Source organism: Hirsutella rhossiliensis, assembly GCF_020360975.1.
Source record: "Hirsutella rhossiliensis strain HR02 chromosome Unknown scaffold00010, whole genome shotgun sequence".
NCBI lineage: Eukaryota > Fungi > Ascomycota > Sordariomycetes > Hypocreales > Ophiocordycipitaceae > Hirsutella > Hirsutella rhossiliensis.
This window is the reverse complement of record NW_025408676.1, coordinates 149,369-269,085: the sequence shown is the minus strand read 5'-3', so window position 1 is coordinate 269,085 and position 119,717 is coordinate 149,369. Positions and strand designations below refer to the sequence as shown.

Sequence of the window (119,717 nt, the reverse complement as noted above, 5' to 3'; positions counted from 1 at the left end):
GATTACAATCAAACTCCTGGGATTATATTTTTCAATATACAGTACGATGTATAACTGAAGATAACTCTAGATACGGTCAGTCTTATGTTAATACTAGTAACTTGATCCGTACTAAGTTTAAATCGCTATAATGCATAGCGTTTTTTACGGATTGTTCCTATGGGATAGCCGAGACATTATCCCTATCTGGGAAAGAAAACTCGAAATGTACGAGTCGTAAGAGCAAGTGAGCTATAGTGAGTCATGGCAAGCCTTACGCCTTGAGTCTTATGCCTTTAGAAATGAAGAGACGAAAAGTTCTTCCTTCTAACTCCTTCGTAAACAAGGTAAACACGGACCACATGGCGCCCTGCGCCCTTCCAGCCACACCTCCCCTGTGAAGTCCCTTAAAATGAAGCCATGCTGCAGGCCAACCCTGACAGCCCTCTCCCACAGAAGAGTGACCCCCCGACTGGTCCCTCCGGGACCCCTTTGGCCCCGTGACGGATTGAGGGCGCCGCGGGAATGGGACAAGTTGGTTGTATCAATTACGGCGGTCCCCTTTCGACCGTCGCATGCCCTTAATAAAGCTGCTTGAAGGTCCATTTGCGACGATCCGCGATTTGCACCCAGCACTCGCAAGTGTTGCAAGATACCCAGGTTGACTGCAAGAGCCTGCCTCGCGACATCGTCAATTTGATCAATCGCCCTACGTCTAATCGTCTCTGCTTGACAGCCGTCTGGGAAACCATTTATTACACCTGGTGACCAAGCCCGGTAGGCACAATGGGGCTGAATGGTTGCCTAGGCGTTGGGATTATGCATGTGCGAGAGCCGTTGCAAACAAGGCCTCCTCGGTGGACATTGCGGATCCAATGCTCTACAAATTTTTCCCAAGAAAGCACCGTGGTTTCTTGAGCTCGACGCCCAGCAGCGCTTGATAGAAGTACAGACTTCTGTCCTCACCGGTTAGAAGTTGGCCATTTTGCTAGTTTCGTAGCTGTCGCCGGATCAATCTCTTAACAGCCACATCGTGTACGAATCGCATGCGGATATAGCTGTAAAAAGCCCCATCGTGTTGGCCACGGTCGGAGTGGCGTATTCTTCTCGCCAGCGCCATCGGAGCCCTCTCCGGTCGTGGCAATGCTATCCCAGCCTTTACCCTTATTAAAATAGATATATAGTTAAGAGTTTTTTATTTTTTGGTAGGTAAAAAAGTTATAAAGTTTATTGAATAGTATTTCATTAAAACTGTTGAGGAGAGTGGGCATAAGAGGCCACAGTCATGCCCAGTGGACCCAAGAGAGTGGGCATAAGAGGCCATAGTCATGCCCAGTGGACCCAATAGTCATGCACAAGGAAGCCTGCCTGACCAACATGACTCCCCTAGCCCAAGGACATTATGTAGACCTAACTCAGGTATAGGAACATCCCAATGCCCTCTTTTGGCTAGCTATGTGTGGTCACTGTACCTATATAAGCCCCTTAGAACTAGCTCCTAGGATACCTCTATTCGGAACCTACGAAGGAGGTTCGTATTAAACTAACCGACTTCGAAGGTTAATTCGTAATAGGAACACTCCCGCAGTATAAGCGGGTATTCGCAGTCACATAAGCGCCTAAGCCGCTAACTAGGGGGGTGGGTGACCTATGGCATCGCCGCCTTAGGCATCCTGGTCTAAGATCACTAGAGAAGCTATCAGAAGCCTGCCTAGGCACCAAGCTTTAAGGCCCCACAATATATAGCTATTAGATATGCGCAATAGGGAAAGCTAAGAGGGAAGTCTCGAGAAAAACACTATCCCTAAGGCCTAAAGGTCCGGGGTGTGTTAGCTTCGACCTTACCCTGGCCCTATAATAGCATATAACGGGAAAAGAACTTCGCCCTATTTACCTATATAGATATATCTATAAGGTTCTATTACCTAATAGAAAGAAAAACGGGTATTAGGGATATCTTTAATAACTTCGTAGCGTTACTTAAGACCTAGTATAGAGTTAAAATAACTATATTAGTTACTAACGGGGAAAGGGCTCTTTTAATAATAGAATAAATAGATTATATAACTAATAGAGGGATACGAGTTATATAGTTAGCCCCTTTAACGCCTATATAAAACGGTTACGTAGAGAGATTAAGGGCAATAGTAAAGGAAAAAGCAAGGGTTATAAGGCTTAACTTAAAGCTTCTAGAAGAGCTATAGCTAGAGATATACCGTATAGCGGTATACCTACTTAATATAACACCCTTCGAATTATATAATTATAGCTAGTAGAGCCTATACAAGCGTTAGTAGACCTAGATAAAAGAAAATAATCTACTATATTACTATATTAAAGATATTAAACTAGATATTATATATTTAAGGGTCTTTAGCTATATAGCGTTCCTAATAATAATTACGGTATTAGAATATATTAAGTTATATAAGACGTAATTACCCCTTAAGTAGAGAGCTTATATTAGCTACCTAGTAGGCTATAGGTCTACTTAATAATACGTTATATAGATACCGTTAATTAGATAGAATAAACTAATAGTATTAGCTAATATATAGTTTAACGAGTCTATAAGCTACGATATAAAAAGAGAAGAGTAAGCCTAGCTAGTCTAAATATATAGCTACGATATCCTTAGAGATATAGCCGCAACCGACGTTATAGATAGCGGGGAACCTAAAACCTTTAGGGTACTAAGTTTATCCGACGATAATATAGATAACGGTTAGATGCCGGAAGAAGTAATTACCCTCTTATAGGACCTATTGCCCTTATATACTCCGGAAGATTAGGGATTAAAGACGCCCTTATAGGGATTATATAGATATATATATCTTTCCCCTCTAGAAATAGTAGGCCTAGGGATAGAGATTTTAATATTACCCCTTCTACCTAATACTATATTTAATACGAAGTTACTAAGCTCTATGCCTCCTACGCCCGTAATAGATACTATAGCTAGCAACCCCTCCTATATCTCGTTAGGGAGATAGCTTAAAGATACGATACCTATATTAATCGACTCGTCTCCTTAAGACAAACGTAATAATATACCTCTTAACCTAGGGGGTAAAGGAACGATTATAGTATAGGTTTAAGAAAATAACCCTTAGTCCGAACCCCGCACCCTTAACCTAGCGGTTAGTAGGGCCGGCTTAAGGACATTATAAACATAAGAATAACGTAGACGAAAGGATACGTTATAAGGGATTAACCTAAGCAACGTTATTAAAGGAAAACGGGCTCGTAGGCCTAAGAAATCCCTTATTAATAATATTATCGTAAAGGCATAAGCTTTACGTTAAAGATATGCCGCCTCCCCCTACCTCCTTTAACGCGGTAATAGCTTTAGAATTCGCATACGAGTAGAAGGAAGCTATAGACCGCGAAATAGAGGAAAACCTAGTAAGGGGCATATAGAAGTCTATCCTAAAAGCTATTATTAAATAGAAAGGTTACTTCCTAATCCCCTTACGTTAGGTCTTTATATATAAGACCGATAAATAGGGGTATATTATATGCTTTAAAGTATATATTATAGTTTATAGAGACCTATAACCTAAAGGTAACGAGGATATATATATAGCTACCCTATAAGTATAAATATTTCGACTACTAATAGCCTTCTATTACCTCGAGGACTTTAAAACGGAATAATATAACGTAAAAATAGTATTTCTATACGCAATCCTATACTAAGAAGTCTATTACTAGCCTCTACTAGGATTCTTAATGCCTAGGCTATGCCTAAAGCTATTAAAAGCACTATACGGGCTCTATATCTCTCTAAAGCTATAGTTTAAAGAGATATCTAGTTTCTTTACTAAACTAGGAGCCTAGTAGCTAGTAGAAGACGCCTACGTACTAGTCTATAAGGGCGTTATTATCTTTATCTTCGTAGATAATATCGTTATAATATATCTAAAAAGGCAAAAATAAGATTAGGAAGAGCTATATAAGGCTATTACGAAGAAATACACCGTTACGTATATAGGAGAGCTACGCTAGTTCCTTAGTATCGAGATTATTAGGGATAGGGATCTTAAGAAGATATAGCTCTCGCAAGCTTCCTATATCTCTAAGACCGCGAAGAAATATTATATCCTTAATAATAATATCCTTTATAAGCCTAAGATCCCGCTAATAATAAAAGAGCTCGTCCCCTATAAAAAGTAGGCCTTAAAGGAAGAGATATACGAATATATCTCTTTAATTAGGTCGCTTATTTATCTAGTAATTTATACTAAGCTAGATATTATATTTATAGCCGGAAAGCTAGCCTAATATAATTATAACCCCGGGCCGCGCTATAGGCACGAAGCACGTAAGTGCCTAGCTTACCTCTATTATATAAGAAACCGCTATATCTACTTTACGGCGATAAACCTAATAAGGCGGCTAATATATATATCCGACTCCTTATACGCCGATAACCTAGAGACTAAGAAGTCCTTATAAGGATATATATTCCTACTCCTTAGTAGGCTAATTAACTAGAAAGCTACTAAGCAAGCTACTATAATAATATCCTTTATAGAAGCTAAATTATTAGTACTCTTATAGATAGCTAAGGAATAGGTAGCATTTAGCCGACTAATTAAGGAGCTTAATATTAGTATTAAAGGGACTATAGAGCTCTAGTATAATAACCTTTAGACTATTAAGCTTCTAACTAAATTAAGCGTAAAGCTTAAGATAAACCTTAAGTACGTTAACGTTTATAGATACTAGCTTCGTTAGGAGGTATAGTAAGATCGGATATAAGTTAGCTAGATCGTATTAGTAGATAACCTAGCTAATAGTATAACGAAGGCGCTTATATACTTAAAGTATTAGAGCTTTATTAAGTAACTAAGACTAGTAATACGGCCGGAAGATATATTAAGAGATAATATACCTAACTACCGTATTAAGGCATAATATCTCCCTACTATAGCGAACTCGATAATTACCGGATCCCGATAATAAGAGCACTATTATATATACTAAGATTAAGGGATTTTAACGGCGTAGTTAGATCTTAATTTAGTTAAGAAACTATAAAGATCTAGGGGGTAGAAGTTAGCCCTATTTACTACTAAGAAGTAAAGCTATTACTAAACTACCCCTTAATTAGTATAATACTATAGCGCTTAAACTTACGATAATCGCGATAGCTTTACTAAATTAAGACTAATTAATATAAGGAATATATTATTAGAAAGCCTACCTTTAGGATTACTTTTATCCTAAATAATAATATCGCCGGTAAAGGTACTACGGTACCTAGGCTACTTAAAGGGATGCCCCGCTATGCCCCTCCTTATAAGGAAGGTTATAAATATAACTTATAACTACTAGTTAAACGGTAAGAGTAGGTTATATAACCCTATTAATCGTAAGTTCGACTCCCCCTAGGGCGGAAGAGCAGGTTATATAACCACGCCCTAGGGGGGGCGCGGTCAACGAACTTAGGGGCCCGAGGAGATAGGATATACGGAGGAGGGTTCTCCTTATATCCTATCCTCTCGGGTCCCGGCTTTTGCCTTTTACTGCATTTACCTCCTTAAATAGATAGCAAAGCAATAATTAGGAGCCTCCCCTATTTTTAGACAACCTCCTTAAATAGATAGTAAAGCAGCCGAATTTAATATCGGAATAGCCTTATATTTATTAGACCGAACCCTCCGCTACCTATTGCCCTACTATCTAGAAGCTGGGGTGGCAAGGGGGTGTGTTGAGGAGAGTGGGCATAAGAGGCCATAGTCATGCCTAGTAGACCTAAGAGAGTGGGCATAAGAGGCTATAGTTATGCCTAGTAGACCTAATAGTCATGCACAAGGAAGCCTGCCTAACCAATATAACTCCCCTAGCCCAAGGACATTATATAGGCCTAACTTAGGTATAGGAATATCCTAATGCCCTCTTTTGGCTAGCTATGTATGGTCACTGTACCTATATAAGCCCCTCCCTTGTCCTAATAGATAGACCAGGACATGCATCACTAAATTCACCTTTCTATGCCCCTATTTCTTCCACTGTGCTCTCAAGCCTCTGCTTGAGAAAAACTATAAAAAGAGAAGCCATATTATTTTAATGCTAAAAAAGAAATTTATATTAAACTTTATATAATCTTGTAAATATAGCAATAACTTCTTTATATCCTTTAGACCCTATATACCTTGCGGTTTCAATCGTCCCTTGCAGGGCAACATGACCTTTTGTTACGTTGTTCCTTGGGGCAAACCCATACGTATTTCAAAGTCTACACGGCATAGTGTTAGCGGGTGTAACTATTTGGGAACAACGCATACTGCCCAACACCGCCAATGGCCAGCCCTTGCGAGCATTACGACCCAGATCTGGATGAGGCAGGTGGCCAGGGTGTGTACGTTTCCGTACAAGCACATTCGTACAAATAGCCACTACTTGTGTTTCGCAGGGTAAGCCGGGCGACCGCCTCTTCAGTAGGAAGCAGACGCTGAGCAGTAGCTTACAGTCGGCTGCGTCGAGTTCTTAGTGGGCTTCCTGGCGCCGCGGCTGCACTTGTGCCTCACATTCAGGTTTTACCCGTCCCTTGCAAAGGCTCGCCGGTACATGGAAGCCATGATCTGCGATTGTATCAACGCTTCGTGGCAACAGTGCCATAACAATGCGAGCGAAGGTTGGCAATTCCAGTCAATGGCAGACTTGGTTGTACGAAGAGACACAGGTGGCCGAGACGGAGGGCCGTGGCCGCATGTATGACATCCAGTATTCCCGCTATTTGGCTTCATCCTGGCGAGTCACAAATCGACGGCGGCGACCCTTGGCTGGGCGATGAAGCATCTGGTTGACAATAAGGACATGAAAAAAAAGGTCCGCTTAGCACTTGAGACGTTCTACAGGCACACCGCTGGACGGGTGAGGTGCCTACAGCTCAAGAGATTGCCATGCCAACATTCCCTGCCTTGACGCCTTTATCGAGGAGAACCATTGCTTGGGCACTGGAGCCCCCATGATCCGCAGCGTCACCATAAAGGATACTACCATTCTAGATCACAAGTTACCCAAGGGCACAAACGTCTTTATAATGACAAACGGCCCCTGTTGTCAGACGCCGGCGTTGCCGGTAGAATAAGTCCGACACACATGATACATCGAGGCGTCTAAGAGCATATGCGGAACTTGAGGCGAGGTCAGCATGAGGAATTCGTGCTGGAGGGATGGCCCACGTGCGATGACAGGGGCAACGTTAAATTCAGTCTTCTTGTCGATGCGGGCACTCGTGCATGCTTTGATTGGCTCGGTCCCCTCGTCAAACTCTCTCTTGAAAGTCTCTGGGTGGGCGAGCTGACCCGTGGTGCTTGCTCACAGGAGGGAAGATTGCCGGCCTGGTTCTGAAAATTGCCGTGACACTGGTGGTCCGGCGCTTCCACTCTCAAACAGCTTCCTCCAGATATTGCAGGCTTCGAGGCTCACGACCAGCTCACGCACGAAGTTCAGAGACTGTACTTGCGTTTGGCCGAGTATAAACGATGGCGTGATCCGCGATAGACTCTCTGGGCTGTGTCTATGCTGTCTTGAGCTCCGTCAATCTATCCGACCCCGTGGCCTGCTTTCATTTTCTTGCAACTTAGCGCCGTATAGCTTTACACTTGGTATCGAGACTTTGCTGCACTCGTCCATGTTAGGGCCTGCTTCCTGCGAAGCCCAGTTGTCTCAGCAGCTGCCATTGTTCGAGCACAATCATGACAAACTGACATCCAAACTCTTGCATCATCAGCTGCGCACTGCTCTCGCTTTGGCACATCTCCCCTCGCGACCGACTTCGCGCCTCAGCCACTCAACGTGGAGCTCGTCGCCTTCCTCAAAGCCAAACGCGCCATTCGAGAAGCCGCAGTCGATGTTGGACGTCTCGCCGCATAGCTCTGCCTGGACCCTGCCTGCCATCTCCACTGGTGCCAGGGCCGGTCCGCGAACCAAGCCCGCCATGATGCCGCTCTGCCCGTAGACGCGGTGGAACAATTCCGGATTAACGGTCCAGCAGCGCAGCCCCTGGTCGCGGCATCCCACAAGGAGGGCGACGTCAAAGGTCTTGAAGCCTAGCCCCGAGGGCTCCGGGGTGGAGAGCTCCTCCAGCAGACGGCGAGCCGACGCGCGCGTGACGGCATATGAGAAGGTGCACAGCGGGAAGCGTGAGCGGTGCACCAGGCGCGTGTGTTGGGGGACCCCGAGGTTCTCCAGCAGCGACGCGGTCCACAGGTGCAGCCTGTTGAGGCTCGAGAGCGACGTGTCGGCCAGGAAAATGTGCGGCGTGGCGGCCAAGTCGTCGGGCTTGACGTGACCCTTTTCGAACCCATCGTCTATGCCAGGCCAGTAGTCGCCGCAATGGCCGAGATATAGAAAGTCCCGCTCGGCCACATTGCCGTAGGGATAGTCCACCGCGCTAGGGAACATCGTGCGCATGGCTGAGGACACAAGCGGCACCTGCACCGAGCGCAGACGAATATCCCAGTCGACATTGTCTTCGAGGAACGGCGCGGTTTCATCGTCGGTCTCGAGGAACCTGGCCGAGGTTAGTGTTTTGAGATCATGTCACAGGCACGACAAAGAGGTGGTCGCGTACTGTCGCAGTGCGTATAAGTGGCCCAGCCAGGCGAGCAACGAGCCCCGGCCTATCGTCGAGTTTTGAGACTGCCTAATCTGGGCGACGTCGGCGGCGGTCCAGTTGGGCTGTATGGGCACGGTAAGCTGCAGGTCGGTGACGTTGGCGGCCTGGATGGGGTTCCTGCGGCGCGGACAATGCTCCTTGGAGACGACGTAGACGTTTCCGAAGCCGAGAGTCGAGTTGACAGCCGTGACGATGGCTGGGCGTCTGAACCTTGGCAGCGCAGCTTGGGCAAGTAAATACATGCGTTCAGGACCACCAGTGCGCAGATGACAACGGCGGCGAGGACGCGATCTTATGGTAGCCGGCGTTGGCGAGCCATGGTTGTATACCGTGTTTATCTCCTCGGCGGGCGGGACAAGTTTGTCGAGGATGCTCTGAGATAAAGCCATCTGTCCCTAGAACCGAGAGAAGGTTTGTCCGCATTCGGGGATCACATCACGCCATTATTGAGACCATGCGTACCGTATAGTCAGAGGGCTCCATATTGGCTTGTTCGTCTCCACGATAGTCAAGGCACATGATTCGATCTCTTGGCGTTTCTTGTGATAGATCAAAAGTTTTATCTCGACAGGCCCTCGAATTATACCCATACATCGAGGCCTCGGAAATCCCACTACTCAATCGGAGTATCCCAGCTGAAAATATTCAAGCGGGCGCCTCCAAACTTATAGCGCCCGAGCAATATAAGCGATAGAGTCTAGACATCCGGATCAAACATCTTTAAGCTCGCCTAAGCAGGCACAGTAAGTCTGCAGGCTGGGCGTATTTGCTTTCATGCTGCCTGCGTCTGTCATGGCATGACTGAAACAAGATGGACGAGTCTGGGTACATATAGGTGGAGCTCGATCCGCTTTAACCCCTTTGCCGGAGCAGCCGCTATGCCTAGACGCAGGCATAAGAATGCAATCCCGTCTCATGGCAGTGCAGACAAGCCTGACCCTGAACTTTGTCCCGAACGGGCGGCTGAAACCTCGTCTGGAGTAGGCTAACGCAGTCCTTGGTGGGCTCTGCAGTTGTTCTCGCATACGCTCTCTATTCTTAGTGGACGAGACAGAAACAAGGTACACGCCGTAGTTCAGTCTGCAAGAAGTACGCAATTGCATTCTCTCCGCACTGCTCAAGGTCAACCATCAAGCAGAAACAGGCCTGTCATCCGCCCTTGCAATGCTTAAACTGCGTAATGTAGGAATCTATTAACCAGATCTTTCATGCCAACTCCCCGCCGACCATTCTCAACCGCAACTGGCTCCAAAATCCATTCTGAGGCATTGATGCACTTACTTTCAATTCCTTAATTCAGCACACCGCCCACACTGACCGCGCAAATGCCAACATTGGGATAGAAACACATACGCTGCCGCATAGCACGTGGTTCCACCACTGCTCGCCTCAACTTACCGAGATGAAAACATCTTTTTAGCATCATATTCTATATGGATACAGGTATGTAAACAAGATCGTTAGTGCTAGGGGATCCAGCGTCCTTACTCGGTGAAGAGCCTGTAGGTCTTTTGCAACTATCGCGGCAGCCAATCCTGCGAGAATGGCTACGAGAGAGCCCGAGGCCTTCCTGACGACAATGTGGTATGAAATTCAGGGAGCTTCTATCGTTGGATCATCAATAGAATCTTTGTGTCGCTGGAATGAGGAAATAATAGGCATAAAGATTGCTTTCACGTGCATTGAAGGAGTGTAAGCATTGTTATAATCCACCTCTGCGTTTCTGGGATCCGATATAACCCTTTAGCGTGATAGTGCTGCCTTAGACCAGCATCTGCGGACATTCAGGGTCTCAAATGACACAACCCTTTTAGAAACCTATAGTTGCTGCCGAGTTCAGCAACTCTCTAAAACAGGCTACATTGCCCAAACGGAGAAACATGCGATAGAGAGGCGCTTGTCATCACTTCCCGTACGGTTCGACCCTTTTATCTTCAACGTGACTCCAGCCTGTGGCCGCTGCCAAACTTGCACCTTGTAACATTCCAGCTCATGTCACTGCGCTTTATCTAGGCTCCAAATTCATGGTGCTCCACCGAGCGCGGATAGGGTGGTTTGCTGCAAGCGAAGCCAGCGAATGTGGCTCAATTTCGCCACCCTTTCTCGCCCTGACTTGGTTCCTCCATTACGACGGAAGCGATTACGTTTTCACGTAGATGCTAACGCTGCATATGATTGATAGACTAAGTAGTAGTAGATCCTGTCTTCCACGGCTAAGAGCTGGCATCCGTATGAATCTTCAACCTGAAACATTGGGCGACGCAAAAAGCAGCTTCGGTACTTTTTCTATACTCATAACTGATCAAACCAGCAGCCCTGACATAGACAACGCCCTGTTTACTCGCAGCCACCATAATGCCCCGTCCGTCGGGTTAGTTCCACGACGTTGAATCATGTTGCCATTCTCCGGCTCGCAGCACGATAAATAGACTCCGTCTTACGAGACAGCGTCGAACATGCTTAAAGAGCTGCTTCTTTTGGCTTACCTCTCTCTGCTCCGTCGAGTGGCAGCTTCTCCGCTGGTCGAGTCGTCCTGGCCTCCTGTAAACGTTAGCTCCTGAATGAATAACGGTCTGATTGATGGAGCTAATATCTTTGAGGACGGTAGAAGGATGGGCACTTCGTTCACACTTTTCTGTCTTTCAGCGTGTCAGCGCTTTAGCATAGACTATCGCTCAACACTTCGATAGGAATAGAGAAACTTGAGTAGTCGAGAGTCGTCGACTTCGTTGAGGGCCGAGTTTTATTTTAAAATTTTAAAATAGTTATGTAAAGTGCGGAGGGAAGAAACCGATCGATTCCTGGTTTTGCTCTTATAGCGCGTCATCCAAGTTAATAGTAATATCGAACACCTATCGTCTCGACTCTCGAAGAGTGTGAAGTTGCCGCTCGCGATAAGCAAGGAAGCATGGACTTCGACTCCTCTCTGGAGGACGCCAGCAGCAGGGCTCAAAGTAATCCCCAGAGTACTCGCAGAAGTGGATATGGAACAACTTGAAGAATCGAGATGGCCCGCAATCTAAAGCAAGTCAGCACTCTGTTACAAAACTCTAGGTCTTTTTCGGACACCTAAACAGGCGGGCTTCTGCATTCATATCATCCACGGACAGTGATTTACCTTCCACGCCTTGGTAAAAAGAGAATCTACGTCAAGTCCTTGTTTCTACTCTTATTCTCTTGAAAGAAAATCATTTGAGGCACCTGTTGTGGCTCCCATTTCCTGATTAGGCCTTCGACTCTCCCTACCTTGGGCCAGCTACCCTATAGCCACACAAAGTTGCACATCACGTGCCGAGGCATGCTCATCGCAACAGCCAATTACGGCCCGAGTAATGTAATACCGCAATGGAAAGCTGGAAGGTACACTGGCAAAAGCCCTGCACGTCAACCCATCGCCACCCTCGCCTCGACTCCCATTGCCGCCGCCGCCTCTATTCTCCCTCACCCCCCGCCTCGCCATCGGCACCAATCGCGCGAACCCCGACCACAGGGAACCGGTCCGCCATGGCCCAGGCCCTGCGAACCTCGACGGCCATGCTCGCGCGGCGACAGCTTGCCTCGGCCCACGGCACCTCCATCGCGGCTGCGGCCCGGACAGTCTTTGCTTCCCAGCAGCAGCAGCAGCGTGGATATGCGACGCCCAAGGGTCCCCCGCCCGCCAACTTCCGGACCAGCAGGCATGTCGAGTGGCCCTGGGACAGAGACAGCACCCTGGACCGCATGGGCAAGTTCTTCCTCATGACCGAGATGGCCAGGGGCATGTACCTGCTGCTCGAGCAATTCTTCCGCCCTCCGTACGTCAGCTCCCTCGAGTATGCCCCGTGTGGAGACGAGCCGTGCTGATGATGGCCTTGATCCTGCAGCTACACAATTTACTATCCCTTTGAAAAGGTAACGATTGTCGATAAACAGAGCAACGAAAGCGTTAGGGCTGCTGCAGTCCGCTGACCCCAGCACAGGGCCCCATTTCCCCCCGTTTCCGTGGCGAGCACGCCCTTCGACGATACCCCTCGGGCGAGGAGCGATGCATCGCCTGCAAGTTGTGCGAGGCGGTGAGTTTCGCCCCCGCAGCACCTTGGCCGGGCCTCATGCGCGCCCTCAGCCACCGCATTACTGACATGCCCCATTCCCTCGCAGATATGCCCTGCTCAGGCCATCACCATCGAGGCCGAGGAGCGCGCCGACGGTTCTCGCCGCACAACCCGCTACGACATCGACATGACAAAGTGCATCTACTGCGGCTTCTGCCAGGAGTCGTGCCCCGTTGACGCCATTGTCGAGAGCCCCAACGCCGAGTACGCGACCGAGACGAGGGAGGAGCTGCTGTACAACAAAGGTGCGTTTTCTCGTCATCCTTTCAAGTCTATTGTCGGGCTAACACACAGACGCCGCAGAGAAACTGCTGTCCAACGGAGACAAGTGGGAGCCTGAGCTGGCCGCCGTCATCCGCGCCGACTCGCCTTACCGATGAACGACCAGCCGCCACGCAAAAACCACGCGCGACATTATCCATACTGCCTTTTCGATTCCATTTTGTAATGCACACGGGTAGAGCGCGCCGGCACGGAGAGCAGGCCGAGTCGAGGCTCAATTACCATCCATCAGGGGGGGGGGCGAGGCAAGATTCACGACGCAAAAGAGTTTGTACATATATTGCTGTCTGATTCTGGAATCCAAGTGATGGTGATGCCGTGCCGTGGACAGCTTCTCAACGCGGCAAATTAGTTCACGCCGGCAACGGGTGCATAAATATCGAGGTACAGTCGCGTATGCAACCCGCAACTATTACTATAGTGACATCGTACGGCAATCCCATGCTTCGTCTCCCCCTTTCCGAGTGACCTGATGCTAATGTAGATAACCGACCTGGCCCCCTAGCATCTACGTGTTTTTGGCTCGTTGTTGTCCTCGGCCGCCGCCGCCGCCGTAAGGAGTAACTCCATGAGGCCGACGGCCACCTGGCGCATCGAGTCGTGGTAGGCGGCGGCGTTCGGGTAAAAGAGACACACAGGGCTGTCCGAGGGCCCGCCAAATTCGATAGCGAGGCTGTGGACGCGAGCGGCGCCGCACTCGTGCGCGTAGTAGGGCCCGCGCGCCTGGTCGAGGCTGGAGCCGCTCGAGGCCGCCGCCCACGACAGCGGCAGGGCCTCGTAGGGCGTGGTGCCGGCGCGCGTCATGGCGGCGCGCATGCGCTCGGCAGCGGCCTGCTCGGCGCGCAGATCGTCGGGCTCCATGAACTCGCTATAGGGGCTGTTGTTGCTGCTGTTGTTGCTGCTCTTGCCAAGGGCGGTATTCGCGGCACCCACGTCATCGAAGCCGGGCATCGGGACGCCGCGCATGCCATCGTAGTTGGCGTTGATGAAGCTCTGCTGTGGGTCCGTAGTCTGGACGTGGTCGCCGTCGCCCCAGCCGTAGAGCACCCAGCCGCTAAACGAGTGCAGGTCGAGGAACCACGACAACCGGCGGCGGTAGCGCCGCAGCACCCAAGCGACGTTGCGCGTCTCGGGCTCCGACATGGGCGCCGCGCCGTGGAACAGCTGGCTCTCCGGGTTATCCGAGGCCGGGGTGACGAAGCCGGCCGAGACGTTAAAGAGGCGCCTGTAGTCCCACAAGTAGGCAAAGTTGCGGTTGAGGTCGACGCCGACGCCGCGCCCGCCCGCGACGCGCGCCTCAGGGTTGCGGTTCTTGCGCCAGCACGTGTTGGTGCGCTGGTCGTAGGCGACGCCGTCGGGGTTGGCGAGCGGCAGGACGACAAGGCCGGCGGACAGGGCGGTGCGGACTTGGCTGCTCGTGTACGTCAAGTTGCCGTATCGAAGACCGGTGCCCCGGGCGCGGGCGGCGAGGAGATCCGCCACAAAGTAGAGCACGTAATCGGGCCCGCCGCGCTCGCGGGCGTGGATGCCGCTGAGGATGAAGACCCTGGGGTCCCCGATGGCTAAGCCGTGAAGCTGGCGGTTGTGAAAGGTTGGCTCAGGAGCGCAAAAGTACTTGACGTCGCCGCTGTACGCACGCGCGAGGCCCTCGAGCCCCGACTTGATCTCGTGAATGTTGAGGATCGATCTCAGTGGCCGGTCGGCGGCCCCGATGCCTACGGGAGGATGCGATCCATTCTTGAACCGGTCACCCTTGCCAATTGGGAATTCGGCAAAAGTGGGCAACGGAGAGCCGGCCGAAGTGGTTGGGCTTTGAATGGAGCCGCGCCTCTGAGGGCGGCGCCCCATATGAAAGTCGCTTGCGCTGCCCTCCTCGTCGGGGAGAATACAGGCGTCGACCGTCAGGCTGATTGTGGCCAGGAGCAGGACGGTCGGGAACTTCATGGTGGGAGACGAGGCCGCGTTGAGCGATACAAAGGAGGCGACAGCGGCGGGAAACGTATCTTGCTATCTTGAACCGATGTGGTTGGGGCAGAAGACGCGAGGAGACCGGCTGCCTCGCATGTTTTATATCACGTTCGGGCCAAGGGTCCGAACGAAGCTCATGCTCAGACGACCGCTGCGATGGCACCATGTTCCCTTCAATTCGCAAATGAAGACAGTCGAGCGACAAGGGTTGTAGGAGGCATGCAACTCGACCGGAGGCCGTAGGGGAGTTGAGCAGGATGCGAAGAAATTGGCATGAGACGATGCGGTGGTGACACAGATGCTCGTGTTGCAAAGTTAGTCGGGGCCGTTGCCACTTGAAGCGCCTCTTGATAGAGTTTAATGTGCGAGCGGCGCAGGTAGCTTGAAGAGCTATCCTGCTGCGACCTACCGTATCTGTATCTGTTTACAGTAGGTTACCGCACTCGCTGAGCAGTATGCTGATGTTAGTCCCTCGAAAGAGGCACGGCGGTTCGTCCAATTTGCCGCACAACAGTTTCGAGGTTCCGGCTCCACGGGGCCACAGACAAAGGGCCAGTGATCCCGCCCTGAACATGGCCAGCTGGTCCTTGACCAACTCGACAGTTCATGCGAGTACATCGACTCATAGATTTCCTTTGGTTTCCAGCACATGGGCGCAGGCCAGGAGGCAGGATAAGCTCGGCCTCACCGATCCTTGGTCCACCAGAATGGCTTCTCCGAGTGTCGTACGAGAAACGGCCCCAAGCCGCTCTTGTCGAATGATCCGGCAGCTCCCCCCCCCCTTTACAAGGGGTCGCAGGCGGATCCTGACCCGTCAGCAAGGCCACGAAGCGCGGTCAATGGGGGTCAATGGGTGTGATGATGGCAGGCCTCGAGGGGCATGGGCTGTTTCCTGGCCGCTTCGGTTTTGTCACTCGCCTGAGGACCATCCGCGGGGGAATGGGCCAACGAGCCAGAAGTCCACCTGAAATGGGGCCGTGAGCTCGAGTGGTGCGAGGCCTCGTCTGCTCGCACTGGGTGCGGATCATGGTGAAGGCGGTTGAGGCTCCACGGCCCGTGGTCGTCGAGCGCACAGTCGGTTTGTCAGAGGTCCATGGAGCGAGAAGCATGTGGCTTTCGAGTTGATGATGGGTTCTGTTGATGTTGCTGGAAAACCCGAGCCTCAATTTTTGACGTTACGAAATCGAACCTTGGGGCGACTCGGGCCGACTTACACCACAGCCAATGAACATTCGCTGTTTATGTACTCCGTACAGTAGAGGGCGATTATGTAAGGCGCACAGCTCCCCGGCAAGGCGTCACGTGCCTGTATCCAATCAGCCAGCTTCCTCCATGGCAGCAAAGCTCCGAGAAATTTACCCGTCACAGCCTCCGACCGACAGCCTTTCCTCTGCCGCCAGACAACAAACGTCGCCGCCAAATCGCGACCCCCTTTCTCGTCAACGCCGTCGTCATGTTCCGCACCGCCATCCTCCGCGCCGTCGCCGCCCCCGCCGTCCGCGCCGTCGCTCGCCCCGCCGCCGCCGTGAGGCAAACGTCATTGCTGGCCGCTGCTCGCCCCGTCGTGCCGCGCCTCCAGAACCTCGTCGCCGTGAGGATGTACAGCGCCGGCGGCGGCTTGGACAAGGAGGCCGTCGAGGGCCGTATCATGAGCTTGCTGCAGGGCTTCGACAAGGTGTGCCCTACCTGGGTCAATCTACCGTCCATAACTGACGCAGACTCTCCTCTCCAGGTCAACGACGTCGCCAACGTACGCACCACGCCTCGTGCCTCCCTCGACACTGTTCCCCCCGCGATAACCAGGACCGTCTGACCCCTTTGCACAGATCAAGCCCACCGCCCACTTCGTCAACGACTTAGGCCTCGATAGCCTCGACACCGTCGAGGTCGTCATGGCCATTGAGGAGGAATTCAGCATCGAGATTCCCGACAAGGATGCCGACAAGATCCACTCAGGTGCGTTCCTCAAGACATGCTTCACCCATGCCATGCTTGACAGTGGCGCATGCTGACGCGCCGTGACTCCCGCAGTCAGCCAGGCAGTCGAGTACATCCTGAACCAGCCCGACGCCAGCTAAGAGGTGCCGTCGATGCCTCCGGAACCACGTCTCCCCCGTCGCCGCTGTACCAACAATTTTCCTCTCGCATCGAGTTTGCCGGCCTTGGCATCTAGATACGGATTCTGGCTTTTCTTTTGGTGCATATTGGGCAACGCATGGCCCTCTTTGAAGGCGCCCTGTGTCATGCGGTCGATTTGCAGGCTCAAGCGGTGGGGGGGTCCTCTGGGAAGAAAGCTTGGAAGCGAAGAGAAGTCATGCGTGGTTCCGGAACGTTGGGATGAGGTGGCGGCGGAGGATACGACAGGAACACACAGAGCTGAAGGCGATGGGTATACACAGGTCCCGAAGCAAAGGGGTGTGCGTGTGCCTGTGGGGAGCGCGGCGCAGTTGAGCCGCCGTGACGGATTCCCGTGTATGAATGTCAACAAGATGAACCCTTTTTTTGTTCCTCGTTTGCCACTGCGGCTCGTCTCCGTCGACTCTCCCACCACCGGGTGACTGCACGTGCTTTACCATGATTTTGGCGCGGACGCTGGAGTATTTACATGCAGACAAGGAAAAGAGCAGCTGGCCATCTCGACGAGGCATGTGGATGAATTGGCCGGCGACTGGACCATCACGGTGGCGGCAGCGGACAAGACGTCTTCATTCCGATGCGATCCCCTCAACTCTTGTTCCACCTTTCTCGTCTGCAACAGGTCGTTGTCTGCAACGGGCGGCACCAGCTTCAACACTAGGTCCGTTGTCCTCTCGTCGCAGTCCGCACTCAGTCCCAGCTCAAGCATCCCAAAAAACCAAGACGAAACAGATCGTCGACGTGAAATCACATGAAATGAAATAAACCCCGTTTCCTTTTTATGTCCCCTTTTCCATCCCGCATTCCCATGCGCCACCCTGAAGCCGTCTCGTCACGTCGTCAGCAACTGGCCTTGCCCATTTTCCCCTTTCCCCACCACTGTCGTATCGTCGAGCTGTCATCCACCGGAATTCGCACACGGTGTGCAGTGGAGGGTAGGGGGTTAGGGGGAGACGACACGGAACAGGCGAACCGCTGCCTTGGTTCGCTGACTTCGTCTGCCCTGTCCCCATCCTGCACGCAGCCCAGCCGAGCGAAAGGGCCAAGCCAGAGCAACAAGCTCGCCGTCCGTCGCCTTGCTGCCGTTCCCAATCACATGCGCAGGACCCTCGACCTTGCCGGCTGCAAAGAAATGAGACGAAAGCAACCGAAAAGCCATGCCGATGTATTCGTTCTTGGTTTTAAATATGCAAACATGTCCGATTATTTTGATCCTTCGTAATATTTTTTCCTGGGCCAATGCAATTAAGAAATCATAGAAAGATGAGAGACCGAGGCGAGTGAGCAAGCACACGCTCAGATGTGCCGCCCGCCGAAAAGGGCCGCCACGGAGTCCGGAGTGGAGTGGCCCGCTCGCGGTGGTGCCGGAGTCATAAAGTCGTCAGTTTTTAGTGCAGATGCTGCCCGCTCCTTGTCAGTCGTCGGGACGGGAAAACGTGCCCTTGCCTGGTCGGCGTCATCGCCCGTCGATCGGCATCGCGTCTCTGGGATCCTTGGAGTTGCTGTGGGCGCCCTTACCGGCCGCAGCTCCGGCATAGCTGCCCAGACCGCCCAGGGCTAAGCCGGCCGAGGCGCGCTTGCGCACACGGGCCGAGCCAGAATCGTCGACGTCCATGCTGAAGACAAAGGCGGGGTCCTCCTCGTCGATGGGCGTGGTGAAGCGGCCCGTCATGGACGAGCCGACGCTGCCGCTCGAGACGTGGCGCTCCATGGTGCGGTCCTTGCCGATGGCGCCCATGCCACCGCCGGATATCCGCGCCGTCGTGGGATGTAGCAGCGGGCTCGAGCCGCCCATGCCGTCATCGAGCCGGCTGCGCTGGAGCTGCTGGGACAGGGCCGACATGGACTCACTGCAGGCGCGCGAGGCAGAGGGGCGCGAGGCGGCGGCGGCGTGGCCCTTGAAGCCGTCGCCCATTTCCTGGGCCAGCGTCGACTTCCGCAGAGGGCTCCCGACGTGGCCAAAGGCGGAGCCGGCGGTCCTCGCGGCTCGCGTCGCGTCCTCCTCCTCCTTTTGGCGCTGGAAGAGGGGGCCCCATCGGCTGGGGCTCGAGCCGAGGGGGCTGCCGTACTTGGATAGGCCGTCGACGCTGGGGTCGCTGTCGGCGCGCATGGAGCCACGGCGGGCCTTTTCGGCGGGGGTCAAAAGGTCCTGCAGGTTCTCGGGTACGTAGTTTTCGGGCACATTGTCGCCGTCGTCGCCAAAAGCAAAGCCAGCCTCCCAGTCGCGGTCGACCGAGGCGGCCTTGGGTAGGCTGGCGCTCAGCATCCTGGGCTTTGCGTACCTGGACGAGTGCATAGCTCGCTTGCCAAAGTACTCGTCGCCGTTGGCGGGCTGCGAGTTGGGGGGGCTGCTGGCGGTGGGGGTGGCGAGGTGCTCTGAGGAGCCAAAGGCCGACGTGTGCAGCAGCTTGAGCGTCTCCGAGGTGCGCGGTGACTCGCGAGCGCTGCTCAGAGACAAGGTGGGCGAGTCGAGGCCAAACTTGGACGGGACGGAAGAGGGCCATGGGGCCGAGGGGAAGCGGGCGGCGTTGGAGATGCCGTTGGAGTCGAACGACGAGGGCAGGGGGGCGTCGAGGACCGACAGGCCCTTGCCGTTGACAGGAGAGCGGCCGAAGCCGAGGCGAGCGGCGTCGTCGTCGCGCGGGGAGTCGTAGTTGGAGTGGGAATAGGGCATGTCGACGGCGGGGATGGCACTGTCGAGGCCGTGGTGGGCATGGTGCTGGGAGACATGGCGGTCGTCGGGCGGGTACTGGTAGAGGGACGAGGTGAGGGCGCTGGCCGAGGCGCCGTGGCTGTAGGCGGTGGCCGAGGCCGAGGTCGGGGAGGCGGAGCCGGGAGAAGCCCTCGAGGCGAGGTTTACGGGCGCGGCGCCGATGGTGACGCCGTTTTTGCCGTAGTTGATGCGACGGCCGTCGGGGAGAACGTGGACGTTGGCGCACTTGGGGCCGAATTTGCAGTTGCCCTGGGAGAGAAGAGTAAGTAAGTGGGCGAGTACGACGGAAGGGGTGTTGGCGAGAAAGAGAGAACTGACCTTTGCAAAGTATTTGCAGACCGTCTCGGCCGAGGCGCCAATGTCGTGGCTGAAGGGACAGGCATTGCCGGCCTGGCATGCGCCCTGGCGGAAGAATTTGCAGGGGACGTGCGAGGTATCTGTGACGGCACGCCGGTCAGCGGAGTCTGGCCTTGGGTCTTCGCGGCTCTTGCGTCGGCGGTGCTGGTGATGGTGGTGGTTGTCCGGGACAGGGAGCTGGCGGTGGGGCAGGAGGAAGTTATGACGATGGTGATGATGGTTGAGGTGGTGCTGGGGAGCGTCGCGCATCGAGGGCTCGCCGGGGGCAAGGGCGGGCGCGAGGCGGTACGACGCACTGGGAGGACTTCGGGCCATCATCTGGGCAGCGCCGGGGCCAGCAGCGGCAGCGGGGATGCTGAGGCTCCCGCTGCGCATGTGGCGAAACTCGGGCATCGTCGTCGTGGAGGCGGCGGGGATCGGGTGTCGAGGCGGCGGCGGCGGCGAGCGCCGTCTGGTGGCAGAGGGAAGAGGCGGCGAGAGGAGAAGTCGAGGAGGAGGAGAAGTTAGAGGTGTAGTAGTTGTTGTGGTGGTGGTGGTGGTGGTGGTGCTGGCGGTGGTGGTGAGAGGAGGTCGAAGGTGAGGCGGAGGAGGAGGCACAGCGGCGGCGGCGGCGGCGGCGGCGGCAGAAGTAGCGGCGGCGGCGGCGGCGGCGGCGCAGGCGCTGCTGAGCATGACGGGTGGAGAAAAGGAGAAAGAGAGAGAGAAAGGAGGGGGAGGGGGAGGGGAGGAGGTGAAAGTCTCCCCGGTGTTTATTAGGTAATCCGGCAGTCCGAAGGCGACGACGACGCCTAATAAACTGGAGCCGGCAGCCAGGATTTGCCGCAGCGCATCATCCAGTCAATTGCTGATGAAGCGTCAGATGGGGCTGAACTTGGACATCACACGTGTGTGTGCCAGGCTCGTAACGACAGGAAAGGGAAAAGACACAAGCATTTGCACTTACACGAAGGGTTTCACCAACAGGCTCGGCCACGGGTGACACCAGGAAATGGGATGGAGGCAGACAAGAGGTCTTTACTCTTTGGTAAACCTGGGCCTGCTTTGTATTATTCAGGCAAAGCCCCTCCATCGCCGAGGACCCCTCTGATCCCCCAGCAGGGTCGCCACAGGAAAACCGAGGCACCGGAGAAGCCGCCTGGTTGGTCGTGTTTCAGCAGTCTCGCCCTCTCACGCCGCCGCCACGGACGCGAGGAGAAGGGGGGGCGGCTCGATCACCTGCCGAGCCCGACTGCGCCGGATGCGGTTAACCGGGATCCAGGCGGGCGGCCCCGTCAGAGTGCCAAGGGTGGCGTCCATCTCCTTTGTTTGCCCATGCTGTTCTATTTTGTTTTGATTCTATTTTACGCTTTTTCATTCCCGCATCTTGTGCGACGACGGCTCATTGGCGGAAAAGAGGTTGGCGGCGGCCAGAGACTTTAAACAAACGACGACCTGATTGCAAGGACGCATGGATGGATGGATGGGCGCCTGAGCACCAGCGACACTATACCTACCAAGGACGAAACGAAAAAAGAAGTAATTACAGTAAACAAAAAACCCGGCCAACCAACAAAGCGGAGCACGAGGGCGAATCGGCAACGGGGGAGGTCAGCAAGGGCCAAGACTGGGGAGGCCAGATGACGGTCGCCGGTGGCTCTGGCAGATGATGACGCTTCGACATGGCCGCTCAAGGTACTTTTAACTATCCCAAGGTAAGCAGGTGACTGGGACAAGAGGCCCTCCATCTTGGATGGTGCCGACTGCGACACGCGGGCTGACAGGGCGACGAGACGAGCGGAAGAGTGGGCGCCGGCTAGTTGGTCGTTGGCTTGTTTACCAACGACTTGGCGAGATGTAATCGTGAATTTGTAGTCCAGCCAAGTTCTGCGTTCCAGTCAGCCGTGAAGACGGGTGTCTAGCATGGGCACGTGGAGTCTATTATATGCGAGTGCGTATCCCGAGACATGGACCGAGCCTCGCTCCCTCGCTCGGCTTGAACAAGTCTTACCGCCCCGACTAAATGTAGGACCGCTCCGGCTAGAGAGACCTGTCTTATCTTATACCCTCACCCAAGAATAGAGTGGCCAATGTGTGTACTCTTGTTCACTGTCCCTCGCTCCCCTTTGCCATGGTTTGCCTCGCTCGCTGTTGAAGACTTCTGGCCTGCCGATAATACGGACACGCGCCCGCGCCGTGTCTTTGGCACACGTCCACGACTCCTCCTCCTTGTTCAGGCGCATCACGGTAGTTGGCATGGGCTTGAGCACCGATTCCATGCACCCCGCATGCTTTTCCCCGATGGCGCAGGCCAAAGCCTGGACTCAGCCACGCGCACACACGGCAAGACCGCCATCCCCATGATGATGTCAGTCAAGGCTGACGGGTGGGTGGGTGGCTTGTGCGTGTGCGTGTGCGTGTGCGTGTGCGTGTGCGTGTGCGTGTGCAGTGCAGCGCCTCTCTATTCTCAAGTAGCGTCCCCGGCGCCTTGGAGATGGGTTTGGACCATGGCAGCTGGCTCGACGCGCCGCACGCGTCAGCACTCGCTGCCCACGGAAAAGTGGTGACAGTTCCGAGCAGCAGCAGCGTCAAGGATCCGCCACGGTCGTTCCAATTTTCCCATTTCCCCCCAGCGCCCGCACGCCCGCTCGCCCATTCGGTACCCTCCTCGCGGAGTTTGACTGCGAATCTGCCAAAGCGGCCACGCAGCACCGTCCATCCTTGAACTCACACCATGCGGCCCCGCCTGGAGGAGTGAGCCAGGCTAGTCTCACCAGCACACCCCTCCCTCCGAGGCCCCTCGGTATGTCCGTTGGGCCCGCGGGCGTCTAACCTCGCGCCCGCTGCCGGGCCAAACCTTGGGCTTGCCCGTGCGTCAGCCTCTCCAGCGGCGGCAGCTGCCGGGTCTGGATCGTTGCACCAGGCACGTGTAACTGCGCTGCTGGAAAAGACTTGGTAAACCCCAAAGTCGGGTGTTTCTCGGGGCGCGGAAGGCGGGGACGGGCCGGCGGAATCACGGGATCCGGTGTACCGCTGCGGCCCCACATCGGTCGCGGCCGTCCCTTCCCGCCGACCGAAGGCCCGGGTGACATGCCCTACAGAAGAGCCCAGCCTGATACCTGTTCCGTGGCACAGGGGAATGACAGGGCGTCGTGCACTCGGGTGGTTGCGGAAATGACTCATACTGGCTCATTGCACCCGGCTTGGCGTGTCTGACGTCCGAATACGTGACACTTGCTCGACCGTCGCACAGAATGAACGACGAAAGCACGGGTGTAGAGGAGAGTCCAGGTTCAAGTCGGGCCAACCTTTTCAAGCGAATGGGAGTGACAGCTCATGATTTCTTCACGTCGCAAAAAAAGGAATTGAAGCGGCGGCACCGCCCGTCACTTCTCGCAGCATAGGCCCGTGGGCGGACGGCGCACGCTGCTGCGTCAGGATGATTCATTCTCGCTTACGGTTCTTTGGGAGGAAGATCGCTTGGTGTGACACGAATGATGATGCATCATGAGTCGACGAATGAACAGTGATGCCTCCCCTGGCACGGGGCGTGCAGACGAGGGTGCCAACGGTATATATATGACTGAATGCTTCGCCCTGTAGCAGCTTCATCGATTGAACAGTAGAGCACAAGCAGCACGAAGCAAACATGAATCGCATCTGTGCAAACGCGCGTGAAATGTGTGAGTTCCTCGCCCCCTTTATCGAGAGGAGCGGCAGCGGCACGGGGAAACAGACATTGCCCAGAAGGCACTCTGCGGTGATGACGAGCAAGGAACGACATCATACCCATGAGATATTATTCCAAGCTACCAAAGGAAGAGATCGACATCGTCTGAGCAGTTTCGGTCACTTCACCTCCGCTCACCGCATATATGCCCCTTCTTCATGTTGCGAGGACAAAGACCTCGGGCTAACGACGCAAATGTTGACTCGTTGCGCAGCACTACAAATGAAAGAAACGTGATGAGAAACCAGGTGCGTTTTTTCCTTTGTACAAGCAATCGTCCACCCAAGCTCCATCGACTACCTATGCGCCAGCATCTCCCGCAGCGCCTCGACCTCGGCCTCTCGCCGCGCCAGCCGAAGCCGCAGCTCGTCGCGCTCGCCTGTCACCTCGCCCAGCGCGCGCTCCAGTTCCGCGATGCGGTCGAGGCGCCGCTGGCGGTACTTGCGTGCGGCCAGGGTGTTGCGCCGGCGCCTGGCGGCCGCGTCGTCGCCGTCTGGGGTGCGGGCGGGTGAGCCGCCAAGGACGGGGACTCGAGGGCTGGGGGTTGTGTTCTGCCGCCGCCGGGGACTATGCGCGGGGCGGGCAAGCTCCGTGCTGGACGAGGGGGGCATGACTGTTGGGGTTGAGGATGGCTCGGGCGCCGTGTACGACACAAGGGGAGGGGGTGCTGTAAGAATGGCATCGGGGGCGGTATTGGTGATTTGTTCGGTCCTTTCTTGGGCGCTGGCAGTCTCTTCTTGGACCGAGACAATATGGCCATGGCTTTGTTGACCATGGCGCAGGACATCTTCTGGAGACACTTGCGGTGAGCAGACGATCCTGAATCAGACATAAAAACACATTCACTTCAATGCCGCCAGAGATAAACATACCCATCAACCCCAAGCCAACACCCCAAGCCCCCAGCCCAAACGTCTCCGGCATCACCACGCCCTCCCCCCCAGGAACCTCAGGATACGAACTGACAGGGTCAGGCAGCCGCGCGGCGGTCGGCCAGTCATCATCGGCATCCGCCACAGATGACCACGGCCACGGCGGTTCACCAGGGGGGCACCGGTTCCTTTCGCTGCTGGGGTCGGAAAAAGGCCAGGCCCAGCTGTGAAGGTGTGATGACGGTTGTTCCCGCGGCGGTGTCCATGGGCTCAGGGTCCTTGCCGCCTCCCCCTGGTTGGCGGAGAGGCGCTGCGACGGGCTGGCTGGGTGATCAGAGGGCTATGGATGCCCCGGTGGTGATTACTTGTTTTTATTCCCCTGGGGCCGTCGAGGGGCAGAGGGGAAAGTAGTGGTGATGGACAACCGGCAATAAGGAGGGATGGGGAGGGATGGGGAGGGACGAAGTGTGAGAGCCCCCCTCCTTTTTATCTGCCAGCACACTCCAGGCTCTGTCACGTTTATTAAACAGTCGAGTCAGGTCATCAAATGGGTGCTGATTCAGTAGAAAGGCATCGCACCTTGATGCCTGTAGCCTTGGGATGCCAACAGGCCCGTAGAGTCAGAACCAAGCTAATAAGAGCCCTGGGGAGATGAGCCGGACCACCTACACGAAGTAGAGGTGAGTCACAGCTACTACCTCTGAGCAGAGTCCTGAATGTGGTTTCGGGTATTCTTTTCCCATTCCACAGCTGGATATACAAGAAACAAACAACCAACATCCCTGCGCGGGTGAGCCGGCTTGGGTTCGGCGTGAGTCACAGCCTGCGTGCGTGCTTCTCCACAACACTCCATAGGTCGACTTACACCCCCCGCCCCCCTCACCGGCCAGTAAAGCGCTTCTCCAGGTGTCGCAAGGGCACATACGTCAGCGCGCTCACGACAAAGGCCACCTCGAAGCCAATGTCGCCCGTCGTCTTGGCAATGGGCCCCGTCCACCACGCCTGGTCCATGCACGGCACCACGAGGCCGAAGCAGACGACGCCCGCGCCGAGGGCCGCCGCGCCGAGGGGCAGGCGGCGTGCCGAGTTCCAGACGGCGTGGTCGTAGGCGTCGTAGCGGCCGCGGCGGAAGACGAGGTGCTCGGCGGCGACGATGCCGACAAAGGCTGCCGACCAGTAGCCGATGAGGGCGACGAAGTTTTCCAGGTTGACTAGGAAGTTGTCGACGGCCGCAATGGCCACGGGGATGACGACGGCCGTCGTGACGATGGAAAAGACGTAGCGCGGCACCCGGGCCAGCCACGGGACCAGCGTCTGGAAGTTGAGCGAGATGGCGTAAAAGGTGCCGCACGTGTTGCCGAGCAGCGACAGCGCCAGCACCACGACGACAAACTTGCCGAAGCCGCCCGCGGGAGCCAGCATGCCGGCGAGGGCGCCGCCGACCAGGTTGCGCCCGTAGCGGTCCTCCCAGTCCGGGTTGTTGGGGATGGCGCGGGCGACGGCGGCCCCCAGCGTCATGAGCAGCACTGTAGGGATGAGGAGGCCCCAGTAGGTGTAGTGAAAGACGCGCGAGCTGGCGGCGGGGGTCAGCAACCGCGCCGTCGTGGGCCGTGGGCGACTCACGATGGGACCTTGGGGTCAAAATAAGTCGTCAGGTCGCTGGCAATGGCGGCCCAGGGGAGCTGGTAGCTGGCGACAATCATGCCAAAGTTGAGCACCTGGCGCGCGGTCGGGGGCTGGTCGGGCTGCGACTGCTTGGCGAGGCCATCGCCGCCGACGCCGGCAGCGATGGCGATGCTGACGAGGGCGGCCACAAAGGCATACGTCTCGAAGATGTGCAGGACAGTGAAGCCGGCAAAGGAGACGAGCAGAGAGAGGAGGGCGATGATGACTATGCCGAGGTTGGGCGTCAGGGTGCCGTCCGAGACGGCCGAGATGCACTGGCCGCCGACGACGCAGATGATGACGGTGAAGCCTGTGAGGGTGGCGAGGTTGAGAAGGACAGGGATGGAGACGAGGTAGCGGCTGGTGACCGTCAGCTGGCTCTCACGACTCGCATCCGAGGGGGCTGCGTACCCGAAACTGTAGCGGGCCTGGATCATCTGCCTCATGCCTGTCTTGGGGCCGAGGATGGCGAGGGCAGCCGGGGCAAGGGTGGAGAGAAGGCAGAAGAAGAGGATGACGAGGGCCGAGTCGCGGAGGCCGAGGCCGTAGAGCGAGGGGCCCAGCATGCCAAAGGTGATGCTGGGGAGCTGTCAGCGGCCGTACGAGGCAGCAGACAGGGATAACTGACCCGAGGATATTTGAATTGATGGAGAACCAGACAGTAAAGATGTTGAAGAAGCGCGTGTGGCGGCGCTCGGCAGGCGGCAGCGGGCGGATGCCATTTTGCTCGACACGGCCCAGGCGCAGGATCCGGTGCAGCAGGCCGGCCGAGGGCGAGGGCGGCGAGTCGACGATGGAGGCGGTGCCGGGGCGCGGCTGGTGAAGCTTGTCGGCGCCGGCCTGAGACATGATGGCGATGACGATGATGAGGATCAAGATCTGACGTTGCGGGTCCTCCGCCGCTGTCGTCTGATGGTGCCCCGTCGCCCCCCGTCTTCTAATTCATCACCATGCCCTGGCTGACGGCGGAACGGACCGAGGGCTGCTGCGGGTGTGCAGCTGCGGGTGTGCCGCTGCGCTCGACAGCGGAGGCTAACCAGGCAGGATGAAGCTGGCGATGAAGGAGGGGGACTGGTGGCATCGACTATATACACACATACAGTAATATGGACGCGCCTCACAGGTACATACCCTGTACCCGGCCGAACCCAGAAGGGTAAAGTCTCCGGGTAAATCAAAAAGTCAAAACCCGGAATTGACGACATGATTAATAGCCCGAGGAGCCTTGAAGGTACCTCGACCGCACGGCAAGTATCACGGGCCGCGCGCACATGGCATGCTGGCGGCTTCAAGTGACCCCGCTGGACACTCTTTCCAGATATCACTACTGCGAGGTACTTGCAGCGTCACGACATGATGGAAGCTTTGGATTCCCTGCCTCAACCAACAGCCCCTGGAGAGTTAAAAGGGATACCTAGCTGGCTACTGCGTGCCTCTAACATTACAGTATAAGAGCTGGTGCCGGGCTCTCCCGGCCTTGGCAACTCTACAACGTCTGACGCGGATAAATAAGACAGTATTGAAGCACCAAATGATTCCGTCTTCAACCCGGGAGGCATGGCTTGACAATTAATTAATTACACCTCAATGCGCCGGGTCATCGACGACACCGACTCAACCACAAAGGCAGTCTTGCTCTAGGCCACGTGTGCCTTGCCGCGGAAAAACTGCCCCAGACCCCCCATCAGCCCGCCCAGCGTGCCCCCGCCGTCTGCCGCCATGGCCGCGCGGATCCACCCCGGCAGCTTGCTCCGCACCCGCTCCGTCCCGTACCGCCGGTCCGCCAGCACAATCGCCGCGTAGTCGCCCCGGTGCCGGATCGCCCGCCCGATGCTCTGGTTGACGGCCCGCATGCACGCGTTTTCGTAAAAGTCGCGCGCCGCCTGCTTGGCCGCGTCGCGCGCCGTCGTCGGACTGGCCGCCAGCGCCGTCGACTCGACATACTCCATCTTGGCCTTCCACTCGGGCGACGCCATGTTCGGGTACGGCATCCCGACCACCACCACGCACCGGCCCAGCCGGTCCGAAAAATTGATGCCCTCGGACATCTTGCCCCCGACCACGCTCAGCAGCACCGCGCCGTTGGCCTTGCCCTCGCCTCCCTCGATGGCCTCTGCGTACTGCTCCAGCACCTCGTCGCTCGACCCCCCCTTGGCCTCGAGAAATATAGACTTGCGCCCCTGTAGCCGCTCCCAGATGGACTGCCCTTTGCGCTGCTGCGGCGCTCGCTGCCACGTGCCCACCACCTCGTCGAGGTACCCGTAGCTCGGGAAGAAGACGACGACCCCGTCGGGCACCACGGCGCAAATGTTGAGAATCGTGAGCCCAAGCTCCGCAATCAGCCCCTTGTCCCCGCGCCGCTGGAAGCTAAACTCAAACGGCGTTCCGCTCGGTCGCGTCCCGGCCAGCGTCCACACACACAGGTTCTCGGCCGGCACCACGTGGTCGCAGCTGAGCGTCGTCAACTTGGTCTCGGCGAGCGACGGAAACAGGTGCTTCTTGTAGTCGTCAAATGGCGACATGGTGCCCCCGGCGAGAAGCACGGCTCGCGCGCTCGACACAATCGACGAAAACGCATGCGTCGGCGATAGCAGCAAGTACGACAGCTGCACGTCCGCCGGCGGGCCCGAGACCTTTTCGTAAAAGAAGCGGCCCTCTGTGCTCGTGTTCGTGAGGGCCACGAGAAACGACACCAGCGTGTGCAGAACTGGCGTGCTCGGCCTCGCAACGCCACATGCGCCCGGCTCCTTTTCACCCTCGACGTGCGCGGCGTAGCTCTCAATCTTGTAGGCCATCTTGGACTCTTGCACAAACTGAATCAGCTCGTACATGTTGATCTGGTCGATGCCCTTGGGCCGCGTCAGATCGCTCGCGGCAACAATGCCACGGTCTTCCTGCTCGAGCCAGTCAGCCACGCCTATCTCGACTGCCCGGTGGTCGCCTCCTACCTTGAGCGTCTTGGCCCCCTCCATCCACTCGGCCAAGCCATCAATCACCCGGCCCAGCCGCCCGACGTTGACGCGATTCTCGCCCTTGAGTCTCTTCCCGAAACGCTTGACATACACTCCCAGCATGCCTCTCGCCCTGCGCAGCTCGCCAAGTTTGACCTCTGCCGCGTGCACGCTGGCCACGGCATCCATGATGTTGTGCGCCTCGTCTATAATCACCACGTTGCCCTCGAGCTTGATCCCCAGCGCGTCGCGGGCCTTCTTCTGGAGCAAAAGGGGGTAAGGGAGAGTGATGATCTCCGCCGCCGGGAGCGCCGTCCGCGAGGCGTAGTACGGACACACGGCGAGGGACTTGCCAAGCTGATATAGGTCCTCAATGTCGGGCGACGTGGCCAATGCCGTGTCGCGGAACTGGTGCGTCTGGCTGAGCAGCGCCTCGCTGGGCGCGTAGGGGCACCTGGCGCCCGACTTGCCATGTTGCAGCTCGGCACAACGGTCGTTGATGGCCTGGACAGACCCGAGCCGCGACACCGAGGGGTTTATGCAGAGCCTCTGCCGAGACGAGAGGGGCAGCAGCTTGACCGCTTCCGACGTCGCTCCCTTTTCCTTGGCTACGGACGGCGGCAGCGAAGAGGGGAACGATGGCCGCCGCAGTTCGGCGATGAACTGCGAGAGCTGCGAGTGGGTTCTCGAGGTATAGTAAATCTACAGCGGTCACTATCTCGTCCTGCAGTCACTCGCGATTCGCCTCGCACCTTGATCCCTTCTTCCATCATGTCCTCCTCGTCCTGGTGCTTCTTTGGCCCTCCGAGGCCGAGCTGCTCCAAAACGGCTCGGGACTCCTTGCTCAGGCCCGAGAGAGCATCTTGAGAGTCTGCCTCGCGGCTCTCCCAGTCGTCGAGGAGCCACTCGGCGTCCTCGTCCACCACTGGCTTGGATGCTCCGGCGGGGGGGTTGTCTCTGCGCTGCCGTTTTCGAGACCGCTCTTCCAGCGACTTTTCCCTGTGCCTGATGGCTTCGAGGCGCTTTTCCCGCTCTTCCCATCTCTGGGCGAGGTCCTCTCTTTTCCGCCGCAGCAATTGCTCTATGAGCCAGGGGGGCTCGTCTTTGTACGCTGCCCCTGCATCTTCCAACGCGGCTTCATGTTTGCGAGACTTGTGATTCCGGAGCCACGTCAACGATGCGCAGATGAGTGACAAAGACTTGCCCTGGTGGTGAAGACGGTCAGTTTGCGCTCTCGAGGGCGCATCATGTGCGATATGCCTGCCGACAGAGCCAAGTAATGCATCGATGCCGCCCTATCGAAAGGGCAACTCTGAACATACTGTGCCCGTCGGGCTCTCTAGAATACCGACCTGCCCCTCGCCCGCCTCCAGCACCTGGTAGGCCGTCTTCATGAACTGCTCCTGGACATGGTACGGCGTGTAGGGATGGTGAAAGTCCAGCTCCTCCAGGCCGCGGGCGGCATCTTGAGGGCCATCATCAGTGGCGTCCATGACTGCGGATGGGCTCAGAGGGACACGTTCCATGGCATGCGCGCCATTGCGGACTCCGACCTGTGCGGACAGCTGCTTGATGACGCCTGTGGCCTTCATTGAGGCGCTCCCCCACATGCGGCCCCAGAAATTCATCGCGTCGAGGCAGTGCAGTCACGTGATCTTCGCGACGTGCACGGGCCAGCAGAAATGCGAATAAAATACAGCTTTAGGGTTGGGTTGCCCTCTCGCCTAGCAATTTTTCCGGGCTCCGAGCAAGCCCCAAGCAAGGTGCGGGCGCAAAACCACCACCACCCACACCTCGTCTTCGACGCAAAACACCGGAAAAGCGACACCACCCCCCGACGTCGCCATGCCTACCCGAACCTCGAAGACCCGCAAGCAGTACGTGCCTTGATATCCTTTGCTCAGGCTGGTCCGCGATGCATAGAGCGATGGGGGACAAGACGGTCGTCAAATCATGCGTCGGGCGTCGCGAGGCCTTACAACCACGCAACAACTCGGCGAGGGACGTTATGGGCTAACGTGTTATTCTTCTCGCTCTGTAGTCGCGGCCACGTCTCCCACGGTCATGGTCGCGTAGGCAAGCACCGCAAGCACCCCGGTGGTCGCGGTCTGGCCGGTGGTCAGCACCACCACCGCACCAACATGGACAAGGTTCGAAAGCCCGAGAGACGAGAGGCTCGAGAGGATCAGAGCTGATGCGTCGCAATAGTACCATCCGGGTTACTTTGGCAAGGTTGGCATGCGGTACTTCCACAAGCAGCAGAACCACTTCTGGAAGCCTGTCATCAACTTGGACAAGGTACACCATCCCCCTCCCTCAATTGCGAGTTTTGCTGGCGGACGGGACGGCCAGGGCAAGAATGGCAAGGGACTCACCGGCCAGCGGATGCCAATTGGAACAATTTGTTGGCAATTACGGCTTGGTGCAACTGCTAAATCTTCACACAGCTCTGGACCCTCGTCCCCACCGAGACCCGGGAAGCCTACATCTCCGGCTCCAAGAAGGACACCGTCCCCGTCCTCGACCTCCTCCCCCTCGGCTACTCCAAAGTCCTCGGCAAGGGCCGGCTCCCCGAAGTCCCCCTGGTCGTGCGTGCGAGGTGGGTGAGCAAGCTGGCGGAGAAGAAGATCAAGGACGCCGGCGGCGTCGTCGAGCTGGTGGCATAGATGAGAGGTCCGTCGGCTGCTGCTGCGGACTGGGAGTCATGGGGGCTTGCTTGCGCTACCGGGACCGGTTTTTTCGCATGTCGGAGATGGGGAAACTCTTGGGCGCCCTCGGCATGCTCCGAATGAATGGTTGGGAACAGGAACCTGGATTGGTCGGTTTCGAGCATTGCATCAGGGACTCTTGAGATGGAGTTTTTTTAACGAATAAAAATCAATTTCCGCCAATCCAGAAGTCGCTCAGCTGGGGATCAACTGGTGCAAGCGTCACTACCCCACAGGGCGTTGCCTGGCAATGGCCAAGTCGGCGTGATCAGTTGGCTGCGTCATTGGTCGCTTACATTTTCCAAGAATGCTCACGTGTATCCATACTATGATCTAGATCAGGCATACGTGGTATCATTGGATGCTGTCAAGGCGCTGGAGCCGACCTATGCTTATAATGTTACATGCAGTAGTACAGGAGTGCGGGTCGAGGTCTACGCCTCCAACATGTCCACCTCGTCCTCGTCGGCCAGCTCTTGGAGCTGGGCAGCGCGCAAAAAGTCGTGCTGCAGCGCCTGCTCGGCCGTGATACGCCGCGACGGGTCGAGCTCCATGCAGCGCTCCAGGAAGCGGACGGCGAGCTTCTCGTCGGCCGTCAGGGGCTTGTCGTCGGTGCGGCAGGTGCTCCAGAGGATAATCTTCTCCATGGTGAAGCCCTGCTGGCCGACGGTGGGGATGTTTGTGTCGAAGACGCAGCCGTGGAGGAGCCCCGCGGCCTTCATGCGCTTGGCGCCGAAGATGGTGGCAATCTCAATCATGGCCTCGACATCGTCGGCCGAGTTGAAAAAGGGGAAGCGCTTGGACAGGATGGTGAGGAGGATAACGCCGACGGACCAGATGTCAATGGCCGTCGTCTGCTCGGTGCACTTGAAGAGCACCTCGGGGGCACGGAAGCCCCTGGTACCGGCGCGGTTGGCGCGGCGCGAGGGCCGCGTGTCCGACTTGGGGTAGCCGGGCTGCGGGGTGGCCGTCGACTGGGCCCAGGTCGAGTTTGACTGGCGCAGCTTGCGGACCTCGCGGGGCTCGTGGCACAGGCACGGCTTGCAGTCGGAGCCCTCGCGCTCGGCCAGGCCAAAGTCGACGAGGACGCCGTGCTGTGTGGCCGGGTCGTAGAGGAAGTTTGTGGGCTTGATGTCGCGATGCAGGATCTTGTTTGCGTGGACACTGCGCAGGGCGGTAAAGAGCGCGCGCAGGTAGATGGCAATGTCCGGGATGGTCATGTCGCGGAAGTAGGAGCGGAAGTCGCCGTGGCGAAAGTAGGGCAGGATGGCGACGACCTGGTCCGTATGGCGAAAGGCGGTGATGAGCGGGCAGACGGACGGGCACTGGCGGAGGTCGTGTAGCAGTTCGAGCTCGTTGAGGATCCGCGCCGGGCTCGACGTGACGTAGATTTTCTTGATGGCGACGTATCGGGGGCGCCGCCGCGGAGAGCGATGGGCATGATGGTGCTTCCCGAGGGGCGGGGGCGTCCACTTGGACGAGCCATCTTGCATGTCCCAGCTGTTGTCGTAGCGGCTGTAGTGAAGATCCTCAGCCTTGAAGACGGTGGAAAAGGTACCTGGAGAGCGTCAGCGGCCGTGTCGGGGAGAGTTTTGGTAGCCGAACCTTCGCCAATGCGCTTGATTAAGCGATATTTTTCCTTGAACCCAGGGTAGTCTCTTTGCAGCCTGTCCATGTCGGCCTGAACGCTGCTCTCGACCCGGTCGTCCTCGGAGCTTTCATTGTCATCAGCCTCTTGGTCGTATGCGTCGTCGTCGTCGTCGTCGTCGACTTGCCCCTGCTGCTCCTCGTCGGCCTCCATCTCTTGTGTCTCGGTTGCCTCGCCTTGGTTGTCGTCGTCGTCGTCAGGCCGCGGCTCCTCGGAACCCGCGGAGGCTGCTTCGTCGTCGGCCATGACGACCGTCTCCTCGGTGCGAGCATCCTCGTGGATCTCAAAGGACTCGGCAGTCGTCATGTTGCGCTGATGCCGCCTCAACGAGCGCCGGGCGAAGACAACAACAGTGGATGGTAGCAGCAAGAGAAACGGTCGTTGACTCCGACCTCGTACCCAGGTATGTTGTGAGCAGGGAATTGCCCGTCAATAAGCGGTGGAGGAGGGCGTGGCTGCAGGGATCCAACGTGCTTGGTCTTGTCATTGTGTGTTCACTCGAACAAAGCCTTTGCTCAATAAAGACGCATTTGGAGGAGAGTATCGGTACATGATACTTGGGGGATCTAGTTGGCATGGATTAGGTATCTGTACATTTGTCGGCCCGGCCTGCTGACGCGCGCCTCTTATTCGCGCCTGGCGGGTGGATGCAGGCGCGTTTTTCCCCTCCAAGCAAGCAAAACAAAAAACATCGGTTGCTGAGGGACCAACCGCCATCCATCGTCCATCAACCTCGCCGGCCGGCATAGCGTCAACCCACCCATTGCGCTCGACGAGGGCCGCACCAGACCTCGGACTGCGCACAAATCTGAACACGCGCTCATCAGCATCGGTGGACGTCTTCCTGCGCCCGAGCCCGTCGAAACCAACGCCCTCCCTCTCGTCGCCTCCTCCGACGAGCGTCGAGTCTGCCCGCCATGGCGACCGTCGACTTCGACATCAACAATGCCCTCAAGCATTACATGTCAGATCCGACAACCATCCCGACTCCCGAAGCCGATGCTGCCCTCTTCGACTGCGAAAATGACGCCGAGGCCCTCACAAACCCCCTCATCAACCCCGTCCTCAACCCCATTGTCGACGCCGTCGCAGACAACCCAGACGCAATCATGCGCTCCGCAAACATGGACTCGCTGCAGTTTCTCCTCAAGTGAGTTGGCCACTCCCATCGCGCTCCTGCTGGGCACACCCTGACCTTGGACAGATACACGTCCTTTCTACCCACGCACGCCCTGAGCAAAATCTTCGACCTAGTCATGAGTGGCCTGAGCGCAGAGACCGACGCCGTCCACAACGACATCGACTCACCAGACGAGCAGGACGCGGTGCCCCATCACAAACAGCTCCTCGAAATCTACGGCTTCCTCCTCCAGTGGACCATTGCCGCCGTCGAGACAAAAGCCGCCGAGAAGTCATCGAGTGCGCCGGCCGCCCGCGGGCGAGGAAAGCCCAAAAAGGGCGTGTCCAAGGATGATTCGTGGGACTCGGCGACGCAGCTCCAGGCGGCTCTTGACACCATGTGCAAGGTGCTGAAGCTGAAGCTGTCCAAGATCTTCTTGACGACCAGCGAGAGGGACACCTTTGTGGGGCTGCTCACTCGCCCAGTCTCCATGATCCTGGAGAGCGAGCAACGCGTCAAGACCACGTCGATTCGCATGCACTGCTTCAAGGTGCTCTGCATAGCCGTCAAGCACCATGGCCATGGATACGGTACGTCGTCGCGCTGGCCGACCATCGCCGGTGGTCGAGGCTAACGGACCACAGCGGCGCAAATCAACGTCATTCAGAATCTCACCTACTTTGAGCACTTGGCCGAGCCCATGGCCGAGTTTCTGCACATCCTGGCCGAAACGTACGACTATCCCCAGCTTGCCGACGAGGTCCTGCGGGAAATCAGCAATAAGGAGTTCAACTCCAACGACACGCGTGGGCCCAAGTCCGTCTCGGCTTTCGTTGCAAAGCTCTCGGAGCTGGCCCCACGGTTGGTGATTAAACAGATGACAATGCTCGCCAAGCAGCTCGATAGCGAGGTGAGATTGACCTGCACAACGAGGAGAGGCCGAGAGCTAACCCGGCGCAGTCGTATACGCTTCGTTGCGCCCTGATCGAGGTTTGCGGCAACATGATTTCGCATCTCAGCAAGCAGGACGAGCGCGGCGAGAACCACAAGTCTCAACTCAACGCCTTCTTCGATGTCCTCGAGGAGCGATTCCTCGACATCAACCCCTACAGCAGATGCCGGACGCTGCAAGTGTACATGAAGCTCTGCGAGCTCGACCAAAAATTCCCCAAGCGCCGACAAAGGGCGGCCGAACTCGCGTGTCGAAGCCTCGAGGACAAGAGCAGCAACGTGCGGCGCAACGCCATCAAGCTGCTGGGTACGCTCATCAAGACGCATCCCTTCACCGTCATGCACGGCGCCCAGCTGTCGCGCAAAGAATGGCAGGCTCGCCACGACAAGGTCGAGGAGGAGCTCAATGCGCTGAAGCCACCGCCGGGGATGCCCGGCTTTGGCGAAGACAAGGCAAACATGACCGTCGACAACGAGCTCCTCGACGACGCGACACAGGTCGGCTCGCCCGAAAAGCCCAAGCCGATGACGGACGACGAAAAGATGGCGGCCATAAAAAAGGCCCAGGAGGAGTCCGCCACGAGCGAGGCCATTGAGAAGCTTACCCTCACGCGGAGGTACTACAACGAGGCTCTCAAGTTCATCGACGTGCTACACGACGCCACGGGCATCGTCTGCCAGCTGCTCGGCTCTCGCAACAAGAGTGAGGTGATTGAGGCGATTGACTACTTTGAAATCGGCGATGCCTACAACATTGAGCAAAACAAAGTCGGTATCCGGCGCATGCTGCGCCTCATCTGGACCAAGGGCAACAGCGACGAGGGCAAGGGCGTCCAGAGCCACCTGATTGAGTGCTACAGACGGCTCTTCTTCGAGGCCCCCGAGACGTTTAGCCCCAACGACGCCGCCAACTACATTGCGCGGAACATGATCAGCCTGACGTTTGGGGCGACGCCGGCGGAGCTCACGTCGCTGGAGCAGCTGCTTGCCACCATGATGAAGGGCGGCATCATCCCCGACAGCGTCATCTCGAAGCTGTGGCAGGTCTATGGCGTGCAGAAGCGGGACATCTCGAGGACCCAGCGGCGCGGGGCCATCATTGTGCTCGGCATGCTCGCCTCGGCAAACCCCGAAATTGTCGTGGGCGAGATTGAAACGATGCTCTGCACCGGCCTCGGCTCCCACGGCCGCAACGACCTGCAGCTGGCCAAGTATACGTGCATTGCGCTCAGGCGCATCAACCCTACCGGTCGCCAGGCAAAGGACTCGGTGGCCAAGTTCTCCCGGTTGCCCAACGACCACGCCGTGTCGGCGCGGCTTGCCGCCATCACAGAGGTGCCGTCTGACAGCAAGGAGTGGTACGGGGTGGCGGAGCAGGCCATCAACGCCATCTACGCAATCTCCAAGCACCCCGACACGCTCTGCTCGGACGTGGTCCGGCGAAAGACGCGCCAGGTGTTTGGCGGCTCCCACGGCCGCCCCCCGTCACGCCCGGGCTCGCGCGACGAGACGCAGGCCGCGCCCTGTGCGCTGGAGCCTACGAGTACGCCCGCGGCCCAGCCGCCCAAGAAGCGCGACAACGCCATTGCCCTGTCACAGCTTCTCTTCATCGTGGGCCACGTCGCCATCAAGCAGATTGTTCATCTCGAGCTGTGTGAGCTCGACTTTAAGCGCAGGAAACAGGACAAGGAGAAGCAGGCGAGTACCAAGACGGATAAGGAAAAGGAGGATGCCGACGAGCTGGACCTCATCGGCGGCACGTCCGAGGACGACTTTACCGAGGCAATGGCCCACATCCGGGAGCGGGAGCTGCTGTACGGGCCGACTTCGCTGCTGGCGCTGTTTGGTCCGCTCGTGTCGGAGATATGCGCCAACAACACAAGCTACGCCGACAAGGGGCTGCAGGGAGCGGCGACGCTGTGCCTGGCAAAGCTCATGTGCGTGTCGGCCGAGTACTGCGAGGCCAACCTGCCGCTGCTCATTACCATCATGGAGCGGTCTCCAGACCCGACGGTGCGGTCCAACGCCGTCATTGCGCTGGGCGACATGGCAGTATGCTTCAACCATCTGATAGACGAGAATACCGATTTTTTGTATCGGCGCCTGGCCGACGACGACGCCTCAGTCAAGCGAACGTGCCTGATGACGCTGACGTTTCTGATCCTGGCCGGGCAGGTCAAGGTCAAGGGCCAGCTGGGCGAGATGGCCAAGTGTCTGGAGGACGAGGACAGGCGGATCGCGGACCTAGCGCGCATGTTCTTTACGGAGCTGAGCACCAAGGACAATGCTGTGTACAACCATTTTGTCGACATGTTCAGCCTGCTCAGCGCCGGGGAGAGGATGGACGAGGAGAGCTTCAGGCGCATTATCCGGTTCCTGCTGGGATTCGTTGAAAAGGTACGCAACCTCCCTCCCAGTCAAGGAGAAGCCGTTTGTCGGGGTCATGTGTGTTTTGCTAACGAGCTATTCCCTGCGCAGGATAAGCATGCCAAGCAGCTGGCGGAGAAGCTGGCGGCGAGGCTGTCGCGGTGCGAGACGGAGCGGCAGTGGAACGACGTGGCGTTTGCGCTGGGGCTGCTGCCGCACAAGAACGAGGATATTGCCAAGACGGTGTCGGAGGGTTTCAAGGTGATTCGGGCGGCTGCGTAAGGGGTCGGAGTCTGTAGGGATGGTCTGCTGGGATGGCGCTGTACGATGATGGCAACGGCTAAAGCAGTGTTTGGGTCGGTGCCGCGAGACGATGATGAGAGATGACGGGTGAACGAACAATGCTTTTTTGCTGGCTTGTTTGCTGTTTAGCTTCGGGGCCAGGTGAAAAGACGCGAAGGCCGTGGAGTAGGGCTGGGCGATGATACCTATTTTAAGGTGTCTGCCTTTGCGAGCTTGTACAATAGGAGCTCGCTGCCGTTTTCGAGTCTGTTACTACGTACGAAAACAACCTCGGGACTAAGTATTACACCACTTGGCAAACCGTTGACTGCGTGTCTCTGATATTTGTTGCCGTGTAATTGATGTCCTTTCCTGTTTAGGCGCTCTAGGGTAGGCTGTGTCGCGGCTGTCGTCACCGGAAAAGAGTCACCTGAACGAGCACGTGCTTTGAGGGGCTTGGGAGCTTGGGCCATGAGTACGTGAGTACATGGAGCTCAGCCCCATGTGATCCGTGCGGGCGCAATCGGACCCTCTCGCTCTGCATGCTGCTGGTTGACGCCTGCCGCTTGCGGGAAGGTACCTACCCACGTACACGAGGTGCAAGGGTACCTGATACAGACAGACGTTACGTACCCGAGCTCTGACTCCTAACAATCGCCCACCAGGTACAAAAAGGCATTCTTGGTCCAGCGCGCCTTCGCATTTCGTTCGCCTGCTGTACCTTTTTTTTGGACCGCCAACGCACCTTGCCTTCTCCACGTCCATCATCCCAACCTCGCCTTTGCCCTGCCTCGAGCAAGACAGAGCACCTACAGCTAGAGCTGCCCTTTGTGCAACGCGCCCGTCCATCCGTCGCCATTTGCTTTGCCTTTATTGGCGCCCGCCGGTTGTCCCCCCCTCTTTTGCGCGCATCGGCCCGTCGTCATCGTCGCCGTCATTGCGATAGCTTCTTGTTGCGACGCCCGCGCTCGCTCACAGAAAACGTCTTCTTCTTCCACCAATTACTACCGCTGCTTCTCGTCGCTCCACTGTCGCTCGACTGCAACAGCAGCAGCTGCAGCTTCTTCCTCGATCGATTGCGCGCGCGCATTCCGCATCCCTCGCGAGGCTACACGAGCATCGCAAAAAGAAAGGCGGCACCTTCAGCTCCACAGCCGCGCAGCCAGGCAGGCCATGGGCTTGGCTCGAGCCCTCGCGCTGACAAGCATCGAGACCGGGCAAAGCCCAGCAGGTGCGTCGCCTTTTCTGCCACTCTTCTGTGTGCCTCAACAATCCCAGACAGGTGACGCCTTCGGCTGCTGCGTGGCCCGAGTCGGATCGCGTCGCTAACGCTCGCACCCTCAACAAAGTCCGATCAGGGCGGTCAAGCTTCACGTCGCCTGCCCATCATGTTCGAAAAAGTCGTATCTCTGGGCTCCCGCCTGCACTACCCCATCACCATCACAAAGCTCCTCAAGTCCCCCGGCGACTCCATCAAGAAGCAGGAAAACATCATTGAGTATAAATTCACCTGGCGACGCAAGGTCGGCGACGACTCGTGGACCGACGAGACCACCTACACGGAGTTTGACAGCCCCGCCGAGGGCAAGCTCAAGGAATGGCGCATCGGCGAGGGCATGGTCATCAGCGCGGACACCCCCTGCATGGCCGTCGAGGAGGCCTGCGGCCACGAGGTCCAGATTCAGGGCCTTTGCAGCCTGTGCGGCGCCGACATGACCGAGGTCAACTGGGCCAGCGAGGAAAAGGACACTGACCGCGCCATGATCAACATGACGCACGACCAGACGGGTCTCATGGTCAGCGAGAGCGTCGCCATGAAGGCCGAGCACGACACTCAGAAGCGCCTGCTGCGCCAGCGCAAGCTCAGCCTCGTCGTCGACCTCGATCAGACCATCATCCACGCCTGCATCGAGCCCACCGTCGGCGAGTGGCAGCGAGACCCGTCCAATCCCAACCACGACGCCGTCAAGGACGTCAAGAGCTTCCAGCTCAACGACGACGGGCCCCGCGGCCTTGCCAGCGGCTGTACATACTACATCAAGCTTCGCCCGGGCCTCCGCGACTTTCTTGACGAGGTGGCTAAGATGTACGAGCTGCATGTCTACACCATGGGCACCCGCGCCTACGCCCTCAACATTGCGCGCATCGTCGACCCGGACCGCAAGCTCTTTGGCAACCGCGTCATCAGCCGCGACGAAAACGGCAGCATCACCTCAAAGAGCCTGCAGCGCCTCTTCCCCGTCAGCACAAACATGGTCGTCATCATCGACGACCGCTCCGACGTCTGGCCCCGGAACCGGCCCAACCTCATCAAGGTGGTACCCTACGACTTTTTCAAGGGTATCGGCGACATCAACTCGAGCTTCCTGCCTAAGCGCACCGACCTGTTGCCCGCGCCCCCGCAGTCCAACGGCTCCCCCGCGACCCCCGAAGCACCGGCGCCGGAAAAGCAAGACAAGGAGGCGCCCAAGGCATCGCCACTCGATGAGATTGCCAGGATGGGCAGCGCCGACAACGGCGTCAGCCTTAAGGTCCAGGCCGAGGAGCAGGAGAAGACGCTGGAGAAGCAGTTGACGGATCGGCCGTTGCTGCACATGCAAGAGGAGCTCGACCGCGCCGACGAGCTTTCGGCCCAGGGCTCGGAAACGGGCGATTCGGCGATGCCCAGCCACACACGGCAACACCTGCTCAGCGACGAGGACGAGGAGCTCAGCGCTCTGCAGGATCACCTGACGGACCTCCACGCGTCCTTTTACGAGACGTACGACCGGAGGCGCGATGAAAGGAGACAGGCGGAGCCCACGCACCCGCCGGGGAGCACCAAGAGCCGCCGGAGGTCGACAGTCGACGACGGCGTCGACCTGTCCATGGTGCCGGACGTGGGCGACATCTTGGACGAGCTCAAGTCGAATGTCCTGTCGGGCCTCGTCATTGTGCTATCCGGGCTCGTACCGCTGGGCGCAAAGGTGGAGGAGTCTGAGATTGGGATGCATGCGCAGAGCTTTGGCGCCCAGGTGCTGGACAGCGTGTCGAGGCGCGTCACCCACCTGGTGGTGTCTACGACGCGGCCTCGCACCAAAAAGGTGCAGCAGGCGGCCAAGATTGCCAGCGTCAAGATTGTCAACCAGAACTGGCTCACCGACTGCCTCAGCCAGTGGCGGCGGCTGGACGAGCGGCCATACTACCTAGACATTCTCGATGCGGACCGCGAGCGATCAGACGACACAGCAGAGGTGGCGTCGGGAACCGAAAACAGCGGCGACACGGACGCCCGAGACCTCAAGGACTTTGACTGGGCCACGGCGGACAAGGACCTGGAAGACTTTCTGGGCGACGACGAAGACGAAGACGACGACAACGATGATGAGTCTGGGGCCCGCGAGGACGGCAAGAGTGCCGGCGGCGAGAGCGCAGCCGAGGCAGAAGACGGTACGGAGAGCGACGGAACGGAAAGCAGCTCAACGATGTCAACATCAAGAGGGAGGAAGAGCGCCAAGCGCAAGAAGCGCACAGAAGACGAGTCGGACGGGGACGGGCCGTCGGGCGAGGCGGACGAGAGCGTCATGGCCAAGAAGCAGCGCCTGTCGCGCAACCGGGGCACCTCGGCTTTGAGGTCGGTCTTGACCCCCAACGGCGGCGGTGGCAGGGCGGGGGAAGGGGATGAGCAGCCGCTGGGCAGGGGGGCGAATCCAGCGCCGACGGTCAGCTTCGACACCAATGCCGACTTTGACGACGACGCGCTGGAACGGGAGCTGCTGGCAGAGCTGGAGGCGGCCGAGGCGTGAGGGGAGAGACTGGCACGGCGAGGAGAGCCGGCCTTTTACCTCCTCTCTTCTCTGGCGTACATAGCGAGACCGATTTGGGGGAGTTTTTTTCCTATTTTGAAGGCTTGTTTTTGCCGCGCGGTGCGTTGCGTTGCGGTGTCTCGTCGGACCTGGGCATGTAGGCATTGAAGCAGTCAAGTTCAAGTGTATATACCCCCCTCTCCCGCGCGTGCCTGCGCGTCTTGAACGACAATGATTTGAGGAAGGTTCTGGCTGGATTCCCTGCTTGTCTTTTCCCATGTCAGCTGCTCTTGCGGGGTGCCATGTTGGGGCAGGCATACTACAGAAGAGCAGACAAGCCGAGGGAGGGGAAGGGAGAGAACTCAAGGGGGAAAGGACGAAATGACGGTTTTCTCGATTCTTCCACAACCGACGTTTCTATTTCCTCCTCTCTGATGGCGGACAAGTGCCAAGCGCAGTCTTGACACGCCAAGCCACATATATATATACACACATGCCGACGCAGACAGACGCAGAGGCAGCCATACAGATGGGCGATTGCCTTGCCCTCCTCGCCCCCTCCCTTTGCCTCGTCGACGGAAGCGGCGCGCGCTCTCCGAGTGGCGGTTACTTTGTCGTCGGCGGAGGCACCGTGGCAAACGTCGGCCGGACGAACCTGGGCGAGGAAGATCAGCGGGGGGGGCGAGACAAGGGGGGCATTCAGAGGGAGAAAGCGGAGCGGAGGGGGGAGTATGCGTGAGGAAGTAAAGGGGAGAGAGAGAGAGGTACCTGTCCGAGTGGTAGACCTTGACGTTCTCGCCCAGCAGCTCCTTTTCGCGCTTCTGGTCGGCCCAGTACCGCCGCACCTGGTCGCGGTCCTCCTCGGCCTGCAGGAGGGGGATGAGGTGGATGCGCGCCCACATCTTTTCGCGGGCGAGTTCGCTGCGTCGCGGCTGGCGTTAGTTCATTTGCCATCTGTGTCTTTTGACTCCTTGTTTGTTCCCCTTCTTTCCCGTCCATCTGGAGAAGACAAAGGTCTCTTGCCGTGTATGGAGAAAGAAAATACTCTCGACGGGAGGGAGGGAGGGCGTACTTTGCTTCGCGGATGCCGTGGATGAGCTTATACCACCCGTAGCCCATGACGGCGCCCATGCCCAGCAGCAAGACGCCCGGGCGGAAGCCCCTCGCGGGCAGGTTTCGCTGTCGAGTTCGATGCCCGCGTCAGCTCTCACTCCCCGTTTCCGCCCCTCTCCCTGCGCAGCACCGGCAGACGACGATGCCCTCCCAAGACCACACCACCCCAACGACAAGACGGGCTGCATATAATGTGTCCCCCCGCGCGTCTGACGCACCTTGTACTGGACGGGCTCGTACCCGCCCTTGGGCGGCATGTCCTGCGCCATGGCGGGCAAGCGTGGAAGAAAAGCAGGCAACTCAATCGGGCGGCGGCTTCGATGGCGTGGTTTCCCTGAGGACGCGGCGGCGGCGGGCGGCTCGCTCCCCTATTGCGCGGCTTCGCAGCGTGTGCGTGTGGGAGGCGCTTGGTCGTGGCGACGGCGGTGCCTTCTTTCGTGGGAACTGGGGGCGTCCGTTTGTTTGTCCTGGTCGTGCTGCATCAATTGCGAGCTTCGGTCATCGATGGAGCTCTGGAGATTACGTAACTTAGACGGCGAGCGTCACGACGGATATCACCTACCCTAAACCTTGCAGCGCGAGGCCGGCATTGGATCTTTCTTATCTCCCTGCCTCATCAGCAACAGCACTTTTTCTTCCGAACGCATGCTGGCATGGCTTCACTTCTTCTAAAGCCTCTTCCGCCGTCATTTGCAATGACGTTCTTCCGATGCAGCAGCTAGAGCCGGCTCTCACTCACTCACTTACTGCAATATCACAAACGTGAAGCATCAGCTCTGGCCAAAAGACCTTTTTATTATTCCCTGTTCGACTAAACATTATTATCGCGGCGCCCAGCCATCGCCAGGGCCCCAAGCCCAATCCCTTCTATCATGTCCCTGTAATCTATGCCAAGGTAAGCCATGATGCAAGTAAAGGTATGCAAACCCACGCCTGTTTCCATGTGCCCCGGTTCCGCCGTTTCATTATCCCAAACAGAGTGTCCTTTCCGAAATGAACCCTTCATCTCTAATCGTGAGCCCATGAGTGTCGGGTTTCATGCTCACACGTGTACACCAGTCTGGGTGAGCAAAAGCCAGGTAAGTAGGGAGGTATCCAAGCCCCAACGCCGCGAGTGAAAGAAAGAAGTCTAGACCAAATGAGAGTGACAAGTCAACCCTTCTCCTGGGGAGCATCATCACACGACCGGCCTTTACGCATTGCCCTTGAGCGCCTGGCTCCCCAACGACTTGCCACTGCTCATGCCGACGCCGCCGAGCCCCTCGCTCAGCTTCTTCGTCACCATGTCCGGGTCGGGCTCGTCGACCCCGACAAACGTCCAGCTCTCCTCCGTCTCGTCGTCTTCCTCTTCGTTTTCGAGCTGTGCGTTCTTGCCCGCCTTGCACTTGACCAGGCTCGTGGCGTACTCGAGGTCTCGGTAGATGCTCTGGATGGCATGTTCGACGCCCTTTTCCTGTGGGGCCGTCAGCAATCAGGTCGCGCCAAGTGATTGAATAGGAGGAAAAAAGCAGGCAACGCCTTGCTTCTGGGAGAGACGGGCCGACGCACACAAATGCGGCGCCAACAAAACCACATACCTTACGTATCTGCTCGCCGAGCACGCGGGCCTTGATGATCATGCGCTCGTTGCGCGTCACTTCCCACAGCGCCCGCCCGAAGCTGTTTGTTCCCCATCGCTTCACCCACACGCCCACGCCCAGATCTTCGACGCGGCTCGCGAAAAAGTACTGGTCGCCAAAGAAGGGCCGGATGACGGTCGGCACGCCGGCTCGCAGGCTCGCCCCTGTCGTGCCCGACCCCCCGTGGTGCGCCGCGGCGTCAATCTGCCGAAACAGCCAGTCGTGCGGCGCCGACTTGATGACATGGATCTCGGGCGGCATCTCAGGCTCGTCCGGGCGTGGCTTCGAGGGGTCGTCCTTGGGCGATATGCGGTCCGACCAGCCCTTGGACAGGATGCAGCGCACATCGGCCTTGCGCACGGCGTCAATGACTTCTTGCGTCATCTTGGCCGGGTTGTTGACGATGATGGAGCCGAAGCCCACGTACACCAGCTTCTTGCCGTCCGCCCGGGCCTTTTTGATAAAGTCGTCTAGTTCCTTGGGCGGCTCGTATTCGCCACCTTCGTCCAGGAACCAGTAGCCGGTGACCCGGATCCAGTCGGAAAAGTCGAGCGGCGGCGCAACCACGCTCGGGCTGAAGTTATATAGGAACGGCACCTTGTTGGGCTGCATCTTCTCGAGGCCCGTGTTTGGCAGGCCGAGCGTCTTGTTGCGCCAGCGGTTGACCTGGTGGGCGGTTGCCCTCCAGAAGATGTTGTCAAACATGACATACGTCATGTAGTTGTAGGCGCCGCCCATCTTGTGCTCGGGCATGATGAAGGCGTGCGGGTACGCCCTCGTCCTTGTCCAGGGCATCGTGAAGGCCCTAAAGTAGGGGATGCCAAGCTTCTCCGCAATGTGAATGCCGGCCATGGCCGACGGCGACTCGATCAGCAAGTCGGAGCCTTCGCACGCATGGTACGCCGAGTCCAGCAGCTCGTCCAGCCAGCCGCGAAAGGTCGAGTTGGCCTCGCGCAGAAAGGCCAGCGTAAAGGTGCCGTTTTCGATGCACAGGCGCATGAGCTCGCCGGGGTCGCCCTCGACGCGCGCGAATTCAATGCCGTGTGACTCGATCCAGCCCTGGAACTCGGCGTGCGTGGCGATGCGCGGCCGGTGGCCCTCGGCCAGCAGCCCCTTGCAGAGCGCAATATACGGCTGCACGTCACCTCGAGAGCCGATGGTCAGACACGTGATTTTCATCGAGTTTTGGGGCTTAAAGTTGATAAAAGAGCCGTCTGTATCGTCGGAGAGAATGGTGGGCGCATTCGGCAAGCCCGTCGCCTCGCGCGGCAGCTGCACGTCGTGCTCGGGAAACTCGCTCTGCCTGGCCGACTTCAACGCGTCTCGCTCGGCGATTGCCGACACATCCTCTTCGTGCTCCTCTTCCCGGAGGATGCCCGACTCCCTGAGGTAGCGGCTCGTCTCCAGGCCTTGCAGCAATGTCACTGCGCAGTCGTCCCGCACGTCGGTCTGGCTAAACTCGAAGAAGATCTCCTCGTGCCCGCGAATAACAACCACGAGGCCCGAGTAGCCGAACCGAAAGCCCTTTTCCTTGTGCGTCGTCTCGACATCTTTGAGGGGCAGAATCAGCTTGGTCCGCGTGCCGGGCAGCAGGCTGCGGAAGCAAAAGGACCGGTCGCTGATGTAAATCTTGCCATACAAAGGCAGCACCCGGAGTATGTACCCAAAGTACGTCGCCTGGAGCCGCTCCGTCTCTGGCAAGGCAAAGTGAGCGCGGAAGCGATCCATGGACGTCTGAATCTTGCCCTCCGAGTCCTCTTCGAGCTCGTCCTCGTCGGGGCGCAGGCCGGCGGGCTCGTCGTAATGCTTGTGGCCGCCTTTCCACATGCCAGAGACCTTTTCGACGTAGCCCATGGACTCGGTCGCGAGCAGGGAGCTCATGCGCTTGCTGGTCTTGTTCAGGTAGTCGGCAAAGGCCCCTGCGCGCTGCAGAGGGTACGATCCCATTTTGGTGATGCTCTGCAGGGTCGGCGTAGACGGGCGCTGATGATCGATGCTCGCTTGGGCGGGTTGTTGACCAATGGCCCCAGTTGTCGCGGCGTGGACGGGTCGCGGAGACGCCAATGGCTGCTGCTGCGAGTCTCTCGAGCCTCGATGCTTGGTGTCTGTGGATTGACTTGAAGATGGCGAGCGGCGCATGGTCGGACTTTGAAAGACCTCGCTGCCTCTGAGAATCTGACTCGCCGAGGGGTCATCAGTCACAGACACGGTCAGATTCGAGTAGCTCGGGTCGTCCGTGGAGGACTGCAGGTTCGAGTCGGACGACTCCATCACATTCCGCGACGACTTGCCGTCCAGGGGGCGGCGGCTAAGCGACCTTCTACTGCTACTGAAGCTTCTGCGAGGGCTCATGTCTCTCAAGACGCTGGAGGCTTCGCGGCTCGAGCCCCCCATCTGGCGGAAAGCGTCTAGGCTGGTTCGGGATGACACTTCGTGGCTGGCACGGGGGCTGGGGTTGGTCGAGTGAGGCGACATGGGAGAGAGCGTCGCCTTGACGGCCTCGGGGAGCTTGGTTGTGCAGAAGTTATCCACGTTGAAATTACTCGGCCTCGCGCTCCCCGCGATCCCCGTCGACTGCGGCGGCTCGGGGTTGCCCAAGTTCTGTTTTTCGGCGATGGCTCTCCCGGCCGTTTGCTTGCCAGACGACGATGCATCCTCAACGAGGATTTTGAGGACGTTGATGGCTTCGCGGCCAAACGTGAAAAAGGAGAAGAAGTACTGTTGAATGCGTTAATTAGGAGACGGCTGCAGTCTTGGGCGGCAGGATTCTTACCTCGTCAATGGCATACGTCTCGTCATTGTCTATGACGCGTATCTTGCATGTGTCGGAAAAATCCATCATCTGCGTTTCCTCGACGTCGATGACATTCTCAATGGGCAGCGATATTTTGACGCTGTCGCCGTCGTTGTGGCTGCGGAAGATGACGCGCTGGAGGCTCTTGACCCATTCCTTGGCGCTCGGGGTGCTGTCTGCCCTGAAATTGTAGGTCCGATGGCTTGTGACGACGGAGAAGTGAACGCCGTCCTTGTCCCGGTCGACGACACTGGCCGAGATGCCGAATCTGAGATCGATCTGGCCGTGAGGGAAGTAGAGATTCCTGGGGTCGCGGTAGTATGATAGCACATCGCCCTTTAAGCGGAACCAGTACCGGTTGTACTTGGGATTCCGCTTGCCGTTCTTTGAGAGGTATCCGGATTTCGCAACGACGTTCTGCGAGAGGTTAGTGCACGGGACGGCGTCGGAGGAGAGGGCGATGCTCACAGCCTTTTTGGGAAGATATGCGTAGAAGCATATGTGCTTGACGGTAATATACAGGAAGCCCTGAAGCAAAACACTTTGCAACAACCAGCACGGATACTCTGCGACGGCATGGGTCAGTGACGGAGTAAAAAAATGGACCAGAAACGGGATGCGTGTTCACCTTCGATTACCTGCTCAGGCTCGTCAAAGTCGAAAATATCTTTGAGGCGCTTGGCGAGGGTGGTAGCGTCATCGCCCTGCTCGGTCCGGCTCACGTCTGCTGAGGGCCGCTCGAGATCGAAGCTGGGACGGCTCGACATCTCCGCTCTGGCCTGCAGCATGCGACTCATGACCGGGGCGACGCGAGAGTCTCCTTTTTGGAGGGTGACGGCGGAGGGCTGGGACGCGTCGTCGGAATCGTCTGGGCTGTCTGGGCTCGGGACTGGGGCGGATGAATGACTCGACTCGCGCTTGGTCTTTGTCTTGCGCCTGGGCAAGGTGGAGAGGGATTTGAGCAGCCTGTGGCCAGAGAGCTTCTTCTTGTGACGGCAGGCGGCAGCGTCTCGGCCGGGTGAAGGGTCGAGAACGACGGTCTTGGACAGGTCCTGGGGCTGGCTGGCGTCGTCGTCACTGCTGCCGTCGTCGAAGCGCTCGTTGAAGTTGACGCGAGAGCCGGCGGCGGCAATGAGACTGAAGATGCTCTGGTTCATGTTGACGGACAAGGGCCCGGGGCGGGTAGGGCCGACGTGGGACGGGGGCTCGTCTTCGCTGTCGCTGTCCCTGAGCGGCTCAGGAAGCTCGACGGGCTGATGAGACCCATCGTGGCGCCTCTTCTGGAGCTTGCGGGTGACTCGCCGCTGGGCGTCATCGCCGCCGGGCGGTGGGGGAGGGGACGCCATGCGAGTTGGATCGAACAAGGTTGCGCGCCGGGCTGGCAAGGCGTCGGCGTCGAAGGTTGCGTCGGCGTCGAAGTTTCCAGCGCCGCTGGCTACCGGAGTGGCGGGAGCTTTGGCGGTGTGGAGCGGCGGAGGGATGAAGAGAAATCGGCTCGAGGGAGGGGGTAAAAGAATTAGGGCGGATGATGTGGAGGAGCGGAGGGTTGCAGCTCGACCGCGATGGCGTCGAAGGTTCGGTCGTCGGCAGCTCTGTCAGTGACAGACAACGAAAAGGCGTTGGTTTGTTGGCGGGGCTGGAGCCTGCAGGGGGGCCGCTGTTTGGGCCTTCGAGTACTTTACTATTTGGAGGGAACCTCCAAGGATGCCGCGAGTCCCCCTTCGGCCCCTGCTCATGTGCGCTTAGATAAAGGAATGAATGACTGGCTGCATCACGGTACCTCCACTCCGATCGTGAATTTGTTCTCCTCGAGCAGGCACTTTGAAAAAGTCATCATTGTGGCGTTGGCGCAGCAGACGTCTCCTCGAGGTTCGTCTCTGGGGCATGCTTTGTTCGGAGAACCAGCCTGGAAGTCTGTCAAGTTTGTAGTGCGCACGTATCCGATACTTTGGGCGTCTCCCAGCAGCGCCCACAGGAAATGGTCAGCCTTCCAGGGGTCAACGACTTATCGATAAGAACATCTGCAGTACAGTATCCGCACAGAACCTAAAGGTGCCTAGGAAGATAGGTAATTAATTAGTACGGATCTCCGTACTTGTCCCCCAGAGCCTCGCGTGAGCAGCTCGGCAAACGCCCCCTCCACCCGGGCCATTTCTCTCTCATCACACCCCACCCGTCACAACCACGCACAATCAACCGCTCGGCCATGCCTTGACTCTGATGGCGACGATGGCGTTGGGCCGATTGAGCTACCCGATGGTCGCTTAGTCTGTCCCCACGGCTATATAGGTATGCCCTTCTTGCTGCGTCGACTTCAGCTTCATGGACAAGCTCCTAGAGGACGGTGAGGCACGGCTGAACGCGAGGACAAGGAGATCTACGATCTGCTGGGCGATGAAGCCCGGGCCGAGACTGATGCGCGATGGGGTCCCTCGTCCTTGCGCCGTGCCAACGCTCGCAAGCCCCCCAGCACACAATCATCACTCAGACACGATAATCCTCGTGGAACCACGGGATCCGGCCAACGCATGGGCCATCAGACGAGGCACAAGACGCATCTTGACCACAAAGTTCACTCCGCCGTCGGCGACTTCCACTCCAGATGGACTGTTCCCAGAGGGCTCTTGCCATGGTCTGCTTGCTCAGTTCATCCGCCGCGACGACCCGGCGCAGGCGTTGATTTATACCGACGGGGCCTGTCTTGACAACGGAGGAGCCAATCTCAAGGCAGGATGGGGGTTTGTTTTTACATGGTGCTGTGTCTGGCCGCCTGGCGAAGAGAGGATCGTTTGGGGACAAATGCCCGCAGACCAGCAATAGGGCTGAGCTACGAGCCGTCCTCGGTGCGCTGCGCTTCTGTGACTGGCCCAACGAGGGGCTTGGCGACGCTGGCTTTGGCGACGGACTCGAAATATGTGGTTGAGGCGTCACCGAGTGGGCTCGCGGCTGGGTACGCAACGGATGGATAACCAGCTCGGGCAGCGACGTGAAGAACAGGGACCTATGGAAGATGCCTCTTGGAGAGCTTGAGCGGTGGCACCGGCGGAGCTTGACGATCTATTTCTGGAGGATGCCCCGAGCGCTGAGTGCCGTGGCGGACCGCGCGGCGAAGCAAGGTGCGGGCGAGGAGCCAAACCCGGGTGAATACTGTGATATTGGCGGAGTGCTTGTATGCTAATGAGGTGCTGAGGCCGTGTATGTACACACACCCCTTGTCCAAGACGGACTTGCTCAAGCTAGATGGATGCTGTCATCTTTTGGCTTTGAGCAGATGCGATGGATCAATCCTACTACTGTACAGTAGAGCCGGGCATCCTCGAGTCGTCATCGCTCTCGTCCTTTCAAGCAATGCGTCAAGTCCCTGGCATGTACTCTGTACTCTGCTCTTTGTACGGACCGACATTTATCACGCTCCGAATGTCGGCCGATGCATGTGACGATGCGACCCCACCTGAGCACATGGGCTGTTTTGTTTGACCTCTTTGTACAGCCCGACCTCGACTTGCTGCATCGCCCCCTTTCGCGCCGTCCATGCTCCTCGGCTGCATTTGACGCCGCCCACAGCCAGCTGCTCAGCTTGGCGACGTTTCACGGGCAGCCATGCTTGCCCGTGCGGCCGATCGAGATGGGGATGGATGGATGAATGGATGGATGATCGGGATACTGCCCGGCAAGGACACGACAGACGCACCTGACACGGCCAAGGGCACTCTGCCCCGTGAACAGACACACGCCAGCAGCAGTGAGCGCCGACGCCGACAGGCCCCTGGGCCATGCTTGGCGGCCGCACTCATACATACACACGTCCACGACTTCGTGCATGGCCTCGCAGGTATCCCTCCAAGCTTCTCACCCGTTAGTCACCCCCTTGGCGCGTGAATGACTGCCTTGGCCCTCACCCCCGGCCTGGAGGGCGTGCTTCCCACCAGTCGGGCTTGCTTGGCCACTACCGCGCCGCGCCGTGGTGCCCAACGTGCGACGGGCACGTGGCTGTTGCGCCGCGGTTCCGCTGCCCGCCGACCGAGGTGGCATGTCTTGACTGCCGGGCCATCGGCGCGCATTGCCTAGGCCAAACAAGACTTGCTCGTTGTCGATGGTTGAGCGGGATAATCGGCGGGGTGACGCCGAGCTTCCCCGCGGCTTGGTGCTTGTCGAGTCAAGCGCTTGCACTATCCCTTCAACGTTGGGCCTCTTCCTCACGCCTTGAAGCTGCTGTACATGTGCCAGGGCCTCACTCAACGACCTGTAGCCGCCGGACGATCTCGGCAATGGCCGCCTCGAGCCCCCTGTTTCCCGCATCGCTCATTTCTGCCGAGATCGTGTCCTGGCTCCCAGCCGGCTTCTCCATCCGGCCCTTGGAAAAGAGCGACTTTGGAAAGGGCTTCGTGCAATGTCTCGGCGGCCTGACCTGGATGGGCGACGTCACCGTCGAGCAGCTCGAGGCGCGCTACGACGACATGGACACGCAGGGAAAGGGGCCCTACTACTACGCCGTGATTGAGCATCAGGGGCGTATCGTGGGCACGGGGGCCGTCATTGTCGAGAAGAAGTTGTGGGTAGCCAATGCGATGAGATGGCTACCGTTCCCGTTGCTGATGGCCAGGCTGTAGCATCCAAAACTGCGCCCTCGTCGGCCACGTCGAGGAGATTTGCGTCTCGGAGCAGCACCGAGGCAAGGGCCTGGGGCTGGCGATGCTCCGCGCCCTCGACTCCGTGGCCGCCAAGGTCGGCTGCAGCAAGAGCATTCTCAATTGCAGCCCGAACAAGGAGGCCTTTTACGTCAAGTGTGGATACGGCAGCTCCGGCATGGAGATGCAGCACAGGTTTGGCGACGCCGAGACTGGACCGGCGCCGGGGTCATGACGATGACTTGAATGGAAATGGGATGAAGCTGGTCATGGACTGACGATGCGCTTCCTACGAGCCGAGGCATCTCATCGAGGGCGTCGCGAGAGGGCAATCTCGGCATCATCTACCCTCAGTGCCGTGGTTTGATCATGCTGGTATGAATGCTCCTCGGCAAGGTCTCGTAATGGACTATATGTAGATGGGCTGATGGGTAGAGCATTGCCTCATCCTGCGGACCCACGGGCATGACGCGCTTGCTACCGAATAAGATTTGGAGTGTATGAAGTCATACTGACGTGCACAAGTTAGCTGCACTTGTGACGAGGCCGAGGCCCATTTCTCTGCGTCCGCATCAACTGCTCACCAAATCATAGTGATTCACCAGCGTTTACTCGGGACAAGATAAATCGCAGCTTCACCGCTCCCGCCCATACAGCATGGCCCCCATCCTTCTCCACGCGAATCAGCCCCCGGACGGCTTCTACGCCGGCGGAGCGCGCATCTCGACCCTGCGCGGCGCCGCCTCCTGCGCATCATACCAGCCTGAGGACTGGGTCGCGTCGACGACGTGCTGCCGCGGGTCCGAGGGCGTCGGGCTCAGCAAGCTGCCGGACGGCCGCCTGCTGCGCGACGCGGTGGCCTCGGAGCCGGAGCGGTGGCTGGGGCCGGCGCACGTGGCCAAGCACGGCGGCGGCGGCGACACCAAGCTGCTGGTCAAGCTGCTCGACGCGGGCCAGCGGCTGCCGGTCCACGCGCACCCGCACGTCGACTGGGCGGCACGGCACCTCGCGGCGCGGCACGGCAAGGCCGAGGCGTGGTACGTGCTGACGCCGGGCAGCGTGTGGCTGGGCCTGCGGGACGGGTTCGACGGGGCCGGGGAGCTGCGCCGGCTGGTGCTCGACGGCGACGGCGACGGCGAGGCGCTGCTGGCGCGCATGCACAAGGTGGACGTGGTGCCGCATCAAAGCGTCTACGTGCCGCCGGGCGTGCTGCACTGCCTGGGCGAAGGCGTCATGGTGGTCGAAGTGCAGGAGCCCGAGGACATGTCGGTGCTGTGCGAGTGGAAGGGCTTCCGCATCAATGGGCGCAAAGAGGGACACCTGGGGCTGGGCTTTGACGTTGCCCTGACGGCGGTTGAGACGCGCGCGCGGACGAGGGAGCAGATTATGGAGCTGGTCAAAGACAGCCAAGCATCAACGTCGTCGTCGGACGGCAGCAGCGTCGTCGTCGATGCGTCGCGCGAGTATTTCGAGCTCGAGCGGCGCCGCGTCGTCGCAGGGGCCCAGCAGCGCTGCCGCCGCGGGTTTGCCGTCGTCATTGTCCTCGGCGGCGCCGTGTCGTTGGCCGTGGATGCGCGTCATGACGGCGGTGGTGATGATGGGGGGCTTGCGCTGAGCAAGGGGGCGACGGTTGTGGTGCCGTTTGCGGATGGCGACTTTGTCCTCGAGGGCGACGGTGCCGATGTGCTCATTGCGCGGCCGCCGCAGTAGATGAGCATCGTTGGGGCTGTCGACGAGGACCTTCGTCCCTTCTTTTCAAATGCCCGGCTTTGAATCTTGGCCGCTGTAAACCCATCACGCACGCGGTAGCTGTCTTGATTCGAGTCTTGTTTCCGGTTCAGATGTGCTTGCACTAGCTTCCATCATGTTGCCTTATAGGAGCATATCTTTCTCACTGCGCTCAGCATTGCCATGGTTTTGTCTGTTGTCGTGGAAAGCCGGTCCACGTCTGGTATTGAGCGCCATCCGGCGAATATGAAGATCCTAGAAAATATTCAGAAGCGCCAGGAGCTCGCCTTCATGTTTCCTCCGCGCACAGCAACCTGGACATGCCTCTAGCAAACAACTTGCCGTCTCAGCAAACATAACTGTGCTCCCCGAGTCCGCCAGTAGACCCGCCCTCACCTCTCTACCCTCGCATCATACAGTATGTGTTGAAACCAGCGTCCTTCATGTCCACAAGCATAGCTTGCCGCTGCCGTTGCCGCCGGCCACCCAGTCCATGGTCGGGTGGAAATGCGTGACGGCGGGCACGGCCGTGATTCCCTCGCCGTCTAGCTGCGCCAATTGACTGCCATCTGAGGCAAAGACGTCAACGAATCTATTCATGTTGGCGATGGCGAATTTTTGAATGCCATCCTGTGGCCGTTTTTGCCACTGTGGCTTCAGAATAGTAACCCATCGGCCAGTCTGGTTATTGTGCGGAATTTTGTGCGCCGGCTCCATGGCCTGCGGGCCGATGTCTTGCCCCGGTTTCCAGTGAATTGAATCGGCAAAGTTGTAGATTTTGATTGTGTCGTCGTACGACGACGTGGCAACGTGGCCTCCGGCACTCCACGATGCGTGCGAAACAGAGAGCCGCGACTCGTGCTCGCCCAACAGTGCTGGGTGCCGCTCGGCGCCGGTGCCCATCATTTTGCGCAGGTCCCAGATCTTCATGGTCCGGTCCAGGGAGGCGGTCGCAACGAGATGGGGGCGGAGAGGATGTAAAGAGAACCCCCCTATTTTATGTTCCGAGAGCATCCACACCTCCTCCTTCGATGGCGCTCTAATGTCGTGTCGTCCAAGCCCACCGTCCAATGTCGAGTAGTAGAGTACGCTGGGCTCGGCCGTGGCCATGTCCATGGACGAGAGCAGCATTTCGTCGCTGTCATCGGCGGGCGCAAATACCTGGACAGAGACGCCTTTTTCCAAGTCCATTTTTCGTATCGACGAGTCGTAGGAGGAGGTATAGACCGCATTGGGGTCAGTTGGGGAAAAGACGAACGAGGTTATCGTTCTTGCGTGCGTTTTGAACGCCGAGATGACGGGGTCTGGTTGATGCGCCGCCTCCTCGTCGTCATCAGCCTCGGGGAAAGTCTGCGAACCGTCAAAGACGCCCACTGCGCCCTCCTTGTCGCCGGCAAAAACAATCGGTTTATCCTCTGAAGGATGGAAACCAAGGGAATAGACGCGCTGCGGGGTGATCTTGATTTCTGTATGCGCCACGGTCAGTACGATTCATGGCGCAAGGGAAGGGTAGAGGACACCTACGGTTCGGTAACCAGTGCTCGTATAGATTCAGGGAGCACATTCGTCTTCTCAGGTGGTTGAGACCCTTATCCGTTGTCTCCTTCACGTCGGCGTCCGTGAAGGTTCGCACTCCGGGCTCAGCGCCCCTGACGAGGCCCTTGAGGCCGTCGAGTCCTCTTCCCCACTTCTTGCCCTCGACGACAATGTCGCCGAGGAGCAGGTCTTGGGCGACGCGCACCTTTTTTGCCTTGGACTCTGCGGCGTCTCTTTCTATATCGGCGGCGAGCTTGCGCTTGAGAGCCTCGTCATCGGCCTCAAGGCCTGCAAGGCGGGAGCTCATCCGGACCCCGCGCGCCGGCTCACGCTTGACGGTCTCGCGAGTCTTTCGTCTCGGAGTGGAGGATTTCGGCGCTGCCTTCTTCTTGTCCGGAATTATTTTCTTTGCCGTTGCGGAGATGTCGGTCAGGATGGCCTTGTTGGCGGCCATGTTTTCGAGCCGTTTGCGCTCGAAGGCGCTCATTTCGGCGCCTTCCTTCTTGACGGGCATCTTGAGGGAGTGCACGTAATTGACGATCAAAGTGGATGTAGCGAGAGAGATCAAGCAAAGTGAAGAGTGCGAAGCGACGCGGGACAGAGGCAGGAGAGCAGCGGGTTGGAGAAAAAAAAGGAAAAAAGGGAAAAACGGCTGTTGACGATGATCAATTGCGGCGGCAGCTGTCGGCGCGCCATTAACGCGCCATGGCTCAGGTGGGGCTCCGGTGAGCGGCGCTGAGCGGCGCGAGGTCACGCGCTGCCCGCGTTAAGTGCCGAGAAAAACCCGTGACGTCTCCAAGGGGCAATTTTTCCACGTTCTGCTTTTGGGGCGTCGCATCCCCGATAAATGCCATGCCGTCAATGCTCCCGCGCCTCTTCTCTCCGAGCCGCACGCTGGGTGGGCGAGTCGCTGCGACACGGTCCGGCCGCCGATCCTTTCGTCTGGCTCCCGCGGCATGGAGCCCCAAGGAGCGCAAGGCGGACAACTCGATCCCCTTTGTCTGGGGCGTCGAGGGCATTCCCGGCCGCCAAGGCATTGAGCCCGGCACCCAGTCCACCATAACCCCGTCCGAGGCCTCCATTTTCAGGGGCATATTCGACGAGATCGCACAGGGCCGCAAGCCCGCGCCCAAGAAATGGGCCTCGCGCACCCGGGCTTCCCCTGCCAGAGCCCCCGACGCCCTGTCCAGTCCCGACAACGGCGCAACCGGCATGGCCCAGTCCATCGTCGAGCAGGCCCGAATGCCCGAGCTTCGCGAAAAGTTTCTGCTTCGCTACCCGCCCTCTCTGCGCGAGGCTGCCGTCGTTGCCCTGGGCCTGTATGAGCTGGAGCCGGGGCCTGTCGCGGGGGACAGCGAGGCGCGCGAGCTGGACGACAAGGAGGCGGAGAAGAGAAAGGAGCGCGCTAGGTATGACGGGGCGAGGAAAGAGGAGCGCAGCAGAATCATCACCCTCATCAAGGCCTGCGAAACCGACGTCGCGCTGTGGCACCTCATGGAGGCCGAGATATTTTCCCTGCCCAAGGAACTCGGAATCTTGCGGAGCAGCAAAGCAAAGTCACCGGCGAAGCGCGGCGGGAAAAGGTCGGCCAAGGACAGGATATTGGAATCGACGGAGCCCCTTGGCGAGGATGTCCCTGCAGACGACAAGACGCGAAGCATGGACATCCACGGCCCCCTCTACCCCTACTTCCTCAACCTGGCGCTGACGTACTTCGACCGCTCCTTTACTCGCTCCTCGCCCTTTGCCTACCAGATCCTCCCCCGCATCAAGGAGCTCGGCCTCCTCTCCTACGTGCTGGGGGTCTCGACGCCCTTTTACGCACGCCTCGCCCGTATGTACTGGTACCGCTTCGGCGACGCCCACGGTGCGCTCGGTGTGCTGCGCGAGATGAACGCCGCCGGACTACAGCCTGACGATAGCGTCAGTGACTTGCTGACCCAGATTCGCCTCGACCTGCACGCATGCGCCGGTGGCGACCAGGGGCCCTTTGTCTCGGCCATCGTCAAGTCTCCTCCGTACGACGGGACCTTGACGCAGAAGCTGATGCTGGTGGAGAGCGAGGTTAGACAATCGTTCGAGGAGCGTGCGATAGAGCGACTCGTGTAGGGGATGGCCGAATCTCTTGGTGAGAGGTCTTTGCGAGTTCATGGACTGGCGTCATTTGACTGTATGATGACTGCACCACATCGCCCGCTGACGGGCACGGAGTATATAGAGGCATCTTGGGCAAGCTCACGTATGCCCACACCACCAGCAACAGCGCCCAAAGTCAGCATTGACGACGGAGAACAGCGTGGACGGCGGATACAGAGCGTCGTCTGACAGCCAGTCCGCATCGGGGATGGATCCTCGGAGACGCGGTGCGACAGACAGCTTGTTGCAAGCCGCCAACACGCGCAAGCCCATCAGGCCAAAGAATTCGCGTAGCACTGCGGAATTGGCTGTTGGATGGGGGGAACTTGAAGACGCCCTTGAACCGCTCCGATTCTGGGATTCCGTGGATGGAGCTCGATGCCGAGCACGGCATATCAAGAATCCAGTCAGGTGCCGACGTTGATCGCATACCTCGGCAGTTTGATATCGCCCGAGAAGCCTCTAGCCATCTTGTTGAATATAAAGCTTCGAGGACAGATTGACGAGTGAATCGTCCATATCGTCTGGATTACTGGTGCAACAAAAACCGTCGAGACTCGCCTCGATGCACTGCTCTCTCGTCGCCGCCTCGTCTCTGGTGTTGACCATCGCCATCCCCGTCCTCGCGAATGTCCAAGGCAGCGACTGCAAGTGCTTCCCCGGAGACAGCTGCTGGCCGCGCCCGGGCGACTGGGCGAGGCTCAACGAGACGGTCGGGGGCCGGCTCATTGCCACGGTGCCGCTGGCCTCGCCCTGCCATGTCCCCAACTACGACGCGCGTGCATGCTCCGCGCTTCGCCGGCAGAGGCATCACCAGGAGATCCAGTGAGTTGCCTGCTGGCTTACTGATGACTCGAGACGATGCCACCGTCTGGAGCTGATGCAGTCGCCGCTATGAAGCATGAAGTCGTCGTCATCGGTCATGTCGCCCCTGTTTGCCAACCGCACCTGCGACCCCTTTCGGGCCCGGAGCGAGCCCTGCGTCCTGGGCAACTACGTGCGGTATGCCGTCGACGCCAGGGGGCCTGACGCCATCATCGCCGCCCTCGGGTTTGCCGCCGAGCACAACATCCGCTTCGTCATCCGCAACACGGGCCACGACTACCTCGGCCGCTCGACGGGCGCCGGGGCCCTCGCCGTCTGGACCCATCACCTCAAGGCCATCCAGGTCCTGGACTGGGCCGACGAGCGCTACGTCGGCAAGGCCCTAAAGGTCGGCGCCGGCGTGCAGGGCTTCGAGGCTCTCGAGGCCGCCCGCAACGCCGGGCTCGTCGTGGTGACGGGCTCGTGCCCGAGCGTTGGGCTTGCCGGAGGCTATACCCAGGGCGGTGGCCACTCGCCCCTTAGTACCGTGTACGGCTTGGCGGCCGACAATGCCTTGTCTTTTGACGTCGTGACGCCTTCGGGCCGTCTTGTCACGGCATCCCCGTCGGCGCAGCGAGACCTCTTCTGGGCCCTGAGCGGAGGCGGCGGGGGCAACTACGGTGTCGTTGTGTCGGCGACTGTCAAGGCGCACCCGGATGCCGTGGTGAGCGGTGCGTCTTTTCAGCTCACGATTCGCCCGGGAGAGGAGGAGAGGCTCCTCGGAGCCGTAGACGCCTTCCACGCCGCCCTGCCCGCCATGGTTGACGCCGGAGTCATGATCATGTATAGGTTTAGCCGCAACTTTATCGAGGGCCTCGGCATGACGGCGTACAACATGACAAAGCCCCAAGCAAGGCTGGTCCTGCAGCCCTTCCTGGAAGTCGTCGCCACCGTCGGGCTCCCGATCAAGGCGGAATTCACGGAGTTTTCCTGCTACCACGACCACTTGAGCCATTACTTTGGCCCGCCCCCCCGCGGCAACATCGGGGTCGGCATTTCGCTATACGGTGGGCGCCTGATCCCCCGACCCGCCCTCGCTGGCTTCTCGCCCGCGGCGCGCAGGCTGGTCGGGATGCAGGCGACGGTGGTCGGCGTCGGCCTCGACGTGTCTCGCTTCGGCCCGCCGGCCACGACCAACGCCGTACTGCCGCAGTGGCGCAGCGCAATCGCGCTAGCCATCATCACCCTGCCCTGGAACTTCGACAAGCCCTACGAGCTCATGGCCGCCGAGCAGGACTGCATCACGCGCGAGCTGCAGCCCGCCATCGAGGCAGCCACGCCCGGGGCCGGGGCCTACATGAACGAGGCCGACTTCCAGGAGGCGTTTTTCGGGGACAATTACCCGGCGCTGCTGCGCATCAAGAAGAGGTACCATCCGCGCGGGCTGCTCTACGCGAAGGCTGGGGTGGGCAGCGAGGAATGGCTTGTCAAGGGGGATGGCCGGCTGTGTCGGGTGGCGACACGAGGGAGGGCGTTCCTGAGACACGACGCCACACCCGTCGACCTTGGGCTCTTGACTGAGGTGTCTCGGGAGACTGGTCGCGGGGCGAGGGATGGGAACTCAAGGGTTGGTTGGAAAGATTGATGGGGGACAGGCAGAGGTTATCGAGCTGAGAATAAAACGGCAGTGACATGTTATGTGCCTCCATTTCAGACGGCATCAAATCGCCTTGCAACATCATTCGCACCGCCTCTGCTGCTAAACATGCTTCTCAGGTCCGCGACAAGCACGTCCGGGCACTCATATGCCGCAAAGTGGCCGCCCTCGGTGTGCTCCGCGTCGAAGACGACGGGACCCGACAACGACCCCCAGGCCTTGGGCAGCACCAAGAGGTCCTTGGGGAACCGAGAGATGCCCAGAGGCACCCTCGGAACGTAGCCAATGACCTTGCCAATCTGCTCGCGCGAGCCGTGGCTTAACTCGTAGTAGATGCGCAGGCTCGCGGCCGGGCCGGCGGTGGAGAATTGGTAGACGGAGACCCAGGTCAAGGCGTCGTCGTCGGTCCAGGGGTACTCGTCGGTCCAGTGATGGAGCTTCTCGTAGACCCAGGCCAGCAGGGCGACGGGCGAGTCGGCCAGGGCGAGGCCCGGGGTGGCCGGCTTGGTGGCCTGCAGCACCGAGTATCCGGACCCTTCCAGAAGGTGGTGCCACGAGCGAGACAGACCGGCACGTTCGAGGGCCGAGGTCCAGCCAAGGGCGTGCCGGATGCCGAGCCACAAGGCCCCGGGGAGGGACGGCCTGACGACGAGCATGTTGACGTGCGAGGCGAGGCAGTGCTCGGGGTACCGCAGCCCGATCATGCGGGTGATGAAAAAGCCAAAGTCGCCCCCTTGCGTGACTGTGAGGCAGAAGAAGAAGGGGGCGGGGAGTGAGACTTGGTCCGAAGGAGAAGAGGCTGTGTAGTGCAGACTCACCGTACTGATGGTAACCCAGCTTCAACATGAGCCTGTGGAGGCACTCTGCGTACTGCGCGAGGCCGAAGCCCCTCTTGGTGACGGCCTCGGAGAACCCAAAGTTGGGCAGCGACGGAGCGACGACATGGAACGAGGGGCCGCCGTCCTTGGGCTCGGCGAGCAGCGGGAGGATCTTGATGACTTCGAGAAAGCTTCCCGGCCCTGTTTTCGTCACCCGCTCGTCAAGCCGGGCCCTGGACTATCTTCGGGAGGCCATACAGAGAAGGAGACTCACAGCCATGGCAGAACAAAAGCGGGATGCTGTCCTCGCGACTGCTCCTCCGATGGACAAAGTGAAGCTCGAGCTCGCCGAAGCCGCCGTCGACGGCGATGGGCGTCGTAAACTGCGGCAGCGCCTTGTTGAGCCGTGCCTCGTGCGCGCGCCAGTCGAAGCCGTCCCGCCAGTGCTCGGCCAGGCGCTGGACGTCCCGGAGCGGCGCGCCGGCGTTCCAGTCGTCGGAGAAGCCGGCCTCGGCTGGAAATGTGGCGGCGGCCAGCTTGCTACGCAGACGCTCGAGGGCCGCGTCTGGAACGGCAATCTTGAAGGGTCTGACTTGGTGCGACATTCCGATGGCGGCGTGCTGTGGGGGAGGAACGTCGAACAGGAGGCAATGGCACGGTAGATGGCGAATCGAAGGAAGATGTCGAATCTCGATGAAGCCGATGGGTTCCCTGACATGGAGCCAAGATGCCAGCAGTTGAACCTGACGGCGGTCCCGCGGGGACGGCGTAACCTTTCGAGTCCGCCTCCGACTCCGGGCGAGCGCAGGCCGGAACCCGTCGAAACACACACGGTACTTTTCCCATTCGGCATCCCGAGATGTATATATGCAGCTCGCAGTCCATTAATTGAGGTCGGACTGTGGCGTAGAGACAGGCTGAGCAGCATATACAGTACAGTTGACGGTGCAAGGCGAGTTGCGTCGATGACAACGGCAACTCACATCCAGTCTCACAGCTACCCTTGAGAGACTCCTGCTACGGTGGGCTTGCTAGCGGCTTATCCAGTAACACCTTGTATAACGCGTGGCTCTATGTACAGGTAGCACAGCATGACGAACATCAGATGACTCTGGCTTGCATCGCCTGTACAACACGACCGGTGAAGCCAGACTGAGTGCGCCCCGTCTTACAGCGAGGGATCAGACAGACGGGTCCTTCCATTCGCCATCGCTACACCCTTGTGTTGATGCAAGACTTCGGATTGCCCCGTTTGTGTTGATGCAGCATCGAGGTGAACGGCCGCCCATTTCCGCTCAAATGCACAGCATGACGGCGCCCTCAAGCGGCGGGCAAAGATTGCTTTCAGTCCTCTTGTTCCGGATCCCCTTTTAATTGTAAGCTGGCGACGCATGATGCATATCCTGCTCAGGCCGTACTCCGGTCAGCCATGGGCGTAATGTCGACAACTTGGCGATTAGTCTGTGTGTGGTTTCGCGGACTACAGCCAAGAAACTCTGCAGTCGATAACATGTAGACCTTGTCCCAAGTCGCTGGCTGCCAGGATTCGCCATGATGCTCAAGTTGACGGTAAAGAAGTCACCGTTGATGTGTCCACCGACCGAGGGGTCTGGAGATTGTCTCATGCCGAGGAGGTATTTACTGGTTTGTCAAACCACGAGACTCGAGGCCACCAAAACACCGCCAGGGCAGGGGAGGTATTCGAGTAATACTGCACGTGGCAAGCATCCATCAACTCGCACAGAGCGCCGAGGCACGCTGCCTTGCTCCCGCCGCGATCTCGCCAACCTGGAGCACGATGCCCATGCCTGCCGCTTGGTGCCACAAGACATGGCAGTGGAGGAGCCACAGCCCGTCGTTGTCCAGCGGCAAGCGGAGCACGACGTGGCCCTGAGGCGGCACGTAGACGGTGTCTTTGCGCAGCGGGTTGGCCGTGTTGACGGGCGGCGCCTGGGCAGCAGCGGCCGGGTCGAGGGGATTGTAGCCAATGGCCTGGCCCATCTGGGCCTGTCGACTCGCGACGACAAAGAAGCTGTAGCCGTGCTTGCGGAGAGTTAGCTTCAGGCCCAGGACTTCTGGCAGGCCACTCGTCCACTCACCATGTGAAACGGGTGTCCCTTGTCGTCAAAGTTGTTAATCACAAGCTCAAGCCATCTGCTCTGGCCGGATTCCCGGAACCAGGGGACCTTTAGAGTCTGGGCCGACGTCGGCTGAGGGATGGCCGAGGACCACTGCTCGCGGTCCAAGGAGAGAAGCGGCTGGCTCTTGGGATCCGACACGGCCCAGGACGTGTGATTGACGGTGCCGACAGGCCGGTTGTGGTTGGCAGCCCGCACCAGCATCGTCGTGTAAAGCACGGCAGTCTCGTGGGGGTGCTCGATGAGGCCGGCGAGGGCCGGGTCGAGCGGCGGCCCCGAGGCGTCTCCCAGGGCGAGATGCGGCACGCCGGCTTCTGGGCCGTGCCGCCTGTGCGTCGAGGCGGCGCCGCCCTTGCCTGCCTTCCACACGAGGGGAAACGACTGCTTCCGCGTGAGGGCAAAGTTCTTCAAGCCCATGTTTCTGGGGTTGAAAACGAGGTGTCAGCATTCTCGCTGGCCGCATGAGACACGCCGTTGCGCACGCCGAGACTCAAACCTACTCCTTGTCAAGCGCGATCCTCAGCCTAGGCGGGTCGCCATCTACCCGATGGGCGACGTGAGCCGAGCTGGCCGCCATCGGAATTCTGCGGTCCACGACGAGATCCATCCGCTCGCCCGGGTACAGCACACCAATCGCGGCGGCGGCGGGCGTGCTGGCTGAGACAGGGCCGCCACCGTCGACGGCAATGAGTCTCATGGTCCCGTGCGTGAGCGAGAGAGTCAGACCCGACGTGATGCTAGGCGGGAATCGAGTTAGTCGGGCAACGGCTGACGAGCCGGTGCAAGTCAATGACGACGACATACCCGGTGTTGACGATTCGCAGCCGGACCCGGTCGCTGCCCGCCAACCTCACGGCCGGCTTCTCGACGGCACTGCAGTTGACCGGGCGGGCTTTGACGGCCATGGAGCAGTCGTAGAAGCCTTGGCCGTTGATGAGCATCGAGTCGGGGGCCGGCTGGGCGATGTCTGTGTTAGCCCGAGACGGAGAGGAGCAGACGTCGACTGCAGGAAGAAAGGCAAAAACACGGCGCGCTCTTGATGGCAGCCATGTCCAGCTGCGTGCAAGCGTACCTCGTAGGCATAGTGGTTCGGATCCATGAACCAGTCGAGCACGGCGCCGGCCGGCCGATGGTACCAGTCGCCGACGAGGAGGAGCTGCTCGGCCTCGTACTGATACGTCGACAGGTCCGAGCCGTGCTTCTCGTGCGCCGAGACTGGCTTGTGGATGACGAGGCCGCCAAACAGGCCGTCGGCGCGCTGCACGCCTGCGTGGGCATGATACCTGGACGTGCATGTCAGGAGCCGACTCGGCATCCATGTCAATGAGACAAGCCGGCCTTACCAGAAAGTGCCGGACTGCTGTTCATGGATGCGAAACCGGTACGTAAAGTCCTCGGCCGGGCCGATGGCGCATTGGGTCAGTCCCACGGCGCCGTCCATTTCGTTGGCACCTGGCGAGAGTTCAAAGAGTTGGAACCATCAGTCACTTGTCGGCCCAGGAATGACGACGGAGAAGCTCGAGGATGCGTACCTTTCATGAGGAGGCCGTGCCAGTGCACCGAGATGCCCTCGCCATGGTCGCCGTCGATGGAGTTGCGCACATTGACGACCAGCTCGTCGCCCGACCGAGCCTCGACCAAGGGACCCGGAAACTGCCCTGCCCGGCGTGCATGTCAGCTGTGCGCTCTCCGCTTGGTTCTGGCCCCATCGCTCAAGGACCCCCCCTCTGAAGCGGATCATATCGACAGTCTGCGTAGTCGACCTTGGACCAAAGTCCAGATGGCCCGAGACTCACCGTTGATCAGATACACAGACTTGGAGACTCCATCGGGCGAGCGCGTTGCTTTGGTCACGTTCCAGGCCAGGTGGATGGCCCGGGCCTCGCGACGGATGTGGTTTTCGGGGTGAAGAATGAAGCCGTCGTCGGCCCCGGCGCCGCCTGAGGGGACATGCGCCCGGTCACTCGCGTCATACTGGCCGTTTGGCGTCGTCGGAGCGCGAAGGGCATAGAAGCTGGCAAGGTAGAGGACCGTGGCGGTGGCGCAAAACAGAGCAGCAGACAAGACGGCGATCAACGGCCGCCGCCGGCGTCGCAATGGCCCGGCCGTGGCCGTGGCCGCTTCCAGACTTGCATCAAGATGTGCTCGCCCATGTCCGGGGCGGGCTCGATGGTGCTTCTCCATGCTGGGGATGATGCCCTCGCACCAGCGCGGCCGAGAGGTCGAGAGAGCGAGCGCCTTGGGCCTGGTTGAAGCTGTCCACGGCGTCGAGGCACCGTCGATGGATGGCCGAGGCTGGTTGGTGGTGGTGTCTGCCGGTCTGCCCTAGGGATCGGGAACACAGCGGGCGGCGACCAGACGCAGGCACAAAAGCTCCCTAAGCTGACATGGCCCTCTCCTTGGATGTGAGGAGTGTCTCGAGCAATTTCACGACGGCGCGGGAGAAAGACAGGGAGGGAGGCTTTCCGGTTTATCTTGTGAGTCAAGCTGGGCCAAGGGAGCCTTCAAGGACCGCCAGCAGTGTCCGTAGACTCGTGGGATCGAAGGCTGCACGCAACCAGTCGACTTGGCAAGCGACACGGGTCCGAGGCCCAGGACCCAGCCGCTGTGTTAGTGTCGAATGCCGATCTGGGGCAGACCCAGTCCAAGGGATCCGATCAAAAAGCCCGGGCCGGGGGGTGGCAAACCCCGGCTCAACCACTGCGACGGCCCCTCTCTATATGTCTGGTGACACTGCGGAGAAGGTAGCATAAGTAGCACATGCCCAGCATGCTGTATGTACTCTGTGTGTATGTGCGTGTGCGTGTGTGTGTAGCCGTGGCTGTCGAGTCCCCTCGGATGACCAGACTTGACGAGGACGAGGCCTTGATGAGCTGGTCCCAGGGAACCAAAGGGCGTCCAAACCCTATGCTTTCTTTTCTCTCCGAGTCTGTCCCTGACTCCCTGATCCCCTTGGTGTCTCTACCACCGGCGGCTGCGGCGTCGAAACTCTGTTGCAAACTAGCCCCGACACAGGCTCCATCCCCAGCCACTGGCGTGCGGCCCAGCCGGCAGAGACACCGTCTTTGATTTCAGCACCGGGATGCCCCGCGGGCCTCCACCAAGTATGCCAGGGAAGGGAAAAGGGGGGGGAGGGGGGGGTGGAAGGGCCTTGTCGAGGCGGGTAACAACAGCATTGTACGCGCAGGTTTTAACTGTAGGCACCGCCACTTCAAAGCCGGGTAACGGCAGCTCCCAACCTGTGTGCCGTGGCGAGAGTTGAACCCGCGGACGAGCTGTGTGATCACCTGAACCGCTGACCTGGCGACCCCGTCCCTCCTTTGTCACCTCTTGTCCCGTCCTGCCACTGCCACTGCCACGCTGTCGCTGAGCGATATAATTCTTCGAGTGCTACAGCAGCTGGGCAGAGGAGCGAGCCCCGGAAGTTGAAGAGTCCCCGAGCCGCATCTCGAGCCGCGCTCCTCGCTGCCGGACCAGAAGCCGTCGACTATTGAAGCCACTGCTGCCCGGCCTTGGCTCCGCTGTAGCTCTTTTCGCCCGTACGACAGCCATCTCGTGCAGGCGCGCGCTTTGCCATCCGTGCCCGCCTCGGAACTCCCCCGCTTGTGCGCGAGTATATATGGTGGGCGAGCCCGGCTGCTGCCGCCGGCTCCGACGGGCCCAGTCGGACAAGTCTGCGGACCTCTTCACCGCGCCCGAGTCCTGAATCACGATCCACTCTCGCAGCCACCGGAAGCGAGTTCAGCCCGAGGCACAGCGCGACGGCCGATGCTCTCGGCGCACCTTCGCCTTTGAGTTGTGTCTTGCCCCGGCTCCCGCCACGTATCTTCCGCCGTCGACAAAGCGACAACACGGCCAGCATGCGGCCCGCAAGCTCCCTGGTGCTGCCGGCCTTGGCCGTGAGCCAAGCAGCCCTCGCTTCCTCGCTGAGGGACGTCAAGCACATTGTCCTGTTCATGCAGGAGAACCGCGCATTTGACCACGTAAGTCGCGTTGATGCACTCCCCTTTACGCGATGCTGGGCTCGTCTGTCCGCCGGACGCAAAGCTCACACGATTCAAGTACTTTGGCACCATGTCTGGTGTGCGAGGCTTCGCCGACCCCAACGTCCAGGTCAACCTAGACGGACGCTCCGTGTTTGAGCAGTAAGTGCATACACACGCGCCGTCCAACTGTGCGCTTCCCCTTGCTGAAACAGCCTGCCAGGCCCATCAACCCGCCCGTCAACGGCGTCGACATACTGAAGCCCTGGCACATCAACCAGCTGGGCGGAGAATGGAACGAAGCCACCCAGTGCATGGGCGCCGGCGACAACGGCTGGCAGGCCATGCACGCGGCCTACAACGGCGGCCTGGGCAACAACTGGACCCGCGCCGACAGCGGCTACAGCCTGGGCTACTTCACCCGTCAGGATCTGCCGACGCACTTCGACATTGCCGAGGGCTGGACCATCCTCGACATGTCTACGCAGAGCGTCTTGGCGGCCACGGACCCGAACCGCATCATGTGGATGAGCGGCTCCATCAACATCCCCGGTTCTCCGTCCAACCCGGACGGCAAGGGAGGCCTGATCATCGACAACACGGCCACGCCTGGTAAGCCAGCTCGTCTTCCTCCACCGCGTGCTCTTCCTGCTGACTCTTATGCCCAGGCTGCGAGGCGCCGCGCATAAACTGCTTCCCCTTTGTGTGGAAGACGTTCCCGGAATACCTCGAAGACGCCGGCGTGTCTTGGCAGGTCTGGCAGGACCTGGACAACTTCGAGGACAACATGCTGGCCTACTTTGAGCAGTACCAGCGGGCGCCCAACGGCTCGGCGCTGCGTGAAAAAGGCAACTCGTACCCCGGGCTGGACAGCTTCTACGCCCACGCCGCCAAGGGAACCCTGCCACAGGTCAGCTGGATCGTCGGACCCCAGGAGCTGGCGGAGCATCCCCCAAACATGCCTGTCGATGGCGCGTGGCTCCAGAAAAAAGTCGTCGACGCCATCACCAGCAGCCCGGCTTACAATGAAACGGTCCTGATCATCAGCTACGATGGTGAGTAGTCCCCGAGTTTGCAGAGGAGGCAGTCATCCAAGCATAGATGAGGGTTCGACTTAGTCGTAGAAGACCGAGGCGAATGCTGATCTGGTCTACAGAGCAAGGAGGCTGGGCGGACCACGTGGTCCCCAAGGTCCCCAAAAAGGGCACGCCAGGAGAGTATCTCGATGACCCGTACAAGCAATACGGCAACGTCCCCGTAGGGCCAGGTTCGTCATGTCATGTCTCGCTGGCCAGCTCCTGTCACTGACTCGCAACCGAACTCAAGGGTGGCGAACACCGCGCTACATCATCTCGCCGTGGACCCGCGGCGGAAACGTCTTCACCGAGGCCGCCGACCACACCTCGGACATCATGTTTGTCGAGGAGTGGGCGGCCGCCAATGGCTACCGGAACGTCCGCAGCAAAGAGCTGACGAAATGGCGCCGCGATCACATGTCCAACCTCGTCAACGCCTTTGACTTTACAAAGGTATGTGAGAGAAACACAATTTCTGCTTTTGTCAGGCCGAGCCTGGCCCATGCGGCGTGCCTATCATCAACCGTAGACATCCCGTGCTGTGGGTGTGGCTGCTGACCGCGTCCCCTGACAGCCCAATTACTCGGTACCCGACATTGCAAAGACGCGCACCCCCGAGAGACTTCCGGACGACCCGGATGATTACTCGGGCAACCTGACGCTCGGCTCCTTGACGGGGCCGTGGGTGGGCCCGGCCAAGTGCCTCTCGGACCACAGGGCAACGCGGCCGCCGATCCCGTACGGGCCGGGAAACGCAAACCAGAACATGAGCAGCCTGGTCGAGGAGGGTTTCAAGCGCGTTCGCGGCCAGCTGACCGAAGGCCGGTTCCTGACCTTTGAGATTGGCGGCCAGGCCCTTACCAACAGCAACGGCCGCTTCGTCGACATTGCCAACGCCACGGAGCGCCACGACGACATCAGGCAGCGCTGGGTCATCAACGCCGTCGACTGGTCACCCAACACCTTCTACATCCAGTCCGCCGTCGACAAGAAGTACATTTCCGGCCTGCCCGACGCGGGTGGCCTGACGCGGAACTACTACCTGGCCCAGGCCTTTAACATAGACTACAACCCGTACGGCGCCACCTACAGCCTCAGCATCGACAACGACGGCAGAAGCAAGAATCGCTTCGTCACCATGAAAGCCCAGAGGCCCTTGACCTTGAACAGGTCGCCGGTTGATTGGGACGGCCCTGGTTCAGACTGGTTCGAGATTTTCAGCGTCTCCTACCACTGAGAACCTTGCATCGGTCTGGCCGCACGCCTTTGGTGATTCACAACTCCCTTTTGGTTCTGGACAATTGCCGGCCAGAACTCTCACCTGTCAATACGGCATGCCTCGGCTCTCATGCTCATCAGGACGCGTCAGACGGCGTCAGACGCTTGACTGCAGATGGGCCATGCTTATATAGCCCCGGGTTTGTATTAAGGGCAGCATTCTTAGGTTTCTGTACAGAAACGCCCACTAAACTTTTCTTCCTGTATTTACTGGAGAGTTATGGCGGAAGAGGGGTCAACGATTGAATTACATGTTGGCAGAGCCGTCTTGATAAACCTTGTTCATATTCTGCCATGTTAGCCGTCCCGCTCTGTGATGTGAACCACTCAAGCATTGGAGCTGAAATGTTTCTGTATCTTTGTAGCTACGTTCATGATGCTTGATAGCAACCAATATTTACTCTGTCCTCGTTTGTTTATTTTCTTGGCCAGCACGCCTGTCTGTTAGCTTGAAATCGGTGGAGGTCATTCGAGGCCACCTGAACACTTCTACCATCCGGCGGACGACGTGGACGACCGATCGATGGGCTCTTTAGAAGTAGAGACCTGCTGTTTCCTCCCTCCATGATGTTTGGGAGGCCAATAGGCGGAACAACGAACGCCACCATGAGTCATATTCCTTGTCGTAGCTGTCACTTGGACTGACCCGTCTCGTCATCCTTCACGAGGCTGACATCAAATCGTTGCTTGTAGAGATCTAGCAGCAAATCAACAGGTGGGTGAAGATGTCAGTGTTCTTCCCAAGATGTAATACGCAAAAGGTGCCCTCGTGGGGGCCTGCTCAGTGGCAAGAAGGGGGAGCAGGTCAGTTGGTGGACTCTCGAGCAAGACCAGTATCCCCCCCAAGCACGAGTGTAGGTCATGACAACAAAGAGCCGATGTACGCCTACTAGGCTTGTCACTGAGAAACAGTACTGAATTGCGTGGTTCAATTTATCCGAGCTACATTTCCCCGAGCACCTCGACCAAGCCCTGTCACATTTCGCCCTGCCGTGTCTTCGCCAAGCAATGACCGGCAGCAATGAGCCATCTCACGTTCACTTGTTCAAGTGTAAAGCCTCTTTGACTTTGTCGAGCGTAGACTCCTTGTGGGCGCCCTCGGGGTGGCCGGTGTGTGCCTCGCCCGGGGCATCTGCGCGTTTGGTCTCTGCTGTTCGACGGTCGTCATGCTTGTGTAGCTGCCGCGAACAAAATTGTCATCGGCAAGCACTGGATCTGAGGTTATGGTACATGCTTGCCTTGTCTTCCTCGACTTCGGCGTTGTGAATGAGGTCATGGCCCTCGATGGCCGCTTCGTCGGTGATGCCGCTCATTGCGGTTATGGTCGATGGGTGTTGATGTTGTGTTCTCGCTTTGCGCTCCGAGCTCTTGGGGTCATCAGACTTTACTTGCGTTCGACCATCGGCCGCATGGCGTTTGTTATATAGACGAATGCTGTTGACGCGCACCTGGAGAGCCACTCCGCTGTCGTCATTTCCGCCGCAATGTCGTAGCATGATGCTCGTCAACGTCATGGCCGGTGGCAGAAATATGAGCGTCGAATGATATTCATGCTTGGGGACCCCGCGTCGACGTGGTGGTGGGTGATGTGGCGAGAATCCAGACTCGTCGCGGACAGTCTAGGAGAGCAGGATGAACTGTGGGAAAGGGAGGTGGCAGAGGTTAAGCACCGTATGGCTTCAAACTGTGTCGTGCGGGCAGGACAGAACAAGACACGGGAGCTGGGAAGTGATGAAACGGGCGCACATGGGAATACGGGAAACGGGAAAACGCTGTATCGAGAAAAGGACGCTGGATTGGCTGATGTAGTTACTTGACCCCTTAAAGGGGCGAGATGTGAATGACGATGACTTCAGTTTCTGATGTCGTGCCGACACGGAAGTGCACGTCACAATAATATGTGCTTTGGGACGAAGTTTACCCTTCTTCGACCACGTAGCACAGGAATGTGAAATTCGTTTTGCACCCACTCCACAAGTCCACATAAACGTGAAGAGGCCAGCGAGAGTCAGGAGAAGCACACGATGGACGCTTCTTGATATAGATATGGGGATAGACCATATCAGGTGAATTTCTTGGAGAGGGACGTCGAAGAGCCACTACAGAACGGCACGGGCAAGGAAGCACCGCGAGTTCCTTCGTCGGATGCTGCAGCAGAGGAGGTGAAAATTCAAAGAGTGCCTGTCTGATAATCTAAACGAACACATACTCCATCCACATATTTCCCCTAGAGAACCCAAGTTCTATGGCTTCCATGTACAAGTTCAACCGCGCTGCACATGACGTGTGATTACATGTACTATAACATGGTCCACGCGAGACACCTCTCATGATCCAGGCCATTAACCGGCGACAAAGACCGTGCCACCGATGAGCTGGCATACAGTGTCGTCGTCAGCTGCTTTTCGCATCCCTGTCTTGATCTCCAAGTAGTCGGGTATCGGCTGTAGGTACTCGGGCAGAGACTGTCTCGTGATGGCTTTTCTTCTGGTCACGCACTGGGCAGGACATATATAATGCAGCACCCTCCGTCACCTCGATATTGATCATGAGACATACCGACGATGGCCTCGCGCAAGCAAAGGACTAGACACTAGCGATCTGCGACTGAAGCATCACCCGTTTAATCGTAGTGGCGTTGGCAAGAAGTACCATGAAGCCGTCAAAATCTCCTATTGGACAAGCATCCAGCTCCCGGCCTCACGGGGTGGCATCGCCTTGGGCCGAGTGCAATCTTCCACTGCCTTGCAGCCGTCCCCAGCTAGACGCGTTTGGTGATAGCACCAAGCCGTAACTCTGTAAGTGCGGCAGGTGCCATGTGTGAAGTCTTTCCAACGTATTCCCGAGGATCGCGGCATCTCTTTCTCCTGACGTGCACTGAGGGGAACCCAAACTTACCCAAACTTACCTTGACCAGCCGCGGCTCCGAACTCGGTGTCCGGGACCTCGCCCTTCCGCATAAGCTTGGCCAGCGAACCGCTCCACCGCAAAGTCAACCACAGCGCGTTCTCTGAAGCTGACCTCGTCGCACTCCCCCTCCCGAGACACCATGGCTTCCGAGACTAGCAGCCAGCGGACGCAGCCCGTCATCATCATTGGTGCCGGCCTGGCGGGCCTTGTGGCGGCGTTTGAGCTTTCCCAGCGCAACGTCCCCACCCTGGTCCTGGACCAGGAGAATGCAAATAACCTGGGCGGCCAGGCCTTTTGGTCCCTCGGGGGCATCTTCATGGTCGACTCCGCTGAGCAGCGCCGGTGCGGCATTCGCGACTCGCGCGAGCTGGCCATGCGAGACTGGCTCGGCTCGGCCGGCTTCGACCGCGACGACCAAGACTTCTGGCCCCGGCAGTGGGCCAAGGCCTTTGTCGACTTTGCCGCCGACGAAATGGAGGACTACGTCAAGGCCCGCGGCATGGGCTTCCTCCTCAACGTCGGCTGGGCCGAGCGGGGGGATGGAACGGCAGACGGCCATGGCAATTCGGTGCCGAGGTTCCATCTGACGTGGGGCACCGGCCCAGAGGTGGTCAGAGTCTTTGCCGAGCCCGTCCAGAAAGCTGCCGACCGGGGCATCGTCGAGTTCAAGTTCCGCCACGTCGTCGACGAGCTGTTGGTGGACGAGTCGTCGGGGCGAGCCGTTGGCGTCAAGGGGCGCGTCCTCGCCGAGGACAACTCGCCCCGTGGCGTCAAGTCGTCCCGCACCGAGGCTGGCCGCTTCGAGATCAGAGGCGCCGCCGTTGTCGTCTCGTCGGGAGGCATCGGCGGCAACGTCGACGCCGTCAAGGCCGCCTGGCCCCTGGAGCGCCTGGGGCCCAAGGTCCCCGAGCACTTTGTCGTCGGCGTGCCCGCCCACGTCGACGGCCGCATGTTTACCATTGCAGAGACGGCCGGGGCTCGCGTCATAAACCGCGATCGCATGTGGCACTACACCGAGGGCCTCGACAACTGGAACCCCATCTGGCCCGGCCACGGTATCCGCGTGCTGCCGGCCCCCTCGTCGCTCTGGCTCGATGCCACAGGCCGACGGCTGCCGCCCTTTCTCTTCCCGGGATCCGATACACTTGCCACGCTTCAGTACATCTGCAGCACGGGGCACGACTACACGTGGTTCATCCTCGACCAGTCCATCATCGCCCGCGAGTTCGCCCTGTCCGGCTCGGAGCAGAACCCGGATATCACCGACAAGAGCATCTGGATGCTCCTCACGCGCGTCTTTGGCCGTAGAGGGACAGTGCCCGTGCAAAAATTTCAAGAAAATGGTAAGGACTTCGTCGTTCGCGATAATCTACAAGACTTAGTCGCCGGCATGAACAAGTTGGCAGCCGAGAGAGGAGGGCCCGTCCTTGAATACGAGACCGTCAAACGAATCGTCGACGCTCGCGACGGCCAGATGGACAACAAGTATTCCAAGGATGCACAGGCAATGCTGATTCACAACGGGCGGTCGTACTGGCCGGATAAAATCAGTCGTGTCGCCAAGCCACATCGACTTCTGGACAAGGCACATGCACCGCTCATCGCCGTCCGCATGAATCTGCTGACGCGCAAGACGCTGGGTGGCATCGAGACCAACCTCAGCAGCAACGTCATCCGAGCTGACGGCAAACCGTTTCCTGGTCTCTACGCGGCTGGGGAGACGGCGGGCTTCGGCGGCGGAGGCGTCCACGGATACCGGTCGCTTGAGGGCACATTTCTGGGCGGATGCATCTTCTCGGGCCTCAAGGCGGGACGGGCCATTGCTGATGAGCTGAATTACCGGAGCATGGAGTAGAGCAAGGCATGGATGGGTTTACAGAGCGTGGTTGAAGCGCTTGGCTCGTCCGCACATATCGGCGTAGAGGGGGTGTCTTTCGGGGCAAGTTGTCCCGAGACTGCGGCACGATATATGCTCCGTAGAGCACTCCATTTTATAGCCTCATAGGATTTACGGCCGAGAGCTGCTATCGAGATGGCTACCAATCAGCGGCGTGCAAGCCCTTTCGAAGCCTGTGACCCCATGCCCGCCGAGACTTCGGGCATATGAATAACCGCTCATGAGACATTTTCTTTACCCCTAACTACATGTACGCGATATGCTTCAGGTTAAGACACTGGGGATCAGGCCGAAGCGCCGACTGAGATGGGTAAATGAAATCATAACCGCCTAACTCTGTAGTCCTGGCTGTATAGGAGTAATAACGCGACGCAAAGCAGGAATGGGTAGGCAGTTCCACTTACCACTTCCTTCCATGCAATCACCTGCACTTCGTACCCTTCTGACAAGCCAACCTATTGATGAGGAGGAGACGGTGATGTAGACCCGCCGAGTTTCTCTCCGGACCCCAATTAGGTAAAAGATGCCAGTACATACTTGCTCCCTTGGCGAAGCCAATTATTCGATTAATTGACCCACCATGGCACTGGGAAGCCCGTTCGGAATGGGGTTGCTTAAGTCGGGCGATTTCCTATATGTTAGGACGACAAATATTGGTCTTCTTCTCAGTTCATGAAGAAAACCGAAGCGGACGATCTGTACTTTGATGCCACGTGGGAGGTTTCGCGGAATAGCCCGAATATGAGGCCATGCTGCTTCAGAACGCTACTTCGAGCGGGAGTTGCTCGAGCCTAAGCGTTTGCCCAACATAGATGAAATATATTACTCTTTCAGCTCATTAGGAAAGCCAACGCAGTGACTTCCTACTTTGATGTTATGGATGGAGCTCGTACGAAATACCTGAGGCCGCATTTTGAGACTTCGGCGACTTCCCCAGCTGCCGACAATTCAGCTGCAACGGCATCCCAATATATTCATCAAACATGGCATAGTATCTTTATAATGAAACATCTTCACGACTCTTGTTCTTGGCGTATTGCACCTCGTGGGAGTCTCCAGGAGGCTACGGCATTGAGTCGTGATGAGCTCGGTGATAAATAGTCGAGGACCGTGACTCCTGGCTTCCATGTTCCCATCATCTCGCCTTTATCCAATCTCATCCAAGCTCGCCTTTGTCTTTCTTGCCTCCGAGAGCAAAATGGACAACACCAGCGTCAAGTTCTGCCTCGTCGCGATTGTGTTGTTGCAGGGCGCACTCGGTAGCCCGCAACACGGTCCCACGAGAGATAGAGCATGTAGCGGACAAGGCGTAAGTCATCTAGCTCCGGCATGTTCACTCCGTTATTATGTTGAACCACCAATGCTAATCGCCAAACGACTTGGATTGTCATCTACAGCAATTCTGCGTTGAAAACGTGAGTTTTGCACATTCCCGTCCCAGGCGCGCAGACGTTTGCTAATCGTTCAAGATGTCCAACTGCTGCCCGGGATATGTGTGTCGCTACCACGAAGCACTGACAACGTCCCTGTGCGGCTCCCCATGAAGAATTGAAAGTGCTGTGAGTGTAACTGCAGTGTAAAAGTCGGCTCAGCGCTCACGTATCCGAATTCACAGCCATTTCGCAGTTCAGCGCATTCCCCGTCGGAGGGCCCATCGACAATGGCAGGGTGGCTGATGACGAACCCTGTGAATCAAGGGGCGATGAATGACTTCTCGGAGTTGCTCGAATTATTTGCATCACGGCGCTTTGTGGGAGCCACGGGCTCTTGGATGGTGTTATGAGAAACACATGACGAGCAGACCTCCTCTGCGTTCCCGTCTTTCGAGTGGCTGCCGCGTCCAGCACCATTAGCACCAGAGCTGCCGCGTCAGACATCTTGGCGTTCGAAGAGCTATGCATCATTTCCGCGTAAGCAATGCATCTCGCTCGCCAGCAGAATGGTCGTAACCATGCACCATTTGCTCAGAATCCGGACACATGCCCAGCAGGGCTCAAGATGCGGAACTGAAGAGGCAGGAAAATGTTTTGGAATTCTAGAAACCATATGCGTCCAGTGTTACCCGCGCAACAAGAACAAACATGAAGCCACGAGCTATGAATAATGAAAATTAGGATATCTCAGACCCCTTTGGCCCTTTTTGACTCACAAACCCAGTGATACCAAACTCCATCCAGCTTCCAACAAAGAAACATAGGGAATATAACATATACCGGTCCCGATATCCAGCAGGACCTGTCGTCTGATTTAAAACAATAACGCCTCGAGAATGAGATCGCGCTTCAGTCAGCACTGAAAGGGTGATGCATGTCGCGAACCACGTTTTAGGGGTTTCTTTGGGCGGATATGGAAAGGCAATATGCTAATTGGCGACAGGAATGGAAGCATCCAAGTTGTCGAGCGTAGCAAGGTCACGAAGTATGGGGTTTTGGAAAACGTCTCGCACGGAGAGGGCGAGGCCCCTGTTCCGCGCGTTGCCGACCAACCTCATGGCCCCGATAGAGTCTCCACCGATGCGGAAGAAGCTGTCGTCGATACCGATGCTCTCCGGCTCGATGTTGAGGACCTCGGCCCACAGGGTCTGCATGATGCGCTCAGTGTCGGTCCGCGGAGCCCGGCGATCGCCGTCAACCCGGCTCAGTTTCGCAATGTCCTTGGCCGAGAGCGCGGAGCCAATGCCGCGGAGCTGCCTGCGGTCTGCCTTACCCGTCGTCATCATGGGCACCGTCTGAATCGGGATATAAGCCGATGGGAGCATGAAGACGGGCAACGCCTCGGCAAGCCGGTCGTTCAGGCCCGTCGTTAGCTGCCGGACCGCGTCGTCATATTCCTCCGAGGCCAAGTCCTTTGCATTGTCGAGAGCCACAAAAGCAACGAGAATCTTGCTCTCGGCTCCGCTTGGCTGGATAGTTTCGGCAATAATCTGAACGCTTGCCGCGGGCTCGGCGGCTTTGACGGCTTGAAGTACATGGTGCTCAACCTCGCCCAGCTCGACGCGCTGACCCCTGATCTTGACCTGCGTGTCCTTGCGGCCGATGAAGAGGAGCGTGCCGTCTTCCTTGTACTGCACGAGATCACCCGTGCGGTAGACCAGCCCGCCGCGGCCGGCTCGGGTGCCGGGAGCGCCGCGCTTGAGCCAGGAGGGGTCTTGAATAAAGGCCGCTGCTGTCTTCTCGGGCTCGTTGAGGTACCCCTTTCCAACAAGAGGGCCCTCAAGCCATAGCTCGCCGATGGCGCCAATGGGAGCCAGGGCCTCGGGATTGTCAATGTCGACGACCCAAGTGCAGAGGCCAGCGGCACGGCCAATGCCCATCTCGCTGTTGCCCTTCAAGTGCAGGATGGTGCTCGTCGGTGTGCATTCCGCAGGACCGTAGGCGCTCACCACAAGCGTATCCTCGGGGACGAGGAGGGCATCGCTTGGAAGCACGACTTCGCCTCCCAGAAGGAGCGTCGTGAGGTTATGCAGCGCCGACTTGGGCTCGATGAAGCGGGCGACCGAGGGCGTGAGGTCCGAGACTGTGATCTTGTACTTTTCGAGACAGCCCGGCAGGTTGTTCTCACGCTCCGCGGCTGAGGGGATGCAAAGACAGGCACCGACGGTCAGCGTATTCAGCAGATTCGACCACGCGATGTCAAAGGCGTAGGAGGCAAAGTCGAAGACGCGGGAGTCGCGGTGGTACCCGAGGTCATCCCGCTGGTACACGATGGCACTGTAAAAGTTGCGATGCGTGATGATGGCTCCCTTGGGACGTCCGGTGCTGCCCGAAGTGAAGACGACGTAGAGAATCTCCGACGGGCTCACGGGCGGCAGGTCGGGATACCGCTCCGGGAGCGAGTCCGGAAGCCGGTCGAGGCCGACAACGACGACCTCGTCCGCCTCGAGCTTCTGCACGAGCTCCGCGTTGGCGACGGAGGACAGGATGACGAGGGGCTTCTCCGTCCGCACTTGGCTGGTGATGGCGCGGATGCGCTCCTCTGGCTGCGTCGAGTCGATGGCCACAGACGCGCCGCCGGCCTTCATCACGGCGAGCGCGGCGACAGGCATCCACATGGATTTCTCGAAGCACAGCGGCACAATCGAACCCGGACCTACACCCTTGCCGGCGAGTTGGTGAGCCAGCCGGGAGGACAGCTCGCTCAGTTGGCCATAAGTCAAGTCGCCGTCCCACGCGCTGATGGCAGGCGCCAAGGGGTGTTCAGCGGCGCGCGTCTCGATCAAGTCGTGCACGCAAGCCTCGATTGCCTCGGGCACCGTTGCGTTCCAGGTCCAGATATCGTCGAGGTCGCGCTGGCTGACCACAGTCACGTCCCGCAGCCTGTCCGAGCCTTGCCCGTCGACAGCCATCAGTTGATACAGAACGTGCTGGAATTGGTGGAGGATGCGCGAGACTTGGGCTTCCCCGACACAGTTGGAGTCAAAGGAGAGGGAGACGATGGCCCCGTCGGCTCCAGGACGGAGCTCGACCACCAGGGCGTGCGAGCCGGTGCCCTTCCAGCATTTCCTGTCTCCGTTCACGGCCGCAGGAGGCGTGCTGGCTTGGTTGGCAGGATAGACGACGAGAAGCGACTTGAAATCGCACGCCAAGGCGGCCTCGTCGCTGACACGGCGGATTTGTGGCAGGCCGGTGCGCTCAAACGGAGCCATTCCGGCAGCCTGGCTCTGTACGTCTTGGAGAAGCTGGCGGGTGTTGGACTCCCAGTCCAGTCGGACGCGGACCGGCACCACGGCCGAGGCAGCCTCGCCGCCATTGACGGCGGCGCCAAAGATAGTCTCGTTGGAGCCCATGCTTCGGGCCGTGACGACGGACCACGCGGCCCGGATCATGGCAGCCGCGGAGAAGCCACTCCTCTGCCAGTCCAGGCCCAGCATGGAGAGCTCCACGCAGCTGTCGGGCCGAGGGTGGTACGAGGCCGTCTTGAGCGACGGGAAGTGGGATCCCTGGACATTGGCGAACTGGTCTCGCCAGAAGTCGGTGGCTGCCGTCTCGTCGGCGCCGACAATGTGTTTGAAGAAGCCGCCAAAGAGCGTCTCGGTTCCGCCAGAGTTGCCTCCGGCGTCGAGGAGGTACTCGATGGCCCTGTTGAGCGTCGTGCAGGCCTCCCGAGCCACCTGTTTGTTGATGTACGGCTCGCGGAATTCCATGACAATGTCCATCTTGTTCCCGTCGATATTGGCACTCAGGCTCAAGTCGTACTGCGATTCGTTAGTCTCGCCCTCACTGCTCGTGGCGCGACGGTTGCTCTCTTACCTCGTGCGGGTCCTCGCCCGTGTCATTCTCAAAAGAAAAGGTCCGGGCATCGGTGCCCTTGAGCTTGTCGGCCTCGCGGATCGAGAGGGAAGTGTTGAACAGCCGCTGTCCAGAAAGGCCGAGATGATGCTGGATTTCGGCCAAGGACGCGTGCTGCATGGCCAGATGCTGGATCGACCGCTCTGACGCAGTCTCCAGCACCTGCCTGGCGGACGCCTGCAGATCGATGCGGCTGATGAGCAGATTAGCCAAGGGACCGACCATGGCCTCTATCTTGTCCACGGGGGCATCCCGTCCGGAGGCAAGGTAGCCGAAGCAGACCTCGCGCATCCCGGTGAATTGTGAGAGCGCCATAGACCAGGCAACCTGGAGGAAAGTCGCCCTCGTGATTCCGATTTCCTTGCAGAACTCGGTGATGTTGGAGACCAGGTTGGTCGGGACAGAGACGTCGCTGTGAATCTCCCGGAAAGCCTCACCCGGCGGGGGCTGCGATACAGGGACGACGCAGGGCTCGACGCCGTCAAGCAGCGAGGTCCACGCCGCGACTCGCTGAGTCTTCGGCGTGCTGTCGATGAAGCGCACCATGTCGCCAAACGCCGGGGCTGGCGGCAAGCCGCAGTCGTCGTAGGCCGCCGTGAGCTCTTGGACCAGGACAGACATGGAATAGGCATCGATGAGCGCGTGGCTCACGTCCAGCCGAATCGCCACCTCGCCCGTCTCCGACCGGCAAATAGTCAATTCATGCTGCGGCTCGCTCGGGCTGAACGTCGGCCGCTCCAGCTTGCACAGGGCCGCAGTTGGACTCTGCTGCTGGGTGGTTGTGATCTGCGTGACGCGGACCTTGGGGTTGGAGAGCACAATCTGGAGGAACCCGCTGCCCTCGGGGTGCATGCTGAAGACCGTTGACAGGATCGTGTGGCGAGGCACCACCCGCCTCCAAGCGGCCTCCATCTTGGAGGGCGAGATGGCGCTGGTGGCCGGCTCGCTTGGCAAGCAGCGATAAACGGAATAGGTGTCGTACGTGGCTGCTCCCTTGAAGGAGCTGAGCAGGATTCCCTCCTGCAGGGGCGAGCATGGGTAGATGTCGACCACTTGATGCGGCTTGATGCCCATGCTGGGGAGTTGCTCCTTGAGAAGCGTGTCGAGGCCGCGGTAGGACAGGTGGACCAGGGGCAGGTCACAGAGAGTGAAGCTGACGGGGGCTTCCTTGAGCTGGCTGGCGAGGGACTTGATGGTCTGGTAGAAGCTCTCCTCGGTCCACTGCTGGAGCCGGTCTTGATGCTTCATGTCTTTGTGGAAGCAAAAGGAAACGCTGAGGTTGCCTTCCTCGACGCCGGCATTGACCTCGATCATGGCAGTTCGCGACGCCGTTTCGGAGACTTCAGTGATGGACCGCTCGGCCTCGGCCGGCTGCTCAGACCGCCCAAAGAGGCTCTCCTCGCTCTCGAGCTGCTGGTAGCGGCCAGTGAAGTTGAGGGTGATTTCAGCGACTTCATGGCCCTGAAAGGCCTCGCGGCCCGAAGCACTGTGGTATCGGCAGGCAAAATAAGGCTGGCCCTTGTTCGGCACCTTGCGCCTGGTATCTTTGGCAAGCCGCACGGCGTCGAGAACGGAGCTCTCGGACGTGATTGGAACCGGCAGCGGGTGCATCGTGGTGAACCAGCCGACTGTCTCAGACACGTCCAAGGGCAGATCGTTGGACTGCTCGCGGCCGTGGCCTTCAACCCAGACAACGGGAAGAGGACGGTCGGGGAACGACTTGTGAAAGGAATAGACAATGGCGGCAACCATAAGGTCGATTGGCTCCGTCCGAAGGCTCTCATTGCCGTCTGCAAGGAGCAGCGTGCTCGTCTCCCGCTCAAAGACCTCGGTGTGGTTGTTGCAGTTGCCAAAGGTGTTCTTGCTTTGCGGGAGCCCCCAGAATTCCAGCTCCGCCTTTGGAACGGTGAAAGGAAGCACACTCAGGGGGGACAGGCTGCTGCCGACCCGGGCCTGGCGGCGGCACCACGTGCGGAACGACGTGGGTTTCTGCGAACGCAGCTCGCCGAGCTTGACAAAGTCCTCGATGTCGCTCCAGACGATGCGCCACGACACTAGGTCGATGACCAGATGGTGAGCCGAGAGAACCAGGACCTGGTCGCCGCCGTCTATCTGGAAGACGTCGCAGGCAAAGACGGGTCCCTCGCGGATGTCGATGTTGCCCTGGCGCCACTGCGCGGCATCCGTCACCTCGGCCCGGCTGGCCACTGTCTTGGCAGAAAAGGCATACGACTCTTCGTCGTCCTCGCCGAGAATAGACTGCTTCCAGCGGCCGTCCTCGGGGTCCTTGCTGTAGCGAGCCCGGAGCATGGCATGGCGATTGACGATTGCGCGGCAGGCCCTGCGCAGGGTCTCGACGGGCACGGGCTGGCCGAGGTCGAGGATGAAGCCCTGGTTGTAGTGGTTCAGACCCTCGGGGTAGACGTCAAAGAACATCTGTTGGATGGGCGAAAGGTCAAATGCCTCACGGTCGGCCTTTTCCTCATCGCTTTCCGTCAGGGGCTCTTGCTGAGACATGAACTGACAGCGGGCTGCTAGCTTGCGGATGGTTCCCGCCTGGAGGACGTCACTGGCGGTGAAGGACAGATTGTGAAGCCGGCACTGGGAGACGACTTGCATGGCCGAGATGGAGTCGCCGCCGAGCCGGGTAAAGGCCTTGCTGACCGACGCCTCCTCGGCCGTGAGGTTGAGGACGGTCATCCAGACCTTTTGAAGCAGCTTCTCCACTTCCGTCAGCGTCTCGTCAGGTTCGTTCTTGCCCGACACTCCGCGATACTTCAGCCACGACTCAGCCCCGATGGTGCGGAGCTGGCGTCGGTCTGTCTTGCCAGTGGTCATCATGGGGATCTTGTGGACGGGGATGTATGCCGAGGGCACCATGAAGACCGGGAGAGTCTGGGCCAGTCGATCTGCGAGTCCGTCTGTCACCTTCTTCACGGCGGCATTGTGGGAGTCTTCAGACGTCACCGCCGCAAGGTCGAGGTTGATGAAGGCGATGAGGATGGCGCTGCTGGCACCGGCCGGCTGGATCGTCTCGGCAGTCACCTGCGCGTTGGTCACGTCAACACCCTCGACCGACTCCATGGCCTGCCGGACGTGGTGCTCGACCTCGCCGAGCTCAATACGCTGGCCGCGGATCTTCACCTGCGTATCCTTGCGCCCGACAAAGAGGAGCGACCCGTCGTCCCTATAGCGGACGAGGTCTCCGGTGCGATAAACCCGGCCGGAGCGGCCCTCGTGTCCAGGAGCGCCCCGGGTGAGCCAGGCGGGGTCTTGCACAAAGGCTGCCGCCGTCTTCTCGGCGTCGTTCAGATAGCCCTGGCCGACGAGGGGGCCCTCGACCCAGAGCTCGCCGACGGCTCCGATGGGCGCCAGGGAGTCGTGGTCGTCGACCTGGACAACCCACGTGCAGACACCGGCCCCCCGACCGATGGTGATGGGGTCCAGGGTGACATGGGCAAAGGTGACGGCCGGTGTGCACTCGGCAGGACCATAGACGTTGATGATTTGCGTATTGTCGCCAGCCAGGTGCGCGTCACTCGGCAGCACGGCCTCGCCGCCCAGGACAAGCGTGGACAGGCTCGAGAGGACCTTGGGACCCAGGAAGCGCGCCACCGAAGGAGTCAAGTCGGCCGTCGTGACGCGGTATTTCTCGATGCATGCCGCCAAGTCGTTTTCCCGCTCCTTGGCCGAGGGGATGCAGAGGCATCCGCCCGCGGTCAGGGCGTGGAGCAGATTCCACCACGAAGCATCAAAGGCATACGAAGCAAAGTCAAAGACGCGCGACTGGTCGTTGTAGCCCATTTGCTTCTGCTGATAGACAATGGAACTGCAGAAGTTGCCGTGTGTCACAATGGCGCCCTTTGGCGTTCCCGTGCTGCCCGACGTGAAGACGACATACAGGACGCTCGAGGGCGTGACGGCTGGCAGGGCGCGCCGCTTGGACTCAGGGGGCGACTCTTGGGCACCGGGCCCCACGGTGACTACCTCCTTGGTCACAAGGCGGCGGGCGAGGTCGCTCCTTTGCATGGAGGCGACGACGACGGGAGAGTTGGCTTGGGCGGCAATGCCGCGCAACCGCTCCTCGGGCTGTGAAGTCTCCATGGCAATGGAGGCTCCACCAGCTTTCATGACTGCCAGCGCAGCCACGGGCATCCACACAGACTTGTCGAAGAAGAGGGGCACAACGGTTCCCGCCACGCCGGCATCCGCCAGACGATAGGCCAGGCGGGTAGACAGCTCGTCCAGCTGGGCGTACGTCAGCTCGCCGTCCCAGGCACAGACAGCCGGGGCGAGCGGGTGGTCGCGGGCCCTCTGCGTGACAAGGTTGTGCACACAGTCGTCGACCTGAGCGGGGACCTTGGCATTCCAAGCCCAGATATCCTCGACGGACGCATGGCACAGGCTGGGCATGATGACGGCCGCGAGCTTCTCCTTGCTGCGGGTGCCGTCGGCGAGCTGGCGCAGGACGCGCTCGAAGCTGCGGGCGATACGGCCCATCTGCTGCTGACCAACGACGCTCGAGTCAAAGCCGATGCGCACGCGGACCTCGTCGGCCTCGAGCTGGCACTCGACGACAATGGCGTAGGTGCTGAAGTCCTGCCACTGCGCCGCGTGGTGGTCATCGCCCCGAGGCTCGGTGAGAAAGGGCCTGGCGGGCGTCGCCGAGTCGCCACCGTCGCCGCTGCCCGGCTGGATGACGAGCAGGGACTGGAAGCCGCAGGCAACGGCGGCGGCCTCGCTGACGCGGCGGATGCGCTGCAGGCCCGTCTGCTCGTGCGGGATCATCTCGACGGCCTGGCGCTGCACCGCGCCCAGCAGCCGCCCGACGCTGTCCTCCCAGTCGAGGGCGACGCGGAGCGGCACCGTGGCAATGGCGGGGCCGGCCATGCGCTCGATGCCGGGGATGGCCGCCTGCCGGCCCGTGACGGTCAGGCCGAACAGGGCCTCGTCCGAGTCGGCGCTGTGGGCCACCATCACGGCCCACGCGGCCCGGACCATGGTGGCCGGCGTGACGTCGCCGCGGCCCCACTTGAGGCCCGGCACGGCCAGGCTCAGCTGGCAGTCGGGACGGGCCGTGTAAGTCGCCGTCTTGGGCAGGGGGAAGTGCGCGCCCTTGAGGTTGGCAAACTGGGCGTGCCAAAAGGCCTTTGTGGCCGTCTCCTCGCGCTCGACAATGTACTTGATAAAGGCCGTCATGGGCTCGAGCGGCGGGCTGGACTCGCGGTAGTAGGCGTGCTCGGCCTCCTGCAGCAGCAGCGGCAGCGACCATCCGTCGTAGAGGGCGTGGTGGATGTCCCAGACAAAGCAGCGGCTGCCGCCGTCTTCGCCGACGAGTGCAAACCTCGTCAGCGGGACGCCGAGGCCCATGGGGACGTCGCCGCCGTCTCGCTGCAGGTCGTCGAGCCTGGTGGCCGCGGACCACTGGGCCCCCTCCTCCAGCACCACCTGCACGACGCCGTGGTGCGGCAGGCTGACGATGCGCGTGCGGAGGATGGGGTTGAGCGCGACGACCTGGTCCCAGGCAGCGCGGAACCCGTCCGCGTCGATGTCGCTGCCCAGCTCAAAGACGTTGCGGGCCACGTAGGCGCCGCTCTGCCGCGCCGTCAGGGCCAGCAGGCCGGCCTGGAGGGGTGTGCAGGGGAGGATGTCGAGTATCTGGGCTTCCTGGACGTGACAGTGGTGCGCCGCGTGAGCCCGAACCTCGCTCTCATCCATGGGACGCTCGAGCAGCGACAGGGGGGGGATGGCCGAGGCGCTAGGCAGGGTGGGCGAGATCGCCAAGGCAGACAAGTCGCGCAGGCAGGGGCTTTGGAAGACCTCGCGGGCGGTAAAGAAGAGGCCGCTCTTGCTCGCCAGCCTGCTGAGCCGCAGGGCCTTGGTTGCGTCTCCGCCGATGCTGAAGAAGTCGGCGTCTCTGCCGATGCTGCCGGGCTCGACCACGAGGACCTGGGCCCACAGAGCCTGCATCAAGTGCTCCGTCTCTGACTGCGGCATGTGCCTGCCGCCGCCCCTGAGCCGTGAAATTTCCTCGTCTGTGAGCAGGGAGCCGATGGAGCGCAGACAGTGCCGGTCAACCTTGCCCGTGGCCGTCATCGGGACGGCTTGGATGGGGATGTACGCCGCGGGCACCATGTACTGCGGCAGCGTCTTGGCCAGTTCGTCCGTCAGTCCGACGGTGGCCAGGTGCGCGGCTTTGCCATACTCCTCGTCCGTCATGTCTCTGGCGCTGTCAAAAGCCACAAAAGCCACCAGGATGGCAGTGTCGGCACCCTGCGGCTGGATCGTCTCGGCGATGAGCTGCAGGTTCTCGATGTCGTCTCCGCTGGGCGCAACTGCCCGGCGCATCTGATGCTCGACCTCGCCGAGGTCGACCAGCTGGTCTTGGACCTTGGCTTGCTCCTTGCGGCCGACAAAGACGAGTTGTCCGTCCTCCCGGTACCGCACGAGGTCCCCGGTGCGGTAGGCTCGGCCATGGCGGCCAGGCCACTTGGGGGCGCCGCGTAGCAGCCATGCCGGGTCCTCGACAAAGGCAGCCGCCGTCTTGTGGCCGTCGTTGAAATACCCCTGACCGACCAGCGGTCCCTCGAGCCACAGCTCGCCGGCGGTTCCAAAGGGCGCCAAGGCCTCCGGGTTGTTAGCGTCGACAACCCAGGCGCACATGCCGCCTCGCGGCCCGATCAGAGGCTCCCGGGACTCGGCCTCGTTGGCGACCCAGAGCGTCGCGAGCGAGGCAACCTCGGACGATCCGTAGACATTAAGCACGGCCACCTGGCGTCCCAGCTCGTTGGGCTCCAAGGGAGTGGCCGGCTCCCCGATGTAGTTGAGTTGCGCCAAGGCCGGCACGCTGGAAAGATCCAGCGTCCGGGCAATGGTCGGGGTGAACTGGGCGTAATTCGCCTGCAACGCCACCATGGACCCCTCAATGTTACTCCGCCGGTCGGCCTCTGAAGGCACGCACAGGCAGCCACCGCACGTCAGCGTATGCAGTAGGTTGGACCAGGCAACGTGAGAGGCATAAGAGGCGTGGTCGAAGACGCGCGAGCTGCTTGTGAAGCTGAGCGCTTTTTGTTGGTAGATGATGGAGCTGCTGTAGTTCCGGTGCGTGAGGACGGCCCCTTTCGGAGCCCCGGTGCATCCAGAGGTGAAGATGACGCACAGCACGTCGGATGGGCTGACGAGGGGAAGCTCGTGCCGGAGCTTGGTGGCAGAGCTGGGGCCCGAGAGGTCTCGGTCGACGACGATGACCTCTCCGGCGCTGATTTGCCGGGCCAAGTGCTCGTTGACTGCCGAGCAGAGGATAAATGGAGCCGAGACCTGAGCCGCAATGATACGGAGCTGGTCCTCGGGCTGCGTAATGTCCAGGGCTACGGACGCGCCGCCAGCCTTCATCACGCCCAGCATGGCAACTGGTGCCAGCACTGATTTCTCAAAACACTGAATCACCATGGTCCCCGGGCCTACGCCCAGGTCAGCCAGCTGGTGGGCTAGTTTGCTGGACAGCTGGTCCAGCTCTCGGTATGTCAATTCACCGTCCCATGAGCAGACGGCCGGGGCCGCGGGACGCTCGCAGACGCTCCGCTTGATTAGGCCGTGCACACATGCTTCCACAGGCTCCGGCACGACCGAATTGCCGGTCCAGATGTCGTCGAGGGCCCGCGGAAAGGCCTCCTTGGTGTCCTTGTAAGTGGTTGCCTCCTCGCTACCAACCCAGGGGCCATTGGACAAATGGTCGATTTGATATCTCATCCTGTCTCGCCTTGCTAAGCTGGTCCGATATAATGTAAATATGTGAGAACAGAGCCGTCTTGGCAGTATATACGATTGGGGAATGGATATGTGTTGGAACCGGCCAGAGACGGGACAAGTACTATCAGTGTAAAGGATTGAAGCGGGGAGAGAGAGAGGAGGAAGAGCTGTGGCGGGAAGGGACTGTCAAGGACGAGATATGTATACTCTACGAATAGGGGAGCTCTTATGTCAATGTGCACGCCGGGTACCGATCTTGCCCCTAGCCGCGGACTGGAAACATAAAACGGCTGCAGACGTATGCACAAACGCCGTGAGAACTAACTCAATATTCCGTCGACGGGCTTAGTACAGCAGCGTCAGCGCCAGAGCTGAGCTGAGCAATATCACGCCATCTACTGGTTGCTTGAGCTCGAGGACTTGCCATCTGACCGACGCGCGCCACGTCGAGAATACCACGCCCCGAGGGGGTCGCGTCGACGAGACCAGAAGCCGATCCGGGACCGAGCCAAGGGAGAGGCCCAGACAAGGACCACAGCCAGCAAGCGCCAAGGAGCAAGGTCTCCTGAGTGATCCAGGAGCCCAGACACGGGGCAGAGAACGGGGCTAGCAAGGAGTTCAAGTCCAGGCCAGGTGAGCGAGCTAGGGCAGCGGCCAATGGCTGGCGGCGCACAGTGAACGACCAGTGTGCATTTCTCTTCTTGACCATATCTCGAGTCCCTTGTCTTTACTTCGTAGTCGCCATGTATGTACTGCCCGGAGTGTGTACATGGAAAGAAGGTGGGTGTGGCACGATGCGGCTGAGACTGTCTAGAAGTCTGGGATCTGCTGGGCCCCGCAACCGGGATACGATGCCAGGGGTGAGACAGCAGCAAGACAATTGTATTGGTGGAAGGCCCAGGTCAGTATTGCCACAAGGCAGACCGCATGGCGAGGGCGAACACTACTGTACGCTGTTATTTTTATTGCCAAAAAAGAAACCAGTCGGTCGAAAAAAACAATTAGACTATTTCGCGGTTGAGAGCTAATGGAGACGCCAACTGGTTGAGGGTTCGTGGAAAGTCTTCGGCTTCCAGCCCTTGCTCCTCTCTCTGCAATACAGCTGGCCTACGTCGACTGTCCCCGACCAATCTCTCGCTCGGCCTTGAGCATGCTGCTGAGACGGTCACCCCGGCGGCAGGTGATCTCGTCAGCCTGACCACCTCCCCGACAGCAAGCATCTCAACCGACGATCGTGTATGCGGCCAGCAGTAGTTTGCTGCCTGCTTACATGGCACACGCATCTGTACGGGACTGCATATCCGTATGCATGCAACTTACTCTATAAATGGAGCGTCATCAAAAGCCTTGCTGGGGCGGAACACGGCAGCTTCAAGGGCGGTGCCCCTTGGGGACGACGAAGCGTGAGCGGATCGGATCGGCCTCGGCTCGTTCACAGCAGCCAGCCGCTTTGGGGTGGCGTCGTGACTAATAGCTAATTTAGGGCAGGCGGACAGAGAGCCAGAGTTGTAGAAGATGCCCTTGGTGGGTCGGCTTCCACAAGTCGCGCTGCTGTGTCACCGTGAGGATGCCCGCTGGCGGGGAGTCTCGGATAAGTTGTGCTTTTCCGGGCTTTGGCGCGTGCGGGTTGGCCCTCCGGCCTTCCGATGAAAAGACATTGAGGCCGCCCAGGGGGGGTTGAGGGAAGGGAGAGGAGGCTGCTGGTGAAGGCGGCCAGGAGCATCGAGTGCGTGAACGACCTCACCCTGGCTTGCCAGGCTGCAGGCGGACACTGAGGACGTCGTCCCAGGGCCAAGACTCCAGTCTCAAAGATCCGACTGTCGTGACGATCGCATATTCGCGAGTCCGAATGACGACATGCACACAGAGTCGCCTAATGCTTCGGGCTACACCAAGGACTGACGTCTGACATGTGAGCTTGGCGTATGCGCAAGATGCTTGGAATTGAATGCAAGTCACGTCCCATACATATGTATGTACGGTTATTACATGTGGTTAGGCACGAGGTGCGGCGCCCTCTTCGACGTTGATTCTGATGGAATCTCTGTTCCGTGCAAGGATACTCCGCACCTATAATGAACATGATGTATAGCATGATCTTCATGTGCATGCATACATCTAATAAGTGTGCGTTCCCGATGACCGAGCGGCGTTTTTACGTAAAACATTTCCCCTTTCTGCTCGCCCTGGGGCTTCCTGGTTGTGATGCCAGCCCAGGAGGGAGAGGGGGAGCAGAATTCAACTGGCAGCAGCTGTCGCCCATGATGCGGCTCGCGGCAATGCTTTCCAAAAGCAACACCAACCAAGGCTGAATTTGTGCCCAGGAGAGCAACCGTTACATTCATCTGATCCTTCGACACACACCGGAGAGCGCTGCGACCGTGCCAATAGCGCCGTTCGCGTTTCGACAGGGCTCGGCGGTGGCCACGCGCACGAGTCCAGAGGAAGGATTCCCCAGATGCCTTGCTTTGCCCGTCAGACAGCATGAAGCGGAGTCGTAGCGTAGGATGAAGCCAAGCAGGGTCCATCGCGTAGTTGGATGCAAACAAGAGGTTCCAGCCTTTTTTCCTTGCTCGCCCAACCGTGCATCCAGCTGCACCTCTGATCCACAGGCCAGTCAGCCCCGGCTCGATCTCGGCCTCAGAGGACACTGGGGTTATGAGACGGGCGGGTTGGCATCAACAGGTGCCAAGATTTCTTCTGCAGCTCCAGCACCCGGCGACAGTAGCTCAGAAACGTGCATACAGGTAAGCAGCGGCTCTCGGTAGCACGGGCATAAAATAGGGGGGGGATGGGGGTCAATGTCCGGTTGTCCCGCGCTAGGATGGCTAATGCCGTCCATTCGTGGGTTTTTCTTCTTCTTTGACTCTCTACTGGAAAAGGGGGTTTCAACCTGAGATTCATGGCGAGGGATGTAATTGTACGACGGAGTACGCGTGTGTGAACCACAAAGACGGATTGGCCCGGGCTGGAAGAGTCGTATTCCACAGCTCCACGCTCAAGTCGGGGAAGCAACACCTACACACGTCAACACGCCATCACTTTGAAAAATATCGGCTACTGAGAAATTGCGAGTGGACGGCATGCCCCAAGACCCATGCTGCAAGTGGCCCTTGTGTCACGCGCGTAAGCTGCCACGCGCTCATTATACATGGCATTTGGTGGTCATAAGTCCATCTAGATGATGCTCGAGAATACGCCTCGGGGCAAAAAGGCTCGTTGGCTCACGCCTTATAAAAAAAAAAAGGTTGAGCGCGTTCCTGCCCCTGTGCGACTGGTGGCGTAAACAGAGGGTTGAATTAAGGTGAGAAACCTAAAGATAGACTTCTGTTCTTCCAAGCACCTATCCTTGCAAGGCGTCGTCGGCCCTGCTACCCACAGCCGTACATGGCTAGCAGCGGGATCGGTGTGTCTTGTGACCAAGCTGAGACTGGCCACATACGCGGACTTGGTCCTTTATTGATATTCCTTTTTCCCGGATGCGCTCTCGAGCAGACGGTTCACAAGCAGCGGTGTACCAAGTAAACAATGTTACTGTATAGCACTCTTTCGAGTGGTTCTCGGCTCCCAGGCCTCGGAGAGGGAGCGTGCCAGGATCCGAGCGACCCGATTTGCCGCGTCTTGGCACCGGCAAGAATCTCATAGGGCGCTAAGTCGAGCCGCACCAAAGTACAGTACATTGGCATGGGAGCCGTATAATAAGCACGAGCCGTCAATGTCGGAGGGAGGGCGGCACATGGGGCGGCATCGCGTAGCCGTTGAATCCTTGGCTGGCAAGTGGTGGTCGCCGGCCCAAGCTGGCCCGTTGTCACATCTCTACACCCCCATCTTCCCTCTTCCCTGCGATATTAAGCGTCCCACTACGGATGCAGGTAAGAAGGAATAACCGCGCGCACTTCCTTCGGCAAGTTATAACGGGCAACGGGCGCTCGTGCTCGGCCTCTCTGCTCGCATCATTGACACGTACGTACGTACACACATGCACTACATACATCCACATACACGAGTCCACGACGCCCCCTCCACCATCCGGGCCTCAGACAGAATTCGTCATCCGAAGCTCCTTGTCTTGAACCCCGTTGCTGCATTAACGCCGGCAACGACAGGCTGGACGAAGAAAAGGGGGTGGGGGAGGGGCCCTCGTCCGGCATAAGCTGGCATAACATCTGATTAAGGCTCGGAGATGGGCAGTCCCGACCGTTTCGACCAGACGGGCAGAAAGTAGAGTACATGCGTCGAGATGGCCCAATGATGGGTGTCGGCACTATCGCTCGAGCTGACCAGCGGACTTGTCTGGCCCCTTGACCCGACGCTGCGGCAAGAGCCACCCTAGGCCTCCGGCAGCTGGTGGCAGCTGTTGGCTCGAGCCTTGCCTCTTTGTGATTCGGCGCTCGGCATTGTTTTACCAGCCCTCGATCCAGGCGTGGCTGATTCCGCAGCTCGTCAATGGCGAGCCCGGCGGGTCTTGGGCCGCCGTGCTGAGAAGCCACATCACGCAGCATGCTTGCCTGCCAGCAGAGTTTGGGCCTGCTCAGGAGACGGCACGCTTGATTTTTGACAGGTTGAGCTAGCCTCCCAGTTGCAACTTGCAGAACCTCGGCTAGTAGAGCTTGTAGCAGGGCATCGGGGCCATGATGAGACGACTTGAATTTTTCTTATCCCTGTCCATACATATCCGTACATAAGTACGGATACAGCGTACAGCGTGCAGCACTAGGTACTATAGCTATACAGTGCAACTCAACCCCCCGCGAGACGCACATTTGCATCGTCCAAGATGATGTGAGCCTTGCTGTTCAATGGTCAGCTGAATCAGCCGCATCTGGGCGGCGAATCGTCCTGGCCATTCTGCCTGTGCCAAGGGCCGGGTTCTCGGTCATTGGGGACGGGGCCTTGGCACAGTACACGCACCCAGCAGCATGTAACCTGGCTCTTCACAGTAGTTACACGAGCTGCTCCAACTCCAGGACCAGCATCTATCCAGAGCTCATGTAATAGTTTGTGTGCATGTAGAGCAAGCCCTGCGCTGTTTTTATATTTACGTACATGGTGTTGCTCATCCGACCAGCCTAGACCGTCATTGGCCCCGGTGAGAATAGCGCTGGCCCCTTAACCACGCCGGTCGCAATTCTCTTCCCTTTTCTTTTTTGTTAATCACACGCCAGGCTGGTCCAGTCATCCTTGGTAGTGTGCATCCATCGAGCTGCTGGGTGCTGGTAGTTCCGTCTTGCTGCACTTCTGAAGTTGTGGTAAGAATATCAGAGTCGCCGTCAGTGTCCGCGCATCGCGAGTCCCACGTTTTCCTCTTTTCCCATCTCAGCGGCATTCGTCTCCTTGGGCGTCCAACACTGCCCCCTAGCCTCAAACATGTCGGCCCCTTTGTCCCCGTGCTCCATCGCCGTCCACGATACCTTTGGACCGGCGGTGGACAGCTCCTGCGCCGACGGCTTCGACTTTACTCTCTTGTTTGAGGAGAGCATTCTGACTCTCGCCCCCCTGGGCATCGCGCGTGCGTCTCCGGTGCTGCCTCTGAGCCAATGGGCCATTTACTGAGCTGCAATTTCGTCTAGTTGGCTGGGCTATCCTGCGATTTTGGGCTCTTCGCAATGGCGTTGCCAAAATACGGGCGTCATGGCTTCTTGCGGCCAAGATGGTAATGCGCCCCCTTTCCCACCCGTCCTAGGAGTTCGCTTCCCCCTTTCTCCGTGTTAACCGATGTGCGTAGGCTCTTTACGCCATCTACGTGATTCTCCAAGTTGCCCTCGTGGCAGTGTGGGCTGGCCGCGGGATACCAGCAACAAGACTTACCGTAGCCTGCATTGTCCTGACGATTGTCGGCTTCCTCGTCCTCTCGGCGGTATCGTACCTGGAGCACATGCGCGCACTGCGCCCTTCGACCTTTCTCTCCGTCTACCTCAGCCTTACGATCCTCGTGGACATGGCGCGCGTGCGCACACTGTTCTTGCTTCCGTACGGCGGACCGATTGCCGGCATTTTCCTCGCCAGCTTCCTCATCAAGGTTGCCATCTTCGCCTTTGAAACGTGCGAAAAGCGCTCGCTTCTCCGGCCAGACTGGCAGAACACGTCACCCGAAGACCTCGGCGGCTTCTACAACCGCGCCCTCTTCGTTTGGCTGAACGGCGTTTTCCGCAAAGGCTTCCGCACACTGCTGACTATCAGCTCACTCACCAATCTGGACGAAGAGATGCTCAAGGCCTCGAACCCGACAGATCTCATAGAACGATGGGAAAAAGGTGTTTTCCGGCGCCACCCCGGAGTCATGTCATAAGCGCTAACACGTGGTTGTAGCCGGTAAATCGAGCGACCATTCTCTGGTCTGGACGTTTTTGGTGCATTACAAGTGGTGTTTCTTCTCGGGCGTCATCCCCAGAATGGCCTACACGGGATTTAGCTTTTCTCAGCCCTATCTCATCGAAAAGGTTCTCGACTTCACAGCCGACCCCGGGAACCCCGACACCAAGAACTTCTCTTACGGACTCGTGGGAGCCTACGCCGTTGTATACATCGGCATGACCGTCAGTTACATCCGTCCAGGCACCTCTCTATGCTGCTAACATTTGGCCTTCAGCTGTCGTACGCAATCTATCAGCACAAGACGTACCGTCTTCTTACCCTGTTCCGCGGAAGCTTGGTCACCCTCATCTTCAACAAGACTCTCCGGGTCAGCTCGTCGTCTATCGCGGATGCAGAGGCCATCACGTTGATGAGCGCCGACATTGACCGTATCGGATCCATCACTCTCGTGCATGAGTTCTATGCCAGTTTTCTCGAGGCGGCCCTGGCACTATACCTCTTGTACAATCTGCTGGGGATAGCTGTCGTGGCCCCCGTCGCCTGGATTGTTGGTATGATTTCGCCGCCCCGCACTCCACCTTCGCATAGCAGGTTATTAACCTTGTCGCAGTCTGTCTCGTTGCGGGTATACCACTCGCCAAGGCAGCGGGAAATGCTCAGACCCCATGGCTCGAGGCGATTGAGGAGCGTCTGGCCGCCACCTCGAAAGCGTTGAACGCGATGAAACCCATCAAGATGACGGGTCTGGCTGACATTGTGTCGTCCCAAATCGCAACTTCGCGACTGGCGGAAATTCGTGCCTCTCTCCGTCATCGTGTCTTGAACATTTTTGTGTTTGTCGCATGTAAGTCCTGCCCAAGGAAGTTTCTTTTCGTAATGAGAAACGGCGAAGGCAAACTAGGTTCTAACCGCCTCCCAAATATTAGACTTTGCGTCGTCTGGCCTCGCTCCAGTCTGGGGGTTTGGGTTGTTCATCTTGCTCGCCCAGTCTAGAAACACCGGCACTTTGACCGAGGGAACCGCGTTTGCCGCCTTGAGCGCCTTCGAATTGCTCAACCAGCCCTTGATCAATGCCATTGACGGATTCGAGCACATCCAGACGGTTCTCAACTCCTTCCGCCGCATCCAGGAGTACCTGGTCAGCGAGGAGAGAGAGGATTACCGAACGTCCAATTTGATCAAGGCGTCTTCGTCTCATTCGAGTCTGTCGCAGCCTCAAGAAAAGGACGAAATGGCTCTCAGCGACGAAAAGGCTGGGGCATATGAAAAGCCTTACGGCTTGGACTCCAAGACCGCTGCCGTTGTCAGGGATGCGACGACCAAATACACTGAGGAAAAGGAACCCATCCTAAGCGGCCTCAACTTTGAAATTCTCCGCGGCCAGACAACCATGATATACGGCCCGGTTGGTTCAGGAAAATCGACCTTGCTCAAGCTGCTGCTGGGGGAGATGCCCATCACGAGCGGCTCCATCTCCACCAATTTCCCGAAAGCAGCGTATTGCCCTCAGACTCCATGGATCACATGGGGCACGATTCAGCAAAACATTGTCGGCATGTCTGCATTCGACCGATCGTATTATGAAAAGGTTGTGCAGGCCTGTGCGCTCAACCCAGATCTTGAGGAGTTGACCAACGGCGACCAAACCCACGCCGGTATCCGCGGGTCTCGGCTGAGCGGTGGTCAGCAAATGCGTGTGGTAAGTTAAACGCGTTCGAATCAAGGCTCGTCAAGCTAAAGGCCAACAGTCCTTCGCCCGCGCGCTCTACTCGCGGAACTCTACCATGCTGCTCGATGATGTGTTGACTGGGCTCGACCGAGCTACCGAGCGAAGCATCCTCGATGCGGTGTTCAGCTCAAACGGGTTATTGAAACAGCTGAACGCTACAGTCGTCCTGACTACAAACACAGGTAAGACTTACGGTGAATTGGAGTAAAACGTTTCAGCGCTAACCTGAGCAGCACATCACTTGCAATACGCGGACTACATCATTCTGCTGGACAAGAATGGCAACATTGCTGAGCAGGGCACACCAGACAGCGTGTCCATGAACGCCGGGGGAATCCAGGCGCTCGAAAGTGAGGTCATCGCAACCAGCCGCCCGGAGCTCGAGATCCCTGAGGACGTTCTGCATGAGCTGGAGATTCTGGACGACCAGGAGCCGGAGGAAACTCGCCGAGCCGGTGACATGCGAATCTACGCATACTATGCAAAAACTGCGGGTTACTGGAGGACTTCGATCTATCTTGTCGCCTGCGCCGCGTTTGTATATGGCTCCATCTTCCCCTGTGAGTATTGCCCGTCTGGAGTCACGACGAAGTGATGCAAGCTGACTCGTGTAATTCTTCCCTCCTACCAGCTGTCTGGCTGCAGTGGTGGACAAACGCCAACGCAGTTCGACCAAACGACCGTATTGGTTACTGGCTCGGTGTGTACGGCGCCCTCGCGGCTGTTACAATGATTGGCTGCACAATCGCCGATTGGTAAGGCGCGAAAGAGTTTCATGATGTGAAGCAACAGACTGACAGGCGTCTATAGCGTCTTCAACTTAGCAGTTCTCCCCACAACCGCAAGGAAGTTCCACGAGCTCTTGCTGGACACAACCATGCGGTACGCAACTTGGCCTGAATGCCGCAGCTGCCTTGGCTAACAATACCACGGCAGAGCACCCACGTCATTTCTCACGTCTACGAATGCCGGAACCACGCTCAACAGGTTTGTGCACCACTTCCACCTCGAATCGGTTTACGCATGAGACTCATGCCATTGCAAACAGGTTCAGCCAGGACCTTGAACTTATCGACAACGATCTTCCCATGGCCATCGACCAGACTGTCTTCCAGTTTCTGTCCGTCATTGCGTCTGCCGTCCTTGTCTTCATCGGCTCCGGCTATGTGGCTGCCGCCATCCCGCTTTGCTTCGTGGCACTTGCGGTGATCCAGTTCTACTACCTGCGCACGTCGAGGCAGCTCCGACTTCTCGACATCGAGGCCAAGGCGCCTCTGTTCTCGCAGTTCCTGGAAACTCTCAATGGCATTGCTTGTGTCCGAGCATACGGGTGGACGCATGATTACATGGATCGAAACCACGAGGCCCTCAATGCGTCGCAGAAGCCATTCTATTTGCTGTGGTGCATCCAACGATGGCTCACGCTCGTTTTGGACCTGCTGAACGCCGGGATCGCCATTCTCCTCGTCGGAGTCGCTACAAACGTCAGCAATGGGTCAAGTGCATTCCTGGGCGTTGCTTTGTTCAACGTCATCGCTCTGTCTTCCTCGCTCCAAACCCTCATCACCGAGTGGACTCAGGTGGAAACTGCTCTGGGCGCCATTAGACGAATCAAATCCTACGTTGCGACAACCGAGGACGAGAATCTGCCAACGGAGAACGGCGAGGTACCGGACGACTGGCCCCAGCAAGGATCCATCACATTCAAAGATATCTCGGCCTCCTACCAATCCTCTTCAGAGCCGGTCCTGAGGGAGATTAGCTTCTCCATCGAAGCAGGCGAAAAGGTGGCGATTTGCGGTCGCACAGGCAGGCAAGTCCACTCTTCTGGAGTCGAGTGAGGAGACAATGCTAATAGTTGCGCAGCGGCAAATCGTCTCTGGTCGCGGCGCTTCTGCGCATGCTGGAGATTGAGAGCGGCACAATTACCATCGATGGCATCGACATTAGCACGATACCGCGCCAGGCAGTCCGCGGGCGCATGAACACGGTCCCCCAAGACCCATTCTTCCTCCACGGCAATGTACGCCTGAATGTCGATCCACTGGAGTCGGTTGAAGACGAGCGCATCATTGAGGTGCTGCGCACCCTGAACCTCTGGCATATTTTCGAGGAGCACGAGGGACTCGACGGTGAAGTCAGCGAGGAGACGTTGTCGCATGGACAGCGGCAGCTGTTCTGCCTCGCTCGCGCCATGGTCAAGCCCGGACGCATCGTCGTCATGGATGAGGCAACCAGCAGCGTCGACGCCGACACCGATGAGCTCATGCAGCGCGTCCTCCGCGAAGAGCTCAAGGGCCGCACAATCATCACCATTGCACATAAGCTGCACACAGTGCTTGACTACGATCGCGTCGTCCTCCTCGATAAGGGCCGGATCGTCGAGACGGGCAACCCTCAGGAGCTGCTCAAGACGCCTGCGTCGCCGTTCCGGGAGCTCTACGAGAGACTCGGCAGCCACGGGGAATAAGTGAGGGGCATGTCTTTGAAGCATAAAAAGGTTGATTTCGCGCCCATGGAGTTTCGAGGGGCTGCAAGTCAATTTGAAGATCAACCATCAGTTCTAGCTATCTATTTTTTTTTCGGCGCAGGGTGCTTGCTTGCGGCCTAAAATCAAGCGACCAAGGTTTTGGATTTCTGTACATAAGGGAATATAAAGCATGATGAAAGGTATTAAAGGGGGCCGCGTGTAGGTGAGATGTTACTGCCCCCTTATTGGTCAGCCGTGCACGCCGGCAAAAAGGTACGCCAGTTCTTCTCTGCCTCTTTTGCCCTATCAAAACGGCTGCATGTTCGTTTGTAGCTAGAGAGACATTGAGGCAGTGTCTATAGGTACAGATACCATCTGCTGTTCTAGATTTCTTGCATGATAACAGGAGGCGCAGGTTCCGGTACCTCGTTCATTCTTCTTGAAGTTCTTGCGCGTTTCCCTGCAAAGGATGTACGCATGTATCTATAATTCCAATGGAAAAGGGGGGCGGCTAGCATAAGATCCTGGCTCTTATGCTGACCCCAAGAGTCAGTCAGCCCTGCGGCCTGGGGCAGCACTTGCCATGCCTTCCTATCTGAGCATCGTAGTGGTGACTCACGACGCACCTGAATCCTGTCCACATGTGTGCCTATTACGAAAACTCAACCCATCCCATTCCCCGCTACACACCACAGCGAGATCATGCAAGGGATCAGCACGCAATCGGCCAAAGCTGAGATCTAATGTGTTGCTGTTCTTGCGTATTTAACGTCATTTTTGCGTCGGCGACGAAGTCCCGGATAGCACCGCCCGAATCTTGTCGAAGGGGTTTATAACCACTCGTGCCATCAGGCAATGGTGGAACTAATTCAACCCCAGCCTTTAATGGTGCTGGCGCTATCAGAGAACTCGGCGTCGAGACTTTTACACGAGTGTTTCCACGGGCTATCCCGGGGGCTGTCACGACGCATCGCTCTAGTTGAAGCACATTGGCCGACAGTAAATCCTCGACGGACTCTACCCGGTGATATCACAGCCACCTACGAATGTACATGTCCTAACTACTGTACTTGATATACTGCTTGAGTGCCAGAAACCTTTGCCTGCCCAGGATGACAAACATGAGGCCATACTTAACCGATCCCTCTTCATCCTCAGCGTCCTTCTACCCGAACAACAAAGGTGTGTCTTCCCGGATCAACAAAATCTGAAACAAAATTCTTTCGGACCGTGAGCAACTGGAGGGGAGTCCATTCCGCACTCGTCATCGTCCACGCATCAGGCCAGAGCGGGGGCCCCGCCTGGTCAACAAGGCGCAGCAAAGAAGGAGACGAGGAGTGGCGTGACAGAGGGTCGCTGGGGCCAATTTCGTTGCTTTTCCAGGCACTACGAAGTAGTTTTAAAAGTCGGGCCTTATTCCCACGCGTTGTTTCCAGATCCTGTGCCCTCTGGCCATTAAAACGGCCAGTCTGGCTCGGATGGGTGCTACAAGGGTCATGCCCGATACACTTTTGCTCTGATCGACTTCACGCATGCGTCAACAAAAGTAGACCGGTCCAGGGGGCAATGTTAAGACTTGAGATCCCGCATTGAGGAAGCCAGCCCTCAACTCATTGTGCATCGTTAATAATAACCTTCTCTCACGGAGGAGGCTTAGACGGCTCCGCTACGAGGGATATCGAAGCCAATGGGGCGCCCATGTGGAAACCCAGCCATAATACCTTAGCCTCTGGAGCAAAAGGCCAGAGGTGGAGGATCCGGCGCTTGGCGAGCAAAGTCTGACGATGCGCCACAATGGAGTCGAAAAACGTTCCATGAGATCCTGTCGGCGTATGCATTGCTAATTTACCAGCAGCGTATCTTCGACGACGGCTTCGTGGCTGTGGACTATATTAAATGCCATCTTCTTGCCCATGGACACTGAACCATCTACTGCCACTCCATACGTTTGGTGCCTCCCCTATCTCGACTGCTCAGCACCGTCCGCTCGGTCTCGCCACCGCAGCCATTGGACACGCGTTGCGCCGGTATATACGACACATACGATTGTGCTTGGACGTGATCCCACCAGACTCGGCACTTTGCCCCCCAACCGTCGCCGAACGCGCTCCGGCGGAACTCCAGACATGAGCCAGCATCCGACTCAACAGCAGGCCCCGTTCTACGCCTCTCCGCCACCCTTTTCCAATGGCGGGGCTCCATACCCGCCCGACAAGGCATCGGGCCAGCAATCTGGGGTCGGGACCCCACTGCCGACCGGCCATTTGGTAGGCCCCGGCACCGGCGTCGCTGCCGATGACGTGGGTAACTTCCACGGAGGCAGCTACCGCATCAGCCACCGCGACTCAAACACCGTCCTAAGCGTTAACCTCGCAGGGGGCTGCCCCTTGGACGCAAAGCCCGGTGAGTCCCTCTCTCAGCGGTCGCCGCTGCGCTTGTTTGCCGGCTGATGGCGGGCTTCCCAGGGGCCATGATTGCAATGTCGCCCACCGTTTCCCTCAAGGGTCAGGTCAAATTCAGCTTCAAGAAGGTGCTTGCCGGCGCCGAACTAAGCGCATCCACGTTTACCGGCCCGGGCGAGCTGCTTCTCGCCCCCCCCACGCTCGGGGACATTACAAGCATCCCACTTACGGGCAACGAGACCTGGTCCGTGGGCAAGGACGCCTACCTGGCCTCGACTCAGGGCGTTTTCAAAGACTATAAGCGACAGGGGCTAGGCAAGGCCTTCTTTAGTGGCGAGGGTTTGTTTGTATACAAAATCAGAGGCACGGGAATAATTTGGGTCACCAGTTTTGGTGCCATCATCAGGAAAAACGTACGAGCTCACGGTCCCTGCCATTGACACTGCATATTCGTCCAATGTGCCCAAGGCTAATCAGGTAACGCAGATCATGCCCAGGGAGGAGTACATTGTCGACAACGGCCACCTTGTTGCCTGGAACACCAAGTATGTGCTGGAGCGAGTCGGGTCCGGCTTCATGTCCAACTTTGCCTCTGGCGAGGGGCTGGTGTGTCGATTCACCGGCCCAGGCACCGTCTTGATCCAAACCCGGAACCCCGTAAGTCAGGCCCCTTGCGAGCTCAGGCGTCAACGTAAGCTGACAGCATCAACAGGAAGCATTCATCTCGTATATTGGCCAAGGGTTGGCCGAGTAGTCGGGCCCGCGAGCATCAACCATCCTAGGCTACTGTAACAAGCTTCGCGTCGCATGCTTCGATGCGAGCAATACTCAAAGGCGCCACCGCTGCTCTCCTGCCCCCTGATACCCATGTACGGGCTTCTAGCGGTCATACGTACAGTCGCGTCTTAGAGTCCCCTTTCAAGTAGTATAGATCTAGTCGTCGATACGATTTGTGCGGAAGATTCGCAGGTGTTCCACTTGGATCAATATCCGTTCAACTCACTTTCCCGGCGCTGCAAACTTCATCCTAAAGCACGCGCAGCCAGAACTTGAAGCGCAATGTATCCTTGTCCTCCCAAGACCAGAGATTATAATATGTCGGACCCATGCTGTTGGCGGAGCCCCAAGTTCCCCATTCGGTTCGAACCTCAAACTTCAATCCGGCTTGCTCTCCGATATCATTCCACATCTCCACAAAGCTTCCCGAGTCATGATTGAAGAAGCTGGGTAGACGCCCGTTGTTCTCGTTTTCCTTGGTCGGTTTGTAGAGATAGTTCGGCACCTCTTTGGCTATTGTGGCCCCATGCTGTCGCCCAAGAATCAGAGCCCCCTTCTGGAGCCTGAGCAGCTTGAGGAGTGCGGCTCCTGCCTTTTTCTGGCCTTCCAAGTCGAAAAGGTGAAGAAAAGAACCGATGTGGATGATGTCGAACTGATGCGACCTCTCCCGACGAAGCTGGTCGTCCTCTTCGAAGATGTTGACACTATAAAACGAGGACTTGATCTTGTCACGATCGCAGAAGAGCTCAAACCCAAGGTCCAGAAACGTCGAGTTGAGCTCTGCGCCGCAGATGTTCTCGGCAGGCGCTCCGTCGGTAACCAAGGCTCGAATGTCGTGGCCGAAGCAGCAACCAAAGTCGATGAGCTTTTCACCGTCCTTGAGACGCTGCAGCACCTCTCCGTAGAGAGGTGAGTCCGGAAGGGAAAAGTCCAAGAAACGAAACAACCCGATGCAAGGGTACGGGGATGACGTCCAGGCTTTCTCGCGCTGTATACAAGCCACTCGGTCAGGGAGAACGGACGTATAGAGGCGGAGCGAGATTCTTACAATCATCATGATGTGATCTCTGACTTGCTCTGGCTTCAAGCCTGCATGCTCTATGAGGACACGCTCAGCCAGTGGGGGAATGGTTTCGAGCGTGTCGAGATACCAGGGGATACCATCTTTTGGGTTGCCCTGGTTAGAGACATCGCTTGTGATGAGGGAACCCATAGTTTCAGTTTCAGTGATGGCACAGAGGTCAATGGGTATGTGTAGACGATGTGGTGCCAAATTAAAGCTTGGATACTAGATATCAGGACAGATATTGTGTGCGCTAGGGAATCTTTTATACTCAAACAATCACGTACTCAGATTCGTCTGCCGCTAGAGTACCACGTATCTATGACCAGCCTTCGCTCGCAAGGCAAGAGATTCCGAGACCCATTTTGTTAAACTTACTGACACCCGTGGTTGCCCAAAGGGGGTGTCTCTGGGCCGCACAGTGATTATGAGGGAAATAATCGAAGCAAGGATCGGGTCCCGAAGGCCTTTGAGTGATGGATGCTTGAATTCTGCCAGATTTATCAGGTGCCGCATGCCGCAGCAGCTGTTTAAAGTTATCAGATCCGCCCTCGGTCCCTTATCAGATGCCAAAGTCGCCTGATCGGCTCGAATGGACGCGGGAGACTAACAAGATTGGGCTTAATACAGCGCCGGGGATCCCCGGCAAGTGGCCTGATGATCTTATCAATCAGGGATGCAGGGGGGGCGGGGAAGTCACCTCTCTTGTGCGAGTCCTAGGCCGGGGATGGCACTCAGCTCTCACCAGAGTCCTCGATAAAACAAGTGATTAGCTTGCCAGTGCCTCGTAACAATGCCAATAACAATGCAGTCCCTCTCGCGGCCATCTTAGAGCCGATCAAGGTCTGGTGAAATCACCATGGCAGTGACAAGGCAGACGTGATCTATATTCCGAGCTGCGTTATGGTTTGTGACTTTACGAAACCCCCTGTGCTACTCCGTACACCCCCAGACGCGTTGACGTTGACAAGGTTAGTGAAGTAAGCTTACCCCGATGTCAAGTTTGTCAAATACCGCCATACCAGGCAGAATAGGGGCATCCCCATTCGGGGCGTAATTAACGCATATTCTAAGTTTCCCTTTGTCCTGACACCAATTCTATTAGCTAACAACTTGTGTGCGAAATACGAAGACAGCGAGCAAAATGCCAGTGAGGCTTATAACCCCCTGTGCACGCCAAGGCATAGGATAACGGGGTTAATGAAGCAGGCTTGGTTCGATTCTATTAGCTAACAGATTCTGTGCGGCGAGCAGAATGCCCGGAGAACTCGAAAAAGTCGGCTTTCTCCACATACGCGTGTTAAAACAAGCCCGATTTTATATCCGTGGCGCATGTACAAACGGGCTGTGATCGCAGCGAACCAACAATTTATCTCGCCGCATGCATCAACGAATACCCGTGTATATAATATGAATATGATCAGCCTTGCATCAGGAGACTGGGTAGAGTGGCTCTGTTCTTTGCGGTTTCGCGGCTTGGACTCCACGAGCCAAGTGCCTTTATCCCCAGACCCGTTACACCGTGGACCCGGTGATGTGCCGGCCGCGCTCTGCACCCACTCTTGATACTCTTGGCTTCCGTCGACCAGGCTTGCGGCTGCCCTTGGCATTGCACAGCGGCAGGAGCTTGCTGGACTGAGGCTTGCTTGCATTAGCCGGGTGTGCGTCGCACCATGTATGGAGACGGGCTCTTGCTCGTACAAGATGTTTTACATGATAAATAACCGCTTGCGGGCTATAAGAGAGCTGCACCAAGACTTTGTTACACCGAGATGATCAAAAGTGCATATGTAAGTCGCTCATCTATAACGTTTTGGCAAGCTCTTCACGGCATCCTTCCTACAAGCAAGACATTACGGCGGGTTCATGGTTCCGATTACCCGTTGGTCGGCTCGAAGAACAGCGACGACTTCCGGTAGACTATGGCAGAATCTTTCGACACTGTGGCGATTGGTAGCCGGCGTTCGAGAAAGACCGACTAAACACTCGAGTAGCCGGCCGTACGAGGGTTCCGATTCCCCCAGCCCAACGGGCCTTCAACGACCTATTGAGACCCGGAATCCTAGATGGTCAAGGAGTGAATGGTCTCAATCTTGATCTCTTCAGTCATACCGTCAGTCGAAGAACTCGACAGCTAAACTTGGAGCCTCGGGGGCTCTCTTTTGTTGGTATTCGTACGTTCTTGGCCAAGGTTCAGTTCAAGCAGAGGGCTTAGCCTCTGGTCTTGAGCTTACTATTTGGAGACGAGACGGTAATATCGGGAGCACGTTTCACACCATTACGTACCCTCCAGCACATGCTCTCCGCTTCATTCCATTTGATGTCGACAAGCTTGAAAGGGACCCCGGTACTGCTCGGCATGGCCACGACGGCAATTGAGCCGACGGAATCGCGAACGCAGTACATCTTCCCCAGACCTGGTTTGTGTGTATGGAGCATGGCAGTGGACCGAGCTCCTTGCTTCCGATAAAGGCCATTTCCCGAGCCCGGTGAAAGCTCGGATTCTGTCGATGGAACGTGGTGGATCGCGTCAATTGTTGAACACAGTGTGAGCTGAGGGTCTCAGGCCCCCCTCCCCCCCCCCCTTTGGAAGCATACCCAATGACAGATCACATTTCTCTCGCGTGCGTCCCGCGATCCGGACGTGACATACCCCCGGCGGCTCTTGCAGACTCCCAAGCTCCCAGCACCAAAGGATCCTTGGAGAATATTCCCGCGGGGGTCAAGACGTGTTAGAGTGGCGAGTATATCAAGCCTACTCGTCCTTGAATGGACTGGCCTGGCGCTGACAGTAGACTATTCGAGAACCGTATTCATATACATATTGCAAGCTTCTACAACAGCGTGCAGAACTCGAGAGAAACATGATACCATTGACCATGCTCCGCGTGTATACAGTGAGTACTCGCCGTACAATGGGCCGCGCACGCCCAAGGAATCGAAGGCAAGGTTCCTTCAGTCGGGCCCGAGTTTACGGATGTATTACAGCAATCTGGCTGCCAATTTCAACCCTCGGGGTGGTGTTCGGATCTCATCTGAAGCCGATTGCCAGGAAATCCCTTGTCACGCCGCAGTGTGACCTGGGCTCTGTCTCTCTCTGCCCTTCTTTGCCGCCCTCGCCCATGTCGAGGAGCCTTGTTCTTGGTACCGCTGCCGTCACGTTGTGCTGGGAGGACCTACCCCTGTTCGGGGCCAAGAGGGCAAATGCTCCTCGACAATAAGCTGTGTGACGGGTGTGACGGGCGGCCGGTACCGATCGAGTGCCGGGCGCGTGCTTCGTTGGATTAGCTTTCGCCTGCACTTGTTGCGGTCCTCACTGTACCTGTTGTCTAATCCCCGCCGCGATCCATGTTGTAGCAGCACGGGAAACTCGGGGCCGGTCCCCTTGCATCAATGCCTGCATGCAGCAAACCCGCACACCAAGTTCACCACGACGTGGCAGATCGAGGGCTCTCATGAGAGTTCAAGACATAGCTCGGCAAAAGCGTTTTTTTTACATCTAGAGTAGCAGCAGCGTGAACTGTTGGCCATGTGGAGGCGAGAGAGCGCAATTTAATGCTGTGCCTTAGTACAAAGATGGTTATTGCGTGTGCAAGTGATGGAAATTAGGTGTGGCGGCCTGGGGAAAGATAAAACAGCGCACCTGATGCTTGCTCCCTCCAGTTGGTAGCGGGTCTTGCCAGTCGGGCTTTGCGCCCGGCCAAATTTGTTTGAGGCGAAACGAGTACTCCGTACTGTACTGCTGCACGTTGATTACACAGCTCTAGTCTGAGTGAAACGCTCGGGCTAGATCTGCCTGTTCTAAGAAACGGGTACGCCTGGCTACCCACCCCGACCGAGAGACATTGTCCTGGTCAAATGGAAACGGTAAGAAGAGCCATGAGCCAAACTGGATCCTCAAAACAAGGCAGGTTTGCATGTGCCTTGTAAGAGGGTCACGTAAAAGCACAACCTCAGATGCCTTGAAATCTCATGTTGGCAGCGCAAGCAACACAGCACCCGCGGGATCCGCCATGGCATCCTTGCACACCTAACCCTCCTCATCAAAGTTCTGTAAGATCCTCATCATTCGGTTGCCAACCAGCGGTGCAGGACTCCGTACATCCTGCTCTTGCTGTACGGAGTTGCCGTGCTGCTTTGACGTCAGCCTCATTGCGCGAGGTTCTTTAACCCTTGCCAGGCTTCCAACAGCCAGGTCAGGGCAGGCACAACGAGCCCTGCTGGAGACGAAAGCCGAGGGGCGGGGGGATGCTAATCGTCCCTAGCGGCTCCATGGCTAAAGGGCGATGGTCTTGATGCTTTGCTCTAATGTAGTAAGACGGGTGATGTTGGCTAAGACAGATCAGCAAGTCATGGCGGCGGGGATACCCTAAAATGATTTTACGCTGAGCCGAACCAACGTGCACACTGTTGTCCAAGAAAACGGAAAACAAGAAAAGAATCTGGAAAAAGAAAGAATCCTCCCCCAGTGGCTGGTCCAGGCCCAGTCACCTCCTCGAGCGCCAAGCACAGCTAAGAGCAATGCTTAAAGAGACTTGACCCGGCTGCTCGCCGTCTCTTCTCCCACGGCCCTTCGTGGAAGATCAAGCCGCAATCATGGCTTCGTCGATGACAGGCTTTTCGGTCTACACGCTCCCCACGGGGCCTCCCAGGTGGGATACGGTCGGTATTTTTTACATCACCTTTTGCTGCGTATGGACTACTCTCGTCCTGCTCGGCATGGCCTTTTGCTGGTACAACCGCCGGCTCCCGATTCTCAAGCTGCGCGGTCTGCCACTGTCTTTTACCGCCATTCTTTGCCTCCACTCCTATTGGATTTTGGCCCAAAGTGAGAGCGTGTTTGCGTCCAGCTAGATCGCCCATGCCCATCTACTGACACATGGCCCTAGTTACCTATCCTATCGCCGGGACCATGCCCATTGTCCTTGCCTATGATGTGCAGTATTTCGTCATGGGCATCTATTTCCCTATCGGCATCGCCTTGTTCCACGCCTCCAATTGTCGGTTCCTCCACATTGCCAAGATGCAGAAACAGTTTACGCATCCCGAGTTGCGAAGGAAAGCGGCATGCAAAGGCATCGAAACTTCATGGCTGTGCCGCCTGGCGAACATGTACTACTCCACCAGGCTCATGACCTTTATAGCCATTGGAATGGTCTTCCAGGTCCGTTGGACCCCCCCCCCCCGCCCTTTTTCGCAGCTCGTCCGCCTTGAACACGCGCTTACGTTTCCATCAAGGTTATTCTCACCGTCGCCATGTGGCTGGCTTGTCGCAAGTACCATCCAACTTACGGTATTTCCGGCACGGAGCTTCGCGGCGCAACCCTCCAGGAGCAAATCGTCGACTTGGGTCGAGGATGGGAATGGTGGCCGTCGGTGCTCTGGCAAGTCATCTGGACATGGATTGTACGTCTTTTGAATGGGCGCCGTCATCCAGCATCTATGCTCACAGTTGCTGCGTTTCGCAGGTTGCACCCATCCTCCTCTGGCGCGCCTGGGGGATTCGCGACACAATGGGATGGCGTACCCAAACCATCGGCTGCTGCATATTCAGGTTCGCCCCCTGAAAGATCCATGACTGGTTGTGTCACTGACGCAGCCATGCAGCCTGCACGCGACACCAATGTTTTTAATTGCCTCCTACGTGCCGGCCTTTGAGGTTGTCAATGCCTATTTTACCCCAAGTCAATGGTGAGTATTCGTCTGCGCAGGCGATGAACGCATCTGGGACTGGGAAAGGAAAGCCTCGCTGACGAGTCCAAGGATCCATTTCTCCACCATGATGTTCGAAATCTTTACTGTCTTTGTTCCTGTCTTCCAAGTTATCAGGCTCCGAATACTGAGCAGGAGAGCGGCCGACATGAATGCCAAATGGGAAACGGAATCGCAACAATCAACACTAAGGCCATCGACGGCCTACGAGGTGAGAAACGCGTCTTCTCTTGGCATGGCCGAGAAGGGAGCAGCACTGTATTATATGGATGAGGAACTCGGCGATCGTCTATTGACCATGAGTGCTCTCGACTACGTACTCAGCGAAAATCCAGGCCCACTGCAGGAATTCTCGGCACTCAGCGACTTCTCGGGTGAGAACATCGCGTTCCTGACTCTCGCTGCATCGTGGAAGACATCCTGGTCGGCGGAGCTGGCGGAGAAGGGGAGGCTCGAGGCCTACCGGGGCGCGCTTGCGATTTACACAGGCTTCATTAGCCCCAGAGACGCCGAGTTCCCCTTGAACCTGTCATCGCCTGACCTCAAATATCTCGAAGACATGTTTGAGGAGCCCGCGCGACTCCTGCACGGCGAGGCACGCGTGGATCCAGTGACACCATTTGCGACCGAGGCATCCTTTTTCGGAGGACAGGGAAGCACCGGACCACAGCCAGGAACGGACGGCAGTACCGAACAATACACCGGCGAAGTGCCCGTCGACTTCAACTCGGCTATTTTCGACAGGGCACAGAGCCATATCAAGTACCTCGTTTTGACAAACACGTGGCCCAAGTTTGTCGGAGAGATGCAGCAACGAAGACGGTCGAGCGAGACGGGCCGGAGTACCTTCACCGCGGGCTCGGAGGAGACACGAGCCAGTCGAGTTTCAAAGCGCATGACAGACCTTCTGAATTACTTGATGAAGAATTAGCTGCGTGTCGGACTGGCACCTAACTTACGGCACGCAACTCTTGGTCTCGTCACTGCAGCTCAGAGCATGCCGACAGATCCGGCCATGTTCTTTGCATCGCCGGGATCAAAGGCATGCTCGACGTCATGCCCACGTGGCAAGGAGTGGTGCCATCGGCTGTGTATGGTGCGAGCTGCTGCAATGGTCGTCGCAATGGTGATTCAATGCTAACCGGGTTATCCATGTTCGCCCAGACGAACTCTTCATTGGTCTTCTTCAGGCCGGTGTGACTGGGATAGTTTCCTCGGGCTTGGACTGGTTAACATTATAACCATCCCGAAGTAATCGCCACGGCCGATAAGGTTTTGCGCCTGGCCTCATTCTAATAAAACAAATCCGACGTATGCAACCTTCGGATCCATTTGGTCTCGGCAACCTCGAAAATTTTCCAGTGGCGTATGTTCCAGTACTCTTCTTGTTGGATAGAGCACTTAGCGCCGTTCGAGATGCCCCCGTATAGTCAAAAGCCTGAAAGGCGGGGAAATGCAAGTCGCTCGAACTGCCCGGCGAGAGATTCTATGTCATTACATAGCTAGCCTCTCTTTAATATCGGTCGCACGACATACGACGCGGGCGTCAACCACTTGTGGAATAGCTACAGCCTCGATACAAACAGGAGGCATACAGTAAATGAAACTCAATGTTCCACTTGATTGTCAACAGTGGGCCATACCTCGTATATGAAAGAGATCATTTGGACCATCTAGAGAGCTGGCCTTCGAATCGCAAGCCGGCGAAACCGCTCCATCAGTCATGTGGGCGATATGGGTAATCATTTCTTGCCGGGGCAACTTTGCAATACATGAAAAATGCACCCATCGGCATAGGACGCAATACTCGAAGTGGGAAACACGAATGAGCGACTCCGGCCTCTGGCACCAATGAGATTTTTAATAGAAGCTAGATAGCTAGAAACACTAAACTGGCGACTTACCTTCCAGAGTGCACGGCTTCCGCTTCCCATTCCTATGAGCAAGGCTCCATGTGTAAATCGGCAAAGGGTAATGATCAGGACGCGGTGTTCCCACTGTACTCGGCACATGTATGATACTGTGTCCTGTGAACAGGGTCATCCCACTGGTCTTGGCGCACCGGGTATCGGAACAGGGTAGAGTCTGCTGCCTTGTTTGCGATTGATCATGAAACAGAGGGCGTAGAGTCATGTTCTCAGCTCTATATAGCAGTATGTCATAGCTTCACCTTCCATTTTGTCACCCATGTACAGTGTCCAAGAGAGCACAACTCAGTGGGCTTCACGTACTTCTATTCGGAAAAGGGACACTGGATCGTAATGCTCCGTGGTGCGCCCCCAAACGCATGAAGCATGCTGTACTAAGTGCAACCATGGTGAGCTCGAATCGGACCCCGGTGGCTCTTGTAAAAGCTCTGCTGCACGGAATTACGTGTCGATGAAACGCTCTAAGGTTGGACACCTCAGACGCATGTAAAAACACGAGGCCAGTCAAAGAAGGAATTAAGAAATATATAATGCTATTAGTCATAGTTACTTTCTTAGGAAGGTCTTATAGACTATGTATATACTTCGTAAGATATATAGAGCTCGCTATTTTACTTAGGCCTAATAAACGCGCCTACTACTTTAACTATTCGGCCTACTAGAAAGTAGGTTAGTATAGCTAGTTAAGGTATAGCGCCCTAAGGGTTCCTTTAGCAGGCCCTATAGGCCCTTAAGGGGGCCTAGAAAATCGAACCTTTTTATAAGACCCTTATAGAGGGGCTTAAGAAGGTAGCTATAAGGGCCTAAGGCTTTTTATAGCCCCTTTAGTAGCCTAAGATAATCTAAAAGCTTAAGACTACCTAAGAAGGCCTATAAACTAGCTTATAGGCTATGGTCGTTATAGAAAAAGGCGCCTAAGGCCCTAACTAAGGCCCTAGCTAAACTACCTTAGTAAGAAAAAAAAATATTATTATATCTTCTTAGCTTACTTTTCGAAACTAAGCTTAAAATATTAAAAAAGTATACGCTTAAAACCGTTATAAATAGCGTATTACGCCCCCTTAAGTATAGCTTTATATAGCTACTAGCGGGTACGTAATATACTACTAAAGATTATAAAGTAAGCGAGGTTCTCCCTTATATAGGTAGAAAACTCTTCCCTACCCTCGCTAACTAAGGGTATATACCCCTTACTAATAGGACCTAGCCTAGACCCGACTTAGGACCCTAGCTTAGACCTAAGGAGGGCCCCTTTAACTTTAACCCCCCCCCCTATACTTAACCTAAGGGTCGAAATAAGTACCTTAGAGGCTAGTTTAATAGGGACGAGGGTATATACCTAAAGCACGCGTAGTACGTAGCTAAGGATTAGTAGAGTAATTAACTACGTAATTATCTAATTATCGGTCCTATATATAGCTCTAAGGGCCTTAGGTTATAAATATAAGTCTTAGAGATTTCTTTACTCTATGCCTCTTTATCTTTACTAGAGTCGCGTAACTAGCGGCATTTACTTTAAAGGGGAAAAATAAAAATTTAAATTAACTATAATTAAGGAAGATACTTAATTAGATAATCGAGGTCTTTATAATGCCTTTAAGCATACTTAGAAGTAAGTTAAAAGGGGGATGCTAGGGGTCTTATCCCTTTAACGGGCTAATATCTATAAAGGTGCGATCTTACCCGTTAAACTCCTTCCTAGCGACTTTCCGACCTAAGATGCTAACGGAAAGGGCGCGATAATAACGGGTAAGGTTCTCTTCCTAAGTACGTAAGTAAGTAAATAAACTATCGATAGAACTTTTCTCCTTTACTATAATCCTTTCCCTTTATATCCTTTATTCCTCCCTTTACCTATAAGCTACTTATTTAGCTCTTTCTTATTTTTACTTATATACTTCCTTTTTTAGATAATTATCTACTACCCCCTATATATACTCCTAAGTATTCGCGCTTATTATTCTTAGGGGCGTTAGGGAAATAAAGTAATTAGCGTCTTTACTAGTCTATAGCTTTAAGTATAGCTAAATTAAATAAGCTATAAAGTCTTATAGGCTAATTATTATCGCGTTACTAGTAATCCTATATAAATATATAGAATTATAGTCGTTAATATCCTAGTAGTAATTCTAATATATTCCTAGGTTTTTAACTCCTTTAACCTAGGAGGGTTTAAAACCTAGTATAAACCTTATAGGGACTATAGCTAGAGAGGCTATTACTATACTTTATTTCTAAGGAGTAACGGGGCGTACTATAGGCGTTACTAAAGTCTTTAGCCTTAGGGTAATTAACCGAGCGCTTAGTAATTTTAAAGTCCTAGGGCGAGTTAGTAGTTAGGCTATCTACCTTTCTTCCTTACTAGCTCCTTATTAGGTTATTAGCAGGGGTATAGTTATAAGTCTTTCGCTCCTTTATACGTTTAGAGGAGTTATTAATAGTAGGCGAGGAGTAGGCCTAATTAGCTATATATTAAAGGGGGAGAATAAAAGCATCGTTTCTATATAGATAAAGGGACTAGTAAGGGCGCTTAGCTCTCTCCTTTATAGGCTCTAAGGTAGGGATCCTATCTTAAGGTTACTTAGAGAAAGGCTACTTAGTTTAGATAAGGAGCTCGATTTAGTTAACGCTTAAGGTAATAAAGGACTAGGTCTATTCTCGATTCCTATAGGCGTAATTAAATAGTTAAGGGTCTTTTTAAGGAGGAGTTTTATAAAGAAACCGCGTATAGCTTAAGCGATTAGGTTAGGTTACTCTATAAAGGCAGCTAGCGTAGATAGTTCCTTTCTTACTTTCCTTACTATATAAGCTAGTTCTATATCTCTTTAAAGTAATAGTCTCTATCTAGTAGGCCTATCTAGGAGGTTAACTACCTTTAGGACTTCCTAAAGGTCTTATTCTTCTTAGTCTCTTAAGATAATATAGTTATATTAGTAAATCCGCTTACTCCTAGGAATCCTTATAAGAAAGACTCCGCTAAAGGTTATTAGACCTTAATTAGATAGTATCCTTTATAGTCGTTTAACCCCGCTATTAAATTACTAGGAAACTCTACCGCCCTATAATATCGCTTATATATAATTAAGCTCGTTTACTATAACGGCTTAGATTTTATATATTAGCCTATTAACGTAGCCTTTTATACTTATCCTTTTATCTAGCTTAAAAAAACACTAGTCTTAGTATAAGATCTTATCTATCTATAGGGCTTCTTATATTACCTTATACCTTTACTTTAGAATTACTTTAACTTTTAAGTATCGCTATTTAATTACCTTAAGGTATAGCCCGACTATACTTCTAACCTAGTATTAGATTATTATTAAGGCTAAGTAACTATATTCCTACCCTTATTACTAAGCGGTATAAGGGACTAGTATATAGGTAAAGTTATAAGGAACTTAAAGGATATAAAGAAACTACCGCTATACTTATAGGAATATATAGAGTTTAGTATATCGTCCCTTTTTCTAAGTATTAAAAATAACTAAGTTTCCTTCTTTATTGTCTTAGAGGAACGCCCCTTAGTAGAGTCCCCTTTTATTTATACTTACTAAAAAGTTAATAACTTTAGTTATATACCTTTATTTATACGTAAAGCGACTAAGGTTAAAGGTAGGAGCGGTAAACTTAATTAGATGCTCCTTATTATTTAGGCATTTATAGTACTTTTTATATCTATCTTTTATATCTTCGATAGGTTCCCTTTAGTAGTCGATATAAACTAATAATAGGTAAGGTAAAGGGTATACCGCGTTCTTAATACCTCTTATTAAGATTTTAATTATTACGCTAAGGCTAAAGCTTATAGCCTATCGTTTATCGATAGCTTTATAGAGAAAGTTATATACGTCGACGATATACTCTTCCTAGCGGGCCTTATTCCTAGCGAATCCGTTTATATTTTTAACGCCCTTATATATTATCTAAGCGTCTTTAAGGGTAATATCCCGCCGCTTAATAGGGCCTATTAGTATTAAGTATTAATAATCTCTATAGACGTATTAAGGAGGTTACTTCTACCTATAAATATCTTATTTATCTTAGTCTATAAACCTTTCTTTATCTTTAGCGTAGAAGCGCCCTTCGCCGCCTTTTACTTTAACTTCCCTATAGTAAGTAGGTAAAATAAAGCTCTTACTCTTAAATAGTAATACGCTAAAGAAGATAGCGGTATTCTTAGGAAGGTTTATAGCCGGGCCTAGGATACTATTTAGGTTCGCCGCTATATCTTAGGAAAGGGTAGAGTAAGCGAAAGAGAGAGAGAAGCTAAGATTAAATAGTTAAGGTAAGTAGTTTTAAGTTATAACGCTAAAAGGCTAAGAGGGTATTATATATATATATAAGAGTTATATTAGTAAAGGGGATCGTTATAAGTAAGAAAGTATATAAAGTATATATATATATATAGAAGGAAGAAGAAGGAAGGAAGAAGGAGGGTATAGTAAGAGGAATAAATAGTTATTAGAGCGTATAGTTATTAGTTACTTTAGCTAGCCTTTATAGCGGTAAGGTCTTAGGCGTATTTAAGGGTTATGCCTAAATAGCTTCTTTTACTAGTTATCGATTAAGGAGCTATTTAATCTCCGCCCTTTTCTTCTCCTCTTTACTCTTTTTATTCCTTTTCTTCCTCTTTTCTCCTCTATCTTCTTTATTTCTTTAGACCGCTACCTCTTATTTTCTCCTTTTACGACTACCTCTTCTTCCTTATTATATCTTATAAGACCGCTAAACTTAAAACTAAAGAGCTACTAGATATTATTAACCTCTCTTTAACTATTCTTCTATAACCTTCCCTTATTATTACTACTCTTCTTACTTAGAATTATTATACTAAGGTCTTTCCTTTTTATATAAAGTACTTTTAAGTAACGACTATCTAACTTATCTAATCTTACTTAGCTCGTTCTAACTATCTTCTTTTATAGATCTATAGTTACTTTAAGACCTAGGTCTATAGTAGAAATAATATCGGTTACTAAGGGTTTCTAATTTATATAGAAATTGCCTTTTAATTATAGGTTCTATTAAAAGCTCTTAATATTATTAGGATTAAAGCGTGCGGTCGCTCTCCTCTTTCTTACTTTCTCGAGAGTGTACTAGGTCGGTATAATTAAATTATCTTTTATACTCTTTATTATAGACGTTAGCTAGTAACCTATATCCCTATATAAATCGCTTATCTACGCGGATATTTCTTTTCTTAGCTTAGTTTAAGGCGGTAAGAATACTCTTAAGTAGTCTTAATTACTTTATATAAAACTTATAATCCTTGCCTTTATTAAGGGTATATTCGAACTTATTAGATAACTATAACTTCTACTTATAAGCACGTTATATTTCCTTTTTATAAGTATATCTCTCTTTTAAGTACTATTAATAGCTCTTACGCTAACTATATCTAGGATTTAACTAAGGCGCCTATTTACGAATAGCGGTACTTCCCTAGATACTATAAGGCTACTTACGACCTTAATAGATTCGCTAACTATATATACGGTTATAATTTCTATACTAACCTTAAGACTAATAAATTTTATAATAAGTATATTAGTAAGAAGACCGCCCTTTATCTTCTTTATAATATCCTTAATCCCTTTAGTCCTACTAAGGATTTAGAGGAAGGGGAGGAAATTAACCTTACGCTTATTTTACTTAGAAAGAGATTATATAAGTTTAATAAGCTCTCTCTTAAGTAATAATTAAATAGTCTTTAAGTTTGCTTTATAGTAGTCTATAATAGGTTTACTAGGAGTAGGTAGTCTTACTTAGTCGCTATCTTTAGCGGTAAAAGTTTTTCTCTTAAGGTTATATATATTTAATCTAGTAAGTTAAAAATATATTAAAATTTGTCTTATAAGCGCGTTTATTTTTACTATAGTAGGTCTCCCCCTTTATAATAAAGAATAGACGTCCTTATCTATAAAGTAAAAAATCCTATTCTTAAAGGAGGTAAGTAGTAAGAATATTTATTTTCTTACTTTATTATTTAATTATATCTTTATTTATCTTTTTTAAGGTAGTAGAGGGTAGGTTATTATTAAGGAAAGGTAGGAAATATTATCTTTATCTACTTAGGGAGCTTTAAGTAGAAAATTTAAAACAATAAGGTAGTTATCTTAGCTACTATAGTTATCCTTTAATTAGATAGTTAGACGGTGCTTTAGTTACTAGTTAGGTTCTAGCGTACTTCTTATAATAGTTATAGATTTTTATCTTTACTGCCTTTTCCTCCTTAGCTCCTTTTTACCTCCTCCTTTTCTTATTAGATTAGCGTTTTTAGGGCTCTTATATAAAGGTCCTTTTTTACTTTACTAAGTTATAGTAGCTAAACCTCGATCGTATACCTTAGGCCTTTCTTAGGTATCTATAGTTACTCTTCTTCCTCTTCTTAGCTTTAATCCTTCTAAGGTTTATTAGGGAGTCGTTACGACTATAGTACTATTTAATCTAAGGCTTCTCTACTTAGTAGGAGTAGTAAATTATCTACTTTATTTATTATTTCTTCCTTCCTCTTTTTATTAAGAGTAATCTTATCTTAAAGTAACTAGTCGTCCTTAGTAAAGTACTATTAACCTTCCTTATCCTTTTTAAACTTCTTTAAATACTCTCTTAAGATTATCTTATTAAGTATAATTCTATTTAAAGTCTTAATCCTATATACCTTAGACTACTCTAAGCGCGATACTACTTAAAAGGGACCGTTCTACTTTATCTAATACTTAGCTTACCTCCTTAGATTATTTAATTATCTTACGTTAAATAGTAAGATAAGGTCTTTAAGTTATAGGCTTTCTTTCCTTATTATATACTTATTAGCTTTATCCGTCCTCTTTACTAATTAATTCTAATATCTTGTTATTCTTTTCTTAGCTTTTTCTATATCTTTTTCTTTCCTTTTTAAAACTTATACTTATACTTTAAATAATTCTTCTCTTATCTTTACTTTATCTTAGTCGATTAGTTACTAAGTTAGGTATTCTACCTTAAGAGGTAGTACTAGTTCCTATTTATATAGTAGGTAGAAAGCTAATATTCTATAAGACTCTTTAACTACTATTTAGTTTATAAGGATTACTTAGTTAAGGTATTTAATCTACTTACCCTTTTTCTTTGCTATTTTTATAAGTACTATTATTAACCTTTAGTGCCTTTATTTTACTACTACGTTCGCTTTTAAATTATATACTAAAGTTTAGATAACTTTAACGCTTATATCCTCTAGGATATACTTAAAGTCTTTCTTTATTTTAGGCCCTCTATTAATTATAGTATATAGTATTACGCTATACCTATAAATAATAAAGAGTATAAATTTAGTTATAGCTTATATAGTAATTTCTTTAACTAAGGTTACTTCTACCTATTTAGTAAGGTCGTCTTATACTTCTATAAGGTATAAATACCTATAATTAGATAGTATATACTAGCTATTAAAGTAAATCTTACTTATAGGGTAGCTAGGCGCGGTCGCGGTTATAACTTCCTAGGGTCTCTTAGTCGTAAAGTATTAGTATTCTTTATAAGAAGAAATTACGCTATAAATATCGTTCTAAAGGCTAGCCTACTAATACTTATTCTTTATAAATATATATATAACTTATCGTCCTTTATATCCTATTTACGCGTAGTACTTTACGATAATCTTTTTTTATTTTTTTAGGTTATCTATAACTAGTATAGGTCCCCTTTCTTCCTTCTTAGGGAGTTATTAAAGCTTTTAATCTTTAATATAGAAATTTAGACTCTTTAGATATAGCTTCTTATAGTCTTATTTAAAAAGGCCCTCCGGCCGTTTTAACGTTTAAAGGAAGTCTATAATTATCCTCGATTCCTTTAAGTAGTCCCTTTATAGCTTAGTCCCTTATACTACGTTTAAGTAAAAGTCTATAAATTCTTTAATATCGCTTTTTATTTCCCTATTTAATACGTTAGAAGGTCCTTTAGGCTTTCTTAAGAGTCTATTAGCTACGCTATTCTTCTTACCTTCGACGTATTATATAGTAAAGTTAAAGAGGAAAATATAGCTTATCTAGTAAGTTACTATAGCTCTAGGGACGTCTTTAAGGGCACCTTTTAGTTAATTAACTAAGACCTATACGTTAGTTTCTAGGATAAAATATACGCTATATAAGTATATTCTTAGTCTCTTAAGTATACTTAATATAGCTCTATACTCCCTCTTTATTATATTATATTTAGTTTCTACTAATAACTATATTTTACTTTCGAACCTTATAAGGCGCCTCTTTCCGACGACGATTTATATTAGGACTACCCCCTAGCTAAGTAAACTAGTATTATATATTAGAATAATATCTCCTTTTCTTAGGCTAACGTTAAGGGATACTAAAAAGACTAAATTAATAATAGCTTCCTTAAGGGTAGCTATTGCTTTTATTTATTCGTCTTCCTATTCCTAATAAACTTCTTTTTTTAGTAGGTTTATAAGGGGTTTTACTAAGATAGCGAACTATTTAATATAGATTCGATAGTATCCTACGATACTAAGGAAAGCTCTAATATACGTTATATTAAGGCATCTTATTTATTCCTTAATTTTAATAACTTTAGCTTTTATAAGGCACCTTCTATTTATTTTATAGATATAACCGATAACTTTAGTTACTTACTAGTAGAATTTTAATTTAGCCCCTATAATTATATAACTAAAGAGTTCGACGTTAACTAGGACTTTATTAAGGTTAATAAGGTATTTAAAGATAAATCTCCTTACTCTTAGCGCTACCTCTTTATTATTATATATTATATTAAGCCCCTTAATACCTATATTATTAAGGAAATTCCTATAGATATTTAGTATAAGGTCTTATAAGACTCTTTATATTATCCTTATAAATTAGCTAACTAAGTTTATAGCCCTTTAAGGGAGTATATATATATATAAGAGGCTAATAAGTATTACGAATATCGTTAAGTTATAGCTTTTAATATTAAGAGGGATCTAATTATAGCTTAAAAAAAGGTCTAGGAGGGAAAGGATCTTATATATTAAGAAGTAGTTACTAAACTCGTCTATATTTAACGGTAGGTTTATATCTCTTATTATAATAGTATTTATATATATAGCGGAATTAATTAAGCGTAGTCTTTTATCTTTCTTTACTACTAAGAAAAAAGGGTTCCTATAAGGCCTATACCTTTCTTTAAGGACTCCTATTTCTAGTTTAATTTTAAGGATATCGATAACTTTCTACTCTATTGCTTTTAAGATTAAGATTAAGGCTACTTACTATACCTTATATTTTATTATCTTAATAACCTATAGTAGGGCTATAGCTAGGTCGACTCTACCTCTTTCTATAAAGTCCTAGGATAACGCTACTTCCTTATTAAATAGAATACTATCGAAGATCTAGATTTCTACCTTTATAAGAAAGCCCTTAAATTATTCGTAAATTACTTTAAGTTTTTCTTATATTAGCTACTTTCCTTTTTATATACTTAAGAATTTTCCTATTAAGTGTTCTAGGTAAGGTCTAAGCTATATCTTATCTTTAACGGTATTTTATTTAGTCTTCTTTTAGTTAGGGTCCCCTTCTAGCATCGAGCTATTTAATAGAGTATCGTTAATAGGGTTAATCTTATTTACTTTTCTTTTAAAGAGAGTATTAACGCTTAGATTATATAATCTAATAGGTTATTTCCTCCCTATCTTAACTTTAACCTTTTAAATCTTTCTAAACTTCTTTCTAGCTTTAATAATATTTTTCTTAAATTCTTTTATAGCCTCTATAACTATAACTTTAATAATCTTTTCTACTATCTTAGATCCGATAGCTAGAATCGCCTTATCTCCTTTATCTATAATTAATTACTATTATACTAGTACTATTAAAGGCTCGTTTATACTAGCGTAGGCTAGGTTAGGGACTTAATTAGTACCCCTTCTATAACTAAGGATCTTACCTCTTAGTAAGAGAATCTTAGCTATT

At 56.0% G+C, this 119,717-nt stretch overlaps 29 protein-coding genes across 29 annotated transcripts; 14 read left to right on the top strand and 15 right to left on the bottom strand.

Annotated features, from left to right (window-relative positions):
- Positions 1–7,719: 7,719 nt before the first annotated feature.
- On the bottom strand, positions 7,720–9,130 carry HRG_08342 (glycosyltransferase family 25 protein; the record flags this gene model as incomplete). The annotated part of the gene is made up of 3 exons (XM_044866813.1): positions 7,720–8,506; positions 8,567–9,006; positions 9,074–9,130. 3 exons carry the CDS (start codon positions 9,128–9,130, stop codon positions 7,720–7,722), a joined length of 1,284 nt encoding a protein of 427 aa, XP_044717700.1.
- Positions 9,131–12,115: 2,985 nt separating this feature from the next.
- Positions 12,116–13,082, top strand: HRG_08341 (4Fe-4S binding domain-containing protein; the record flags this gene model as incomplete). Its single annotated transcript, XM_044866812.1, has 5 exons — positions 12,116–12,405; positions 12,475–12,502; positions 12,571–12,663; positions 12,749–12,947; positions 13,006–13,082. 5 exons carry the CDS (start codon positions 12,116–12,118, stop codon positions 13,080–13,082), a joined length of 687 nt encoding a protein of 228 aa, XP_044717699.1.
- Positions 13,083–13,485: 403 nt separating this feature from the next.
- HRG_08340 (zinc carboxypeptidase domain-containing protein) lies at positions 13,486–14,928 on the bottom strand (the record flags this gene model as incomplete). The annotated part of the gene is made up of 1 exon (XM_044866811.1): positions 13,486–14,928. One exon carries the CDS (start codon positions 14,926–14,928, stop codon positions 13,486–13,488), a length of 1,443 nt encoding a protein of 480 aa, XP_044717698.1.
- Positions 14,929–16,405: 1,477 nt separating this feature from the next.
- HRG_08339 (phosphopantetheine attachment site domain-containing protein) lies at positions 16,406–17,030 on the top strand (the record flags this gene model as incomplete). Its single annotated transcript, XM_044866810.1, has 5 exons — positions 16,406–16,477; positions 16,532–16,627; positions 16,685–16,702; positions 16,779–16,908; positions 16,984–17,030. 5 exons carry the CDS (start codon positions 16,406–16,408, stop codon positions 17,028–17,030), a joined length of 363 nt encoding a protein of 120 aa, XP_044717697.1.
- A 1,514-nt stretch (positions 17,031–18,544) lies between these two features.
- On the bottom strand, positions 18,545–20,830 carry HRG_08338 (spindle poison sensitivity protein Scp3; the record flags this gene model as incomplete). Its single annotated transcript, XM_044866809.1, has 3 exons — positions 18,545–20,050; positions 20,120–20,238; positions 20,419–20,830. The coding sequence occupies 3 exons, from the start codon at positions 20,828–20,830 to the stop codon at positions 18,545–18,547; spliced, it is 2,037 nt and encodes a 678-aa protein (XP_044717696.1).
- A 3,330-nt stretch (positions 20,831–24,160) lies between these two features.
- HRG_08337 (leucine zipper domain-containing protein) lies at positions 24,161–24,475 on the bottom strand (the record flags this gene model as incomplete). Its single annotated transcript, XM_044866808.1, has 1 exon — positions 24,161–24,475. One exon carries the CDS (start codon positions 24,473–24,475, stop codon positions 24,161–24,163), a length of 315 nt encoding a protein of 104 aa, XP_044717695.1.
- Positions 24,476–25,615: 1,140 nt separating this feature from the next.
- Positions 25,616–27,250, bottom strand: HRG_08336 (permease for cytosine/purines, uracil, thiamine, allantoin; the record flags this gene model as incomplete). Its single annotated transcript, XM_044866807.1, has 4 exons — positions 25,616–26,309; positions 26,360–26,761; positions 26,813–26,980; positions 27,030–27,250. 4 exons carry the CDS (start codon positions 27,248–27,250, stop codon positions 25,616–25,618), a joined length of 1,485 nt encoding a protein of 494 aa, XP_044717694.1.
- A 788-nt stretch (positions 27,251–28,038) lies between these two features.
- HRG_08335 (helicase) lies at positions 28,039–30,980 on the bottom strand (the record flags this gene model as incomplete). Its single annotated transcript, XM_044866806.1, has 4 exons — positions 28,039–29,295; positions 29,350–30,054; positions 30,105–30,557; positions 30,675–30,980. The coding sequence occupies 4 exons, from the start codon at positions 30,978–30,980 to the stop codon at positions 28,039–28,041; spliced, it is 2,721 nt and encodes a 906-aa protein (XP_044717693.1).
- Positions 30,981–31,197: 217 nt separating this feature from the next.
- On the top strand, positions 31,198–32,018 carry HRG_08334 (ribosomal proteins 50S-L15, 50S-L18e, 60S-L27A domain-containing protein; the record flags this gene model as incomplete). The annotated part of the gene is made up of 4 exons (XM_044866805.1): positions 31,198–31,229; positions 31,394–31,502; positions 31,561–31,650; positions 31,800–32,018. The coding sequence occupies 4 exons, from the start codon at positions 31,198–31,200 to the stop codon at positions 32,016–32,018; spliced, it is 450 nt and encodes a 149-aa protein (XP_044717692.1).
- Positions 32,019–32,494: 476 nt separating this feature from the next.
- On the bottom strand, positions 32,495–34,014 carry HRG_08333 (kinase; the record flags this gene model as incomplete). The annotated part of the gene is made up of 3 exons (XM_044866804.1): positions 32,495–33,618; positions 33,666–33,775; positions 33,836–34,014. 3 exons carry the CDS (start codon positions 34,012–34,014, stop codon positions 32,495–32,497), a joined length of 1,413 nt encoding a protein of 470 aa, XP_044717691.1.
- A 611-nt stretch (positions 34,015–34,625) lies between these two features.
- HRG_08332 (non-SMC mitotic condensation complex subunit 1, n-term domain-containing protein) lies at positions 34,626–38,428 on the top strand (the record flags this gene model as incomplete). Its single annotated transcript, XM_044866803.1, has 5 exons — positions 34,626–34,858; positions 34,913–35,418; positions 35,473–35,738; positions 35,789–38,176; positions 38,258–38,428. 5 exons carry the CDS (start codon positions 34,626–34,628, stop codon positions 38,426–38,428), a joined length of 3,564 nt encoding a protein of 1,187 aa, XP_044717690.1.
- A 1,388-nt stretch (positions 38,429–39,816) lies between these two features.
- On the top strand, positions 39,817–42,213 carry HRG_08331 (NLI interacting factor-like phosphatase domain-containing protein; the record flags this gene model as incomplete). The annotated part of the gene is made up of 3 exons (XM_044866802.1): positions 39,817–41,189; positions 41,247–41,857; positions 41,909–42,213. 3 exons carry the CDS (start codon positions 39,817–39,819, stop codon positions 42,211–42,213), a joined length of 2,289 nt encoding a protein of 762 aa, XP_044717689.1.
- Positions 42,214–42,819: 606 nt separating this feature from the next.
- HRG_08330 (GRIM-19 protein) lies at positions 42,820–43,595 on the bottom strand (the record flags this gene model as incomplete). Its single annotated transcript, XM_044866801.1, has 4 exons — positions 42,820–42,868; positions 42,982–43,134; positions 43,286–43,392; positions 43,545–43,595. The coding sequence occupies 4 exons, from the start codon at positions 43,593–43,595 to the stop codon at positions 42,820–42,822; spliced, it is 360 nt and encodes a 119-aa protein (XP_044717688.1).
- A 923-nt stretch (positions 43,596–44,518) lies between these two features.
- HRG_08329 (GRAM domain-containing protein) lies at positions 44,519–49,085 on the bottom strand (the record flags this gene model as incomplete). Its single annotated transcript, XM_044866800.1, has 6 exons — positions 44,519–44,779; positions 44,904–47,663; positions 47,719–48,156; positions 48,208–48,305; positions 48,368–48,966; positions 49,042–49,085. The coding sequence occupies 6 exons, from the start codon at positions 49,083–49,085 to the stop codon at positions 44,519–44,521; spliced, it is 4,200 nt and encodes a 1,399-aa protein (XP_044717687.1).
- A 2,922-nt stretch (positions 49,086–52,007) lies between these two features.
- HRG_08328 (acetyltransferase (GNAT) family domain-containing protein) lies at positions 52,008–52,602 on the top strand (the record flags this gene model as incomplete). Its single annotated transcript, XM_044866799.1, has 2 exons — positions 52,008–52,291; positions 52,350–52,602. The coding sequence occupies 2 exons, from the start codon at positions 52,008–52,010 to the stop codon at positions 52,600–52,602; spliced, it is 537 nt and encodes a 178-aa protein (XP_044717686.1).
- Positions 52,603–53,024: 422 nt separating this feature from the next.
- On the top strand, positions 53,025–54,077 carry HRG_08327 (mannose-6-phosphate isomerase; the record flags this gene model as incomplete). The annotated part of the gene is made up of 1 exon (XM_044866798.1): positions 53,025–54,077. The coding sequence occupies one exon, from the start codon at positions 53,025–53,027 to the stop codon at positions 54,075–54,077; it is 1,053 nt and encodes a 350-aa protein (XP_044717685.1).
- A 459-nt stretch (positions 54,078–54,536) lies between these two features.
- On the bottom strand, positions 54,537–56,145 carry HRG_08326 (DNA damage-binding protein CMR1; the record flags this gene model as incomplete). The annotated part of the gene is made up of 3 exons (XM_044866797.1): positions 54,537–55,087; positions 55,160–55,561; positions 55,620–56,145. The coding sequence occupies 3 exons, from the start codon at positions 56,143–56,145 to the stop codon at positions 54,537–54,539; spliced, it is 1,479 nt and encodes a 492-aa protein (XP_044717684.1).
- A 338-nt stretch (positions 56,146–56,483) lies between these two features.
- Positions 56,484–57,740, top strand: HRG_08325 (uncharacterized protein; the record flags this gene model as incomplete). The annotated part of the gene is made up of 1 exon (XM_044866796.1): positions 56,484–57,740. The coding sequence occupies one exon, from the start codon at positions 56,484–56,486 to the stop codon at positions 57,738–57,740; it is 1,257 nt and encodes a 418-aa protein (XP_044717683.1).
- Positions 57,741–58,332: 592 nt separating this feature from the next.
- Positions 58,333–60,216, top strand: HRG_08324 (FAD binding domain-containing protein; the record flags this gene model as incomplete). The annotated part of the gene is made up of 2 exons (XM_044866795.1): positions 58,333–58,592; positions 58,668–60,216. 2 exons carry the CDS (start codon positions 58,333–58,335, stop codon positions 60,214–60,216), a joined length of 1,809 nt encoding a protein of 602 aa, XP_044717682.1.
- Positions 60,217–60,281: 65 nt separating this feature from the next.
- Positions 60,282–61,651, bottom strand: HRG_08323 (alpha/beta hydrolase fold domain-containing protein; the record flags this gene model as incomplete). Its single annotated transcript, XM_044866794.1, has 3 exons — positions 60,282–60,970; positions 61,047–61,247; positions 61,321–61,651. The coding sequence occupies 3 exons, from the start codon at positions 61,649–61,651 to the stop codon at positions 60,282–60,284; spliced, it is 1,221 nt and encodes a 406-aa protein (XP_044717681.1).
- Positions 61,652–62,777: 1,126 nt separating this feature from the next.
- On the bottom strand, positions 62,778–65,368 carry HRG_08322 (multicopper oxidase domain-containing protein; the record flags this gene model as incomplete). Its single annotated transcript, XM_044866793.1, has 9 exons — positions 62,778–63,089; positions 63,146–63,200; positions 63,252–63,605; positions 63,685–63,921; positions 63,989–64,140; positions 64,257–64,467; positions 64,528–64,636; positions 64,717–64,842; positions 64,981–65,368. The coding sequence occupies 9 exons, from the start codon at positions 65,366–65,368 to the stop codon at positions 62,778–62,780; spliced, it is 1,944 nt and encodes a 647-aa protein (XP_044717680.1).
- A 1,676-nt stretch (positions 65,369–67,044) lies between these two features.
- HRG_08321 (phosphoesterase family domain-containing protein) lies at positions 67,045–69,480 on the top strand (the record flags this gene model as incomplete). The annotated part of the gene is made up of 7 exons (XM_044866792.1): positions 67,045–67,167; positions 67,247–67,329; positions 67,391–67,779; positions 67,836–68,222; positions 68,324–68,434; positions 68,494–68,696; positions 68,818–69,480. 7 exons carry the CDS (start codon positions 67,045–67,047, stop codon positions 69,478–69,480), a joined length of 1,959 nt encoding a protein of 652 aa, XP_044717679.1.
- A 1,078-nt stretch (positions 69,481–70,558) lies between these two features.
- On the bottom strand, positions 70,559–70,834 carry HRG_08320 (uncharacterized protein; the record flags this gene model as incomplete). Its single annotated transcript, XM_044866791.1, has 2 exons — positions 70,559–70,699; positions 70,760–70,834. 2 exons carry the CDS (start codon positions 70,832–70,834, stop codon positions 70,559–70,561), a joined length of 216 nt encoding a protein of 71 aa, XP_044717678.1.
- Positions 70,835–72,570: 1,736 nt separating this feature from the next.
- HRG_08319 (FAD binding domain-containing protein) lies at positions 72,571–74,286 on the top strand (the record flags this gene model as incomplete). The annotated part of the gene is made up of 1 exon (XM_044866790.1): positions 72,571–74,286. One exon carries the CDS (start codon positions 72,571–72,573, stop codon positions 74,284–74,286), a length of 1,716 nt encoding a protein of 571 aa, XP_044717677.1.
- Positions 74,287–76,690: 2,404 nt separating this feature from the next.
- Positions 76,691–87,365, bottom strand: HRG_08318 (AMP-binding enzyme domain-containing protein; the record flags this gene model as incomplete). Its single annotated transcript, XM_044866789.1, has 2 exons — positions 76,691–79,522; positions 79,578–87,365. 2 exons carry the CDS (start codon positions 87,363–87,365, stop codon positions 76,691–76,693), a joined length of 10,620 nt encoding a protein of 3,539 aa, XP_044717676.1.
- Positions 87,366–92,732: 5,367 nt separating this feature from the next.
- HRG_08317 (ABC transporter domain-containing protein) lies at positions 92,733–97,879 on the top strand (the record flags this gene model as incomplete). The annotated part of the gene is made up of 16 exons (XM_044866788.1): positions 92,733–92,874; positions 92,936–93,018; positions 93,091–93,619; positions 93,675–93,901; positions 93,955–94,231; positions 94,291–94,524; positions 94,607–94,818; positions 94,864–95,085; positions 95,269–95,379; positions 95,429–95,591; positions 95,643–95,969; positions 96,041–96,164; positions 96,220–96,291; positions 96,346–96,396; positions 96,458–97,222; positions 97,276–97,879. 16 exons carry the CDS (start codon positions 92,733–92,735, stop codon positions 97,877–97,879), a joined length of 4,143 nt encoding a protein of 1,380 aa, XP_044717675.1.
- Positions 97,880–100,005: 2,126 nt separating this feature from the next.
- HRG_08316 (mitochondrial biogenesis) lies at positions 100,006–101,035 on the top strand (the record flags this gene model as incomplete). Its single annotated transcript, XM_044866787.1, has 4 exons — positions 100,006–100,282; positions 100,345–100,694; positions 100,768–100,938; positions 100,994–101,035. 4 exons carry the CDS (start codon positions 100,006–100,008, stop codon positions 101,033–101,035), a joined length of 840 nt encoding a protein of 279 aa, XP_044717674.1.
- Positions 101,036–101,308: 273 nt separating this feature from the next.
- HRG_08315 (uncharacterized protein) lies at positions 101,309–102,271 on the bottom strand (the record flags this gene model as incomplete). Its single annotated transcript, XM_044866786.1, has 2 exons — positions 101,309–102,046; positions 102,107–102,271. The coding sequence occupies 2 exons, from the start codon at positions 102,269–102,271 to the stop codon at positions 101,309–101,311; spliced, it is 903 nt and encodes a 300-aa protein (XP_044717673.1).
- Positions 102,272–106,717: 4,446 nt separating this feature from the next.
- Positions 106,718–108,764, top strand: HRG_08314 (uncharacterized protein; the record flags this gene model as incomplete). Its single annotated transcript, XM_044866785.1, has 6 exons — positions 106,718–106,949; positions 107,011–107,285; positions 107,360–107,527; positions 107,590–107,675; positions 107,729–107,812; positions 107,885–108,764. The coding sequence occupies 6 exons, from the start codon at positions 106,718–106,720 to the stop codon at positions 108,762–108,764; spliced, it is 1,725 nt and encodes a 574-aa protein (XP_044717672.1).
- Positions 108,765–119,717: the final 10,953 nt, after the last annotated feature.